The sequence below is a fragment of the Pezoporus wallicus genome, unplaced genomic scaffold, assembly GCF_028554395.1.
Source record: "Pezoporus wallicus isolate ANWC-B61680 ecotype Strahan unplaced genomic scaffold, APGP_CSIRO_Pwel_v1 contig_2384, whole genome shotgun sequence".
NCBI classification, from domain to species: Eukaryota; Metazoa; Chordata; class Aves; order Psittaciformes; family Psittacidae; genus Pezoporus; species Pezoporus wallicus.
Window position 1 is genome coordinate 2,024,489 of NW_026640488.1, and position 144,179 is coordinate 2,168,667.

The 144,179-nt window shown below is 39.4% G+C and overlaps 4 protein-coding genes across 7 annotated transcripts; 3 read left to right on the plus strand and 1 right to left on the minus strand.

Annotated features, from left to right (window-relative positions):
* Window positions 1-3,022: 3,022 nt before the first annotated feature.
* FGG (fibrinogen gamma chain) lies at window positions 3,023-8,229 on the minus strand. Its single transcript, XM_057419140.1, has 10 exons — window positions 8,074-8,229; window positions 7,938-7,982; window positions 7,324-7,507; window positions 7,126-7,219; window positions 6,040-6,170; window positions 5,261-5,394; window positions 4,942-5,126; window positions 4,078-4,355; window positions 3,585-3,754; window positions 3,023-3,251 (listed from the first exon to the last, which is right to left on the minus strand). The coding sequence occupies exons 1-10, from the start codon at window positions 8,146-8,148 to the stop codon at window positions 3,237-3,239; spliced, it is 1,311 nt and encodes a 436-aa protein (XP_057275123.1). The 5' UTR covers window positions 8,149-8,229; the 3' UTR covers window positions 3,023-3,236.
* Window positions 8,230-15,793: 7,564 nt separating this feature from the next.
* On the plus strand, window positions 15,794-73,539 carry LOC130604582 (uncharacterized). Its single transcript, XM_057419192.1, has 20 exons — window positions 15,794-15,959; window positions 16,282-16,382; window positions 16,873-16,942; window positions 17,809-17,939; window positions 19,612-19,700; window positions 22,512-22,611; window positions 23,949-23,992; window positions 25,005-25,082; window positions 34,391-34,587; window positions 36,889-36,953; window positions 38,804-38,910; window positions 42,162-42,273; window positions 48,419-48,518; window positions 56,394-56,433; window positions 57,430-57,481; window positions 60,805-60,916; window positions 64,408-64,491; window positions 66,034-66,157; window positions 71,883-71,973; window positions 73,084-73,539. The coding sequence occupies exons 1-20, from the start codon at window positions 15,794-15,796 to the stop codon at window positions 73,156-73,158; spliced, it is 1,938 nt and encodes a 645-aa protein (XP_057275175.1). The 3' UTR covers window positions 73,159-73,539.
* Window positions 73,540-79,889: 6,350 nt separating this feature from the next.
* Window positions 79,890-81,614, plus strand: LRAT (lecithin retinol acyltransferase). Its single transcript, XM_057419013.1, has 2 exons — window positions 79,890-80,497; window positions 80,956-81,614. Exons 1-2 carry the CDS (start codon window positions 79,958-79,960, stop codon window positions 81,106-81,108), a joined length of 693 nt encoding a protein of 230 aa, XP_057274996.1. The 5' UTR covers window positions 79,890-79,957; the 3' UTR covers window positions 81,109-81,614.
* Window positions 81,615-95,379: 13,765 nt separating this feature from the next.
* RBM46 (RNA binding motif protein 46) lies at window positions 95,380-107,040 on the plus strand. 4 transcript variants are annotated; one of them, XM_057419008.1, is made up of 6 exons: window positions 95,380-95,460; window positions 96,979-97,006; window positions 98,096-98,257; window positions 100,004-100,471; window positions 101,278-102,060; window positions 106,842-107,040. In XM_057419008.1, the coding sequence occupies exons 3-6, from the start codon at window positions 98,107-98,109 to the stop codon at window positions 106,865-106,867; spliced, it is 1,428 nt and encodes a 475-aa protein (XP_057274991.1). In that variant the 5' UTR covers window positions 95,380-95,460; window positions 96,979-97,006; window positions 98,096-98,106; the 3' UTR covers window positions 106,868-107,040. The 4 variants fall into 4 exon arrangements, with proteins under 4 accessions (XP_057274991.1, XP_057274995.1, XP_057274992.1 ...); XM_057419012.1 differs by lacking the exon at window positions 106,842-107,040 and adding an exon at window positions 103,322-103,383; XM_057419009.1 differs by having other exon boundaries at window positions 95,413-95,460; window positions 96,979-97,032.
* The last annotated feature ends 37,139 nt before the right edge of the window (window positions 107,041-144,179 follow it).

The window sequence follows — 144,179 nt, forward strand, 5'->3', positions numbered from 1 at the left end:
TTTAACTTTAATTCACCATCAAAGGACAGACTTCATCTGCCCTGCTCCTGGCAGGTTGCCACAGCAATAGCTGGGAATCTGGGATTTAACTCTGGCTTGTGTACCCTAGATGTGAGCCAGCCCTTGTTTGCCCAGCAGTGCCCCTGTCTCCTGTACTACCACAAGTCCTTACCATCAGTTCTCAAACACTGACTTCTCCTCTTGCCTGCTCATTCATGTTCCTCCTCTAGATACCTTGCCTTAGATTCCAGTCTTCTTCAGCTCCAGCTCTCAGCTCTACCTTCTCTTCATATGTTCCTCATACTACTTAACTCTTTTAAATTTGTCACTAGCCAGTCCCAGCATCTGGTTCCACATTGTCTCCGTGCAATGTCCCAAAGACTGAGGGACCCAGCAAGTCCTCCAGTCCATCCACCTTACTTGCTTTTTTCTACCTCTACCCTTTCCTCATCCACTTTCTTCTGTTTTGTGCTACACTGGTCTTTGGAAGAGTGACTGCAAGCATGAGGTGTGAGAGAAAGGCAAACTCATCATAGCCACCAAATCCTATAATGAACTTTTACAAACTCAGAGCGGGGCAGGCTTGCCCAAAACCAGACAACTTTCACTATAGATAATATAGCTAATAGTTTGAGGGTCATGTATGATAAAGACTGATTTAGAAAAGAGAAATATGACCTCCCAGTATAGAATCATAGAATCACCTAGGTTGGAAAAGACCTTTAAGATCATCAAGTCCAACCATTACCCCAGGACTGCCAAGACCACCACTAAACCATGTCACTGAGGGCCTCATCTACATGGTTTTCAAACACTTTCCAGGGATGGTGATTCCACCACTACTACAGAATAAGGGCATTAATTCAAACTGAAATATATTTTCTTGCAAAAAAATAATATCCAGAGTATTATTCTCTAAGAGTCAGAAGAAACATGAGATCTTTTCAGGCCCCTTTCTGATAGTTAGATGGTTGGAAACAGTAGAAAGAAGTGCCAAAAGGCATGAGTGTTTCCAGTCTTCTTTCAGGACTCAGAGAATGTAACTGCAGACTGGGATCCTGCAGACTCCCTGATAAATTCTGGCAGAGAACTTTTTCTAGTTCTTGGATTTGATAGCTCTGACCACTGGAGCAGATGGTCCTCTCCAAAGAGGTTAAAATGAGTTGTAAAAACTTAGGACACCAGTCAACAAATCAACTAGAAGAATAAGGCAATCTTGGTTCTGGTGAGCAACCTACAAAATGCCAACTCACACCACTGAAATGTGTGCAGACACAGCAAATTCTCATCTAATAAATCATGGTGTCCGAAAGCTAATCAGGAGAGGCCAATCACAGTTCAGACCTAGTAGAGTGTGGATACAGAAGTCAAAGCAGTGGAGGGGAAAGGAGTATTTTATAATTCCATGTTGCAAACATGTAGATAATAACTTTAATGTCATGTCATAGGTGGTATAAACTGAAAACAGAAAGTGGAAGGTACTTGGGCAATGCCACTCAAGTGGCTGTTTGCAGAACCAGGATCAGACAGGACTTGCCAATCCCCAGCTCATATCTTTCCACCAGGCCTCTCTACACGTACTGCTTCAGCTACAAGGAACCATGGGAGAGGCCTCACAGCACAAAATGGTGAGAAAAACTGCTTTGCGTTGTGAGGAATTAGATGTCAAGGCTTGTGGTGAGCCAGCAGCGTGGCTGGTTGCATGGGTGCAATATTGCTGTGCAAATATTGTGTTCAGTAGTATGGAGGGGTTGTTCCTCATCCCAAACAGTTTTTAAACCCATGCTGACCCTATGTTACACAATGGCTTCTACTCACCTACTCCTGGGAAACCTGCCTTCCTCTTAGATTTTGGCTCAAGTCTGAAACTTCACCAAGTCAAAACAACCTCAGTAAAAATTACATGGGGACAGAAATTTATCATGCTGTGGGGTCTCAGATCCAGGGAAAGAGGCTCAGCATCAGCCTTGCATCAGACCTGGAAAAGTGTTGAGGCTGCATAAACTGCCTTTTAGATCTGTATTATAAGACTAATGTCTTTCTGTCTTTAAAGCATTTGAATGTGCTATTCAGAAATATCAGGTGAACCTCTGGCCTTTTACTAGTAACTGAAAATAAAGACCAGGATATACTTTGTATTTCACTTCTAAATATATCAACTTGAGCTATATAGATATAGATACAGATATGTAGATATAGACATAGATACAGAGACATAGATATAGAGGTATAGATTCTAGGTCTGAGTGTATTTTTTGTTGAGCAATTTATCCGCAAATCTAATTTGATTTCCTAATGCACCCCTCAAATGCACTCGTCAGATACTCTGAGTGAGTACATTCAGACACCATTGCAAATTCTTTGCTGTTCTTGAACTGTGCTGCAAGTTTGCTTACGTGGATCACATGGAAAATTATTACCAGATCTAAAAAAAGAAAATGCAAATAAAATACAATGAATTTCTGCTGTAATTTTTGTTGTTGTTGTTGTTGTTGGATAATGGCACTAGATATGTTAGATTCATTTTTAGATATTTACGCATAAAAAGGGGGCATTTGAGAGTAATGGTTGGTAGTGTAATACTATGTGCTATAAAGCAAATGAAACTTTTATTATCAGTAATATTTCAGAAACTTGTTGGTTTGGAGTAAAATATTTGTTCTTGGTCATTGATAGTATACTTCCTAACGCATCCTGATTTAAAATATGTTCATTACTTCATTGTAAGCTCAATTAAGTAGCACTCAGCAGCAACCTAGTCCTCTTTCAAGTTGCTATGTACAAAAGTATCTATGTCACAAATCAGTTTCATCAGAAAATAGAATGAAAACTTTTGGAAACAGCCACTTTCTGGAGAAATAGCTCCAACACTCACCTCTAAAAAAAAAGCAGAAACTACTGGTGTGCAATTCAGAAATGACTGAATGAGGGTTACAACTTTACATGTTTGATCATCAACCCTCCAACAATCATAAATTTTACTTTGTTTTGTTTGGCCAACAGTAAAGCACAGAAATTCAGATTTTTTGTAATAATCAAAAATTTATTGAGAATTTGTACAGAAAAAAATAACCATGTACAAAGGTAAGCACTGCTCAGGGAAGAGGCTTGGGCATTTTACAGTCAACAGTGTTTTAAAGTCAAAACTGAATTCTTTAGTGTTAGGTAAGTTCAGTGCCTAAAAAGATAATAGATTTGTTCTCCCTGTTCAGACCAGTCTTTGTAGAATTGTCCCTTTATGAGTCTCCAACCTACAACAGAAAAAAAAGAAAGAGCATTTTAATGTTCTTCTAAAGAAAAAAGTACATAAAGCTATAATGACATGTTGATAGCATTCATACATATTTGAAGCACATGAAAGCAGGGAATTATTTCTGATCACAAGACTATACATTTAGTTATCTGTTAAAAGAGTCAGTGAGAATAAAATCAAAGTACAAATATTTCTGTGACAAAATGGGAATCAAAGCCAACTTCTCTAAGATGCAGTGGGATTAGCGCTTCAGCTTTCCACGCTCAGTGTTTGAAGTGATTAACTATGTTCTGTTGTCATATTAAATATTGCCTTAGCCCTGTGGTCTAACCTGTTTGGCACTACCCAAGTTGTGCTGCTGTCCGTCTACTGACAGTCTGTTGAATGGAATGATTTTCATTGCAGTTTTCTTCATGGAGTACCACCGGTCACGCCAGGTTGCCCAGGTAATACCATTGTCATATCCAGATGGACCAGCATCTTTTGATGTGTACACACCATCTGAAAAATACCAGTTGGAGCAAAACCATTAGTTGCTTTCTAGAATACTTAATGTGCCCATACATTTTTCTGGTACTAACACCTCCATGGCATCCCTGGGCATGCTAACAGGCCTTGTCCACTACCCTTCCTTGTTTCTGTCAGGACTGATTTTCCCACTCAGATGTGAGTTCCTACTGCTAGCGTTATCACCTATTGCAAAGAATGGGCTACCTCAGCTCTGGGAAATCCAGATGACAAAACATACTCAATGAAAGTGACCCATTTTTCTTTGTCACTGAAATGTGGTGTCCTGGATTACAGGTATTTAGGAGATACTTTACCTATATAATATTTGCCATTGAGGTGACCAGCATGACACCTATTCATCCACCATCCAGATCCATCTTGCTCAGCACAGTTGCCAGCAAAGTTATCATTGTCGTTATCATAGGTACTGAACCGCATGCCATTATGATAGGTAAAGGACTTGTCACTTGGATCATCTCCGAAATCAAAGCCATCAAAGGCATCCCCAGCTTCACCACCAATAAAGTAGGCATAAGTCAGTCGATACTTGTCTCCTTCACTTCCCACTTTGAATACAGCATAGTCAGCAGTGCTGTTAACAAAACAGAATGGTGAATATGAGAATGCTGCATTTCCAGTACATGAAAAAATGAAAAATACGTGTTAGAAATGCAGAAAAGGCATAATAGTGTCTGAAAGGAATTGGTTTTGCATGACTATGTGCCTCAGTTCAATGACACACATCCAATGAACTTTTGTGCTCCAGTATCAGAGATGTTTTCTGACTACTAGTCTTCAGTGATGTATGAATAATCTATGTTATATATACCCACATATATATATCTCCCAGGTTCATAATGCTAAGGCTTCCTTAGGTCATGAGGAAATTCTCGGTGGGAAGAAGGAGCTCATGTCTCATGTGAAGAAAGAAGAAACATCCTTTCTGCCAAAAAAACTAGGGCTGCCAGCACACGGCCTTCAGACACATACATTTGCATGCCAACAGGTCACATGTGGTGACTACTGTCACAGTGGTGAGTTCAGGAGCCAAAGCAGTGTCATATGCATGACAGCAGGTCTAAGGGCTCAGTATTTTTTCAGAAAGCTGCACAAATGGACACAGCAACAGGAGCAGTAGGCTTGAAGCTGTCATGTTTAGAAGCATCATGAGCACATACCTTTTTTTGCCACTCCAGTCCTCCAGTTCTATTCGTAAGGTGTATGGCAGAGTGGACTGCGTGGTTATTAAATGGATCTTTTCATTACCCAGCCAGAACTCCGTGGTGTCATCTGGAGACAGGTGTCCGAATCCTTCCTTGTACTGAACCCAATTTCTCCTGAAGTCCTCACTCCCGTCCAGTCTCTGGGAAAATAAACAAGCAAACAAGCAAGCAAAATAAAAAACCTCAGTAAAAAATATGTGCACCTGGTGTAGGTAAATAAAGACAGTGCTGATGCAATAAGCTTGCTTGTGGTAATAATACGTAAGTGGCATACCCTCTGTAATACTGTCCAGCCGTTGCCATATGAATCAATCTCACAGTAGACTAGGAATGACTGCTTGGCTTTTTGAGGCTTGATAAAGTAAAGACCACTTTTTCTGGCACCTTTATTTGCAATGTCTTGGCAATCTGAAGCAAAGATATTCAAAGGATCGTTATTTAACCTACAGCTCTATCCTCACATTTATTTGATATTGTAGCTTTCTTAGTAGAAGAAATATAACTAATCTAAACGTCATTGTTGCAAAGTTAGCTATTTAGTCCATATACTTTAATGCCATTTCTATAAGAAATCCTACTGAATGTCACAGGAGTTGTGTGAGATGAGGAGAAGTTTAGTCTCACATAGAAGTTGAGCAACTTAAATATAAAATACAGTCACTGCATTAATGCACTTTTGGAGCTAATGGAATAATTAAATTTTTTTTCAGATGACTCAGTAGAAATGTGATAATGGGTTATCTTCTCTTTGTCCTATGTCCATGAAAACCCTACTCAGGTCCCTCATGTTTAGCATACATTTGGGGATAATCACATTTTGGCCAAAAAGGCCAAAAGAACAAACAAGAACTCTGTCCCATCTGAATGCCTTGTTTGCAGAGCATCTACCTGGTGCTTATATTGATCTAAGCACTGTTTTCATAACTTGCAATTTTATTCATCTTTGCAGAAATCTGTGGCCCATAAGATTACAAATAACTCATTGCTGTTATGCCACCTGGCAATACTTGTAAGTGAACAAACCCTCGACCATACAAGAAGCATTTGGGGTACCTCTTCCAGTTGTCTCTTGTATTTCAGCTGTGTCTCTGCATGGCTCCTGACATTCTGACTCAAGCTGGGCAATCTTCTGTTTCAGCTGCGTGATTCTGTTGCTGTTCATTATATGTGCATCTGTCAACTGCCTAGACAGAGAGACATAAAAATGGCTTATTGTTTCAGCTGTTTCTGAATAAGTAATACACATGCCCATGCTTCACCTATGTAGCATGCTGCTACATACAGCCATGTAAAAGGGTCTGCTTCTATGAGCACTGATTAAATGTTGCAGAAACTAACCAAAACAGGAAAGCACACACTTAACCTTAAACTAAACTTAACCTGACTCTAATCTGCAAAACTCAAACCAGTAATTAATGTATGAATATTATGCTATGGAAAGTTTTTCTTTGTTCTCCAAAAGTCAATGCCAGCTCACATCATGGATGCATTTGTAAAACATAAATACTGTAAATAAACTGCTGCAAATGTCAGAATACCTAAACCATCTTTGATATAATGTTAAAAAGGTGGATATTTCTCTACTTTGAAATAAAAAAAAAATACCCTTAAGATTTAGAAAAGTTAATGATGTTTTTCAATTTTATTTTCAATATCAGTTTACAAAAGACTACCACTGAGTTTATAGCTGCTTATGATTTACATTGATGTACTGAGCTGATTTTCATGGTTGTATGCAGCAAAATTAGCTAGATATTAGTCAGGTTATATAAGCATTCCACACACTATGCTTTACAGCACAAACTCATAGAAATAAAATATCCAAAGGTCATGAAAAAGATTTTAGGACCAGCTGGCACAGCAAAAGAAATGTAAATAAAAATATCGCCAGGCTTCCTGACATTCTTATCTTGCACTTCTTGCACAATTAATGGCTTATGCAGATAGCGGGGAATGCAGTATGTGATCTTCATGCTCTTTCTGTGTCATACTAGGCAGCTACTAATGAAAGTGTGGGCACAATTGTCTACATGAGAACAAAACCACCTTCTGGGGGATCCTTAGCTGCACTTTATAAAAGAACAAAAAGAAAACAATGTGGATTGTCAAATGGTATAAAATAGAATGAAAGATACCTACTGTATAGTACTTTCATGAGTGAAAATTGTGTTTTCATATCTGATGATTTCTTCAATTATTTTCTTGGACTTCTTAGTGAAATCTTCAATTGAATCTGTAAAACAGAGGTATAAAATTATTGCAATTTGATGAATAAAAAACCCAACAAAGGTACATAAATTATATTTATCAGTTGTGTAGTTATTTTTATATTCTCACTTGGTAGGGTCTGCTTCTCTGGAGGGTAGAGGCTTTGAATGTGTTGAATCAAATGATCTGCTGTTACTGAGGAATTAGCAATTTCCCGCAAAATTCTCTCCATTTCCTGCAGTTCATTATCCATGGTAAGATGGTATTTATTAAAGAAATCTGCAATGCCACAGGTCGTTGGGCAGTAGCTACCCTAAAGAGGAAAGAATAATCATAGGCAATGTTTCAGGAGCAACAAAAGGAAAGCAGAGTATTTGGGCAGGGGAACTTTCGGGCACTGCTTACACAGACAATTGCGGATAACAAAGGGTAGGCATTCGCCACTTTGCTGTATTTGAATTTACAGAGGTGGTTTACTTCCACACCGTGTGCACACATAGCAGGAAAACAGTGCACGCTATTATTTGCACTGTATTCTAGATATATGCTTTCATCAATGGTGCAGCCTCCCCTGTGTTTTTACCAAGCATGTACTGCTATTAATAAGTAACAGGTTTAAGCACAGAGCATTTAATAGGTATTGAAAATAACAGTGAGGATCGGGTGATAACGGTAGTTCATAATCAGTGTAGGAAAACTCTAATTAGGCTTTTAAAATACAAGAAAATCGTTCAGGTACTTACAAATCGTTCATCTAATATGCAGCAGTTTTCTCTGGTAGCAATGTACTGAAGGGAAGAAAGAAGACCATTTCCAGTGAATTTTCTCCAACAGTGCTTTCTGTGCCAACACAGTTTTTAACACTGTCTCCTCACTTACCGCCACACTGGTAGAAAAGAGCAGGGAGAGGAGAGGCCCCAAGGCAGCCCAGTCCTGTAACCTCAGCACCATCATGTCTGCCCCACTGGGTGCCGACTGCTGCTCAGTGTAGTCGGCGCAGTCAGCAGCCGAAAGTGTCCTACCCAGCACAGGGCGGCAGTAGTTTAAGGCAGCAGGCTGGGGCTGGGGGCGGGCACCAGGAGGTGGCGGGAGGAGGTGGGGTAGGGATTGAGGTGGATTCCCAGAATTTGCACACTTCTCTTACTCCTCCCATTTTCAGAACCTGCTTCCCAGTTATCTGCTTGATCTCTGCTCCAGCCAGGAGGTCTCAGGGGAGGCAGGAAGGTGAGATGAGGCATGGAGATGCTACTTTTAGTAATATGAGCGTAAGGAAACGCACACATGGCACTGGGATGGTAGCTGGTAGAAGTTTCACTTAAACAGCACAAGGAAAAGCCACAGTAGTTACCTGAATTATGTGTAGCAACTGTTGATAGCCTGACAATAAATACTGTTTCGTGGTTACGTAGCACTTCCCTGACACAGAACTCAATGGCCTTTGTAAAGAGAATCAGCACTATTTTCCCTATCCTGCAGATGACAAAACTGAGGCACAGAAAGGTACGAAGTCATGTTAGGCAGTGGCACATCTGGAAAAGAAGCCTGTGGTATTTCTCAGAGACAATGAAAGTATGACTCTTCCTTACCCTTCAACACAAAGAGTCCATCTGAACGACTGTGGTCAAAGCTTCCTTGCTGGGGAACTAACGTTGTCAGTGCCTGCCTTATGCGATACACCTACAAAACTGGTGACTGGCTCTGTCTTCTACTTTGGCCTTTATCCCAAATAAATTATTTCATGTATGTGCCTCTGCTTGCTATCTGTATTATAGCATTAATAGCTTTAACTGCATGCCCTGCACCTGATCTTTAGGCTGTTGCTTCTCCAGTGAAATCCTCATTTGTGTCCGTACAGTATCATCTGTGATGAGACAATGTTGAATGAAGCTTTTGACTTCAATACATCATGCTTAAGGATCCAGCCACATACTACTATAAGAAAACCTGAGCATTTATGATGCCAAAAATCAAATTCATGTGACACTTATGTGAAACTGAAGCACTGTTCATGGGAGAGCCAGCTTTCCAGTAACTCTACTGATGACCAGTGAGTTAGCTGCCACACTGCCAAAAGTCCTTTCCAATGGATGGCCAATGGTAGAAGTTTGTCCTTCCAAATCTGGCATTAATCCACTTGCCCACTTCAAAGAGTCATGTGCAGAATCTGCTTCTGTTGTCCTTACTGACACAAATAGGACACAGCTCCACCTTTCACATGGTTAGCCCTGTTTCCTAAAGAGTGAAAATAAAGTAAATACAACTGCCTAAAAGTCTACCTGCTCTTGTGTCTTCTATTGTTTCATTAGTGCTGTTAACATGTTAATCTCCTTGCCACTGCTGCTCACATACTGAGCTTGCTTTGCTGCTTCACTGGCTGCAGGTCATGACATGGGATCCAGAGAGTCCTGAAGGTGGGTGTGCACTGCCAGGATTCCCTTAGATGACAATATAGCACGAGTATGTCGCTGGTATGAACTTTGTATACTGACTGGCCAAGCTCCAAGCACAGATGTACACTCAAGAGTGCAGACAGGCACGTAATGTTCATGATATGACGGGTGAACCAGGTAACACAATCCAAGTACCCTTCATCCTTTAACAGATTAAAGAATACACCCTTTCCTTTTGTCACTAACAGCAGTTCGTACAGGCTTGAAACAATTTCAGAAGAATATCTGGTAACAGAATAAGGAAAAATTTTTCTTGCATTCCTAGGCAGGAATTTCAGGAGTCAGAAAAGATTACAACATTCAACACTGGCGGTAATACCTTAGTTAATCTTGACATTAAATGCCTAACATTTTACAATTAAAACATGAAAATGGCTGTAATCAAATAATTTCAATGTATAAGTAGAGTTTAACTGTTCTAGACAATTAGCTAGTTCAGTGGGTAAAACAAAAGGATCATTATGCCTGCAAATAGGTTAGGAATTGGAAAACTGAATTTTCAGTGAGATACTTGTGCTACACAAAATTGTTACTACATATATTTACATGCATGAAGGAATCGATAAATTTTGAATAAAGCAAAAACATTGCTTTACTGTATAAAATACCTGTACACCGCATTTATAAGTGTTGCATAGCTGTATTTCTGGTTGCAAACACTTGTACTTCTTAGCAGAAGATGTAAATATTTAAACCTCAGGAAATTTTTGTTTGCTTTACTGATTACATGATCATGATTTAGCCTTGAATAATTAATCCCTTCCTATATTTGCTTCCTTTTCTTCAAAAGTTTTACCTTGCATGACTTAGAAATAAATTGTTCCTGCTTTTCATTCAGTTGGAAAACCAGGTATTCTTAGTGGAATGACTATGTAGTATTTTTCCTCCCTTACATGTAATTTTGTCTTGGATTGCCCTGGCTGCAAAGGAGCTGACCCATTTACCAAACAAATGTGCTAGAGACCTAGTTGTACCCTGAGACGTGTCCAACGTAATTTGACTGCATTGATTTTCTGAACAGCTTTTTCTTTCCAGTAAGTCTATTTGCTAATTTGGTAACAAATGAGGAACAACTCGTGTAGCACAGGTGAAAAGAAGAGTTCTCAGTCAGTTTACTCTTTTCCTTCAACTTATTTTTGAGCAGATAGGAAAGGTGAATCATTATTTGTTTAAAAAGAGCTTTCTCCAACTCAATTTTAGTTAGTATTTTTGTCAAACAGCCACTGGGAGACTATCCAACACCTTCCCATTATTCATAGTAAATCTTCCCTCAGAAATACAAATCAGAAATATGCTTGTGTTTGTTTAGTTCCTGAGTATTAGTTCCAGAGTATTCTCATGTCTGTCTCGGAAAAATAAGTGTTCTTTAAATTATGACTCGTACATACATGCCTTAACAATCTAACTTGAAAACTCAGTTGCGACATTTCAGAAATACTTTAGTGATACATTTTAACATTTCCCAGTGGATTTTATTATTGTTTTAACTGAAGATCTTCGCTTTTTTTTTTTCTCCCCAGATGCTCCAGAAGTTGATTTTCTTATTTAAAAATAAATACCAAAAGTAAAAGTTGAAAAATTCCCAATAGTAAATACTGAAAAAAATTGTCTCCATTGCAGTCTATCACTAATAAGCATCACCCTGCTTGTACAACTAATAAGCTATAAGCTATACAGATTAGTGGGCAAAATTCCCTTTGCTAGGTCAGTCAATGAGTGAGTCATAATTAGGATGAGAAATAGAGACGAGAAAAAAGCAGTCTAGTGTTGAAGTTATGTTGCTGGTGTGCTAAACAAACAACTGCAGGAAAGTGAAAATGAAAAAAAAAAAGTTTTGTAACTCACCTTTCTCTTTCAATATGAAAAACTTGGGCAAAAGTGAAATCACAACATTCTTGGCAAATGGCCAAAATAGTCCATTCTGTGCAACAGATTTCCTTCTCACCCCTCCTGAAGTGAAATGCCTGGAGGATTTGTGAGTCAGCAAAAATCAGTTGCTCTGCGTGGGAGATGCTTTAATTTCTTTTTCACCTGTGACAGCAGTACAGACATTCTCTATAATTCTGTTTAAATACAGGCTGGAAATAATTCATTCTTTGAAAACTGAGTGAGGAAAAAACAAATTTTTATATTTCATCTCAGCCAGAAGCTTCAATTTTGAAAGAATTTATGGGATACGCTGCTGCATGCAAACCATGAATGCAGAAGAGATGCTTTCACTCACTTTAGAGTGTATTCTTACATAACCATGGGATACTATAGTTTCTTAAACCTAAGCATGGATATTACACTGATGCATGACTGCTGAAAGTCATCTAGTTTGTTAGTAATGTTCTTGTGGTAATTTTTCCCATCACTTTTTGTACATAATATAGGAACATAAAAGACTGTTGGATTTCTGCAAAGAATAACCAAGGGGTGTTTATGCAGCTAATGCATCATCAGTTCAATACATAGTTCTTATTTTGATTTTGAATATTATTACAGATTTTCAAAAATAGTTAACAATTAAAAAGGTCAAAAATCAAGGCACCTCATCATTAACATACTTCTGAAAATACCTCATGTCCATAAGCCGGATGTTTGATGGTTTGGATGAGATATTATCTTATGTTATAAAAATCATATAATGTTTTTGTTTAGTCCTTGCTTACTTTCATACGTCAAAGACTTTATTTATATTTCATCCAAATCTTAAGGAACTAAGAGAGAACATATCTCTAAACACAACAGAAATAGGATATAAAGGAACAAAATCAATATAGCTCAGAAGATTACATTTTTGTTGATTTGTCACAGCTGAGGTTTTCCTGAGTCCCAGAGCATAGGATGTTAAACTTCAACATGCTAAACATCTACTAAAATACTATAAAGCCCCAAACCAGGTGTTGTGATGAGTTAAACATCATTATTGAGCTTTGAGTTGTTTGTGCCTTAAATAGCAGTATTAGATGCAACATGGCAAATTCTCTCCCTTTACTGATTTACAGAGATCATTTTCAACTGTTGATTCACTTAGAAAAGGTTGGCTTTCAGACCGTCTGCAAAAGAGAGATTGCAATGTATACTTTACCTTGAGGGCAAGAGCAGTGAACTCCATTTGTTAAACAGAGATACACTAATTTGTGGGAATGAGATAAGTAATAAATTCAAATATTTGCTGAATATTTTGTAATTAGTTGAGAGGACAGACCCTCAATAAACAGAGCCTATTCAGGCCAGTAAAATCCTGGCATGTGAAATACGTTTCTTGTACGTTTTTTAAGCAGTTAAAGGAAGCCTGACTGTCAGAAAAATCCTAGAGAAATTATGCACAATGTATTTGCTTTGTTAAAATGCACTCTTTGTTGTCTTCCCTGACTTCCAGGATTATCTCAGAACACTATTAATTCAGGATGATATTAGTAGAAGAATGAATTTCACATTTCTTTTACACATCATGTGTGCTCCATGCTGGTGCACAAATCTGTTTACAGGGAGGGAAGCACGGGCCTATGTTTGAAACATCAACGGCACTAGCATGATAAAAGTAAATTGAAGTATTTACAGTCACTGAAGGAAACTGGATCTTGGATTCACCAACATTTGACCCTTGAACAATACTCTTTGCTGTTTTGCTTTTTTCCTACTCTGAAGCTTTTTTTTTTTCTCCAGTATGAAAATTTAAGCCATAATTTATGAGATTTATGAGAAGAATTCAGAATCTTGCTTACTCAAAAGCTACACATTAAACAATGGATTCCTATTATGTGACAGAATTACAGCATCTATTATTATTGACCTATGTCCCCTTGTAGGCCACAAATACAGTCAAGTGTTTTAGTAGTACTTCCGATATGAATTTCACATAGGCTTGTCATTGACTGTAGTTTCTTCTTCTGGGTTTCATCAATAACCACACAGTGCCACCTAATGTCCTCAAAGAGCAACAAACCGTTTCTAAAATCTCACCGGAAGCCCACAGTCTCAGAATTAAGACTTGATGGTGACAGAACGTTGTTTCCTGAGCCTACCTGGTAAAGAGCCTCTAAATAATTTTGCCTCTGTTTTCATCAATACAACCCTAGCCTAACGGATGAAATGATAGGGTCTGAGCTAATTATTAGTGCTCAAAATGGAATGATGATGATGATGATGAAAACTCACAGTCTTTAAGAAAATAATTTGTCTAATCAAATGGAAGGAATAGAGAAACTGTATAAATTACTCTTGCCAGTAAAATGGATTATTTTGTTGGAGCCTCAACCTTCTTATCGACAAGTCTAAATTGTGTAAGAAACAAACTGATGGGGGAACCAACAGAATACAGTCTTTGACCCCTCCATCTCTTCAGTGCACCATTGCAAATAATGGAAACAATATGGAAACAATCCTAAACCCTTTCCTTGTGTTTTTGGTAGATCAACTAAGAAGTGTTGGCACAGTTTAAGCCACAACAAATAATTCTATCCCAGCTGAAACAACGACAGTTGTGTATTAGTATTTTATGCACGTTAGATATTAATTTTCTCACACACATGTAAACATCATTTTCAAACCTTCTAAAATTGCATTTAAGGCTCCCTAAGACCTTAAAATGGTTTCTGACAAAGCAAGACCCAGCCCTTCACAGAACAAATGGCAGTTGCTGGCAAACCAGGCTACAAAAATTTTTGAAAGTTAAAAGAATAAAGCACCCTCTAGATTCCGAAACTGTTCTGCCAGTGAACACAGGTGCAGGTGAATACTTATATCGTAATATAGATAAAATGCATTTGTTCATCCAGGGCGAAATGGTCACATTTGACTCTAAATAGTGCAGACGGCACAGGGGATGCTGGGAGCAGATGATACTTCGTGGGGCAACTTGCCGGCGAAGCGGGTGCGGCTCGTGTTGAAACACAGCCACCTACTGGCCTCTGGTCCGCACTGTTTATGTCGCCTAGGCTTCTCGTATCCAGAAACTCAGTTTTGGAGCACGAAATCTTGTCCCAGCCCATTTCAGCAGGAGCTTTACTTATATTCATGGGGTATAAATTATGATGTTCATTCGTGATTGGCATTTATTTTGGCTATGCTTAAGCACAGATGTGAATGAGGACTGCAGCATGTTGGTTATGGAGCCTCAGCCAAGGTAAACGGCATTTTATTTTCACTACTGGATTTGAGATCATTTGAAGACTTGCTATGGATTAGCCATGTTTCCTCCTATGTTACAGTAAGTTGGATCTTCAATACACATTGCAATGTATTCCGATGTGCATCGTAACACACATGGAAGCCACTTATAATTTAACTACAGAAAGCATGTGCCAGGAAACCTGTGCCAGTGTTTTACCACCCTCTGTGTAAAAATTTTTCTTCCTCACATCCAGCCTGAATCTCCCCTCTTTTTTAGTTTAAAACCATTACCCCTCATCCTATTGCAACAGGCCCTGCTGAAAAGCCTCTCTCCATAATAAGCCTTTCCTCATAATATACAGTGTGTTCAAAGACAGCTCTCCAATGCAGACCACAGGACTGCGAAATTGTTCCTCCCCAAATACTGGGGAATTTGCTGCTTTGGTGACATTTACCTCTCACTAGAAATACAGTCTGGGACCTGCAAAACCCTTCCTGTCGAAACTGAGACATGTACTCCCACAGAAAGCCTTATTTTTAAATAAACACATCTTTTATCTACGGGAGAAGGAGGTAGCGTCATTAAAATTTCATACCCAGACTGACATTACTGTAGCCCTAAATGGGGTTTCCACTTTATGGTTAACCCCACACTCCAAACGTGGAGCTCCAGAAGTGGCACGGGTGCCCTTGCCAACCCTGAGCACCTCCGTGATGCAGCAGCCCCAAACCTGCCTGCCATGGATCCACGTCTGGCATGGGACAGAATAAAACCAAAAGCCAGATGCCCCGTTTAGGCACATGCTGCCTGGAGCCACCGCAGCCGTTCAGCATCGGCCGGCCCGAGCGGGAGCTCCCCAACTCCTGCCATTCTTTCCATCAAGATCGGGTTTATAAGCCTTCCCCAGTCACCCCGCCTGCCCCCTGTGCGACCCCAGCAATCTATCAGCTCGCTTCCGCGCGTTGGGCTGGGCCGCTCTGCGGGGCGGGACCGGGCCTCAGCCAAGGGCGGTGCCGCTGAGCCCCGAGGTCGCTCGGCCGCCATCGCCATGAGCTGTACCGCGCTGCTGGGGCTTAGGGGACAGCGGTTGTTGAGGGCCGTCGCCCGCCCTCCCCGCTGGAGCAGGCGGCGCAGCACCGGCTGCGAGCCCCCGGCGGGAGCCGCGGTGCGCATCGGCTGCGCTTCGGGCTTCTGGGGAGACACGACGATAGCGGGTAGGTATAAGCACGGGGCCAGGGAGGCAGCTGCCCGCGGGGGTTGCGGGGAGAGCCGGCTGGGCGGTGGGGGCTGTCGGTGGGGCACGGAGGCCTGGCGAGGCCCGCGGCAGGGCGGGCGGCGGCTACTAGCGCCGCAAACAGCCCCGTTGCGTAAGCGCCCGGTCAGGGCTGCCGCTGCACGCCCGGGCGGGGCGGGCTGCCCGCATGGCAGCCGCCGAGAGCAGGGGTGGGCCGGCTCGGCGCGCCCCGCCTCAGTGCTATCCCGCGGCCGGGCCGGGAAACCGCGATGCTCACGGCCGGTTCTTCCCTGCCCCGCCAGTGCCGCAGCTGCTGTACGGAGGGAAGCTGGATTTCCTCGTCTTCGATTATCTCTCGGAGATTACCATGTCGTTGCTGGCGGCTGCCAAAGCCCGGTCTCCCGTAAGTAGCTGCGCCTCAGTCCCGGACTGCCCGACTTAGCTCTGGCGAGAAGCCGGGCTGGGTAGTGAAGCTCCACGTTGATGCGAGGGCTCCCGTGCCTCCGAGCTCTCCTCCGATGCGGGTGATACTCCGGGTCTGCTTAGGACATGTCAGGTTATGGGGACACGTTTGCTTTTGCGTACTTGTTACTTAAATGTATTCATCTCATAGAATCATACAATGGTTTGGGTTGGAAGGGACCTTACGCATAATCTAGGTCCAAGCCCCCTGCCGTGGTCAGGGGCACCTCCCGCTAGACCAGGTAGCTCGAAGCCCCATAGAGCTTGGCCGTTATTTTTACATATTCTGTTTCACCTAGTAGAAGTGATCACGTCCTTTTCCATAGCATTATCCAAACATCTTGAGACCTAGTTGTTCTTCCCTCTTAACCAGGGAAGGGGATGGGGTTGACTTAATCATAACCGATGGTTACAGCTTTTAATTATTTCAGGTTTTAGGTTGCACTCCAGATTTTGTCTCTGCTGCCATGGCTCCCTATATAAAAGATGTTCACAGGAAAGGTATGCTACTCTTCGTGTGAGTTTGTATGTTAATTCAGTTCACTTTTTTAGGTGAGTTTTGTGTTGTTTCTGTTACTATAAATGGATAGTTTTTACCCCAGTGTTTTGCTGTCCTCTAGGAATAATACTTTAACCATCAGCAAAAACCTGTCATAATAGATGTGAAGTGCAGTCTGATGGTGATGTTTAAATTTGATTAATTTGAAATGCTTGTTATAAATGTATACATACATCTCCATATATTTCTTACTGTAGCTTTAATTTTTGAATGGAAGATCACTTTGCAGGTCTTTGTTAAAACATCAGAGCTAGACATTTTCAATGCAGTGTAGAAGTTTTTGAGCCTTCCCATATAATTGTAGAATATATTTTCTGATTACTTTCTCCTCTGTTTACATTAGTATGTCTATACAGCTTTCTGAGCTTGAGAGGAGAAAGGGAATCACGTCGAAGTACCTAGTACCTTGCTAACACAGTCTGGAGTTTCTAAGAGGTAGATGAGTATTTCTGCTAAAATGCAGTTGTTTGAAGAGCAAGGGTTCTTGAATGACTGGTGTCAAATACTGTTTCTGTAGAAGTTGTTTTGATACTGTCTGCCTCATCATGTATGTGTTTGTGGTCAGTTTCTCCTTCCGTGTGTAAAGGAAAGGTGGGAAGTGTCTGTAACAATTACTTTTCTGTGAACTATTCTGCATTGACTTATTCTGATCCTTTGACAGATTAAGTGGGGTACATATGTTAACATGATTTTAGTACTCTATTAGATGTCTGATGGTACCTTGCTTGTGTTCCAGCCTGCTTTTTAAAGTTTTTTAAATATAAGTGATTGTTGATGCTGCTGCACTTGATGTTTCTTTTTTGTTTAGGTGTTCGTGTCATCAGTAACGCTGGTGGAGTTAATCCGCTAGCTTGTGCAGCTGCCCTTCAGGAGGTGGCAAAGAAAGCAGATGTTGATTTGAAAATAGCTGTTGTTGCTGGAGATGATTTAATGAGTGAGGTATTGTACTTTGTCTTAAGGCGTAGTAGCACTGTGAAAATTAGTCTATATAGCTTGAAGGTGGCATTTACTGTCCTATAGGAACTTATTTTGTGTATCTTTATGCAGTAGTCTCCTACCATTAAAGGCATCTAAAAATTATTGCTTCATTTTTTGTGCATGAAAACAATTCATGGCACATCTATGTTTAGTGTGTGTAGGGGGTGAATTTTATGACTGGGTCTGGTGCTTATCTTTTTTAAGTGAACTGAGTGTGATCTAAGGGTTGCTTACTCTTCAGGAGAAGCTAGGGTGTTACTTACTGTTTCTGCCTAAACTAAATAATCCTGACTGTTAAAATCTCTTGGACTGAAATGTGATGTAGTTACCACATATTCAAATGTTCATCTCTTCTAGCCGTTTTTAGTAATTTACAGGCATTTCCTGATGTCATTTTGTTTATAGGTAGCAATTTCTGTTTCCAAGTAATTAATTTATGGCTGGTAAGGTAATGTTAAGTGGGAGTATTGAAACTGTAACATTAAACAAACAAACAAAACTTGAAAGATGAAATATATAGGTTTTTTGAATTAAAGGATGGTGCTTTATGTATAAACTCTGGTTCTGCAAAAAGCATTGGCCATACCTGAAAAGATATTGTGAAAACAGTTTACACGTTGATAATGGTTAAGAGGAGATAGGTTTGTGCTGTGGTTAGATCTCTGCTTTTAACTTGGAAAATTATTTATCTGTGTAGGCTCTGTTCCTCCTTGCATGCTATTGAATGTGGAAGATGGTCAAGTAAGATTCTTTATTTGCAAATTATGTGCAGTGCTTGGACTTCCTTTCAAGGAACTTCTGTCCTACTAAGATCTCTTTAGCATTCATGGTCCAGAATTTCATTACTGGCATGACAGTGAAATAGTAATTATTTGAGCTTGGCACAGACATTTCTGATCTGAGATGATTTTTCTATTGTGAGTACATAACTTACAGGAACAAAAAGAGACAGCATTTACTGTCTAGATAACTCTTACTGTTGATACCAGACATCATAAATAAAATGAGGAAATGTTACTTGTGGTTTGGAGGATTTCAGTAGAATACCAAAATAATTCAACATGGATTTTTTTTTTTTCCACACTCTAGTTTCCCCCTGTAACTAGCATTATCTGCTGAGTCTATGCAGTCACTGGCCCCTTGAGCCACTGGTTTCCCAAGCTACCAATACATGGTCAAAAATGCCCTCCTCCCCTACCTACATACCTCTCTGGAAACACAATGTATTCCAGGTATGACCTGGAGCTGCAGAATTAGCCATGTTTTCTGGACACGCCACCACTGCTGTTATGGCAGACAAATTTCTATTTTCAGGGTTTGATTTATACAGTTCTACAGCAATTAAAGATAGTTTTAAAGCCCAGGGAGTATACAAGTTCATTTCAGTTATCATCTGTGAATAAACTAGGATTCTTCAAAGACTGGTTTATTTTAATGTGTGCTGGAAAACTGTGGTTAAAAGTGTGTCTCAGGGTTTTAGCCATTCAGCTGATTTGTGTTGTTGCTAATTTTAATGATTGTATGTTGCTCAGAGTTGCTATGAAGTAGACCTGTTGTCTGATACTAATAAAAGGCTTGGAGCAGGTAACTACAAAATGCTCATTGGTGTGGTGTTCTGTTTGTTTTCTGACAGAAGGAGAACTTAAAAGGAGCTGGTATCACTGATATAGACAGTGGCAAGCAATTTCCAGAGAGCATTCATAGCATGAATGCGTATCTTGGGTGAGTTATTTCACAAGTTGTTTTTATTATGGAAAAATACTTTTTACACATTGGCTACAACCACCTACTATGTGAGGTTCACATCTGTGTTATTCAGGCAACCAGAAAAAATTTTCTTTGTAACTTGTAAGTAAGCTTTTAATTTAGAACCTTACCAGGTTCTGAAAAGAACTGAGAAATGGGGCAATCATAGTATCATAGAATACCAGTTTGGAAGGGACCTCAGGGATCACCTGGTCCATTCTTTCTAGGCAAAGCATGACCTAGACTAGGTGTCCCAGCACCCTGTCCAGCTGAATCTTGAAAATGTCCAGCTGGGGAATCCATCACTTCCCTGGGGAGATTATTCCAATGGCTAATTGTTCTCATTGTGGAAATTCTTCTCTTGTGCCCAGCCAGAATCTCCCCAGCAATAACTTCTGCCCATTAGCCTTTGTATTTTACATGTGATTACTTGTAAAAAGGGAGTCTCTATCTTTGTAGTCACTCTTGAAATAGTGGAACATGGTGGTAAGGCCTGTCATGAGCTGCCTTTTCTCTAAGCTGAGCAAACTCGGCTGTCTTGGCCACTGCTTGTGCAGCAGGCTTCCCAGTCCTTTCATAGTCCTTGTAGTTTTCTCTGGACCTTCTTCAGCCTGTCCATGTTTTTTTTAGTACAACAGGGGCTAAAACTGAACATAGTATTATAGATGTGGCCTGACAAGTTTGAAGTGGCATGATGACTTCTTTGTCTTTGCTGGTGATGCCCTGTGGTCAGGTGTTCCCAAAAAGCCAGAATCTCTCCCAGTTGATGATCCTGGTGATCCTGGTTTTGCATCCTCCATGTCATGTATGTGATGCCTGCTGTTTTTCTGTTCGGCGTTTTTCTGGAGTCTGCACACAGTAGCTCCTCTTTTACATTAATGTTCATGGAAAAACTGCCGTGCTCTGTCTCTTACTATCATTGCATTTTTAAAACACATCACTGGTACATAACAGGGTATGTCTGTACCTGAACCAGCATATATTTTAATTTGTAAAATAAAGCCTTTTAGTAGATGAGTCTTTTTAAATTCTTCAGCATTTTCTGTTGTAGCTGGATTTTCTGTTTGTTAAACTTTGACTTGCATCATTTGCAGATCATGGGTAACAACATGAAATCAAATAAATAATGTTTAAGATTTGTAATTGTGAGAAAGCATTCATTCCGATTCTGGTGGTTTATGATTTATTAGAGATTAAAAAAGCAATGTAAATTGAAGCAGAGAGGACAAAAGCAGGCTAGTATGAGGATGAGGTATTTTAAAAATCCATTACCTCTGGTTCGTTAACAGATTCTAGAACATTGGACTTGCGGTCTTGGTTTTCTAATAAAACCAGTATTTCTTTATGGGCCCCTTAAACTCAGTTGCACTGACACATAACACTATTACCAGCCTCTTAAATGGGTTGTTTCTGAAGTTACAGTTTTCTTTGATAGCATCAGCAGTGGATGCTTATTCGTAAACCAAATAATAGATTTATATATAGGCACCTGTAAAACAAGTCAACATCAGAGTGAATTGGGTACAACCTGTAAGGTCTGTAGATAGTTCACTCTTCATTCCCTGATACTGATGATGTTTTGATTCTTGATTCAAGTATGTAAACTCCCAGTGAAATTTTTCAGATGGATATCAGTCCTGAAGGGTTTCTTTTGTCTCTCCTGATTTGGGCTATTAGGAGTTCTGTGGACTAAGCTCGCATGCATTTTTAACAGTAAGAACCAAACAGCTGTATTTACTGCTTTCTAAAGGTAGTTATGCAGTTTTTCCTCAGTGTCCTGTATGTATACAGAAACCCCATTTGGTTTTTTTACCTATGAGGGTTACTTAATGCTGTGCCCAGAGGTATAAATTGTTTCTGTGTGCTGTATATTTGCTTGTTGTTTTAGCTAGTATCCTTTGGTTCAGGTAGTATTGGAAAAACAAATCCAAAACCAAGCCACTGTACTTAATGCTTACATTACTAAGAACTTCTGTGTCTTCTAAATTACCTCTTGACAAAAACAGGGCTATGTCTATAGAAACTGTGGAAAAACACTGCACTTGGTTTTGTTCTTTGAGGCCCATGGTTTATGTGGTTTGTGTCTTCAAGCTGCCTATTTGATGAAGAATAGAAGGGTCCAGCAGATATCATGGGTTTAGAAGCCAGGAGCCATGCACTCTGGTCAAAGCTTGCTCCCTAAAGTATATAAACTTGAGCAGTTCACCTGGGTGAATATTTTCAAGCCTGACAAATTTTAACTGCGCTGACTCCTACCTGAAGAATCTGGAAAATCTGTGGTCTTGAGTTTCTTCAGAAATAATGATTGCACAGTGATTTTTCTTTGAAGTTGGTTGATATTGCAAGTTGTAAAAACACGGAAATTCATCTGGAGGGTTTAAAATCGGAGCGGAAAGACACCAAGCTTTCTCTGTGAAGAATATTGGGGTTTTTTATATACTCATTTACAAATGAAGTGAGTAATGAATCTCTGAAAAACAGTATTTTCTCTTACTGATGATAGAAGTGGTCCTCTATGCACTGTGTTCAGGACAGTTTCTGTGAGCATTATGTGTTTTGATTATGCCATTTAGGTACCTGTATTTGATAAGGTATTCTGATATTTGCTTTTTAAAATAATCTTGGTGTATGTACGAAATGACAAATTGATTTTACTGATTTCCCACAGGATTTTTTAAGTGATTTTTATCCTGTGTATGGCAGGAAACTGATGTTTGGTTTTGTTTTTTTTTTTAAATAATCATTAAAAAAATGAAGTATTTGCTGTTTTGTTTTTTTCATCTCTAGAGCAAGGCCAATAAGCAGAGCTCTTGACCTTGGAGCTGATATTGTTGTGACAGGTAGATGTGTCGACAGTGGGATTGTATTAGGACCGCTCATTCATTCTGTAAGTACAAGTTAATTCCCATATAGGGAACTTAATTGAATGAATATTCAACAATCATTGTCAGCCAGTTTTTGTCCATTATTAAAATGCAGATACTAAATTAAAAATAGTACGCACCTTAATTATTTTTTTCCTGACATGCATGAAAAGTTGCCAGTTTTCACTTCTAAACTTACAGCAGGAATGTTTATGAACTTGACTATCATGAAGCTGGATTTGGTGAAGCTAAGAATCTTGCCATGTTTCACCAGCATTTCACTACTTAACTTTCCCCCTTTTAAAATTTGATGTGTGAGGTTAAGAAAAACTGTGTTTTTCTTTACCACAAGATGGCGATAGTAGAGCTCACTTTGTTTTTTCTTGGGAGGCGCATCAGGTGGTCTGAAACACTGGTCTCTTTTTAGTGGGTAAACAGTATTATTTTAAGTAGTTGAATTTCAGTGCAACATTTATAAAATTTTTTGAATTTCATTAAATTATAGAAGTAGTATATGTGGTTTTCTGAAGTATTTTAGATAGGTTATACATTTCTGTGAATGACCACACACTGTGAAATATGCAAGCTTAGTTTTGGTGCACATTAAGAAAAATAAAACACGGTATACATTAATGTCTGGTTACAAACATCCTTTCTAAAACTTCATACTCTCCTGACTTCCTCCATATCCAATACTGCCTAATCTAGAATTAAACTTTCCCATTTGTAGTTGCCATTGTGTGTGGTTATTTTATTCCTAGCTATTTACATTCTTAAAATAGCTGTCAGTGTGTTTTATCTACTCCAGAGGAGCCTTATCTAACTTACTGAAAGATTTTAGGGAGTCTTCTGCCATAGTCTAAATAAGAAACAATGAATATATTGCTTGCATTGTGTTTAACTTGGGGGAAAAATAATTTCTAGTTAAACAGAAAACATATTTCCAGTTATTAAGGATGACTGGTAGTACTTCAGTAAGTGATAATCTTCAAAAACTGAAAATCTGTACTGGTCTGTTTCCATGACACCAAATAGATGCTAGACTTTTAAAATTCTGAGTCATGCAAATTTTTAATAATATTTCACTTCCAGTTTGTTTAAAGAATGTGTTGACTATAAGAAATTATATTTGTGTATTAGTAAGAGGAAAACTGAAATACATCAGAGCTCTTTTACAAACTTACTGTATAGCAACTCAAATCCACTTAACAGCCTCTGCCAGTTATTGTTCTTTAGATTTCTGCAATTAAGTAAAAACATGTCCAATGCATTGTCACTCAAAGCAGTGAACATACTATATGCAGTTTTCTGTACTGTATGAAATGTCTCTGTATTTAACAGTTTTGTATTTTTCTTCTAGTTTGGCTGGAATAGGGATGAATTTGACTTGCTTGCTGCGGGAAGGTAAGTGATATAGGAAGAAATGGGTAAATTTATATTTCGTAGCAAAATGTCAGGATAACAAACTTTTTAATCTGTGATTTTGCATGTTATTATTGAAATTATTTATTTAAATGTTTTTGTTAGGTTTTGGGTTCTTTTGTAAGGCTCGTTTAATACTGTTGCTTGGAATTGAAATTACAGAAACTTCATTTTGGAATCAACTTAAAATACAAAATGAGGAAAGGAGTGAATGATTTTATTTAAACAGCTTAACTTTCTCTTCCTCTCCATTTTGTGTCAAGAGGTGAAACCTTACAGTGTAGATCAGCAATTCCCAGCTTTTTCTGTTTGCCATCACTGTTGGTAGTTGAGATGGTAGCAGCTCTTATCCTCAGAGATGCATAGTGATTCAGTCAGAGATCAGCATCGTTGTATGGTTTTGCAGAAGCTCAGTGTCAGTACTCCATTTGCAAACCCTAGTTGTAAGCCCTAAGGTTAGGAATCTGGTGCAAAAAGCATGGGGTAAAATTCTGTCACCTAGTTTAATATTCTGTGTAATCTGACTGTGTTGAAGTCTATAAAAATGAGTGTCTGCATAGGTACCTGAGTATGCCTAGTAATAATATGATTGGATCTCCTTTTCCATGAGAATAAATGTGGAGAGAAACTTTGTCTCCGCTGAATTGGGGATGATAGATAAGGATTTTCCCTCTAATTCTGTTGAGTGTTTGTGGGCTATCACAATTAGAGATTTGAAAATCATAGTACGTAATCATAATACATTCTGTCCTTCACATTTGAAGTGAGATCTTTTATTTCTTGATTTAAAAATGGGCTGTGCATATTTAGATAAGCTTGTAAGTGTTCGTATTTCCCTGGAAGTTAATTTGATTCTTCATGTAGAAGTTATTCCTTTCAACTCTTCTTACACTCATCTTTCAGAATCCCTTGTTATTACTATTATATTTTTAAAGCTGGATTTGTGAAACTTGATTTTACAGAATACTTAGTTATTTGAATGTCATTTTCCCAGCCTTGCAGGTCATCTCATTGAATGTGGTGCTCAATGTACAGGTGGAATATTCACTGATTGGCATGCGGTACCAGACTGGTACGTAATTGTGACATCAGCATGTATGTCTGTAGGGGACCAAAGATGAGGTTTCCTACTGTATGTGTTGTGATAACTGCTTCTACTTTATTCTTTTGGAGGAAGCAAGATGGGCCTCTTGATATTTTTCCATCTTAATGTTAACTTTTCTGTGGTCTGTTCTCCCTGTTGCAGTTTTCCTTTCTGGCCAACTGGGGGCTTGCTTTGTTAACTTAAGCAGATGATTTGAAAAAATTATATCACTTTGATTTTTTTTTTTAACTGTTTTTTTCCTTTATCATCTGCTCTTTTGAAAGATTTGTTATTGGCTCTTATGTATTATTGTAATGGGACAAACAATATGCATCAGTCATCAGCTAGAACAGTTGCCTACTGTTCAGTCACGAATTTTATGTAATTTCTTTGATAGAGATGAATGTATACCACAGTCTTCTCTTGCTGTATGATGTAGCTCAATACATTTCTGGAGATCACAAGTCCTTTCAAAAAGTTACGTATCTTGTGTTCAGTCTTACTGAATTGGATTTTCACACAGGTAGGTCCTTCTGCCTGCTAAGGAAGGACTTAATGTAGCCTCCTTTTGACCAACTTGTTTTTAAGAGCAGCTTAAAATAGGGAATATATTTTAGGTAGGATGAGTGATTCTGGCTGCAGTTTATCCCTGTTGTCACTGGGATAAGAGAGAAGAATCTTGTCCTGTGCCATGTCACATAAAAGGCAGTGCTGCTTTTACATGGCTGAGGAGAGTGCTGAAGAGCAGTGGGAGGAATGCAGGAGAGAAGTGTGGTTTTAATCCTGTGTGTTCTTGCTCCTAATGTCACTCTGGGATGAAGGCCACTGGGAGCAACCTGTAGTCCAGGTGAATGAACCAGCAGGACATTGGGCCCTTCAATCTGAAGAGCTGCTCTCCTGAGTAGTTCCTTAGGGCTGCCAAGATTTTTTTCTTCTTGTAGTGACTGTTTCAGATTGAGTGTGATCCTGAAAGGTGCATTCTGCTCTTCTGAGTTCCTGAACACTGCTGATGTATAGGTGAAAGGTCAGACCATTTCTTTTCACTTACTGTCAGGCTAGTAGCCCTGAACAAGCTGGACTTACTGTTGTATTTAGTAGGAGGTCACATGAGAGAGTTTACAGTAACAAGACAGTGTTCAGTTTGGAAATTTGTGAGTGCTAATTTTATTCCTATTCTGTTGTATTTCCTGATGACTTAACTATGCTGTATTATTTTTAAGGATTTTTCTTTGAGAAATGGCAGTCTGGTTTGGGAAAAAAAGAAAAAAAGGAAGTTTGAGTTTATTAAGCTATGAGCTACTGGTGTAGCTCATAAAAATTAGGGTGTACCTAATTTTATAGACAAGTGTACATACCTTGGATATGCTTACCTAATACCTGTGGGGGTATATGTAAAAATCATGTAACTGTATCTAAAATCATAGTAGTCTTGTGGCTTAGAGCTGACTGGTCCTAGCTTGTATAGCTGCTAAACAATATAGAAGGTCAGCACCTAATACGGGTCTGTTACCTTGTCCCATTGCATCCTTCTGAACTATGCATGATTGTAACTGTGCTAATATAACAGTAATTTATTTACTTTCAGGTTGCCTACTAAAGAATTAATCATGGTGCTTTAAAACTAGTGGGTTTGTTTGCAAATTCAATAAGTCTTAAGCATTTAGTTGATGAAATTTTTGAAATAAAAGCAGGTTGTGTGTCAGCCTGTGTGATAAACTCGTGAATCTAGTCAAAACTAAACTAACATGTGAGCTTTAATTTTATATTTGGAGAGGCAGAGTAGATGACTGACTAAAGTGGGCTTGTAGTCCAGCACATCCACTTAGGAGGGGAGGAGATCTGTTAGAACTTTGCTGTTCTCCCCCACCCCAATAAATAGATACTATATTTAAGCCCAAATGCATGAAGAGGAAATACAAAAGCTTTTGGTCTATACTAAACTGCATTTTCCATCCAATAGCTTAATAGTAACCTATTGACTCCTTAAGTTAAAGAAACTTGATGGCATGTTTTTTTTTTATTAGACAGTCTGAATCTTTTATCAATGCATGCAGATAATGCGTTGTGTAATAATGCACATTAATAATACAGTAATTTGTAGTCTTAATGCCCAAAACATGCAATATTTGCTGCCACCAGCATCAGTTGTATTGCCAGTAGGTCAGCAGAGCTCTGACAGAGTTTGCAGAAGTTACTTCAGTATGCTGTATTAATGATTTCTCCCTCATTTAGGAAAAGCTACATTTTTAGCAGTCTCCTGAAAGTAAGTGTATATAGTTTAGATCTCAATAAATCATAGCGTCTGTGATACATAATGTTAATTCCAGATCAGCCCAACGAAGTCATTAAATGCGGGGGAAGAAGCAAAGTCAAATCTCTGTTAGTCGTTAAGAGTGCCTTTCAAATATAAATTTCCCACTGCTGTGAGTGTGTTCATGCAGCCAAGACTACTTACCATTCAGCTCTGCAAATGTTTTCTGGACCTTTACACTAGAGCTTAAGAGAACCTTTCACAGTATTTATGCTGTTCTCTGGTGGCTAAACACAAGAGGTCAGTCTGTCTTTTTGTCACATCTTACTGCAGAGTGTAGGTTTGGTTATGATTGGACTCGGGTCATATTTAGACTCTCTTTGGATTTTATTTCTCCCCAAGAACAGTAGTGTACATTGCTGTTCTGTGTTTGGCTGCTGAAAGAGGTGTAAGTTTACTGTAAAGAAGCACTGATGGGTGTGAGTTCTTTTAACTTGTAAACAAAAAAGGAAGCATTTATCCAATTTTAGGCTTATAAACCTTATCTGTCTATTGTTTATGTATAAGCAAAAATAATCAGCTGGGTAAACAAGAGCACTTTAAATTAAACCAAGTAAAGCTAGGCAAATCAGAGTCAGAGCTCAAATTCCATGCATATATTATCATGTCTTTAGGAGTATTGAGGCACTGGATTAGACCCACTTCATTCATCCACCTTAGTTTTTTAGTTTTATGGGAGTTTGTTTGTTTAAGAAATTTTCTCGAAATGGTTGATGCATACCACTTCTGGGAACTTAATTCCACTGCAAAAAGGTGCTTTAAGCCTCAGTAATGTTCATGTGGGTATATAGTGGCCATTGAATGATTAGCTGTTAAAACTTCTTTCTTTTTGTCTTGTTAAAGTAAGCTTTTAATGTAAAACAAGTAAAGTATATGTTCCAACTTGTGACTCTCCAAGTTACTTTAGTTAATAGAAGCCAAACTTAATTGGTTTCTGTCTGCTTAACTGAGGCACTGGGATTTTTAAATTGTGCTGGCAGTATCTCCTGAATGTATTTGACTTAAAGGCAAGGATCTTGAAGCTGTAAGGTTTTCTCCAGTTTGCACGAAAATGGTCAGACAGATAGAGGGGCTAGATGCTGTTTACTTTTCCAGTGAGAAGAGTGCTGCTTGGCTTGCCTCTTGTGTGAATTCTTTCATGTTTAGCAGAGAAAATGCAAGAAACTATCAGTTCACAGTTTATAGAAGACTAGTGTGCATTCTTAATTGACTGATTTAAAATAAATGTTGTCAAAAAAAGCACTTACTCCTGTTATTTGTGTAGTAATATATGTCAGCATATGGCCGGAAGAAGTGATAATACATCACTGCTCCCTATTTACTGTCTAGTGTGCAGCACTCTGTAGGGAATTCATGTAATGTGCAAAAGTGAACCATGATGCCAGACCTATACTGATAATGCACAGCTCTGTTTTTAATTTCATTTAACCCAAGACATTGCTGTCTCTTACTATTATTTAGTGCCAGTGGGTGATTAGTACATTGTTTTGTTTTGTTTTGAAATGCAGGAGAGAATAAACTAATGCTGATCAGTAGAGTAATCATTTTGAGGAGATGATAAACACTGACATTTTGCCCTAAGCCAAGAGCGTGCAATGGTTGAGACTGCATAATCCTCTGGCCTGGGATGACCAAAAGGGTAAGTCAATAGTTGTAGTTTCTTAAGGGCTGGATCCAGATTGCTTAATTTGGGACTTGAACAGAATCCAGCGTGTGAGTCCCAATCAGCAATGTGGAATGCCTTTTTCTATGTAATGCCATCTATTCCAGGCAGCTGAAAACACCAGGCACCCAGTCTGGTTGGCCTGAAATTGCCTGGGTATTAAGTGTTTACATACAATGCATACTCTGAAATGCCCTAGTCAGAGAAGATAAGTGATCCAATAATTTTTGCCTAAATTGGAATTGCAGCAGAAGTTAGGAAGCGTGTTGGTACCTACATGTAAAGAGATGCCTGTATCTTACCTGTAAGTTTGTGCTGATCGTGCCTGACGTGTTAGCAGTTTTGAATTGGTTGTAAAAACACCGCTAAAGTGGTAGCAGTTTCTGCTTTTTACTTAATGGCATAGTGGTTAAAATACATGCCCAGGGAGTTGAGAAGGTCAGCTTAGAGCTGTCCTCAGCGTGACATTCATTGAGTCATATCCCAGGAAACAGCATTAATTGTAAAGCTAAAAGTTCATACCACAGCCTAGTTGGACCCTGGTTCACTTCCATGTCATGCGTATTGCTGTGGCTTTTTTGGTTTGTTTTTTTTTTTTCTTCCAGGATCTTCCCCTGCAAGTTAATGTACTACACCAGCTGCCCCATCTTTTGTTGCCAGTAGTCTCAGTCTATCAGCAGTGGCCAGAATGAGATACTTGTGGGTTTGGCAGCTTATGAGGGAAGAAATACCCATTTTATCTCAGTATCTTTCTCCCTGAGCCAAACAGGACTCAGTACTGATAATGGATTTTATTTTTTGGGGTAATACAAATGGTGTAAGATTTGTGGCAAAATGAGAAGGAAGGCTGTCTTCATAGCTGCCAGAGATTGAATAGTGCATTATCACAGAGTAGGCAGAAGATCTTTGCTTAGATAGTTCACATTATCACTTGTGACATGCCCATGAACTGTAACATTTGTGACAGCCAGAATGGAAGAAAAAACAGCATTTTACATGGAAAAAATAATCCAAGATTAAGTCATTGGCAGGCAGAGAAAGGACAGGAGACTGTTTCAGAGTCCTTACTCTATTACAGTAGGGCAGCAGCTGTGGGTGTTCAATGAGAAAGGTAGCTTGAGCAACAAAGCCTATTTTAGAGCTTTATCTGTGTGCTGTAGTCAGTGAGGACCTGATTTAACTGTTAGGGGGTTTCTGAGGTTTAATCTTGGCTTATGTTTATTCAGTGGCTGGTTTACTAATGCATATAATTTATTGGTTATTTAAATACCAAACACACAAGCCAAAACTTGTTTTGGATGAACGAGTGGTAGTTGTCATCTCCTTTCACAAACTGATGTATGTTATTTCTGTATTTGAACTCTGTGCGAAAAGAACTACTCAAAATGTTTTAAAAATAATATTTTTTTTCCTCATATTTTATTAATCACACTGTCATATAATTTGATTAGAATTCATTTTAGTAGTTTCCTTTCAGGATTGTTTACATTGCTTGATATTGCCCCATTCTGCTAGGGGATTTTATGGCCGAACTGATGCAATTCTCTTATTAAAACCACTTGGCTCCTGTGCCGCTTTGGATGCCATGACTGTAGTTGTTGTTAAGTTCAAGTTCATAGGTCTGCGGTTTAACTCCCCTGCTACACTGTACAAAATTACAACATGGCTGTGGGTTAGGCCAGCATAAAGCTGGAATGTTATGGTGTGTCGCTACCAAGCAAAACCTACTAGTGAATTGGGCAAAGAGTTACTTCCTTCAGTGGAAATGTGGATCAGGGTGATGGTGTGATCAAAGTACTGCTGCTATGTGCTAGAATAGCTCATCCAGGGAGTTGTTGCTGCTGGCAAGCTCTAATGACAAATTTAAGTAGCTGTCACTTGACTGAATCATGCCATAGGAGCGACTTATCCCAGTTTGTTTCCAAGCAGAAAATTTATTTTAATTAAGGTCTATTAACAATGCACAAAAGACCTTTTTCTCTTATGCATAATGTAGGTTATTATTGGCATCTGCTACAAGGCAGTATAGGATGTATATATTTTCTCAGTCATCCAGTTACAGAACAGATAGAATCCAGGGGCATCTTACTCAATTCGTTTGATCGTTATGTTCTGAATTGTTAAAAACTGAGGGAAACTTTCAAGGATGATGTGGCCTGGGAGAACACACATCTCTGAACTAACTGAACATTCAGGGAAGTTCATGGGGTAATGGTGTACCTGGAGGAGGAAATATCCCTCACGCATATCTCGGACAAAAGCAAAAAGTCTTCCTTGATACCTTTGCTAACTTTTGAAACATGAATGAAGTAAATGAACATTTTGAGAAATGAACGAAGAGTAAGTCACTGATTGTAGTGTTCTTTTCACTGACCTTCTGGGTCTTGGATTTCAGAATGCTTTATAGCATAAAAATTCTTATGCTAGGACATGCTAGTGTGCTGTGTAGGCATGCCTTTCCTAGGAAGACTTTGGGTGTCACCTTTTGGTTTTGGTTGCTTGGGGTGTTTTTTAGGGAAGGGGAGGAAAGGCTGGTATGGGTTTGGTTTTGTTTGGATTTTTGTCTGTTTTTTTTTTTGTGTTAGAATGGCTCTTCTCCTTGTGATTTTCTTACAAGCTTTGGGTCAGCACTTCGCTCTAAGTGGTAAGAACTGAGTTTAATTTTTATGTGGCAAGTATGTCTCAACCCTTGGAGGTTATTTGGAAGTGGTTGCAGACAGTATATTTGTACCTATATGGTCTCCTTTCAGGAACTCTGGCAGCATAAAAAATTCTACCATAAAGATTTTCTGACTTTGATGGTCCTAAGATAACAGGAAAATCAGTCTGTCCTTCCTTTTGCATATGAAGGGACCTGAATAATAGTATTGTTTATACTGATACTGTTTATCTCTTGCCTTCCATGACTGGGCTACTTTTAATGACTTAAGTGTTTGCCATATTTTAACCATTTTAGGGACTGAAATTTTTTTTTTTTTTTGCCTCACTATACTGTTGCTGTTTTTTGTTTTTTGAATGGTTCGGGTCTTCTGAGAGTGGAGCTTGAGCAAACTGAAGTTAAATTGATGTTGGTAGACTGAGTGGTTCAGAGTAGGAAGTTGGGTCTACAGTTCACCTCTTTTTCCTTCAAAACAAAGATCACTGGGCCATAGGTTCAGGAATGTATAATAAGAGTTGCATGTGCTGGTGACTTGGCTCAAAGTGGGCTGTAGCAAGGATACCAGTTGTCACTGCAGTGGGATAGATTGCACTGGGTAATGTGTCTTTATGGAAGTCATTTCACTTGTGGGTAGGTGATTCAAATAAGCTTCATTGAGCTTGCTGGCAAGGTACCTGAGGCTGTTGCCTTAAGACAAGACAGATAGATGGTAGCGTCAAACGCATAGGCATGGCACCAACAGAGTAAAAGCTTCTTAATTCTAGCATTACTGTTCATTCACTGATCCTGCTGTGTAACACTGGGCAAATTGTGATGCTTCTTGTACATGTCTCCTTACCTCTAAAATTGTTATAATGACACATTAGTCTGTTATTCTGCATTAATACTGAGGGCCAGGAATTGAGGGGGGGTTGGGGTGTTACTTTTTTCTGTGTCAGACTTTTAAAATGTTGAATGTTACATGCTTCTTGCAGCCATTTTTGTCCCTCTTTTCCCCTCACAACCCCCTCCAACCCTAGAATAATTGTGTAAGGAATTGTTAATTCTATTCAATTCTTTGTATTCAGCAGGGTGAGGGTTTTGGGTTGTTGTTGTTTGTTTACATTTATCTGTTTAGTGGTTTAAATAGTTTCAAAGCCCAGTCTAATGAAGTGTAATTGTTACTGATTTGAAATGGGCTTTTCTAGGTGTCTTCCAGCTACCATACTTCGCAAGTTTTGTACGCTATCAGTATTAAAATTGCTGATCTCTGGTAACAGAGCTTGTCTCATAATCCTTTTTTTAAATAACAGGGTTATGTTTGAAGCTTCCCAATGATAAGGAATCTGTTCAAGCTCCCATGAACTTTCACAAATGTCACTGAAGAGTTCACTGGTTTCTTTGCTTACTTCCTTCAGAACTTTGTGGATTTATGTTATACAAACTATGTTCGTCTAACCTTTGCTGATAACCAGTGTGGTTGTATGTTCAGCACATTGTTACCACTAGCACCCAAAACCAGTTAATTTCAGGGATGGGCTAACTTTAATTTTGTACAATGGACCTGAAGGCCATTGATTAATCTCATTCTTTAATGAGAATCTTGATGTTCACCACCTTTCATTATTAGGACCCTTTTAGAACAATTTTGCTTTTGCAAGGGGCTGTATCTCCTTAACTCCTTGTGTCTCTTGGATACTTTACTTGCACAGATTTCCAACTTCCTGTGAGAGGGATTGAGCCAGGTGACCTTTTTAGAAAAATATTAAGTCTCTCTTAATTTTCAGGCACCTCGTTATTTTTAGGTTATTACTTTCACTCACATTCTCTGTAAATAAAATAAAAACCTTTTATTCGGGAGAGCAGATATCCACATAAAACTGAAATTCTGCCCTGCTACTGTAATGACCAAATTACAAACTATGAGTTACTTGATCACTTTCTGTATATTACTCTGGTGAGAATGTGAGGAGAAAGAGTATTTTCATTTACAAGCATATCTATAACTTTCTGGTTTACTGCTTTTCTTTTTGGTATGCCTCATAATTTTCTGTTCATTCTCTTATTATTATTGTTCTGGGCTGAAGATCTTAATTTTCATATATCTTTCTGCTTTCTGATTATAACTTTTCTGTGTGTAAATTATTATTAACCTGTGAGATTGCCCGTAGTAAGTGTGATTACTCCTGTCTCCTGCTTCCCTTCATCTCTGAGATTTCCAGCATAGTCTGTTCTTCCTGCTTTGACTGCTTTTTCAAATCCAGAGTGCCGGATATATTTACATGTCTTCACCTTCATGCTGTGTGTGCTGCCATAGCCAGATGAGCCTAGAATTAGCAGTTGTGGTGCCTCTTCTGAATTTACCTCTTTAATCGTAGTTCTCTAATTCTTTAAGTTTCTTTTTACTTTAACTATTTTTGTTAGTGTCCTTCTCCATTTCCTGTTCCAATTCTGTCTGTTTACTGTTGATATCTCTTGTTACATCTGCAGTCTTTGCCAGGAAATAAAATGTTTGGTCAGTGCTTTTTCTCATGTGTTTTTCAGTAGAAACAACCAGATATGTTACAAATCTTGATCAGTTTTATTTAATTAGTCATTACTGTAAAATTCTGGTATGTTACTCGTTTTTCTTTTCACTTTCCCTGTGTATTTATAGGGTTTTTTCAATGTCTTTCATATTCTAGGCACAACATAGGCTTTCCCATTGTAGAATGTTCCTCTGAAGGAGACTTCATTCTTTCCAAACCACCAGACACTGGGGGACTAATCTCTTTTGGCACTGTAGCTGAACAGCTGGTGTATGAATTGGGCGATCCTCAGCGCTATCTCTTACCAGATGTCACATGTGACTTTTCCAAAGTTTCCATCACTGAAATTCCAGGTTAGTTCCCTTATATGTTAAGAGATCTGTGTCAGTGAACTGAGGTATCAAACTAAAGCATTTATTTGAATTTCCATGCTTTATCAAACTAAAGCAATTAATTTCCATATTTTCTCTGCATATTCCTTGTTCAATCAGTTCCTTAAAGTGTGATATGTATTAAACTGATTTTTCAATGACTTTTGCTAGAAATTCCTTTAGAAGTTCTGATCATGCTCTTGATTTATCTTGTTGGCTGGCTAATTTAAATGTTTGCTCACTGCTCCTTTTGCTTTACTTCTTATTCCATGCCTTGCACATACCAAGTCTTTAAACTGTGTTCTGGATAAGCAACATTGAGACAGCTCCACTATGATTTCAGTATTCTTTTTAAACTGCTCCTCAGTTTTTTTGCTAAAAAGAAGAAATTTTTGTCCTTTTTTTTGTCTCGTATGGCATTTGAAATGTTAGTAACAATGGAAAAGTTGTGTCTTTCAAAGCACTACGTGGTAATGCTTTTCTTAGGCATTTGGTTGGATCTTCTTAACTGGTAGAAGTGTGCTGAGGTACAGGATTTCCACCAAAGAATGTCAGTTTGAAAAGGTCCATTTACTATTCTTGAAACTCTCAAAAGCCGGTAGATTAAAGGTGGATATGTATGTTCTGCATTTAGCTTTAAAAACAAAACAAACGAAAAGGCCCCAGGCTTAACAGATTTGAAGATCTGTTGGTTGCATAAGACAGCTTGGAAAAAATGCTTAGCTATGGTCATTTGATGTTTGTTTTTTACCAGATCTGTATTATATATTCTTTCATTCTAATGGAAATTACCTGTGACAGTATGCTGAGTGTCTTTATAAGACTTAGAAGAATTGATATCTTAAAACAAAATCTTACTGTGATAAAACTTAAAACACCGTAGCATCAAAAATGTTTTGCATCAAAAATGTTTTGCATCAATAATAAAAGTACTGTAAAATTGCACAGTGAACCAAATGGCTGATAAGACCAGTTTGCTGCTCTTAGCCACTAGTTCTTATTATAAAACTAAAAAAGAAACCCTAACCTTCCTATGAACTTTTAGCTTGCAAATGACCTGATATGACATGTTTGAACTTAAAATGAACTTCCACATGAACTTTCAGTTAGCCCTCTTAGAAATGTAACAGATGGAAAATGGGCAGATTTCTTAAATATTTTTAGTTTGAAGTGCTTTGACACGTACACCAGTAAAAACAAGCAAGCTATCTATTTTTGCTGTTTACATTGCTGATTTTATTGTCCTGCTGGATTACTTGCAATGTTTGAACTGAGAGGTGCTTCTGTTTTCTTTTTGTTGATGCATGCTATGCATTTTGTTTTGTGCAGGTTTTTTTTGCTTTGTATTACTCCTTCACCTGTGTGAAACTCTTTCAGATTTTTCACTCTGACTGTAGGGATATCATTCTTTATTGAGAATTAAATTAGTTTTATGTCAGTCTAGCAGAGAGAGTGATGATGTTGTCTGAGTGATGTGTAAGATTTCTGCTGGTCACATTCACTTTTTCAGATAGGTTCTGATTTGATCTTTTCAGAGTATTTGTGTAAAGCTTTGAACTGCTTCCTCAATATTTGCAAGCTCAGGTTAACTGCAAGTGAGCTATAGTGAAATGCTGTCTGTCTGACTTGAGGTCTGACGCTGATCCTGCACGGCTGATTTTCAAGGAGCTGTTTCTCCAGTTCAAGCTTGAACCTGATGCCATGATGGCAATTTTCTGCAGTTCCCTTTTAGTATTAATATTCCTAATACTGAACATGGTAATTGCCCTGGAACATACATTCAGACTGTTCTGTTTCTGTTAATTGATAAAAAAGCTAAAGTTGTCTCTTGACTTAATAAGCTATCAGCAAATAAGCTGTCATTTTTGGTTTCTCATCTTTGTTGTACTGTTTCTTTACCAAGTGAAGGACCTCAGTTGACTCCAGCCAAGTACAGCAAATTGTTTGCTCTGTGTGTGTGCAATAACTTTATGTTAAGTGGAGAATAACTGTTGGGCCTGAAGTCCTAAGGCTGCTTTCTATGTTAAGTGTTTTTTAAGTACATGAATAAACATTTCAGTCATTCTGTTAAAAGCCTCCTTGAAATCACAAATTCAGTCACTAATTTGTTGTTTGGGTTTCTAAGGCAGGGAGGACTGTTTCCTGAAAGGTTCTCTCTTCTGTGGCAGTGCAGCTATCAGTGACTTGCTTTTTAATTAAGTGCATTTGCTTAATAATTATCACAGAAGAATGTCTTTGAAGTTATATTGAAGAAGGTTAAATACTGATTTTTAACCACTGTAGGTTTTGATGGTGGGGCAGTGAAAGTTCACGGAGCAAAAGGATCACCTCCTTCAGCATTTTATAAGGTATTACCTCTTTGTATGGCAGGTATTTTTGATTTGCAAAATTTTGTATTTTGGAGAAAATACTATATATTTTCTACCATAAACTGTTACCACTTTAAAATCCTCCTCCTTCCCCTTGCCAAAGAAATAAATTATTTGGTACGTAAAAAAATGTTAATTCATCTAACAAGCATATCCACAAACCTACTGTGAAGGCTGGGATCATTCTTTTGTACTACTACTAATAATAATTTTTAAAACGTCTTAGCCCAGTAACACCTTTGTACTTGCTGATTTTTATACTGGTGTGTTAATTTTGTTCTCTTTCCTTGTGAAATTTATCTACCAAGTTTTCAAAAGGTAAGTGATGAGTAGCTACATCTGTCAAGAGAGCAACTAAGAATGAGACAGATCATCTCCTGAAATGCTCTGTTGAAAGAAAACTGCAGTGCCAGTAAAATCATGAAGTTGTCTGTTTGTCTTCTAGTCTATAGTTTTCTAGTGATGGTCTTTCCCTGAATGAATGATAAGGTAATACAGGTCTAGTGAAGTATCAGTAGGGCTGGATCCTTTTCTTGTTTAAACTAGTGTCAAACTGACTTTTACAGAAGCAAGGTTGAGATCAGAAATTAACTGCTTAGTACAGCCATATCAAGTGAGTTCACCTAAGCAGGGAACTGTGCTAATATTTATGCTTAAATAATATAATGTGTGCCTGAGCATAATTTTCTTTGAAACTTTTTACTGCAGTTTTAAAATATTTCTGAAACTCTCAAAACCATTTTTTTATAAGTTTCGGTTTTTAAAAGATGCAGTATTTAAAAAATAAATAATAATGTCACCCCAGCAGGTTTGGTTTTTGTAAAGGCAGAATGGAAGAGCTCTCTAGAGACTCGGTAATTAAAGCATACTCATAAAGCAGTTTTAGAATTTAGTAGTACACCACAGGTCACTTTACTTACGACCTTAGTTAGTTTTTCAGTTCTGTATCAGCTTTATGAAGAAGGAATTTGTTATTTTTAAAGTATTGTGGAAGTGTAATCTGAACATGAATTTTTCTAAACTTTCATCTAATGAAGTGTTGATTTTTGTTCTTTTTTTGGTAGGCAGCCTACAATTTCAGCACAATATTGTCTGTCAGCTCTTTGCATTTGCTCAGAATTGCTAGTTCCAACAGTTCAAGTTACATAATGCTGGAACAGTAAATTAATTTCTGAGTCTGTGTCTGCATTATCTGCATCTGGGAATATCTCTGTCTTTTTAATCTGAAAATAACATTTTTGTTGTGTTTGAAACAACAGAAAAAATAAATTATAGCACATTTCTAAAAGATGTTCAGTTTCAAAAATGTTTTGTTCTGTGTTTTTTTTGTTGTTTTTTTTCCATTTATGGCCATGCATTATGGTTATTACTGTCACTGTATTACAGCTCTATTAAGCAGCTATAGCACTAGAAGTCTAGTAAGATGCCTGTTAGTTCTGTGTTCGCACTGCATAGCATGTTCTTTTGTGTGTTCATATGTATTTGATATTTTTCCATATTTTCTTCAATACTTCTGGGAAGCTTGCATCTGATCTGTTTTACTGTGATAGGTTATTTAGCTTTTCAACATTAGAATGTGTTCCATGTAGCAAAAGTGATAAACACAGGAAAATTTAAGGATAACAACGAGAAGTGATTCCAAGTTCCAGAGTTTTGCAGATTTGACTCTTCCTCCAATACAATTCTGAATTTTAAATAATAAGAGGAAATTCGTGTGGTGATGGTTCCTTTCTATTCTGCTTCTCCTTTATGTGTGGATGATTGTCAGAGAGCATTAATAACATATCAGTACTGAATCCCATGTAATTTTATAATCCCTTTATCATCAGGTTAATGCCACTTATCTTGATGGCTTCAGAGCTACTGCTGTCTGTCCAGTGGGAGGTCCAAAAGCAGTACAAAAAGGAAAACGCACTGCAGAAGGTATTCTGCAGAGGTTAGTATCTGTGTCTTGGAAGGGGTTTGGGCTTTTTCTTTTCAGAGATGATGAAAATAGAACTGTAATATACAATGCCAACCATATGAACCTTGTAAGAACCCTAAAAGACTGTAATCTTGCAGTTCAGAAAACATTTCAAGACTTAAGTAGCCTGTTTAGGAAATGTGTTTTCAGTGTATAACTACACTTCGGCTACATTTGACAGAGAAAGAAAGGTCTCAAATACTATTGAAAATAGATGGCTGGACAGTGGAGAGAATCCGAAATTAATGATGGAAAAACTGTGCTTCAGATTAAAATTTATTCAGTGCCAGAGAGCAACCGTTATGAAACTGTTTTTCACTGATTTTCACAGAACTTGATTAAAAATCCTAGTGCTATGAAATGTAGGCAGTTTGTGTTTAAAACAAAATTCTTAGTTCCTGGTAAAACCTGACTAACGGTTTTGTTTGCTTGAATAATTTTACAGCTGTGTGACAGACTGATAAACCTCTAGTCATACTGTTACTTGGGTTAAGAGGGATTCCTCTTAAATACAATTCCATATCCTCATGAAAGTGTTGGAACATTTACTCCAATAGTTCCAACCTTTCTAGACCTCTAGTGAGGTCAGTCTCTTTGTGCCATGTTTTATAAAACTCCCTGTTACACCCTAGTACAGGCCTATGCAGCAAGTACAGTAGGATAGACACCTGTCAGAAATGCAAGGTGTGACTTACTGCTTATGTGCCCATGTACTGTGTTGAAGGAGGAGCTATGTGATTTCACTCGAGAGACGTAGCAGATGACAGCAGGCTGTTGCAGGATGTGTAATGAAGTCAAGGAACCTTTTCTTAAGAGTCATGTGGATAAGTGTATGTGTCCAAGAGCTACTGAGAAAATCAGTGAAAGGAAAGCCTTTCAAGAGCTGTTAAAATACAAAGAGGCCTCCCGAGTATCTGAGAAATAAAAAAACCAAACAAACCCACAACCCAAGAACAAACCAAACCAAACAAAAACCCAACAGAACAAAAAAAAAAAGGGGTATGTTGTCCCTTTCATGTTTGCTCTTGGACATTATTTCAGACCAGACTGCCGATTGAAACAGCTTGTGGTGGTTAGTGCCTCTACTTATTTTCTCTATTAGAAAATAAATTCAGCCTGCTTGCTGTGCTGTCCTGAGTAATCCTCAGATGAGGGCTGATGGGAGATAGCCAAAGACTCGTTAGCTGGCTTGCTAAGTGGCCTCTAGCCCATGAGGCATGCCTGCAGCAGCTGTGGTTTGTTCTGTGTGTTAAAAATCACAACAGTTTTACCCATAATATGTTCTCCATCTCAAACAGTCTTAACAACTTAATGTGTGAAATCATTTATTCAGCATCTTTGAAAGATTTGTCTGTGTCAACCCAGACATAGGAGTTAAGCTATTCTGGTTACCTTCAGGGAATGTTCTACCAGCAACTGCATCTCATCAGAAAGTTACAACTTCAGTCTTTTCACCACTTCCTGTTGCAAGAGAATGTTGTAAGGACATGATCTGTCAGCTAGCCAGCTTCTAGTCCATTACAGGTTAAACTCTGTCCAGTAGTCTAATGGCAATGAGTACAGAATAAGGTGCACAGATTTAAGGTGCTTCAATCATATAGGTCAATCTAGTTGGCAGTCTAAGTCGTCAAGCAGTTTTGGCAGTTTGTAATACGACTTCTTTCATTTCTTTTCTGCATGCCTATACTTTATTTGTTTATTCATTTTCAAAAGCAGGAACAATTTGGCAAGTATGTATGTGAAGAAGTCTTTTTGGAGTAGTCTTTGGTGTCCTTTTATTTTTGATGGTACTCTGTTGCATTACCAAGACACATGAAAGGGCTAAAGGTTACCCACAGAATGTATTTTGAACTCTAGGATCTCTAAAGGTAACGTTTGTAGATAAGTAACTTAAAATAACTTACTAGACATGGTTTTCAAATTTAGGTACCTTAAATCAAGTGTCTGTCTTTCCGTGGTCGTAAAGATGGCTACCTTATTTGTGGTACGTGGACCACCTTCATCTCATTACAACAATTAGAAAATCATATTTTCTGTTTAGGTTGTCTATACTGCTAATATTTGCAAAGATGATGATATATTAAAAGTGTCTTCAAAATGTTTCACTGATGAAAAATATTTTTCTCATCCTAACATAATTCCAGTGTTTCAACTGACAAAATCTTTTATACATCTAGAAGGACACCAGATTACTGGGAGATCAGTTTAGGTGCTTAAGCATTCAGCTGACTTTTCCAATTTGCAAGATGTTAATAAATTGGACTGATTTTAATGGTTGGATTCTTTTAAAACTTTTTTCTAACTTGTTTACTGTGATTTTTGTGATTTTTTTTTTTTTTTTTTTGGGGGGGGGGGGGGGAACGACAGGATTTGGACCTCAGTTGATTATGGTTTTAAAACTGTAGCGATCATTTTCAGTTTTAGTGCTTGAGCGTTGGGCTGTTTTTTCTAATAGTTGTAGCAAACAGTCTGTTAAATTTAGTATTTGTCAAAAAATTCTTGGCTCTCTTAAAGAAGTGTGTGTTTTCATGGTGTATGAAAAGGTAATATTCAGCCCCATTATTAATCATGATTGGACAAACTTGGCGCTCTTGACAGAACGTGCTTTTGGTGGAAATAACCTTATAGAAAGAGTCAGAGGGCTTTCAGTGCCAGACTGGAAAGGTATGAGTAATAAAGAAATGTTCTGTCCAAAAACTTGACCTACTTTTTGGTATTTGAGCTGTATGTTCAGGAATCTCAAGTAAATATCTTTAAGGTTTGAAGAGACGTTCCTTCTTCAGTTTGACTTTTTTTTGATTCATTGGTGCCTGTGATGTAACAAGGTAGTTCCATGTACTTACTGGTAGTTTATAATGCCTTGTAGCACAAACAGAGCTAAAAACTGAATTACCAGTATGAAAACCAGGAATACTGCATATCTGTAATTACATTTCAAGCTGTCTTTGTTTTAAAGATAAAAGTAAGAGCTGAAATCCATTTATTTGTCTTTGACTGTCATCTTTCAATTAATGTAAATAAACAAAAGGCTCAGTTTGAAACCTGGGGATAAACTCAGAGGTATGACTTCCTTGTCAGTAATTGCTTGATTTGTAGTGTTCAGATACGTTTGCTTAGTGTAAAGTATTCATAGTCCAGTTTACATGACAAAGTTAACCCCTGTGGACCACACAGGACTTCTTCAGGTAATCAGGAAGTTTACTAATAAAAATCATTTGTTGCAGGACTCGTCTTATTTTCAGTCAGCTTGGGTATGAAGATTACAGTGCAGTTAACATACAGGTTTTAGGGTCTGAAGATACATATGGACCTCATGCTAGAAGGAGTATAGATGGTGTAAGTATTCAGTGGAGTGTTCTTAAACTTTTACTGACCTCTCTTAATCTCTCCATATTGTTATCTTTTCCACAACTTTAAAGGAAGTCACTATCATCTTGGGACTTTCACCCCATCATCTTGCAAAGAATTCAGTGTCACTACTTAGTGTATAAAATTAACACTGACAAGGTCTTTGCAGTATTGGATCTTCCAAAAGCACTGATATGAAATCTTACAAAAATGTTGTTGTAGTCTGTTCTAATGTTATTCATCTAAAGAAATGTCTTCTTATAAAAGTTCTCATGATGTAAACTTAAATTGCATTAGATGTAACTAAAAGACCACATTATAAAGATTGCAGAGTCAGGAAATGACAGAATTACTGTTACCTCTGCAAATTTAAAACTGTCTGTGAGTACTATTCGTGAAACAATCATCAACTATATAATTATGCATTGTAGTTTGTGACTTAATAAATGTATATGTAAGAATATGAATGATGGCCATAGCCACTGCAGCTGTGATGTGCCATGGTCTGTTTTCCAGATCTAGAATATGAAAGTTTAGGGACTTTTTGGTTGGTTGGTTTGTTTTTTTTTTTGGTTGGTTTTGGGGTTTTTGTTTTTTTTGTTTGTTTGGTTGGTTGGTTTTTTTTGAGGAAAAAGACTTCAAATCTTGTCCTCACTTACATGCACTTTAAATATTTAGACAGTTTAGTGTATTCCAGAACGGCAGCATTTATTTCTTCTTTAACAGTGGTAGTCTTGCAACGCTCTTAAGGTACATGTGGCAAAACTCAGCTCTGAGGTCAATCTTAGGAGTGCTGACACTTAAAATAGCTGACAATTTGTATGTATAGGAAACAAGAACATGATGTGGAGAAAGAGAGCAAACGTCTTACTAGTGTTCTTAGGAATTGGGCAAGTTACATCTGTAGCTGCTCATTTTAGTGCTTCAGCTTCCATTTCATTCTGCCCAGGAGCAAGAGTTGCTTCATGAGAAACAAGGTCTTTTTCCTTTCAGGACCATAAAACCTGCAATGTGAAGTGTGTTGCTGAGATTGCAGAATCAAAGTTTTGAAACAAAGGAACAAGTGTTCCAGTTGTTGAACTTGTCTGTATTCTGTTCATACCAGCTCCTTATGGTTATCTGCTGTAATACATTCTTTAATGTTACATAGAAAGTTTTCTCTCTGATCCTATAGAGTGAAGAATGATTTGAAAAAGAGTGGGTTTTTTTTTCTTTCTTACTGTTCATTCTGTCTTGTTAAGAGTACAGTATACGAATTTTCCAAATGAAATTGCGTAATTGTAATTATTTTCTGTATTTTCAGCCTCAACTCCCAGGCCCTACATTAAAAATAGTGTTATCTCTATTATATGTGCTTCCTATACATGCCTGAAATAGTATGTGAGAGCTAAGGCTGAATCATACTATTGCCTTTCCCCTTTACTTGGTTCCTCCAAAAGTTCAGAAGACACTAACCCGACGAGTTTTCATCTGGAAAGTAGCCATAGTAGAAGGGGTGGGGGGTGGTGTTTGCTTTTCCGTTTAAAATACAAAGTCATGGAATCCTAAGGAAAACATCTGCCTTTTGGGGCTTCATGTAGAAATAACGTAGTCTCTTAAATGCTCTTTCCAACTGTGTGTTTCCATCCAAATTAGACATGGTTATTTGGGTTGCAAATAACAGTGCTCAAAATCAGAGCTATGTTGTGTTAAGCAATGTATTAGCACAGCAGGAAAACAGTTCTAAGGTTCTAATGTCTAAATTTAGAGAGAAGTAAATATGTATATAAATACCAAGACAGGATAAGTTGAACAACAGTTGGAGCTCAGTGTGGATGGCTGGTGTGGCTCGACTAATCCTCATACAGGTCTGTCAGCAGGTCTGTCAAACTGGGTGCAAAGGTTTGCCTTTGCAGATGTAAAATGGCTGTACATCCTGTCTTATGTAGGCCTGTATGCTGTAGTTTGAGCTGCTGTGTGGAGTCTTGACTGTTCTGACAACACAAAGTATCCTGAGAAATGAAGAAATGCTTGCCTCCTCTCTTCTCTTGGTCTTCCTCACCTCTTTATGTGGTGGTTGTTTGCCGTTCCAATAGCTTGCTTTAGCAGCAGCAGCCCAGCATGAGCAACAAAGGGACCTGAGTCAGTACTGAGTAACTTAATTAAGCAGTATCTCCTGCTTTATTGCTTTCTGTGACAGGGGAAGAAGGCGGTTATGATAGTGTCACAGCATCAGTGAGTTCATGGTTTAGAGATACTTGATGTGTTTCATGTGAAAGATTGATTACCTATTAATAGTACATCAGGTATTAAGAGTTTGGTGTATTAAAAACTGCTGTGTATTCTCATCTTATACTAACCATTTGTTAACCAGGTTGCAACACACTGTAAATGTGTTGTAAACACATCTTAAGACTTGATGGAATATAACTTTTTTCTATTTTTTTATTATGATACTGTAAGATATCATACTTTAAAATAGTCTGTATATCTGGATTCATCCACTCAAAACAGGAATCAGCTTATTATTTTCACAGACCACTGTATTTTGGATCTGTGAGCAAGGAAGAAAACGTGGTAGTTTAGAACAAGGAAGCAGATGTGAGTGCATAATTATATTTTTTGCAAGAGTATTTCCTATTAAGTATTATTTGTAGTAATTTAATCTTGTGGTAGACTGTTAAATGGAAATACTTGGAAATAATGTTAAATGCATTTGTTGAATGTGGCATGGCTGCATATTTTCTGTGTAGCAACAAGAATGTAGTGAAACTTTTAAATTGGAAACCTGTTTGGTTTCTTATTTATATTATCTTGATCAGGACATCTGTTTCTGTATTCATAGAGGGAAATTTCTGTCCTTTCAGTGATGCATTCCTGCCTGACTTTTCCAACCCTATTCTGTGATACATGGTCTGCTGGAATAATACAACCTCTCCTACATTGGCTCTGCTAAACTTTTATTTTAGGGTTTATCTACATGAGTATTGAGGTAAACTAACAAAAATGTGAACCAAGTTTGCAGGATTTCCTGAATCATAGTAGTGCGGTAGGTATTTTCCAGGCTGGGATCTTGGAGGCTGAGAAATGAACTGTGTGTGTCTCCCTGTGAGTATATCTACACAGGGGTACCTAAGCAAGCTGAAAGCAATTACGTTTATCATTACAGTATCTCAGAGTACCTCTGTGAGGATATGCCACTAGAATAGGAAATAGAGAAAAGTCATCTTTCAAATTTATGAATATTTAGAATTTAGGTTTAAACGTACTGAACCAAGAAGGCCCTTTATCATTAGGTTTTCCCTGATCACCAGCTATAAAGTCAGGAAGCTTTCCTGCCTTGATATAAGCTGGCATAAGGGAGCTTGTTTGTGTTGGGATTTTGTCATGTATTTGAGCTAGAATGGAGGGTTTGGTAGTGTGTTAACATAACGGTCTCTTTGGGATACTCTTACAGTAGCCAGAACACTCGTGCAGTATATTACAACATTTATGATAAATACCATTTCAGCAGCTGCCACTAGGAAATACATCCATGTTCCTACATTGCTGAAGTTACTTAAATTCCTCAGATTGACTTGAGATTTTGAATGTTGACATGTTCAACAGTATTGCTTTTAAGAAAAATGTGCTGTATACAGAGAGGAAAATTATACTAATATACAAGGCATCAATATTTTTAAAGTTGATGCTCGGATTTCACATCTGGTTTATGTGGTTTTAAACAACACAGCTTTACAGAAATGTGGGCAATTAAAATAATTATTTTAAGATTTAGGAGATGCATTAAAAGATGGGCAATTTAGGAGTTCAGATCCAGCATGTAGTTTCTTAGGAAAAAACATAAGTTCAAAACATTTAGTCAAGTATTAAAATTGGGAGTGAGAAGTAGGGGGTGGAATACACTTTATTTTGTTATGATACTGTTAGGTTCACTAGAATTCTAAGGAGTAAATTTCCATTTTGTCAGGTGTGCGAGTCTTTTCACTGCTATCTGCGTAAATTGACAGTGGGTTAAAGTAATTTTAGAATTGACATGGTTTCTAGTTCTTGTAATCAGGGACACCTATTCGACTTTGGGTAGTGAATAAACATCAAAACATACAGCAAAAAGGCTGAGATGTGGTTTTAGATGAACTGAATTAAATTTGTGATCAAACAACTGCTTGCATATAATAACAACTTCAAGATGTTCATTTTTTCTCTCCTGTTCCTATCTATTAGACAAAGGATGCTGTTAGCATGAAGAAAGGTTCCTCTGTCTGTACAGTGTTAAGTCATGAAAAATTCGGTGCTGTGTAGGGTTTTGCTGTTCCTTAGCCTAGAGGTGAGAGGACTCCTTTAAGGAGTCACGGCTCTGTTCTTTTCATCTGACCATAAAATGTGTCTCCTCTCCTCCATACATCAATCCCCAACAATTTGAAGTTGATGCTGTTGAATTCTAGCAGCGTCTATATCTTTCCTGTGTGCTGAGTACTTAAGAGTCTCTGATGCTTTCAGAAGTGTCACTGGTTTCTGCATTTGTAAAGAAATAGGTTTTTTTTTTTTTGCTAAAATCCATTAAAAATGTTATACTAGCCAGAAAAATATTATTTTAAAATTATTATATGTAAGGAAAAAGTTGGAATAAACTAAAGCCAGGTTATTTAGTCATGTGTATTCACTTCCTGGTATAGTAAACATCTTCCATAAATTAAAAAAGGGTTGGATCTTCCAGAATCCAATAGTTCCTTTCTTCCAGGAGAATGTCCTTTTCTGTATCCTAAGTAGCTATATGTTCAATTTTTTTTTTCTTTTTTACTTTTCTACATTTTTAGTAGAACAGCTGCCATATCTACAGAAACTCTTTAGCCAGGGCATTTAGAGAGGTGTGAAGTGCTCTGAGCTCTATAGAACTGTAGAATAAAAGAACCAAAAAAAACCCAACCAACCAGACTTTGGTGTTTTGTTTGTTTTGTTTTTTCATTTTTTTTCATGCCTTCATGAAATACATCCTTTCCTGTTTATATAGAAAAAGAACATAAACACTGGAAGAAATACCCTAGTATCTTGTGGTCAAACTCCTTTGTATTTTACATTGCTATAAGTAAGCCAAGAATTTCATGTAAGATTATCAAAGAATCTTTAGAAAGTTCTTTGTGTTCACTAACAAAAAAAAGCTGACTTTGACTACCAGAGAGAAGTACTCTGCTGCAAAACTCTATACTTGAAGTAGTTTTGCATGAGAAACTCCTGACCAGTAGATCTTGATGTCTTATGCAGTCCCGTTTCATATGTATGATTGAAGTGGTTGTGCTTGTGCTTTGGGACAAGTAAGAGACACTTAAGGACAGACTTGTATTGTGAACAGGCTTCATATTTTTAGATTCAAAGGCAGACCAAAGGTGGTTCTTACTGACGGATGCAGATTCTCAAATAAATACAGTCTTTGCCCTCAATGAGACCTAAAGTTCATTCTAAGGCTTTTGCCAGTGTATTAATTCCAACAGTAGATTTTGTGGTGGCAGAAAGGAGATTTTTAAAGAAGTAAAATCGTAAGTGAGAGAGTTCTCGTCTGCAAGGGTGGGTGTCTTAGCTGACTGCAGATTAGGGAACAGAGTACTGGTTGGGTTTCCCTTCAGAAGAGATCTGCTCTTTTCTCTGGAAACGTGGTGGCTTTTACAAGTTATATTTTCCTATTTAACTCCCAAGGATTAGGTTGGAGTTCTTTTCTGTGAGCAGATTTGCTTATTTCTTGATGCTAAGAAAAGTAATTCTGGCTCTTGATTTGACCCTAAAGTATTCTCAGTGCACTTCAAGTAAGAGGAGAGTTTGTTTGCCAGTTCCACTGAGTGAAGCCAAGTGTTTAGTTTCTTATAAAGTACTGTTAGTTCTAGTACTTTGAGAACAGTGGAGAAACAGCACAGTGTTCTAGCAGTCTGAAGTATCCAATAGCTGATTTCATGGTAGTAAATTAAAAACAGATAATGAAACGTTAACAGAAAATTATAGTGATGCTGGATGAAAAGTCACTGAATGAAAGTTGTAGCTTGTGGCAGTGAGCACTAAATATTTCAGTTAAATATAACTTGAGTGCTGAGCTGCAGTTATTTTTCAGTTTGGTAAATTTAACTGACATTCTGCATCTAATCTAATGTCTGCTATTTTGAAGCAGGGTCCTCGAGAAGCTGTTATTTGGCTTGCTGTACACCATAAGCAAAAAGAAGCTGTAGAAATCTTCTCCAGAGAAGTTGCTTCAGCTGGAACTGGCATGGGTAAATATTCACGTTGTCTTCTGAGGATTTTAAAGTTACTTTTTTACTTTTCCATGAGCATGACTATCACCCAAAACTTAGCCGTGTTTGATTTCATTGCACTGTGCATAGTGAAATTGTAAGTTTTCAAAGGGTATTTATGTTTGGTGTAGAAATACAACCTGTAGATGTTAGAAAAATGATAAAAGGATATCTCTGGAAGTCCACCTTTTTGTTTCCTTGATACTCTTTATTCTTCCATTGCTACTAATGTCTTCCTGCCTTTTTTCCTTCTCTTCAGTAGTCTTTGTTTTCCTGCCCACGGTTACACCAATGTGCAACAGTGTCATACTCTGAACATGCTGGGTTTGTTCAGGTTTCAGTTTTCCCTTTCACCATCATTCTTCACAGAATGAAAAAAGTAAAAAAATCTGCAGTACTTGGGTTGGGTGGAGTATGTACAGCACTGAAATTGAATTACCGCAAGATGTGGACATCTGTGTCTTAAGGTGGCTGGCAAGCTTTCAGTTCATGTTATCAGGGCTTTTCCTGGTGAAACAGTGTAGAATCAGGTTGGGCAGTCTGCATGAATGATGGTTAAGGTGCTAGTTTTGTTTCCTAGAGAAATAGCTTAAACTTTTTAGAATATATTGTAGCAGTTATTCTCTAAAATATAATAATAAAAAATTAATTAAATAATAAATAATTTCATAGTAAGACTGATAGTGAGCAGCAATGGGAAAGACCATATTTCTGGAGTCATTTATTGAAAAACTGAGGAAAAGCAGGGACAAGTTACAAGTCCTTCCTAATGAGCAGCAAGGAGAAAGGAGGATTTGTTGTCTTGCAGGGCAATGTCACCTGAACTTAAGCACTTAATTCCATTATTTTTTGGACATTTAAGAAACAAAGAACAGTCACTTTGTCTGTACCAGACAAAAAGAGGAAAAAAGGGAAAGTTTTGGTCATCTGCTTGGACTGCATCTAATGATTGTGGAGTATTGTGGAGTATTGTTTTTAACTTTATTCTTCTTGCAGTTGATGTTTGTTACTGTAAGTGGTGTGTGGACAGTTGTACAGATAATAAGTTTCATATATGGTACCTTTTATCAAAGAATCTTCAAGCTGTGTAAACACCACCGACTAACCTTTCTAGTGTCTAGTAACATTGGAAAGTACTCTGCTTTATAGATGGTTTCCTGAGATAGCGGAAGGAAGCATAACCACAAAAGAATTTGGAGTCCTCGGTTCTGCTTTCCTGAAAGAAATGCTAGAGGGGAACTCCACCAGTATTTAAGGGAACCGGGCTGGCTAAAATTTAGGAATGGGGAGTAGAGGAGGAGAGGGTTAGAGAAAGAAGATTTGATGGTTCAGAATAAGGGTGGAGAGTCCTAATTGCTTCTGCTCTAGTCCATAGAATTTTCCAGTACTCATGTATCTGAGAGAGGCAGCACCAAGCCTAGTCTGTTAGACTTACTTGTGTTTATCAGATGCCTTTTTTTGAGATAAAATCCAGGAGCACTGTCACTGTTGATGAGGTCATTTCAGCTTAGTAGTTGCTACTTGTGGAGCCCTGAGCTAGGTTTGGTAAGCAGTTCTGGTTTGGTAATAGGATCATAATATGAGAATTACAAATTACAGGTAAAAAAGGTATTAGTATCTTTAGTAGCCAGTACTGAAAGCCTAGTTTGGTGGCTTTTGATTAGGCTGAAATTAAATCATTTGACTCAAAATTTTGGGGGACTTTTTTGTTATACTTTTTCAGACACTACAGGGAACAACAGTAAGATGAAAGAAATTCTTTTTCTTCCTGTGATTAAAAAGCTTATTGCAACAATTGTGTTGAGGGGTGATCTTTCTCATGCTTCACAGCAGAGATTTAAAACTTAGGTTGTTAGGTCTTGTGTCAGAGATGTGCTTTTTAGCTCTTCTAGTGAATTTAAAGTCTTGTTGTCAGTATTTCTGAATTTTTACTTATTTTGCAGCTTTTTTCCAAAATATATTTTGATACATTTTTGTGTAAATGTAATGGATAATAAAACTTGCGCTACATAAAAGGAGAGCACTAACTTGAGAGTGCTGATTATCCCCCACTACCCCTTTTATGGTAGATCTTCTGATAATGAGTAGAAAGGCATCTCAGGGCATTGTGCTGATTTGAAATTCCCTATTTCTTATGAAATCTCATCCTTGATGTCAGAAAGAAATGATAAAGGGATGCTACCTATGTGTTGGAATGGGCTGAAGCATGTGTGTGTTTGTGCTCTGCAATGTAGGCAAGGGGTTAGACCTGCAAGATCGAAGTTTGAGAAGGTGGCATATTCTAAAAAGCTTCCATAATCTGAAGTGAAAGACTGAGATTTTCATAGCTATTCCCTAATATGTTTTTCTAATTCTTTTTAAATTCCCAGTGTTTTGTTGAAGACCAATGGGCACATGAGTGTACTTGTACAAAAATTTTCTGAAGTGTTACTAAAACTGCAGATGTGATTCTTGAGGCCAGAGAAGAATTTGAAGTTACTGTATATAGACATGTCATATATTAGAGAGCGATTTGTTGTTCATTTACTGTTTGGAATGGAAGGCTTTTAGTGTAAACTTCTGTTAAGCATGGTATTTAGTCTGCCAGTTTCAATACTTTGTCAGTTTTCATTTGGATTATGTTGTTCTGAGGAGTTTAAAAGGGGATACAAGCTATTAAAAAAATATATATGCTGACACACCTAATCCAATTGCAGTTAATACCTGAGTTTGTTTAACTTTTGATTGGTAAAGGTATACTTTGTTTATTTCTCAATAGTTTGAAAGTTGATAGTAGCCTTTTTCTTTTTTTTTTTAACAGCAATGAGCAAGTTTGGTTCTATGCATGTATGGTGTCCTGAAAAAAAATAAAATTTCAAATGCATCTGCGGTCTTCACAGCTATTTTCTTGTTCTATAAAGTAAGCTTTTCTATACTTGGCAGTGAAAAATCCTGGACACACAGACTCAGATTTTTAAATCTGCAGGAGCCTGTGGGAGTTCAGTGCAATTCTGCATTGCCCAGACTATGGAAATACACCTTCACTTCATAAAAGCTAGCAGTCACAGACCAGGTTTGTACTACTCAAGGAAAATGTCTTCATTATATACAGTCTGGTCAGCCACATGGTTAGCATGTAAATAATTTATGTTGATGTAGTGTATTCACTTTGTCTTCTTTGATTCGGAGATTTTACTCTGAATAAAATGTAGTGTAGCAGGGGTTCAAGAAAAGCTTTGCTGTGGGAAACTGACATTTATAGTTTAATAGGAGTTCAGTAGCTAAGAAATGTTTTAATAATAGCTGAAGTCATGTGCTGACCCTTATTTCACATTAAAATGACCGGAGTTTGACACTAAGATGACAGCTGGTTAATGCAACTTGAGATTTTAAAGTGCTTGAGTATCTGTAAATATTATGACTGATACCCTAAGTGCATTGGAAGATGCTTCAAGAAATGTCCTCATTCTAGCAGTTTACTGCAGTCCCCAGTTTTTGAGAATAATATTGCTGAAGATAGTTTATCTGCTGTATTCAGAGGACATAGATAGAATAATTAAGAATTATGACTGACCCCTGTAAAAAACAGATTGTCTGCATTTTGTACTTCTACTCAACTATACTGGAAGAACTGTTGAGTGTAAAACCTGAGATTTCAGATTTGTCTAGTTTGATCACTTGAAGATGTCTTTAAAGTCTGCTTTTTATATAGAAATATATGGAGTTTATATATATATATCTTTAGAATATGCAGTGAATATAGTAATAACATTTTGGTTTGGTCACTGGAAATGTAAGGAACCAACCATTTGGGGTCAAAAACTAAGTTGGTGAGCAGGAGACTTCATTGTGTTTTAAAACTCTGTGAAGTTCCAAAGAAAGAAGTGTCACCTGTTAAATTTAAAGTACTTAAAGTATTTCAGATTTCAACAAGTCAGAGCCTTTTCATGCTTCTTTACTCTGAAACATTTTACAAGATGTTTTGTGTAGTCTAGTGTCTTTCTTTGATATGTTGCATAATGGTTTATTATGTTAAAAAATACAGATTTCTACAGAAAATTTGTACCTAAAATTTGGGGTCTTGCAGGAGTGCTGGAAGCATCATGACACAGAGGAAAAAACCTGACATGTATAAATATACATACATATACACACAGATGATGCTAGTCTGTTTTCCTTAAGGTAATTGGCCTGAAAATGAGTAAGATTGAAGGTAGGCTGGAGGGAGGAGTCATAAAATGAAGGTGGGATAAGACTATGAAGAATTGCACAGATTAACCAAAATGAAGCACTTGCTAACTAATAATTGATTCTTTGTTTTGTAGATTCAGTGTAGATTCAAACCTTCAAGTGCAGAATCCAGAGGAAGGGTCCTGTACTAGTGCTTAGTTACCTAGAAAGAATTTAATGGATTTAGTGCCTGACATTTCTTTAACCATGCTTGCCATGGTTTAAGCCCAGCCCCTAACTCAGAATTGTGCAGCCGCTCACTCACTCTCCCCCTTCTTCCCCCCCTGCTCCAGAACCCAGGGCAATGCCACATACTTGGGAGTTAATGAAAGCAGTGGATTCAAGTGGTGTAATCCCCAGTTCTGACTCGTTGCTTTTACATGCCCCGCCAGCTGGAGAATTTGTAGTTCTCAGGCTAGGTTCTCTGGCACTGCAAAGGAAAATGTGCTCAGAAATGGTAGGCTTTTGGGTCAAACACTTGAAGCAAAATAAATAGCATCATATTCAGTTCGATGATTACACCAGAACAGTCCTGTACCTACAGACGAAGGGACTATAAATGGATTGAAAGGAAGGTCTCCAGCATTCAGCCATTTTGTAGTGAATCATTTTTGTGCCATTCTGAAGCAAAGAATCTGACAGATAGTGGTGGTGAAGTTGTTCATCAACTTGAAGTGAAGCAACTTGTTCAAGAGTGTGACTGGTCAGATAGGATGACACTGTGCTACTGATACTTCTATCTGCCTTGAGGAACTAATGAATAGAGCTCTGATAACAAACAGTGATCACATAAAGTTTCTGGGAAAGGAGATCAGCAGCTTCAATCTAGCTGATAATCTTACTGACTTGATAATGCAGCCTGATTGATACTCTATGTCAAATTCTTCGTGTCGTAGATAAAGTGCTCCAGAAAAGAGGCAGAGGGGGCATCTGCACAGACAGATGCTCTGCAATGCAAAGTAAGCATAAAGTACGGCATGAGGAGATCTTGTTAAAGAAGGTGTCTTGGGCCAACTGTTGATTTAAGGAATCAGTTAACTTACCAGAAGTAGGTCTTGCAACAGTGACAAGTCCACTCTTACCAAGTTGCGCTTCATCTTCTATTGTCCCGTTTTACGGGGAGAGTGTAATAGGGATGCGAGCCCTGGGTTGAGGTGGGGTGGTGTGCTCTAGTGCTGTTTACACAAGTAAACTATTGAGTATAAGTCATCATCAGTTTAAGATTTGCTTTGTTTTCTCTGCCTGAAGCCTAAATAGGAATTGCATATAGTAAAATTAAATTGTACTTACAAGCTCTCCCATTTTGCTATTGTTAATGTAAGCAGTGGCTTAGATACAGAAGTTAATAACACTGTAACTGTGATGTTGCACCGGCGTAGCTTTGCTCTGCAATCGCATTTAAGTGCAGGGGTATCTAGTATCTCAAGAGGCAGATCTGTTGGTACAGTAGCTTGTACTAGAGAACTTTGAAAGACTAGCAGTAGCAAGCAGCAGTAGAAAGTTATTGTAGCCACGAGGTGTGAGCAGTGGTTGCTCTTAGATTGTTTTCTTGCTGTGATTAGAGCCCTGCTTTGTTGTAGGAGCCAATTTCTATTGTGTGAGAGCAGGCAAGTGAGAACTTTCAGGAAGTTGAAATTGGTGTCAGAACAAAATCTGGTATCCTTAATGAGCAGTTCAGCTGCCTAGCAGGAAGTGGGCCATGTGACAATCTGCAGATAATTTAAATGAACTAACTTTATGAACCTATACTTTCAACATGACCTTCCCATATCCAGCCTCCTCCACCAGCAACCTAAATAAACAAATTAGGAGGCACACAGTGCAGTAAAGTAAGTGTAGTTAGTTTTAATGTGGAATGGCAGTTTTATGCTTGAAAGAGTGCACAGGTAATATGAATAGAGAATCTTCACTGGATCATTTAAAGTTGTGTAACACTAATGTAAGGGATTCTTTCTCATTCTATCCACTGCCACATGTTTTGCAGCAGAACCTGCTGGGTAAGGAGGTGGTTCATGTCTTTTGTTGTTGGTTTTGGGGGGTTTTTTGATTCCTTTTGTTGAAGGCACTCTTTTTTTTTCCTGTACTAAAAAACATCATAGGCTTTTTTGTGGGAAAAGGAAGAGTTAATACTAACACTAGTAATCCCTTCTGGTTGTTCTCAACTGTAGCACCTTCTAAAGGTTGCTGTTATTTGAGGTCGATTGGTTGGTTTGGGTTTTTTTCAGCCTCTGGCTAAAAGTATAGTCAGTGAAGCCTGTTTATTTTGAGTTAAGTTACAATGTGCAAGTACTGTACTAGCACAGTGGCCAGGCTGGCAGAGTTATTACAGGCTAGCTTTAGGCAAAAGACTCCATCTAGATTTATTACTGTTACCATCTCTGAATCAGTCATTCAGATGTGCACTGAAATTTAGTTCTGTTGATTCCAAATGTGTTCGGTTACAGTGCAGTGTGATCAAGATAAGGACTGTGTAACAGCACCCACCTTCAAAAACTTCAGTAAGAAAAAAACCCTTGTTAATCACTGTTTCAGGGAAATCACTTCCAGTGAATGAATATGGCAAGACTCTGTAATCTGTGCTGTGTTGTACATCTATGATGCTGCTGGTGTGTGTCAACATTACCAAGACACTGATTCCAACCTAAAAGAGCATGCTGAGAAGTAGAGGTTATTAGTGTAAGCTTAGTACCACAGCAGCAAGGTTACATGGCTTTTAGTCTGTTTGGAGCACAAACACAGAGGATTCACACCTGGAGGAAGCAGTAATCCCATTTTAGCCAGGATTAATTTGGGTAAATATACCATGTGGGCAGCTTCCCACAGCATTTGCTGCTAAGGGACTGCTTAACACACTTCTTAATTCCTCGACTGATTCAATGTATGCACGTTACCATTTCTTTCCCTTGCAGTATTATATGAAGCTTTATGCATGCTCCATGCCAGAAAAAAATGGTGAAAAGCCATGCTCAGGATGAGGAGAGCAGAAATGTTTGTTTCAGAGGTAGAGCTGGGTAGATGGATTTAATGGTAGGAAAACCTGGCAACCTGATACTGAGAATAAACAAGAGTCTAATCACAGTGCTGATTTACTGCAAATCTGGGATCATGCTAATGACTTAAGCTTCTAAATTACCTATGTATCAAAGAGAGAGGATGAGATCTGCACTACCCAGCACCTTAAGAAAAGCGAAGGTAGCCACTGAAAATGCTAAAGATGCAATTTAATCTTGAAATAGTTCATCTAGTAAGCAAGGCCATGCTAAGCAAGTGTTAAAACACATCAGGTCAGAATTGTTTTTCTGCTCTCTTTAAATAAAACAACAGCAACAAAACCACCAAAGCTAAGCTCTTTTTTCTGTCAAATGTATTGCCTGACTTGTATTGGTATACAAAATATAATAACCTAAGATTAGTTTATAATTTGCACATTTTGAAATAAATTATTTTTATTAGAAGTCATAGTACCTTTTACATGTTTTAATTGTTGTATAAAATGTTCAGTTTTATTAATTTATGAGAATATGTGTGATTTGCTAGATATTTCCCAGCATTTATTAGATGTGCTTTATAGAAATTATTCAAGCTACATTAGTGTTTTGAAGATGGTTTTAACCGTTCTTTTGTGAATTTAATTTCCATTTCCAGCACCTGGCCTCACTGGAATTGTTGGAGGGCACCCCAGAGTGTAAGTTAACTCCTGATAATTAACTTCTTGTAATGTGTGATGGTCGTGTTCCTACCACTCACCATCGCAAGCTTCCCTACCTTGAAATACGGACCACAGAAGCAACTAGCCTGTGTTACATGCTGTGCTTAATAACTGATAACAAGATAATAGTGAGTACTACAAGATAAGTGCACAAATAGTGAAATTCTTTATTGAAATATTGAATGAGAGTTATTTTCTCAGTAGGTGTCAGATCAGCTCATAACAATATGCTTGTCTTTGCGTGATGAGCTGTAGGGAGAACTTTAAATATGACTTTATGGCAGAGCAGTAGCTCAAGCACATGCTAATACATGCAGATTTCTGGATGAGATTTCTCTTGTACCTGTTAGTTTGGAATGTGGGCACAGCAAATTTGTGTCTGTACCAGCTCACTTCACCTAGAAGTGTGAGGTCAAATGTCCTGGACCATCCCATAAAACATGAACCCATTGTGTTAGCAAGGTGAACAGAGTAATGTTGAGCATATGAAAAATAAAAAAAAAAACAATAAAAATCCTGGTTTAATGCAGTATTTCCTAGGTATGGCTAAAATCTGCTGGTGATTGATATGCTCACCTTTCCATACTCATAAGGGCATCTACAACTTTCCTGTCCCTAAGTGAATACTTCATTATGTCTGTCTTGTGTATGGAGACTGGGGTAGAAACTACAGATATATTTCCAGTAGCTCTGTGTAACTAGCCTAGGTATCAGTGTGGGGCCAGTGATGTGCAGTAGACTTCAGTGTCATGAAGTGCATCCTTTGTGAAGAAAATATTTTCTATACTTTGGCTACTCCATCCCGTAAAATTTTCTTGGGGTTTGTTTGTTTGTTTTTTAACAAAATCGTTTGTTTCTTAATGATGACATGGAAGTGTTTGTCTGGTGTATGAATAGTGTGCAGGTGTACGATCTGACATTTTCATTAATTTGTGGTTAAATGCATTTATGCTAGTTGTTTTGTGTGCCTAGGTCTCCAGTTTTGAAGCCATTTTTCTTCTATTATCCCAAAAGCAATGTTCAGGTAAGAGCCTACTATGTTCTTTTGAAGTAATTTGAAAGATGCTGTCGACACTGGCATTGTTTTGTGACTTCAAGTCCTAAATCTGCAAAGTATTCTTGTAACTTTTATTAAATACTTTCCTAGAGACTAATGTTATTCACACGGAACATTTTACAACAGTTGAACTTGGCAACCTTGCATGTTAGTTGCTGTGAATTGTGAAGTATCTTGCATCAAAACTGAACACCTCTTTTCAGGGTCCTGGAATTGTAGGTCTGAATTATTTTACCGCATTTGCAAAGAGTGCTAATGAAAATTATACATCTCTTGGGAGTTAAAGGGCCCTATTTAAAGAGGGTATTTACAGTTGATCATTTTTCTTGTTAACCTGGACACATCTTCTGACTTTTTGGGGTATCTGCATTTTGTATGTGTTGCTATTGGAGGGAAGTACAATCAGTGAATATCCTCTAATTCACATAGGTTTTACTACAGAGAGTTGGACCTTCTCCTGTCTGTAGAAGTAGGAGTAGTAATTTCTGCTCTTGCCTATACTGCAAAACCTGGAAAATTATGAAAGCCTGTGCAAGTATTGTGATGAGTATGATGGAGGACCCTGTAAATAATATCCCTGTGGTCGTATTCACTTCATAGCAGTAGGTCCTTTCAGTCTGAGAAATTATCGTTCAGATAACTAGGCGGTCCTAGGTGAAAAATTACAGTGTGAGATGGAACACTGAACTAGAGCCGTACTTCTGTTCCGTTGTTCACATACCCCTGTCTTGATTGAAATCCTCAAGGTAAACATGAGGAAACTGGTTTTACTGAAAATGTAAAATGTTTGGATTTATAAATATTGGTTTCTGCTTTTCTGAATGCCATCAGGTATTTAATTTATCCTTTGGAGGCTACAGACAAAACTGCATATATGCCTTTCTTTTTCCAATGCCCTTGTTAAGTCTTGCAGCTGTTGCATGCATCTTGTGCCAAGGTATCCTGATAATGGTGCTTCTCACTCAGTAAGAGCTTTCTCTCTAATTTACTCAAGAAAGTGGCCAAAGGCCAGAATGTTGGTCTGTGTCAGACTGCAGGTTTTGTGACAGGCTTAGGGTGGTGATGGGAAGCCTTAGAAGCACAGGCAGCAAGTGAAAAGGTGGGGGGAAGAGGCGAGGAACAAGCAAAAACCAGTTGATTAAAGGAAAAAAACTCCAACAACAAAAATCCCCACCTCAAACAAACAAAAAACCCAAACCAAACACACCCCCCCCCCCCCCCCCCCCCCCCCCCCCCCCCCCCCCCCCCCCCCCCCCCCCCCCCAAAACAAAAACAAAAAACAACCAACCAAAAACCCAAGAAACCCAACCAAACTTAAAACAATTATCACAAATCAGTTTAAGTGTTCTGAGCATTTCAGGAAAGGACTGTTTCATTTCCATACAGTGGTTGGCACAAATGTGTCCAGACACTGCATTTTCTTTTGAGTAGTACTGTGCATTAGCGGGAAATAATTTAAGAATCATTTACTGAGGAGATGCTATTTAGTTATTAAAACTAAGTTCATAAACAGTGCATAGTGAAAAAGCATTAAACAAACACCTCAGCTTGTCAATTACGTTCAAGTACTTATTGTTGTAATTTGCTTTACATGAATGGCTTGTCTTTGCCAAGTCTCATATGCAGTTATTATTTTAATGGAAATTTAGCCTATCATTCTTTTGTTCATCAAATTAAATGTAACCTTACTAATTATCACTGTGTTCCAGACTTTGTAAAATGCGGTTGAGTTCAGATAGTTATCTAATTTGGCAGGGAAGGAAAGCAGTGTCTCATCTACTCTTTTCCATACAGAAAATCAAAATCTCTGCTCTATGTAGCTAATCTGATGAGTGCATGGGTACACGGTTAACAAAATGTCACATGACCATCACTGTTGTACTGCAGTAATATTAAAGGTTACGTAACAGTGGGGTGTAAGTGATTCAAGTCCTTAATTCAGAGTTTCAGCCATGTATTAACAGCAGTGGCCTAGCTAGAGGTTAGAGAGTACATAAGGTTAGAGAGTACATAAGGAATTAACTGCTTTTCTAGATTGGAAGTTCAGGTACAAAGAGCCTACTTGCTCTAGTTCAGCATTTGACCTAAACCCAAAAGCACTCCATAAGGAGATTTGCAGATATGTTAATACTCCCACAGTGGGTTCTTTTGTTTTGTGTTTGATAAAACCATTCTGGGTGTCAGATACTGGTTTCAATATCTTGTTTGTTGTTCTCACTGCTTTTATGCAATTGTCCCAATTTTATCAGATCACCAGCGGTTTTACAGTGGTTATTTCCCATGCGTGGTTTCTCATGTTTAAAAAGTAACCTAAAACTTTTCCTCAGGGAACAGGATTCCGGCAAATCTACTGATTCAGCTTTTCTGGGGGAATAAATCAATAAATTTTAAATCTTGCATAACCATTGGAGGCCTTTGTCACTATTAGCTGTTCTCTAATAACAATCCTAAAGAGGGCTGAGTAGCATTATCTTGCATTTGCTGACAACTGAGCACTGATAACTGCTGCAGCTAAGTTGGTGTATAGTTTTGTTGTGGCAGTGTAACCTGATTGTATGTCTGACTCTTTACTACTGGGAGTCCTCCAGTACAGATGAAATGGATGCAGTTAATGCCTCTACGTGTTTGTGCTATATGATTTATCCAGAGAAACTTTGTTTACATCTTAAGTGAATAGTTCGATCAGCTAATGAAATAGAACACTTGACTATGTATGTTTTCAGGTACCTTTGGGGTAGGGGATAGGAAGAGCTCATCATGCATGCTGTTCACAGCGTGCATTCTTTAACTTCATATTTTTGTCTTAACCCCCAAATATCCAGTATTACTTTTTTTTTAATATATTATTTCAAGATAAATAAAGGATCCAGACAGAATTCCAGCATTAATACAGACAGTGACATTAAGAAGAAAAGGGGGCTATATCATGGAAGAGCTGGAAGCTTTCAGGTTTTGGGATCCAACTGTCAACAGTTGTGACGCAAAATTCCATGCAGTGCTGCGGTATATAGAGGAAGACGGAAAGAAAAAATCTGTCTTCTTTTAAAACATACCCAACTACATAGAGCATTTCTTTGATTTTTATGTTTTTTGCCCTACGTGAAGATTCCTTTTATGTTTATAATGGATCATTATTGTTATTGTGACTTTTTAAAAGAGAACAGCAGAATCTGATCTATAAAGCTGTTACTGAAAATGTGCCAGAGCAGTACTTAATTAGAAATATACTTTATTTATATGTTTCACTGAATTTCTAATTTGATGGTTTGAAAATGGGTATTTTTTTCCAGGTCAGCCTATTTCTAAATGGGCAGCACGTTGAGACGTTTGAGGAGGATATTACCTTTACATCAGATGAGGTTGTTTCATTTGATCCACCTGAGATTAGCACTGAATTGAAAGGTATGTTTGTCTTTGTCCTGGAAAATCACATGCTAGATTTTGTCTGTGAAATATATTTTACCTTTTTATATTTTTAAGTCCATTGTAAAATACTTAAGCAAAAGAGGTTAGCATCACACAGTATAAAATGAATTTTAGACTGTAACAGGTTTTTAAGTTGTTATTCAAAAAGCCTAAGCCTTAGACACAACTGAAGATGGTTAAAATGCTGACTTTAAATTGAAACATGGTTTCAAAGTATACTGCAATCTTACTTTGTTAATCCTGGGAATAGTTAAGTTTACCTTACATCAAAATAGATGTGTTCAGAATGGAGGACAGACTTAACAGAATGGTTAACATTTAGATAATTAAAACTTGGCCCTTCTCCATATGGCAGCTTTCACAAAATGCAGAAGAATGGGATCAACCTGGAACTGGTGAGTTTTAAAGAAAGACACACAGGGCTAATGATCCAGCATGGTAATTCCTGTGTTGCTGTTCGATTTGTCTAACCCAGTTTTCTGCAGAAATAAAAGAAACTTGAGAAGGGCAAACCAGTGAGCTGAATGGAGTGGGTCAGGATGTCAGCAATGAAAAGGAAGTGTTCAGTGTTGTTCATACAAGCTAGGTACTAGGTTACAGATTATTGGAAGTTAGACACTTGGAAAATTCTTATATTCTTTCTAATGAAAGAACTATATACAGTACTTCTTAACGTATAGCACACTTTTTACTTGCCTTTCAGTCCTAGCAGAGTCTTTATTACCTTGCTCCTCCTCACTAGAGAAATGAGAGATTTAAAGCTGTATTTTAAAATCTAAGGTGGCTGTAGCTAAATATTACTTGTTAGAAATAGTTCTAAAAATAATACTGATGCTGAAAGAGTGATTCAGGTATTTAAGTCTGTGTATACTCAAAAAATTACTGATGTGAAGGTACCAATATGGTAACATTTATTCTGGATTCCACATATAGATGAGTAGCATTTCTCAAAAATTATTAATAGAATAGTGGAAGAACTAATTATAAGTTAGTAGGGAATGTTCTGGATCACAGAGAGAAATACTGGAATACACATATGACTGTGCATGATGCCATTTGAAAGTCACTGACAGTGGATGCCTGGTTGCCATGCATGAGTTTATTTTCCCCACGTAAACATCTCTAATGTGATGACTTGTGCGTAGCACAGAAACAAGTTAAACTCTGAAATGTGTTTTCAGCTCTTACATTTATTGCAAATCTGTTGTCACATCAGAATCCTTCTGATACCTGAGAGTTCCCAGGTAGGGAGCAGTGGGGGATTTGCACCATTGAACTGTGCAAGTTTGTTCGGTTTAATAACAGGGTTAGCAAAGGTCCTGGTGTTTTGTTTGTTTTTTTTTTTTTGCTAAGGTGACTACAATCTTAAATATTGGAGAAACAAAAATCTATTGGGCTTCCCATTGCCTTCTTATCATTGGAGAAAACTTTCAGAGATGCCTGACATCAGTATTTAAGTACTGAATTCTTCAGTCTTCATTCAAGCAAACTGCACTTTTGAGGGACAGCAGAGCTCCTCTGGTTCCTTCTCCTGAGAAGGATCTCTGAACTTTTGCCTTTAGTTGTAAATAGAAACGTTTTCTTTATGTGGCTAAATACTTACCTACTTCTGTGGCTTAAGGCCATGGACAGCATGGATGAGAAATAGACAAATGGATTACACTGTAAAAGGAGTAGCTTCTGCTAAAACATTTTCTGTCAGCATTTATTAAGGAGGGAAGTAGTTTCATGGTTATCTCAAGTGTGAGGGACTGTTAGTTGTCTTTGAATAGATAAGAGAAATATGTGAAAATGGATTTCAAAAATGCTGCTGGATGTGGTTCTGGAAGGGTGGAATTTGAATTTACCATTTGCCCTAGCTTTGAAGGGAATTCTTTATGTAGATTTGTTTAAGATGTTTATTAAATGAAAACAATTTCCTGATAAACAGATCATGAAAGATAAATCAATTAGGGTAATAATGAGAACACCAGAACACTGCCTTGAACTGGTTTTGTTTAAAGAGAGGCTGTCAAAGACTGTCTGTGTAAAATGTCTGATGGAGAAAAGACTTCTACAGCTTATACAGTTTAAACATTGTCATACTTTAGCCTTTGACGAAGGACTGCATTTCTTCTTTAGGGGTGTATTGAATTCATTTATTAAAAATAATGTGATTTCTGTGGTGTATGAAATGTGGTAGTCTTGTCCAAAATTAACAGTAAGCTTTAGCTGGACTTTTTCAGATCCTCTCACAATGGAGACGGTTAATCAAATGTAATATTCCCCAATTAAATAAATACAATCTTTAATATTTTCTGAGACGTTTTATGGCACATTTCTGGTTGAAGTTGTGACAGAGCAGGAAGGCTGGTGCTTCTCTGCTCCAAATGTTCCCCCTACTGGTGTCTGAGAGCAGAGAGATGGAAGAGCAACTACTTCTGTGCAGAAGGATCAGAAAACGGCAGGAAGGGGTCAGAGAGGAGGGCAGCTGAGGGATGGGAAGTCTGCTAGGGGTCAGGAGTATAGATGAGTCCTATCAGCAAACAACTGAAACTGGGTGGCAAAGTGAGCACTTCATATCTTGCTTTGGGGAACAGAAATTAAATGGTGACAGCCTACTAATCTTAGTTATTTCAAGAGGTCTGTGCGGTGTAACGTAACCATCAAACCTCACATATAAACTGTTCTGGATTTGGGCAGGAGTGGGTTTGCTTTTTTTGATGTATTGATGTAAATTGATAAAAATACCTAATATGAATTCTGATCAATGAAGCACAACAATCTTTATGTTCCTAAAGGTTTGAAATTCCAATTTCAGACATCAACAAGTTAAAAAATAAGGTTGGCTTCCTGTAGCACATTTATGACCTTTTCTTAGATAATACTAAGATATTTACAAAATTAGTGATTTGAAAAAGAAATCTTGAATTTCTTCTATGCACCTGAATTAGTAACTGTTATAAGTGGCTGTGAAAGTCAGATACACGTGGTGTCTTGAAAAGGAATTTTAAATTGTGACTATTCTCTACAGACAGTGTCAGAATAAACAGACCTTACACGATTATCAGGATGGTAGCAACTACATGTGCTTTCTACCTGCACTGGAAGCAGAGAGATTTAAGGGGACAGAAGTTGTAACCTAGTCAAGAAATGACAGGAAGCTGCTATGCCTCCTTCAGAGATACCACATTGCTAAGATCAAGATGATTTTTCATATTCAAAGGTGGTGTAAGAGATGATGCCTGGCACAGCATTCAGCTGTAAAAAGATAATAGGGATTTGGGAGATGGAGCAAGAGGGATCAATTTTGTAGTTTTAGCCTTCAGCCTCGCCTCTTCTCTAGATGTTCCTGTGGGAAGAAAGCTTTAGAGAAATGTTTTCAGGAATACTACAAACAATGCAGGAAGTTAAAATGACAGTTACTACTTCAAAATATACTGTTATTTGCAGCTGTCTTTAAATGTATTCATTTTTATGTTGTATAGATCTGCCAAGTGGTCCACATACTTACCGCTTAGAAGATCTTGCCTATACTAGAAGTGGAGACAAAGGCAACTCTGCAAACATAGGTATTTTTCTTGCTTTCTGAACTGATGTAAGATTTTCACATAAGTTTCAGTATCAAGTGCTGTTCTTTTGTAAATCTCTCGCGTCACTTGATTTTTGTGGGGTGTTTTTAATTGTCTCTGCTGAAACAACAAATAGATATAAAACAAGGATTTTTGTAACGAAATATCGTTAGTTTTATGTTCAGCGGCTGTTGAAATCTGAGGTGCTAAGAAATAATACTTGAATGTCATGAAAAAAAATACATGCAAAGAAAAATCTTTGTTTAGGGCTGAAAAGTAAAGAAATGAAGTTAAAAAATGCCTTTTTAAGGTTTCCTTTACATGTCAGTTGCTACTCCTTCGTGGATATGTTGCGTCATGTAGTCTCTTGGTTGTTCGATCGTTTGTAATATTTCCGTACATGAATTTTGTGACATATATATGGCTAAAATACCAACAGTGTTTGGAAATACCAGTTGTTCTTGCATGTAAGAGAGTGGGTTTATTATACTGTTAATCCAAATGGTTTATTTAAGTGTGCATCTCTCTACCTTGATATGCTGCTTCTTGCATTGTTTAATAATTCCTTCTGTTCCTTACTTCTGCATGCAACAACTGGCTCTCTTACTTGTTGGAAGATGAGAGCGTGTGGTGTTCAAAGCTCAGTATGAATTAAAGGTGCGTTTGGGGTTTGATTTGCTGTCATGCTAAAAATGATGAATTTTATTCATTTATATTTAGGGATATAGTTTTCTTCTTGTTTGTGAAACTGTTTTTTGGGTTGAATGAAGGAATTATTGTTATTGTTTAGTGTTATTAATTATTATTAATAATTTCCTTTTTTTCTTTTTCTTTACTCATGGTTGGCCACTGTTGCAATATAGCGTTGCCAGATTGTGAATAATGCATAGCTAATAGCCTTCCTCAGATATAAAGACACTACTGCTTTATTAAGGAACAACAATAACAACAACAAACTTGACCTTGAAGATTAATTTGGCTTCAAAGTCCACAGAGAAAAAGATTCTTGTGACACCAGTCTGCTTTCCTGATCCTGCTGTGGAGCCTCAGCTTCAGCATAAAGTTAACCTGAAGTTTATGAAAGCGTATTTACAGCAATAAAAATGTAACTTCTCACGCTTACATCAGGATTTCATGCTTAGGAGGAGGGCAAGATCCAAACCTTCAGTCACTGATGGTGCCTTGTTACGGTTAATTGCAATTACTTGTCTAAGTCTTGCAAACCATTTAGTGGAAGAGAACTGCCTGTGGGTTGTTTGTTGTGATGTCATTGTTCTTCAGGTGTCTTTTCAGTGGCAGGAACTGCAGCCAGAAAAAGTCCAACAGTCACAGTGTGGGAGCATTCTTTCATGTCATGTTCCACACTACCTCTAGGGATAGAGGGAAAACTGTCATAGTGTTGTGTTTTATTCAAGAGTTCATTAAAAAAGATCCATATGTACAATTTCAGTTAAAAGGAGGATCACAGATCAGTTTTGAAAGCATATATACAAATTGGTTTTAACAACCCCTATTCTAACTAACACCAGTTGTACCCAACAGGTGTGATAGCACGGCATCCCCTCTACTATCCGTACCTAAAGAAAACTTTAACTGCTCAAGCCCTGGAGAACTACTTCCAACACCTTTTTGAGCAAGAAAAACCTGAAGAAGAGCTAGTAACGAGGTGAGTAGTATGTTAGCATAAATAGTGCAAACACGGGTACTGTCTTCAGTATTTTTTCTTTGCCTTTTCAAATAGTAACTTAAACTATAGTCATTAAAAAAGGAACACAAGCTTGGGCCTCTCCTAAAACTGGACAAAGGCAGTTTAGTGAAGGTATTTAAATTCCCAGAATTAACATACTAGTGTTGGGGCTATTTCTTTGTTCTGTTCCAGTACAGAATGTCTCTACCAGATAAAAATAACTTAATGTCCTCTGAGAAATTTAACTTTCCATTGTTCCTTAACCATTTTGAGACTGCAGGAGCCTTAGTAACTGAAGCTTCCCAAGACTCAGCCACTGCAGAACTGGCAGCTTGACATCCCCAAAATGCTACCACAGCCATCAGACACACGAAGTTCACTTACTTGAGAGAAAGTATTCCTTTGAGTACCACACTCTGACCCATTTTTTTGCCATGCATACCAAGCCAGAATTTAAGGGAAGAAACCCCAAATGCACAGCTAATTTCCCTGTTTAAAATATGAAAGAGAATACATTGCAAACAGGACACTTGTACCTTGTATTCACCTACAAAAGAATATTGTCTGCCAGCAGACAGCATATGTAACATTTTTGGTTTCCTGATATCTTCACCTGATGCTCAGGGTCCTTCCTCAGCAAATGAGCCATACACTGTTATTCTAGGATGTTGTAGGATAATAGGACTCATTCTCCTAAGGATGTCCAATAAAACAGTCAACAGATTTTAAATCTTTTCCTGTTAAAAAAAATTCAAAAGCTTAATACTGCAACAAACCATTTAGTCTTCTAAAATACGTTTTGATAACAAAGTCAGTTATTCTGCAAATGTGGAGATTCTGCCAAAATCATATATTTCCATTGATAGTGGATAAACTGTTAAATGTTCTTTTGCTTATTCAAAGAGCTTGAGTTGGAGGAGTGCACCTCAGAGCTCAGAGAGAGCTCTGAGTTGTTTTAACCCCTGATCTTTGAGTTGTAAGTGCTGTTCTTTGTCTTTATAAGCGGCTCAGTGCAGATCTCACCCACTGTTTTGTAAGTGCTAACAAATCTATGTGTCTGATAAATTGTAATACTGAGAAATGTAATTAAATTTCCTCTGAAACAGCAGAGAAGGGAAGAGATCAAAAATGTCAAGCCTCTTAATGATACTTCTAGAAATTGATTCATTGTTGTTCCTTAATGCTGTTTATGTTCATAAATAAAAGTTTAAGTTTGCTGTGTCTGGATGAAGCCAATTTATTTTGATTAATTAGATTATCTGTTCCTGGGTTTGGCTTCCTTTAATGATGTGATAATGGAGCTCTGTGAGTGAATTGAAAAACTACTAGGGAAAAAGAGTAAATCCTTTTGTGGAAAAATTTAGGATTATAAGGATTATGCTCATGTGCTTCAGATTGTATAGTTTCTTTTTAAATTACTTTTTTAAATTTTAGCTTTAATTGTCATAAAAAGAGCTATCTTACTCTTTCATTTTCCTTCATTTCTTTTATTTAAATTGAGTGGTTAAGAAATATATATTGGTTTTGCTACTAAAACCATACCAGCCATGGCTCTGCCTCACTACAGAACCAGTTGCCTTTCGTTGTTTCTCATTAAAACTGTTAAATAGGTGTACTGAACAGATAAAAGGTGGAATTATTTTGATAGAGAACAGTGAAAGCTCCTAAACTTCCAGATTTTCAGGTAGCATAGTAACAAAAGGTGGTCTTTCAACCCACTCACCCCCATACCCTAAAACCCCAAACCGATGCGATTGCTCCCCATCCTGTATAGAGTGCATTTGTAAAAGATCTGATAATCTTAAAATATGGAATAAGAAACTTTTAATATAGTGATATTAGGTTAGTCATTTAAGAAGGGTAGTAAAAATATCCTCTGAGAATTTGCTGGCTTCATCTTCTGAAATACTATTATCTTTATGTTTTGAGCATCCCATCAGAAATAAAAATGACAGACAATTTCTTCTTATGGGATATTTTTACTAAGAGCTGAAGAACAAGAAATGAGGATACTGATGCTTCTAGAATGCTTTTTTTTTTTCTTTTAAAGTATATTTATTACTGGGGAGTAAAAATACCATTCTGTAATATATCTCATATGGAAACACCTCTTTAAGCCTATGGACTCAGTTCCTGCTTTCCTCTGATGGAAGGAATTCTATCTTTTCCTTGGTTTAAATGACATTACTATTTCTATGCATTTTAACAGGAAGTTCACAGGGAAACCTGACTTCTTTGAATATGTACAGACAGCACTTTAAAGGAAGTAGTTAAGTAGACACCCCATTGTGCATAAGAGTTCAGCTAGAACAGTGAATTTTCCTTGTTTTACTGGTTCCTGTCACAGACTTGGTATTCTTTGAAGGATTTATTTGTTTTCTGTGCTTTTTAAAAGGAGCTCTTAAAATTTTTGATTGAATTGTACAACTGGATAGTATTTTCTTCCTTTAGATCTCAGTTAATTAAATTGTTAAATTGTACTGGGTAAATGCATGTCAACAGTTTGGTTAATGTATTGTTGCTGCTTAAGACTGTTAGAACGGTTATAGTGGTTTTTCTTTTTTTTATTGTGGGAGTGTATTTATTGTGAAGAAATATTTTGGATGCTCAGATTCTTCAACCAGGACTTAAAATACTGAAAATGCTGATCTTTTTACATAATTCTGTAATCCTAGTTTTTAGCTAGAGTATCTTACTGTAAATACTTCCTCCAAGTACTTGAAGTGCATGTGCCATTCTGACGTTCAAAATGAAGATCTGTTGTATGTGTTACATACTCCCTTTGCCAGAATGACTGCAGAAAGTGAAATGAAATTTTTCCACTCTTTTGTGTGCTTCTGCTGTTGTACACTCTTCAGTTTCTCTCATGATTTGTTTAAATGATTGATTTTCATGAAGCTTCTTTTGAGAGCTCTGTAATACGTATTCCATAAGTCAAGTTCTTGTGGAGAGATCTGCCAGTTGTGAGATTGCTTGCTGCCTGGAAGTCTTCACTAGCTTTTCAGAGTAAAATTTACAGTATAGTATAGTAATACAATATAGACCTGTAGTTTTCATAGTATATGGTTATTGGTAATTTGTATTGAATTTTTCGGTTGAAAATTTTGTGTGGTTCTCTGATCCTGCTATATGTAGTTGATTATCCTATTACATTTAGCAAATTATGTAGATGACTTATTGTGGAAATTGCTTTATTCCTTGTATTCCTGTTGTCTAGTAGAGCACAGATTAATCAAACTTTCCTGCCTTCTGACTGGATTTGCCTTTAAGCATGCATGATAGTGTTTCCTGTCAACTAGTTTTGAAGGAAGGTCAGCCGAATGCTGACACCAGTTTTCCTCTTAATAACTAACAATTATAATGCTAGAGTGTGGTAGTGTTGGGGGTTGGAGTGGCTGCCGTGCGTGTCGCCAGAGTTGGAGTACTGGTGTTCAAAACCCTTAAAATTCTCAAACACTGTAGCAAACAAACAGGGTAAAATTCTCAAACACTGTAATCAGCCTGGAGGAGAACAAAGAGGTCAGAAAGAAGGAAAATGTAGGAAGATGTGTGTCCCATCCCCCCCTCCATAGGCTGGATCTCCGAGGAGAAAAGGCAAAAGGTGTAATTACTAGCAGTTCCCAATAGATGACTCCTGAAGTACAGCGGTGACAGCTGTGCTAACTACACATACCGGATTAGTTTCACGGCCAGCAATTCTATCATATTATAAACCCAGTGTTACAAAGTACAGCAGAATGATAATCTTAGGCCAGGCCCAAGGATAATAAACACCACTGCAGGGAATGCATGCTGCAAGTAAGGTATTACGTAATGCAACAGCTCTTGAGAGCAAGTAAATCAGCACTGTGAGCAGTGACTATTAAACCAATACAGTGAATGTTTATAATGTTTTGACACACTCTGGTCGGATCTGTCATTATTTCAGCCCTTTGTCCCCCACACTGGACACCAAAAAGGACTGTCGTGATAAGTGATGCACAGTTGCTCACCACTCACTGACATACACCCAGCCCAACCCGAGCAGCAATTGGTCCCTTTTGGGTGACTCCCCCCTAGTTTATGTGCTGGGCATGACGTGCTGTGGTATGGAATACCCCTTTGGCTAGTTGGGTCAGGTGTCCTGTCTCTGCTTCCTCGTGGCTTCTTGTGCCCCTCCTCACTGGCAGAGCATGAGAGACTGAACAGTCCTTGATCAGAACAAGCATTACTTAGCAACACCTAAAACATGGGTGTGTTATCAGTGTTATTCTCAGACTGAAACACAGCACTGCACCAGCTACATGGAAGAAAATTAACTTCATCCCAGTTAAAACCAGGACATAATGAAAGAGTACAAGGAGCAGTGAAAACAGTGTCTTGCCTAGCAGATAGGTGCAGACATTCCACAACTACTGTTTGCAAGAGCATAGTAAGAACCTGAAGTGTTTGGAGGAATCGTCTCCTTCCAGGAGAGGTTTAGGTCATATGCCCAAGATACAAGGGTGGTGAATATCAGAAAGCCATAATTTTTACAATGGTAAAAAGGAGCTGAAAAAGATTAACCTCAGAATGACAAAATCAGCAGTACAAGACCACTGCAAGAATCCCAGCTATTTCAGAGAGCAGGTTTGGAGGGATCCATCTCAAACTGATGAAGATCAGATAGATGACTAAAGAAAAATAGGTGGTGGTGGAGGAAGTGGGATTCAAATTGCAGCAGTCACACCTCTGGAGACAGAGCAAGAATTGGATATAATCTTTCTCAGTTGTTCTTCATGTCACGTTCTGATTAAATCCTTTTCCTATGGAAAAAAAAGGAAAGCTATCAAGTCTTTAGACAAAGAAAATACTGGAGGAAAGCAAAGCCAAAGAAAATAATACAAGGAAGATGACGAAACACTGAAAATCTGTGCAAATGGAAATATGCTGTAGATCTATTTATAGAATTTGAAACAACTTTGTTAGGAAACCGCAGAGCCATTTTTCCAACTTCTGTGAAAGTTTCCAAATTGGAAATGCACCAGTCAAAAGCAAGGATGGAAAAATGCTTAGAGTGGCAATGAAGAAAAACAGGTCTGTAACATTGAAATAAAATTTTATCTGAGCAAAGTACATGGCTGCAAGAAAGCGTTGAAGTGTACCTGTACTTTTCATTTGCTATTATCTGTAGTTAAGGGTTCGATCTAGTGACTCATAGTTATTTCTCAGTAATAAAGAGGACGCATTATCAGGGAGCTGGCAGCCTTTGTTAGCAAAAGCGAGTTCCAGGAATTAAGTAATTGTACTTTTCAGTACAGAACTAGAAAATATTAAAAATACTTCCTTCTGGCCACTGTGTTCTCTGAGTTCATATTGGATCTTGAACCTCTTGTCTACGGAGCTTCCTATATGGGCTTCAGCTCTAGGGGGTGGGTGGGGGGCTGCTGGTGAAGTAGAAAGGGACCTCATGACAGATGAAGGAGTTCTGAACTTGAATAAGAGGAGAATTATTACTTTATGGTACTACTGTAAAACTATTACGGACTGTTGATTTGGAGTAAGGAGAAGGAACAAGAAGGCAGGGAAGATGATGGGTTCATTTTCGTTTAACTTTTAGGCTTGACTCAGTAGTGGGGTGCCATCAGTAGCGTAAAATTTTTGCATGCTGTCTTTTTCTTGGTGATCTGTGCAAGTGTTTCTTACAAAATCTCCTGAGAAACAATGTGCGGATTTTATTTTACAGATATGAGTTGCCAGGAATCCATGGATTAAATTTTGTTCTGAAGAATTCCCTTGGTGGTGGTGGCATAGCATCCCTAAGAAGTGACCCACAGGCATGTATCAAAGCATTGATTTTAATGTCATTATCTTTAATATCTGTGTATTAAACAGTCTGTTTGTAACCAACTTTTGGGCTGGAACTGTTAAGCTTTTGGCTTTTACTCTTTAGTTCCTTTTAATTTCCTGTTTATATACATTATCTATGTATGTTGTTTTCAAACCTTAAAAGAATTAGGGAAGTAGAAAGTTATTTAGAGTATTTGGTGAAAAGGACGTGTACAAGGAACTATTCAGTGTCTTTGAATCAGTTAAGCTTTTTATGGTGTGCTGCTGGTGCTTAGATGCACCAGCAAAATTAGTTTCTCAGAAAAGGCTGTCTTGTTCTGGAGAATGCAGAATTACTAGACAATTCTGATTAAATGTTTCCAAGTGTATACAGGAACCATTAACTGTACAAGAGCTCCTCGAGCTTAGCCTGTATAGTTAAACCACTCATAATTAATATAAATGTGAAAGATAAAAGTAGATGGATAGGTGATCTCTTTTGTTGATGATATGTGAATGCAAAACTATATTTTTGCAAGCGTACAATTTCAGTGTTAAATATTTGAAATATCTAAACCTGAAGATGAGAGATCTTAATGAGGCAATCCTGTGGCTACAGCAAAGCACAGTTCTGCCACCATAGGCTGAGAAATGCTTATGTCCACAAATAAGTTCAGCATAGTCAAGACAACTGTTCACAAAATAAGCTGATGCTATGTATGAATCATATAGCAGAACTGAACCCCAAATAAATTGATTTTAGTACTAGGTACCAAGTAAGTTGAAGAAACCATTCAGTCTGTTCAGGTTTAGATGCTTGAAAATTCAGCTGTATAGTTCTTATTAGGTATACTGATTCACAAGTGAGAAATCCAAACTTCTATTTATCTTTTCCATTTATTTGGCTAACCTACAATCCAAGGCTTGAAAAAACTCACCCAAAATTTATGTAAAAGTATATTTAGAGATAAGTATTCATAAAACCTACAAAACATACTGAATTCTCACCCTGACTATAGGAAAAATACCTTACTAAACCATTTATAAGAATTTAATTTACAGAGGTGGTATATTTAAGATAGTAGAATGAGATGTTGGTTTTGTTCTTTTTCTTACAGGGCAAAGCACTTGGACAGATGCTGTTGGATTTTCAGATTAAAAATGTTCCTGATTTAAAATCACTGATAGAGTAACAGGTGTTTAATACATATGCTTTTAACACTGAGTGGTATCAAAACGTTACAAACAAGAACTGGCTTCTTGAGATATTCTTTTTTCTTAAAGAGTAGAAATTAGTGACAGTTATCTCTCAGAGGCTTAGCTATATGGCACAGATTAGCAAATGTTTTGAGCAATACAAGACTAATAGCTTTGTCTTTGACTGATAACATTTCCCGTCCAGATAATACATTGGATGAAGAATTAATTTATTTTCTGTAAAAAAGAATTAATTAAATTGCAACATAACATTTAATAATAAGATGAACTTTGTTCAAAGATGGAAATTACATCCTGTTCAGTCCATTTCCCTTTTCCTTCTGTCAGTCTTTATTTGAAAATTAAATGGACTGATCTAGCTGTTCTGTGCACAGAATGAGGCTGGATAACCTGCTGTGCATTGCTGCAGAGTCAGCATGGTCTGGTACTGGGGAGCAGCTTTCCCTGTGGGGCAGTAAAGGAAAGTTATAATTGCTGTTGTTGTACAGTGACTGGTAGTAAATGCTGACCTTTGATGGTGATCCACCAAACTTCCAGCACTTTGTCCAGCTAATGACAGGTTTCATTATTATATTTTACAACATCTCTTACTAGTTAATCTGTCGATTGAAAGCAGTGACTGTTAAGAAATTGCAGATCTTAGTGTGGGATTAAATCTGAAGATGAGAATGAAGACCTTGCGCCCACTGTAGGAGAGGAACTGGTTCGAGACCATCTTAAAAATCTGAATGCGTACAAGTCCATGGGACCTGATGAGATCCATCTGCAGGTCCTGAAGGAGCTGGCAAATGAAGTTGCTAAGCCATTGTCCATCATATTTGAAAAACCATGGCAGTCAGGTGAAGTTCCCGATGACTGGAAAAAGGGAAATATAACCCCCATTGTCAAGAAGAGGAAAATGGATGACCCAGGGAATTACAGAGCAGTCAGTCTCACCTCTGTGCCTGGCAAAATCTTGGAGCAGATTCTCCTGGATGGCATGCTAAGGCACATGAAAATCAACAAGGTGCTTGGTGACAGCCAGCATGGCTTCACTAAGGGGAAATCCTGCCTGACCAATTGGGTGGCCTTCTATGATGGGGTTGTGGAACTGATGGACAGGGGTAGAGCAGTTGATGTCATCTACCTGGACTTGTGTAAAGCATTCGACACTGTCCTACACGACATCCTTGTCTCTAAATTGGAGAGACATCAATTTGATGGATGGACCACTCGGTGGATAAAGAACTGGCTGGATGGCCACACACACAGAGTTGTGGTCAATGGCTCAATGTCCAGCTGGAGACCAGTAACGAGTGGTGTCCCTCAGGGATCGGTGTTGGGACCGGTCTTGTTCAACATCTTTGTCGCTGACATGGACAGTGGGATTGAGTGCGCACTCAGCAAGTTTGCCGATGACACCAAGCTGTGTGGTTCGGTTGATACCCTGGAGGGAAGGAATGCCATCCAGAGGGACCCTGACATGCTTGTGAGGTGGGCTGATGCCAACCTCATGAAGTTTAACCATGCCAAGTGCAAGGTCCTACACCTGGGTCGGAGCAATCCCAGGCACAGCTACATGTTGGGCAGAGGAGAGATTCAGAGCAGCCCTGTGGAGAAGGACTTGGGGATGTTGGTTGATGAGAAAATGAACATGGGCCAGCAGTGTGCGCTGGCAGCCCAGAAAGCCAACCGTATCCTGGGCTGCATCAAGAGGAGCGTGACCAGCAGGTCGAAGGAGGTGATCCTGCCCCTTTACTCTGCTCTTGTGAGACCTCACCTGGAGTATTGTGTGCAGTTCTGGGGTCCTCAACATAAAAAGGACATGGAACTGTTGGAACAAGTCCAGAGGAGGACCGTGAGGATGATCAGGGGGCTGGAGCACCTCCTGTATGAAGAGAGGCTGAGGAAGTTGGGGCTGTTCAGCCTGGAGAAGAGAAGGCTGTGTGGAGACCTCATATCATACTTCCTGGGACAGTATCAGGGTGGAAGTTCTGGCCTGACAACGGTGTGTATTTCTTCTGCAGAAGCCACAGAAATATTACTCCACATGTTCAGGTGTTATGTATTCAGAAATCAGTATTTTCCTTTATTTGGGGGAGACTATTAATTGTTAGTGCTGACAAATGAGATAAAATTATGAAAAATATTTTAAATTGTCACCAAAATACCTGTTGTTCCTAAATCTGTTTGTGCTACCCCTAATACTAATTTCCTAGCCTTCTGATTGCTAATGAGGACTATACAATGAATTATTCCCACCTTTTCTGTGGTTTTGTTCATTTGCATTGAAGACATCATAAATTAATGCTTTATCCAACTAAACATACTATTCTCTTAGTGAGTCATAAGTACGATCTATGTATACAGTATGATTCTGTCTAGTTGTAAACATGAGTCATTTCATTGCAGAAAAATACCCAGCTTAATAACCAGCATGCTGGTTTTATGTTTACAGCCCTTGTTTGTTAGAAAATTCTTGTTAATAATGTGGAATCCTAACAAAACAGACAAAGGTATTGAGAGGAAATGAAAAAGGGGTAGACTTCAGTAGCAAGGATATCCTACAAGGATAAAAAGGCTACAGTAAGTACTTGCAGTTCACTCAATATGCTGCTAAAGTGACTCTGTAAATGTGTATGCAATCATTTCTGAATAAAAGTGAACATTTATAACGAACAGATTTGTTGCAGTCATTTATGTTGTTTCTTCTACTGGAAGAAGAGATACTTAGTTCAAAGGTTCTTTGTTCTGGGGTGGTTTCATTTGCCTGCAGTTTCATGCATTGTCTTGCTAGGTCCCTTCTCCCTTCAGGTTTTATCTGTTCTGTCCCTGGTCTTTGTTAAATACAAAACCTGAAAAAGTAAGTGATACTCTTTTCTGGAGAGCTGGTCATTTACAGCTCTACAATGGAAGCAGCAATTAGCTGAAAAGAATGGTACAGTGTTCAAATGGGTTGGATATGGGAATACAAAGGAGTTATTTTATCTCTGGAATTGCCCTTTTGGATGCTGTGAGACCATCCCTCACAAACATGCTTTCTGTCCCATTATTTCTTTCAGTGCAGCAGCTTAAACCAAGTGGGCATTGCTTTTCAGATACTTTTCTTGCAAATCACAGCCTCCAAAAATCCATATCCAAGGATTTTATTCTCCTTGACCTCCTTAACATGTTTTGAATTCATGAACCTATACTTGTTCCAGCAATCCCAGCTGACCTGAAAGCTGGTTAAAGCTGCACTTGTTTCTTAATCTACAGAATTGAGAAAGGTTTGGTAAAACCTACATTGTGCTCGAACATGAGTGTGTACGCAGGCAGCATAGGTTTGACCTCAGTCACTTAAAAGCGTTTTGCCTGCTTGTTAAATTAAGGCTGTTCCTCATATGGATGAGAATTTACCCTTTCAATTGCCTTCTTTCCTGCTTTTTCTCTACTGCATTAGCTGTGAGGGCAGGATGGAGATCATAGTGCCTAGTGTATAAAACAAGGTTCTATATAATATAAGTTTCAGTGCTTACATCTCTTATGTGGGATGTTTTTGTGCTGTAGCTCATCCACTCTACAAAACAAAGGCTGAATTCTCTTACCTCTCACAGTTTTCTTTTTGCATCTCACCTAACTCTTCAAAATAAATCATGGGGTTTATCATTATAAGTATTCTATAGCAGCTAACAGTCCAAGCAAATACTTTGCCAATGTTTGCTCTTTAATATTTCAAAGTGATTTTCCCACTGCAATTTGTGTGTTAAAGGTACAAAACTTATTATACAAAAGTGACTCAAGATAAAGGAGGATGTGCCAGGCAAAAGTGTATTTTCAGTTTAGCCAGCTCCAGTGAAGCCATTTTCCCACTATAATAGGAGGGACCAGAGCAGAGGAAAAATAACTGTAAGTATACCTTTCAGATTTCACTTTGCATCATGGCAGTTTGAAAGTAATAGGACTGCAGCCCTTCAGGTTTGAAAGCAGAAAGTGTTGTGTTACATGTTGCCATTCAGGAATCTGAATGGCTTCATTCAGAAATGACTTGATGTTGTTTGAAGTGCTTTTCAGTCAGGGATGCTCACAACCATTATGAGGTACCGGTGAGGCAGTATCTGAGTGGATTTCCCTTAGTGGGGATGTGTGTTGGCTGGAGAAGTGAGGCTGTTCTGGAGACGTGTCTGCTGCCCCTAACTCTTGTTCTGTCTGAGCCTGAAAATAAGTGAGTAGTCATGGGGGAGGGAGAGGAGGGTCTTTAGTGCCTCGGGTATGAGGAAATTACACTGCAGAACTGTCACAGCTCTCGCCTTAGTCCTTTGAAACCCTCCCATGTAGTAAGTCTCCTCCTCCTGGCAATTCCTCTTCTTTGGTTTCATCCTGATTTCCTTTCCGGATTTACTTGAAATGGACCCTAGTGTTTTTGGGATTAAAGCTAGCTGGCATTAAGAAGACAAACAAAGGATGTCTCAGAGTAAAAGATGCCATTGGGAACTGTCTGTGTTTGCCAGGAGTTCACCGAATTCCTCTACCTTCCTTTGGGCTGAGGAGAGAAATCTGAACTGTAGAACTGAAGCATCTCTTAGCACCTAATTCAGCAACGCTCATCCAGGCATTCCCTTGACATCTTGGGGGTGGGTGTGTGGAGATGGCAGCCCAGGGCAGGACCAGTGCTCATCCCTGCAGGAAGGAGACAGGAACCTTTCTGTGCCAGGACTTTCTGTGGAGGCTTTGATAACCTTCTGGCTGTGGCACAATCAATGCTCCAGTGCTGTGACCATTGCCAGATGGGTGAGACCTGTTACCATGATGAGGGGGTTTAATCTTTTCTTTTTCCCCTGTCCCTTAAAAATATGCACTAATTTAAAATGAGAAAAGCTCCCCCCCCCCCCCCCGTTTTTTTTTACTAGTAGCAAAAGCTTCAAACCTTCCAAATACATTTAAACATCTTGATTCTGAATGAAAGAAGCTCTCTCAATTATGCAATTATGCAGGCTGGTGGCTAATGCTCAGGGCTCTTGTCAGCATCACAAGCCACATCTATGTAGTATTTTCTCTTTCATAAGTGACACAATTTGAAGTAGGGGATTTGACTGAGGTGAGCCTCTGTTGCATAAAAACTTGGCTGAGACTCTCCAAAGAAAATCCCAAATGCCTGATTGCTCTGGTGAGAGGTGCTGGGGCTCTGGGCTGTAATCAACGACCGAACAAGAGGATATGGCTGGTCTCTCTCATAGCAGGTGAAACAAGGTGAGGATGGCCTTCAGTTCTCTGAGAAGCTGCTCTCTGCTGCAAGCAGAAGAAAACAGGAGGGCAACACCAGCCACGGGGTTTTGTTGGCAAGCAGTGAGGTAACCCACTTGCCTGAAATACTGTATTCACAACGGTGTGTAAAACTTGCTTTGGGTCATCAATAAGCCTCATTTTCCCTGTGCACAAGATCCAGCCTGAAACCTTGGTTCGGTATCTATGGTAGTAGGAAGCTCTCACCCACTGGATCCTTCACATCCACTTTGCCTTTCTGCTCACACCAGAGCTGTTCCCTGATGGAAAGGAAAAGGGATGGAGAACCTTTCCTCTTCCTTTTCTAGTATGACCGAAGGAGGTCTACAGCTCGACAGCGGTCTAGACACCTCGTTCGTGATCCACAGACTCTCTGGTTGAAAGTCACAGAGAGAAAAATGACTTGGTGTTCCAATAGGGCTGGCCTGGGGAGAGGCACAGGCACAGGCTCTTCCACACCAGCGCTCTTCTCGCTGCCTGTTTCCGTACTTGGCACCGCGTGTCTTGCCTTGCCTGCCCGCCGGCGAGCAGACCCGGGGCGCTGGCAGCTAAGGGGCTGGCTTTGGGGTAAGGTGCTCCAACAAACCACTTCTCCGGCAGTGCTCCCACCCCCTGCCCCTCTCACTCCGCGTTTCCCACGGGGCCGAGCGCTTCCCCTGCCGCCGAGCGGGGCTGTCTGCGGAGCGAACAGCCGCTGGCAGAGGGGATGCGGCCCCCACCCTCCCGCCGAGCCACTCGCAGGCCCTGTCATCTTCCAGGTAAGATGAATGTCTGCCCCATCCATCATCCCACGGTCCCCGAGGCGACGGGAATTCGAACCTCATCAGACGGGGATGGGCGGGCTTTGTTGGCCTGACAGGGCCGCTCTTTTGTGGGCTCCGTTGCCAGGATTTAGCCATTTACATAATGGATCAGCATGAAACAAAACGCGCGGGAATGCCTCTTCGCCTGTTCCCACTCTTTTTCAGCCGGGCGAGTTAATTCATAAATGCGGATTCCCTCTCTCCCTCGGAGACCTGTTTTCTGCCGAGGAAGAAAGGCGCGCTCCGAGGCCACCGCTCCGCTCCGCTCCTCGCCCGCCGCCGACTGAGCACCGCGGCAGTCCCCCGCCTCCCTCCCTTCCCCTCGCCACGCGGGGCTCAGCGGGGCGCTGCCTGGAGCCACTTGGGTCCCGTTAGCAGGGAAAGGTGAACGAGGCGGACCCGGTCCCGGGAGGGAACCCTCCTCGGCGTTGCCCGGGAGGGTGAAGGTCGCTGAGCGCACTTTGTCTTGCCCTTCTCTACCTGGGCAGCGCCGGCGGTTGCTGCAGGCGGCGGCCGGCCCCAGGGTCCACCGCGCCACCCCGAGGGCCGAGCCGGGACCGGACTGCGGGGTGAGCCGGGTGGGCTCCCCGGTGAAGCGTGGCTGCTCGTCGGGGCGGGCGCTCCCCGATGGGCTGGCCCAGGCGCCCGCCCCGCCCCGGCCGGTAGCCTAGAAAAGCGGGTGCGGGGGGCGGGGGCTGCTCGGCGGCTGCCAGGGCTGCCCCCGCCGACCATGAAGAACCCGGTGCCTCAGGTAGCGTCGCTGCTGCTGGAGAAGCTGCTGCTCCTCGTCCACGTCCGGCCCCTGCCCTCGAGCTCCAGCGGGGAACCGCCGCCGGCCCCCGCCTATTACGACACCAGCTGCTTCAAGCGGGGTGACCTGCTGGAGGTGCCCCGCACCCTTTTCATTCACTTCGGCATCTACCTGGGCGAGAACCGCGTTGCCCACCTGATGCCCGACATCCTGCCCGCCTTCACCGGCGACCGCCGACAGATCCAGCAGGTCGTGACCAACAAGCGGCTTATCCTGGGCGTCATCACCAAGACAGCCAGCATCCGCGTGGACACGGTGGAGGACTTCGCCTATGGCGGCAGCATCCTCGTCAACCACATGGACCGGCTGTTCCAGGACCAGGTGCTGAGTAGCGAGGAGGCGGCCCGCCGGGCGGAGAAGCTGGTGGGCGCCACGGCCTACAGCCTGCTCTGGAACAACTGCGAGCACTTCGTCACCTACTGCCGATACGGATCCCCCGTCAGCTTCCAGACCGACAAGGTATGGCCCGAGCCACCGCCGGGGAGGCGCGACCCGCGACGGCGCGCAGCTGCCTGGAGACGGGCGGCCGGGAGCGGCAAGGCACGGCCCTTCCCGGCTGCGGCGGTCTCCCGGGCGCTCCGCTCCCCTAAACTGAGTGAGCGCCGGACCCCCGGGATGCTGCCCGGGGCCGTTCTCCTGGAGCAGGCGGGCACTGCCGCGGCGCTGCTCGGCCGGGTGGGTGGCCGGGGCTCTGTTGGCTTCAGGTGGCGAGGAAAGCGAAGCGGAATTCATAATACAATTACTGTGCTCTTAAAATGCTCGGAAGCAAGTCAGTGCTGCGGCCGGAGCCAAAGCCGGGCCCGCGGGAGAGCCGGCTGGCGACTGCCTGTTCTGAGGGAAGGAGTGGGCATCTTCAGCTGTCCGGCTGAAGCTTTCCTCCTTAACCCTTATCTTTTCCTCTTTCCTTCTTTTTCCAGTTCTGTGAGACTGTGAAGATGATTATTCGCGATCAGAGGAGTGTTCTTGCTTCAGTGCTGGTGGGATTAGCATCGATATTCTGCCTCGGTTTGGCACCCTCCACCACGCTGCCTACGATCTTCATTCCCTTCTTTCTGTGGATGGCTGGCTAACAGCCTTCCCAAAGGCTCGTGACCAGCACCTGTATATAGGATGTATACTACTGTATTTATGAAAGCACACATTAGTCATCATCATTGTGTAAAGTCTCCTAACCTTGTGTGCCACTTTTAAATACAACTTTGTCTAGAACACAGTGCACAAGGCAAAGCTTACTGTGTAAGCCAAATAATAGATTTCCTGAAAATCTCGGTACATTTTAACACACCTTTAAATCATGAAAAAGTAGGGTTATGATGCAGTTCTGCTCCTTGCCTTTCACTGTAAGCGATTCCGGTAATATTCTTCATGTTCCTTAATTTCTTAGCTACATACCCAGGTGCCACAACTGTTACTAAAAATAGATGATGGAGTTCCACGAAGTGATGAATATTCAGAACAAACTGCTTACCTCTTCATTCGGTAGATATAGTGAGTATTCAGAAGTTACTGGCTCTGTCTCTAAAATACTCTTCAGTGGAGATCCAAGTGAGTAAACTGACTCTTTTTGATAGCAAAGCAATAAAACTAACCCTAGGTTGGGCTCTGGGTGCTGCAGAAGCACATCTGGGACTGGCCACAGTCATTTCCCTCTTGGGAAATGTTCGCAAATCTCTCATTCACATTAACTGCATAAACACTGCTGTACTGAACAACTCTTTAACTGGGTTCATGGTAAGGAAAGATGGCAATTCGTCAGCATTTTCTTGCCGCTGGGAGTGGCTAGTGTGGCTAAGAGAAATGGTGACAGAGGGTTTGAGGGGGTACAGGAAGAAGCTAGAATGCTTTATGACAACCAGTAACATCAGACATCAGAAATTTCCAGCGTTGCAGGGCACGTGGTAGGGAGGAGGAGGAGGACAGAGGCCAATTTAGTCCCTACCTTCCTTCGGTCACGTGACTCATGTGAGTGCCGTAAAGCATCCAACATCATTGAAGCATTTTCTGGGGTAGCTTTATTGTCATTTTGGATATTGCCTTAAAACAAACACCTCTTGGTGAAAGATGGCATGCCTTTGTATACTCATCTCTTGCAAATAAGTACTCACTTTCAAGCCATCAGCTGGTGTTTCATCCTGTTTATTGAGAATGTGTACTGTTGGATTTGAAATCAAGTTAATCTGTTTGAGTGCTAAAAACCTTTGCTAATTTATTTCTTAGCAATATCTTGATGTATGCAGAGAAATTGTTCAGCTTCTGGAATGTCTTCTGTGCGACACATGTACTTATACACATTCACGTGCTGTTGCCTGTCTTCCTTTCTAGTCAAAGGCAAATACGGCGGTGTATTCACCAAGGACTGAACCTGAGATTTGTTTCTTTCTGTGGGCAATGCTCCGTATCTTGTCATCAGCTCTGCTACTGAAGTGGCCACTTTTGCCATTTTTAGAGACTCATTTTAACTGTGCTATAAGCCCCCTTCTTTTCCCCTAGACCTTACAGCTGCTTGAAGATGGGATTCTTGAACTGTGAGTCTACTTGGCTGCTCTCTAACCATCTTTCTTCTGGCTTCTCCACTATAACCGACAAAGAATGTAAAGACTGGGGTGAAATTCCAGGCTCATAGGAAGCAGCAGCCTGACTGCTGCTGCCATCAGCCAAGAGGGGATTCCAACTCAGCTTTCGGTGCACATTCAGCCTGCAGCCCAGCTTCATGGTGCTCGGTACCAATTTCTGTTGGATCCTTGTAAGCTACTTCTGCTCTGCTTTCAAAGATTGCAATGCTCAGTGTAACTGTTTCTGGTAAACTTCTAAAATTAAGGTGTTTTTTAATTAACATGAATTGCTTTTTCACAGTGTATGCATTAGTAATATCTACATAAATTCCAGTGTGGTTTTTTTTACTTGCTGTGTATAAGGTATGAACTGTAGTCATTACTGTAATTATATAAATAGAATTTATTCATTTAAAAACATCTATCAGCCTCTTGAAATCGAGTATAATGCTATAGCATTACTCTAACATATCCCAGTAGGGCACTGAACAGTCCATTAACATGCAGCTACATGGTGTCTGATTACAGGTGGGCTTTTCTTTTCCCCTTTGTTTACTTGGGATTTATAAGAATTCCAATAATTCTTATGATTCGCTTATACAATAAACAGTGGGGTCATGACCACTAACCAAATCACAAGTGAGATTTCTGGAAGGCAAAGAAATGTTCCTGCTTTAACTTCAGTATCTAAGGACCTTGAACATTGTGTTCAGTTCTGGGCCCCTCACTACAAGAGAAATACTGAGGTGTTGGAGCAGGTCCAGAGAAGGGCAACAAAGCTGGTGAAGGCCTTGGAGCACAGGTCTTATGGGGAGTGGCTGAGGGAACTGGGAGTGTTTAGTTTGTAGAAGGACTGGGGGGACCTTATCATTCTCTACAACTACCTGAAAGGAGGCTGGAGTGAGGAGGTGGCTGGTCTCCCAAGTAACAAGCGATAGGACAAGAGGTAATGGCCTCAAGCTGCACAAGGGGAGGTTTAGTTGGATATTAGGAAACATTTCTTCACCAAAAGGATCATCAGGCATTGGAACAGGCTGCTCAGGGAAGAGGTGGAATCACTGTCCCTGGAAGTGTTCAAAAAGTGTGTAGATAAGGCCCATAGTGACATGGTTTAGTGGTGAACTTGGCAGTCCTGGGATAACAGTTGGACTTTATCATCTTAAAGGTCTTTTCCAACCTAGTTGATTCCCTGATTCTAAGACCAGCACTTTGCTAATGCTGTTGAGCAAAAAGCATCCAGATTAGACTGGGGGACTAAAGCGGTATTTTCACAGGTGTCTATGAAAGAAATGAAAGCAGTTTGGTGCAGACTTCCAGCTGCATTAGTAGAGAATTTTCCTTCAATATGTAAACTTCTAAGCTTATGACATAATGTTTTACTGTATCCTTTCATCAAAGACAAGTAATAATGTGGGTATAGGAACAGAAGTTCACTTGCATGTTCAGTTTTTCCTACCACCTATAATTCTAGCAGAGATCTGGAAATTTTGTTACAGGTCAGGCATGAGTTGATTCAGTCATACTCTGAGGGGGGAAAACATGACTAGTAGGCATGAATTCTCATGTTCAGCTCAGTGTGTGGTGTTTGTGCTTTGAAATATTTTGGTAAATGTCAGTGTCAACTTTTTTTCTGTAACTATGTGAGTAAAAATAAGCACTTGTCCTAGGTGGAGCACTGCATTTCAGGCGTGAGCTCAACTGTGATGCCACTGAAATGAAGGAGCTAGTTATAGTATGATAAACACAGAAAACTGTGGAGCAGTTCAACTGTTTGGAAGTGTGTGTGCTTAGAAATGAAGTTGTTCATTAGTAACTAAGTGATGGTGATGAGGAGTGTAAGTCTAGAGCTGCAGCTTATTTTAGTGGTGGGGCTGTTTAGAAAAGCTGTGTGGTTAAGCCAGAATATGGAATGGAGGAGTGTAACAATCACCCCTGTGCCACTGGGAAAGGCAAGTAGTGAAGATACCAGATTAAAAGGATAGATATTTCACTTCAGGCTTTCCAAAGAAAACAAAAATAAAACGAGTATCCACAAGGCTTAAAATATTTTTACAAAACATGTATTTAAAAGAAAAAAAAGGAAAAAGAAATTTGCTAAATGAAGATATTAGAACAGTGAGCTTTCTGTTTGTATTAATTTTAGCTTGGAACATAAATGATTACTCATTTTGTGGTGAACAGTAATCTGCTGCTTGATTTCACCTTTGGGTCCTCCTGTGCTGAAGGAGAATTCTACATATAAATGCCATTGAGGCTTTTAATGAAAACAAAATCATAGCAATACTTGTTAAAGTCTGAGGGGGTGGGGAAGAGGGAATTAAACTTGTGTGTGACTTGACATCGTCCAGACAGGTTTCAGACAGCAAGCTGCAGCAACAAATGTTAGAACTGTGATCTCTAGAAACAATATGGTGTTATATAATTTATTTCATGTTCTCGCATTGAAGTATCAGACACCACTGAATGATATAGAACTGTACCATACAGTCATTAGTTAGCATCTCCTTTATCCCCTGAACTTCCTTTAAAAGAAGTTCTCAGGTGACTCTAGGAGCCCTTTGCTGCTTATACTTTGTAATAGCTTAGGAGCCGACTCTTCTGAGCACTTAACCATCATGAATGGGCTTACTGATGGGAAGTGAAGACAAAAGCTTAGTAGTTTTGAGGCTTTTCTGTAGTGCACTACACTCTCCTGTAAGCCTTACAGAAATCTTTCAGAACACTGCCAGTAGAATAAACAATTTCTGCTGTAGGAATAAATCACCAGAAGTATTTGAGAGCTATTTTTGGCATAATTTCCTAAAAATGTATTCTGTGCTGGATTTTGGGGCTTAGCTTTGCTTCTGAAGTCAAGGGAACATAAAGGAAATGGCCCTAAGTGCTCAGAGACTGTGGGAGAAAGGGGGAAGTGGGGTGATCTTTAGGAGACAAATAAGAATTACACTGATTGCAGTTCTGCTGTTCTGCAGTGATTTATATTTACTATCTGTCTCGTAGGGTAGAAAGCTTTCTCTAAGATGTTCTGTATCTTCTTAATGTTTTCCCTGATTATAAGGGATATTTAGCCCTGTGACCTTGTTTTAATAGTTGCCTCTTCTCTATGGTGTGTCTGTGAATTGGAAAACAGTCGGCTGCTCTTGTGACAGCGTGATTTGGATTCCCTGCAACTACATCACACCTATAACTAGGTGCTTGGCCTGACAAGGCAGTGAAAGTGGGGGAAGGCGGATAATGTAGGTTTATGTTACTTGCAAGGGCAAGGCACACTAAGCTTTCTGAAGGACCAGGGAGTGAATGCTGTACCTCTCTAACTATTGCCTACAGTTTCTCTTTTTCCAGTTCTTTCCAGTTTCTATAACTGATGATGACAATGATCATCTCTGTTTTCCAGCAAGCTGCAAGACTTAATATTTGCATAAGGTTGTGGGTACCCTGCATTGAACATACCAAATAAATAGAATGCATGGCTTTTTACCAGAAGGCAACCTCCCTGCCTGTGAAACCAGAGTTTTCCATGAGGCTCAGGAGGTATACTATTTTATGTAATTAAGAATACAAGCAAATGAAGGGTTATGCTCTGCTAAACTTGCCAAGCCACCTTATCTTCTGCTTCTGCATAGTCTTAGACCTGGCTCAGATGTGCACCTTGCTATTTTGCAGAAAGTACCTGCACATTTCCATTCAGTACTGCACAGAAATACAGAAAGGAGTAGGTCTGCTACTGCTCCACAGCAGGTAAAATGTTAGTAATTACTTCTAACCAAAAGGGAAGCAATGTGGGTGTGAAGATAATGAGAGGTCTCCTGCACCCCTGGTGGAAAAATAGCATTAAAGAGTAACTTTCTCTATTTCTGTTTGCAGACAAGGTTGTTGCAAGTGAATGCTCGGGGGGAGGGAGGCATGGTCTTTCAACCACTCTCATTGGGTCTGTCTAAAGGACTGGCAGTGCCCTCTATCAGTAGCCTGGAGCCAAGGATGACTTGGTTGCCTCCAGAACTAGAAACAGCACAGCTGTGAGAAACACCATACTGCATTTAGCCCTAGCAAAAGAAGGCTAGGGTTTGGTCATGCTGTATGTTAAGAAAGAACCACTTTGTTGTACAAGTAATTATTTTAGAATGACAATTCCATCACATATTGACAAACAGGGTGTAGATTGGGAATGTCTTTTCAAAAACTAGCCTGGAGAAAGCAGTAATTCTATGTGGCAAATGAACTGAAATTCTGCTGAGGAACAGTGTTTCCACTGCTGATGTCTTTGAGAAATTCCAGTAACTCTCACTGTTCAAGCACTGAGAATTGCACAGGCAGTAGACCTGATGCATAGTTATGTAAATGTGTTTCAAAATTATAATGAGGTTTTTATGACTTGCAAATAATTTTTTTACAAGCAAACTGGAAATATCCACCCGAACCAGTTACAGAGATTCCTTTCCCTCAGTAACTTTCTAGTTTGCATTTTTCAGCTTCAGGACTGTTTGTGTTAAAAGCCCTTCCACAGACAGTTCTGCAATTAAATACAAATTTGTGCTTGCAAAAAACAGTCTGCTCTTATGGGAAAGCTACTGGATTTGTGACTTTAACTGTGAGCTTACTGTATAACTGAGGAGGAAGAGAGCATGTGATGTGAGCAAAACATCTGTTTATACAAAAAAAAATTTGAGCCTAATAAAAAAATAAAGAGAAGTTACTTTAAAAATAAAATCACTTTACTAGCACTGCATATTTAAAAAATACCCCATTTAGAAGAGTCACAGTAATTCACCAGATCTACCATTGAGTGTGTGGTAATGAAGGCTTCCTTATTACACCAGCATCACTGGGTTACATTTCTTCCAGCTCAAATCAACAGGAGCTTTGTCACTGGCTTCACAGAGAGCAAGACTAAGTGTGAAGTATTCCCACCATTTCATGACCTCCCCAAAATCTTGTACCTAAGGAAATTCAATAACAATGTTCAGCAATGAACCCCCTGGTGACTACGAACTTTACATTCAACTATGATTTGAAGAATCTTACAGGTCATAAACTGGGCAGCTTTTAAATTTTTTTCTGTAGTTTTTCAAATTATTCAGGCAGCTGCCTGTGGACTGTCTGTCACCATTGTTTCTGTCTCTTTTTTTTTTTTGCTGATCTCGTCAATGTATGCTTCAGCTGCCTTCTGTGATCTTTTTCTGTGAACACAATCATTCCCATTAAGCTTCAGGAAAACTCAACTCTCAATCCAGAGCTGCAGCAAGACAAAAAGGAGCTGTTAATAACTTAACTATCTTTGAGAGCCATATATACAAGCACGAAATTTTTTCTGCAACATCAGAATGAGCTTGGCCATATGTGAAGGTCAGTTTAGCCCCATGTTGTTCTCCAACAGTGAGCCCTTGGGGACAGGGTACTGGTACAGGGTCTTGACACATTGTCAAATATTTCCGTAACCAACAATTCACGAATTTTCAGCTTTAAAGCTTGCATTCATTTCATCATGTTTAATACTCTTTCTCTACATTTGCTTGTCTTTCCTACTCCTTTTTTAGTTTATGTGTCTGGGCAAAGTGTTATATGGCAAGACTGTGATACAAAAAAGCACTTTCTTTTTATTTGGCTACTTGATGATTATGTTATCTGTCCCTCCCATTCTTGTATGACAGGGAACAATGAGTACTCATTTTGGGTTAATTTTTTTCCCCTTGCTGTCTTACAAATTAGATATTCCTGATGTGGAACTCAAGAGTTTTTTGCGGTTTCTCCAGATCTGTAGTGAAATTCTTCAGAAATTTGGCACCATTATTCTAGGACCACGGCTGCCCTCAGAAACTTACTCCACATTACACCTCTCAGTCCAACTTCGCCATCCTGGAGTTTCCTTAGACTTGAATACAACCAGTCTTGTTAGTTTGTTCTGATTTACTCCTCTGTCCTAAAATGCCTTTTATAGACCCCTCAGTTTATGACTACTGTGAAGCTCTTACTGCCTGTATACAAGAACTGGCTTGTTTTGAAAACTTTAGTGTTGAATATTAAAAAAGGTGGTGGTGTTTGGGTTTTTGTTGTTGTTTTTTGGGGGTTTTGTTTTGTTTTGTTTTTTTCCCCCCTAACAGCCCAATTCCTCAAAAGGCCCTTTCTACATCATCTTCCATTTCTCTCTCTGGCAAATGCCTGTCTTTTAATATATTTTAACATGGCTGTTTTTAAAAAAAAATGTTTATTAGATTTTATGTTAGCAAGGTGATCCTCTGAATCTATTTTAGCCTAGGTCCTTGGGGTTTTCTAATTAACTAGCTTTTGAAGAGTGCTTGCGCTGTTTGTTTGGGTAAGAGACCTGCTTTTTGAAGGGTGGCACTTCTAGTCAGCCTTTGCTTGTATCCATGCCCAGCTCTGGTCCTCCTGGGCTGAAGAAGGAGCAAAGCAGTGTCTCCTCAGCGTCCAGTGTAGACACGAGCATAAAAGAAAAAATCCCAAATCGCTCTCCAGCTCGGCATGGTGTGGACAGTGTTGCAGCATCTCTCGATGTTGGGAAAAGCAAAGTGCTGATCTACTTGAAAAGAAAACCAGCCGCCGCTGACAAAGCTTTTCTGAAGATAACATACTCCCACCTAGTGGCTCTCTTCCATTCAGGAAAATGCACCATCCCCAGCAAATACGGCAGTTAACTGTGAAACTCGCATTTAAAGAATGGGTAAATCAGATTATTTAAGATGACATAACTGCTAAGTAGGTTTAGAAATGTTGATTTTTGAATTCCTGTTTCACTAATGTGACATCTAACCGAAAATCAGGAACGTACGGTTAAACTGCATAACATTGGTTTTGTTTATAGTTGCTCACAATGTAGTAGTTCATTTTACTTTTTCATCACAGTTTTGGCTGTGGCACTAGGTTTGTGGAAACGACAACAGTTGGATACAGACAAGCATTTAGAAATCATTCTGTTATCTGTATTTCATGAATCCTGTAAAAAACCTCAAAGATAAGTCATGGGATTCTATGTGTGTATAATATACAAATATATATATACATATGTATATAATCAATATATAAAAATATGTATAGCATATAAATGAAAGAAACACACAAAACCACAGGTTACACTGCTTCGGACTTTCTTAATTGTGTCTCCAAGCACAGCACTGTATCTTTAAAGCCTCAGGGAAAATATGAAGAAAATTACACAGAAGCATTGTAATTAGCCTAACTATAATTGCCATTGACAGTCCAGAGTTTTCTGACTTAAAAGCTAGTTAGCAGCTCACAGCAGCTGTATCATAAATTAAAAGGATGTGAGCTTGATAAATTGACGTTTCTTAGGATTCATAGAATAAGCTGGACTTCAATACCAAGTAGGAACAGCCTAAAGAAAGAATGGACTCCTTCCACTTTTCAAACTTCAGTTAAGGTATTTAAAATATTTAGTTAAGGTATTTTAAATATTTAAATCTAGAAAAAGTAAAAATGAAATCCTGTTCTCCACTGTTACATACGTCACGTATTTCCAGAATTATTAAATATTCAAAAATTAATGTGATATAAAAATCTGTAGCCCCCCGGTAAACTTCCAGTTAACGTCTAGGTTAGATCAGGTATGACCAAAGATTTAGTTTGATGCCTGATGCTTGTTTGGTTCTGATGCTGAAACACTGTCTAAGAATTTCACAGAAGGTGCTGTAAGTGCAAGTATTTTCTGATGACGTTTGCAAAGAAATTAAAAACTGACCACTGACTGAGAGGGGACTGTCTCTGATGTTTCTATGCCCTCTGGTGAGTATGGAGACAACAGCAGTGTGCTGAAGGGAACCCACTCCGTAGCTCTTTCTGTTTCATATCCTTGCGGAAAGAAAACTTTGGTTTCCAGGTTGCTGGGGCAGTGGCCACTTTCAGAAGCACTAAGACTGCCAAACCTCTTTAACTGCTGCTGTACAGACATGTGGAGGATATACTGTCATTTCAGAACTCATTTAAAACATCTGCCTAAAAAGCAGACAGGAAAGCATTCTGTGACAGTGGAGCATCAAAAGATCACAGTACCGCAGTACAGAATTCTCCATCTCCCTTGGTCCTTCCCATTCCCATCCTGTTTTCCCTTCTATTTTCTGACACTCACCTCTTCTTCCACCACATGTTTGCGGTGTTACTTTTACAGCAGTTCCCATCTGATCCTACTGTTGTCTGGCAGTAGAGGGCTGGCTCCACTGCTAGACAACAGGGCTTTGCTGTGTGACTGGCTTTTTTACGCAGGGTCCAGGTTTTTAGAGTGAGATGTGGAGGGAGCAGAAGGCAATCATTCTGGAGGCAATGAGGGGAAGTGATTTTATACACTTCATTATGCACATTTTACATCACTCTGCACTCAGCAATGTTGGCTTAAAGTGGATTTCATTCAATTTACATCAGTGAAATTGTTGATATTCACTCATCTAAGTGAAGATGGAACATGCTTGAGGATCCGTTATTTCATATTCACTGCATTATCTGTAAGTTAAAATCATGTGGTATGTGTGTCTCAAAGTGCTTTACTAAAAAAGAAACCAATTTTGTATGATTTCCCTACAATTAATATTCTGTTCCCTCAAATTCTTATTCAGCAATATCAGATTCATAATTTTATGATTAAAAAGATCCCAACTCTTTAAAGGCAGAAAGCTGAATGAGAGCAAACAGCACCTTTTGAGAAAAAAGACCCTTTAGGCACTAGGATGCCTTGTTAGGAGGATCCTACCTAACCTGGCAATGCAGCTACTTGATAAAACAAACCAGCAAATAAAATGGACTGACTGATTGAAATGAAGTCTTTCTAGACAGCTTATTATAATTAGATTTACAATCCTATTATGTCTAGGTTTTCTACGGAGACTTTTGTCTAAACTTCAAAGGACGTCTGCTTCCTTTTAAAGTATTTCCACTACCTACATATCAAACCTGTCAGAGTGCAAAAATACTACATACCCTCTTTTCCTGCTCCAGGCCATAGTAAAATTTACACCAGCAAAAAAAGCTTATGCTTCTATTAACGTATATTACAACTGCAGTAATAGCCCACTCCAGGAATATATATGCTGGGGCTTGCTAGCATTCCAATGAAACAGAAGTTAAAAAACATCAAGGACTACTGTGTTACAGCTACTTAAAATAACTTGGAGAAGCAAAGCAACTGTCTGGTGCAGTGCTATAAAATAAAACATGTAAGAAAAAGACCTCTTTCACATTTTCAAATTTAGCCAAAGGAATAAATGGCATAATCCTGACAGGACTCTGCTCTCATTCCTCATCCATCAGACTTGTGACAGTTTCAAAAATACATTTGTGAGGAAACTAACTCTGTTAATAGGAATGGTATAAAACTTTAGGGTAAATAGCACATTATTTGCAATTTAAGGTAATCTTCTAACCAGAAATTGTGCCAAGTGCTTTTTATAAATTATGCTGAAACTCTTGTAAAAAATTACTGAAATAAGTTTCTATTTATCAGGTTTAAAAGTTAAACAGTGATGTTCTAAGGTACCGATTCAATAACGCAGTAAAGAACTAAATACTCTGATCGATAACAAACATTGTTCTGGGCCTGGTCTTCTTTCCCATTCTTTAGTGAATCTTTGTTAATAATAAAAGAATTAAAATATGGCATTAATTTGAATGAGTGGTGTTTACAGATGCATGGGGAGTGAGAAAGAAATCACAATAGTGATAAACTGTTGCTTTGCTGTCAACAGTTGTCACTCATAGAAACGGGAACTAAAATGTTAATCTTCCTTCTCCTTCTACCACAGGTATCCAAGCGATGGCTCCAGATAAATAAGTGAGGCATGTCTTTGGAATACACAAAGCAATCATACTACGTGAGAGAAAGGGAAATTAAACCAAGGTGGAATTTACTGGGGGCAGTGCTTACATGGAGGAGAGAGAAGCATTTATCTCCTACAACTGTTCCAACTTGACAGAATTACACAATGAGTTAAAAGTAACTAAACCTAAAATTTTGAAATGGGAGATTAACTGAGGGGTTTGCTTGTTGAGAATTCTGCTTGTTGTAATACAAGAAAAGCAGAGAGTGCTGAGGTAACTAGTTTTGATTTAGCCATGAGAAGCCTTCAGGTGTGCAAACTCTTTTTTGAAGACCTGAAGTTGTCAGATATACTGCTTGATTTATGAAAAATATTGCATTTCCCTGCAAATCTTTTCTTACTATAAAATATCCAGCTCAGACTTTACCATGAGTCACAGCAAAATCAAAGACAAATACAGGTTAGAAACAGTTCTTCTTAGTAAAACCTAATTATACTGAACACTTAAAGAGTGTCAGAGAGAAAAAAAGCAGCTAGCACATGTGGACAAGTGAGGTTGTAAGGACTCTGATACCCAATTAGCACGTGGGCAACAAAGGAAGAAAAGGATCATTAATTTCTTTTACAGAGGCAGGGGTCAGCAACAAAATCAAATGAGTCTTTTAGTTCCTATGTCTGACTTTGATGTTTAATAAGAGATAATAATGTAGGCTTCAAATACTTTTTGGGTATTTTCTCTTTTATTCATGTCATGTCATACAGTGAAAAACCTGGTGGCAAATCTGTGTGTTTTCCTTGAAACCTTCTCCTGTTAAGTGCTGGAATGGTTTAACATTTCCAGCTGAGCACTTGTTCAGCAACTCTACCCTTGAGCAGTAGTCAGTCATCTGTACTCCAGTTAGATGTCACTTATATGAAATACAAAGAAAATAATGAGTTGTAGGTGGGTTTTGTTTGTGTTTTGTTGGGGTATTTTTTGTTGTTTTTTCATTTTGTTGGTTTGTTTTTTTTCTTTCCACTTAGAAGAGATGATTGTCCTCATTCTTTCAGTACTTTCCACCAGCAATACCAAGTGAGACACATGGAGTTCTCTGCCAGGAAAAAGGACACCGAGCTGCAGTCAAAATGCCCCAAATTTTACTTAACATACCCCAGATTTCATTCCTGTTAGAGGCTTTGTGGCTGACTCACCTGCAGTCAAAACAAAAGATGACACCTAAAATGAAAAGGTGGTATAATCTCAAAGGCAACAGCTTTGGTATGTATATATATAATCAGAACTTTCAACTGGAGGCATATCATTTGTAAAATACATTATTAGCATCTCATGCCATTATTAATAAAAGGATAACAAGCTTTCTCTTTGAAAAATAAGCAAGCTTGAATAGGCAGATGTCTAATATGATGTTGTGACAATTTTATGGCAGTACATATTTAAAACTAGATTGCTAAAAGCTCTGGAACATACTCATAATTAAGACGAATTTACATGTCCCTAAGATAACAGTTCTGGGATTCTCTGCCTTATCACTAAGTACAGTTGAGCATTTAAAGTTTCAGAAAAGGGAGGGGAAGAAGTCTTTGTTGAAAGTATGATGGCTTTGAGAGACTTTAATTTGCTAGATGGGGAAAATGGACTGTAACATTTTGATAACAGAGTGAAGAAACTGCAAGCTATTGACCCAGGTGCATCTGATGTGTCCATCAAAGTGGCATGCTGCAGCTGCACAGCTGTGATCTCAAAGGAGTTTTGATGGGAGTTCAGGGGCTATGCTAAAACTGCAAGACCACCAGCCCAGTCAGCCTGAGAAGTGCCTATAGCTTTTAAGTTCCCTTTCCAAGGGCCTAAAATATTAAATAAAACAACACAGATTGAAAGCAGACCTTTTTCACTTGGGTATTACTGGTAAACATGAACCTGCATGACACTAAATGCTCCCTAAAGCACAAGCACACATCAGAGCACATGCTGAAGGCCAAAACACACTTTTTAAAGAGCGGCTGCAACAGAAAGATATTGAAACTGAAAGGATTTCAACTTGCTGACTGAGAAGACAGTGCTGCATCCATGGGGTGATGAACCTATTTCTCTTAGTTTTCTTTTATTCTTTCTCCCCTCTACTTTGGATCTAGGGCCACAGAAATGATCAGAGGGATGGAACACCTCTCATGTGAGGAAAGGCAGAGAGAATCAAGGCTGTTCAGCCTGGAGAAGGCTCAGGGGAGACCTTATTGCAGCCTTTCAGTACTTAAAAAGGGGCCTGCAAGAAAGATAGGGAGAGACTTCTTAAAGAGGGGAGAATCAGGCTGAATATGAGGAAGGCATTTTTATTTACAATGAGGGTGGCAAAGTACTGGCACAGGTTGCTCAAAGAGGTGGTAGACACACCATCCTCGGAGACATTCAAGGCCAGGCTGGACACGGCTCTGGGCGACCTAACCTAGTTGAAGATGTCCCTGCAGAAGGGCTAGACTAGATGACTTGTGAAAGTTGTGAAAGTCCCTTCCCACCCAAACTGTTCTGTGTTTGTATGACTAATACCAGCCGCGTTCTGAAACGTTTACGGTGAGCCTAAAAACAAGCCTCCCCTTGCAGCAGGTGTCGGGCACCGGCTTACCTCCCTCACGAGGGCACGCTGAGGCGTCAGCGCTTCTCCACCCTCGAGGTTCCAAGCGGCGCCTCCCAGCACGCGCCGTTCCAACGCCCGCCCCAGCCGGCGCAAGCGCGCCACGCGCACCGGCAGCGTTCTCGTCAGGTCAACGGTCGTTCGTTTTAAAGCTCGCGTGCCTCGCACCTCCCTCTGCCTTGCTGCGATTGGCTGGCGCTGCCTGTCAATTATGCCCGTGCCCGCCCTGGCGGCCTGGTGATTGGCTGAGAGGGAACAGAGAGGGAGAAAGCTGAGGCAGCGGGGCTTACGCGGGTCAGGGGGTGGTGGTGTGTCCTGCGTTTCTGTCTGTGTAGCTGCTGTGGCGGCGGGCTCGGACACTGGTCCTTGTGCTGTGGGGAGAGGCGGAGGCTGCGTGAGGGACGAGGGCGTGTGGAGAAAGGGCCGTGGCGGGCGTCCTCAACGTGCAAAGTCGGCCAGAGCAGAGCAGGGTATTGCCAGGGTTGCTGTTTCTCTTTTCTCTCCCTGTCTCACATGCGGTCTTGCTTCAGGTGGCATTCTTGGCTTAGGGCCTGCCCGGTTCGGTTGCTTCTCCCACTGGTCTGGTGTCGTAGCTCCTCACTGCGTCTTCACCTCCGTGGGAGGGGTGAGGGCGGTCTTGTCAACTCCCACGATTTTATCTTGTGTCCCTTTGCTGATCTTACAGATAATGTTGTTCTTGACTGGATGTTTGAACTCGTTGGGGAAAAGGGGAAAAAAGTTTGCCTCTTCCTTGCTCCAGTTCTGTTGTCTGTTTCCATACTTTGTTAGGCCTGAAGTTGCAGAGAGTTTTCCTGATTATGGAATCTTTGTAAAGTATGTAGCCTGTGAAACGCAGTAAATCTTAATTAATTTGCTGAAAGGAGATGGGACACTGCTTGTAGCAGGTAGGAGTCATGCTGTTGCTGCTGTTGCCTGTCAGAGATTTTTTTTGTGCTCTATCCTGCTTCCTTTCTGGAATCTCATTTTAATAAAGCCAGGACTTGTTTGGCATTTGTCTTTTTTTAAATGACCACTGATTGGTGTCATATAAACTTGACTAGGGTGGTTGCTTGCATGGATTCTTGCCCCAAAATGAATACAAGCTTGATAGAAAAAACAAAATAAACAAAATGTATCTCCACCAAAAGTTGTCTTTTTCTAGGATGGAAAAATATAGTTGTGTTTATTCTATTCACATCCTAATTAAGGGATATGTGAAGTCTATAATGTCACGTGAAGGCTGCTGTGAAAAGAATGCGCTAGTACTTTGATTCAAAGCGCCTTTGAAATGACTGAGCTGTTCTGCGAGGAGAAGGCCACCTCAGGACATTGCATAATATGCATAAATGTGGCAGAGGAAGGGGCTTAATCCCTCCATAAATTGGCTATATAATCTTTTTTAAAAAATATGCAAAATAATTTTGGAAGTGCTGGGGTAGTTTTCAGTAGAATGTGTAACTGAAAAGGACTAGCAACTGTGGAGGTGGTTAGTGTTTTGAGTATGGAGTAAAAGCTTACTTAGTGTAACCAGCAATCATCTGAAAACCTTTAGATATAAAGATAGGTGAGATAACATTTGGTACATTATTATGGCTTTACTTTTACTAATTCTTACTTTTGCTAGTGATAGGGAGTTATAGTTAGCTGTCAAGTAAAATAATTTGTGTAGATAATGGTGCTCATTTGGATCATCAAGCTAAAAATAATAGCTTAGCTGGTGCAAAAGCACCAAAGTTACAAGCTGAAGAGAAGGTCGCTTCAGCTTCAGGCTTTAGAAAAAGGATGCAATTGTAACTGTTCTTGAGCTCTTCTTCTCTCCCTTTTGGCAGTATTCGGTTCAGTGCAACTAGTTTTGAGTTTGCTGCAGTGCTTGAGATGGTTGGTTTCTTGGGACCTTCAATAGTGGAAGCCTAATGAAAGGAGAGGCATATGAATGTTTATTCACTTTACTGTCCTTGATTTAGTTTCTTTTATTTTCTGTTTTCCAGATACTTGCTGAACAGCAAGACTTCCTAGGTAAGGCCTCAATTGATGAAGTAAAAGTGAGTTGACAAGAAACAGCTGGTTTTAACTGTTTTTCTTGGAAAAAAATAAACTGCCATGTCTCAGATCATAATTAATTGGACCGTGATCCTGAAGACAAAGCAAGCTGAAAACATAAGGGGCATCAAAGAACAAGTAGGAGTTGTAGCTCATTTTTCTGGTGGTAATTTTTTTTGCAAAGGTTTGAATTACTGAACCTTAAAGCATAGACTTTTGGAAAAAGAAGACAAATTCAGTGAAAAGGAGGCTATAAAAAAAAATCTGACTTGAAAGTTAATTTTTTAAGGGGCTTGACTGGTAGAGTAATTGCTAAATGGGCTCCTTAGTGTGATTGTTTCCCATCACCTGAGTGACAGAAACCCAAAGCTGTTGTACAAGATTTGGCATGCCAGAGAAATAGTGGCTGGAACAACAACAACCATATAGGTAGATGTTTTTAGCTTTGGCGACTGTAAAAATTGATAAAGTAATGAAAATAAGGACCCCAGAAGTGGGATTATTTCAACCCCTTAGTTTTGTCAGACAATTCGGCCTAGTTTTATTATGTATTGGATTGAATTAAATCACTTTTGTTCATGAATTCTTTGAATTCTTTATATTATTTAGGCATGGACTTAATGTATTAAGTATTTTGGTACTAAAGTACAGTTTCAAGATCAGGAGTATTTCTATAAAATGTGGTAATAAAAAAGTGGAACTTGGCACTTCAGGTAGCATACAGGTCTCCACACAACTGTGATAACATGATTTATGAAATAATTCATTAATTTAGGTGAAGGGCAGCATACTTAGAAAAGAGTTGTGATACAGTTTAGGAAAATCTGAATATAGAATGTCTAGTTGCTGGTTAAAGTTCAAGATTATCAAAACTACAAAACAGTGCTTTGAAAACAAATGCGCAGACAATAGTAGATGGATTTGGTATTAAAGCTTTATGCTAAACAAAGTCACAGTAAATAGACAAATATAGCATAAATTGTTTTTCTGTGCTTTGGTAACTTCTGTGTATGTATAACAATGTAGAATTACCTGAATTGAAGTATCTGTAATGTTCTATTGAAGCTATTGCAGATATGCATGAGGAAAACAAAGCTGCAGCAAATGTATGTGGCAAAATCCGAAGTGGCACTCAGAATGAGGCTGCTTTACTTGCCCTTATGGAGAAGACTGGATACAGCATGGTTCAAGAGAATGGACAAAGAAAATTTGGTGGGCCTCCACCAGGTAAGCATTTCTTTTGAGATGACAAAGTTGGAGTTTATTTGCTGTAAGGAGAGTTGCACTGAATCATGCTGAAAATTTGTGTAGCCCTGCATCCTGTATCTTGACCATGATCAGTAGTAGATGACTTGTAAGAAATTATGATAACTGTTTGTAAATGAAGAGTTTTACTGTTAATTTTGCTTGTTTAAGCTGTGGTTTCTATAAGCTTGTATTGCTGCCAGGTGAGATAGTCTCTGTGTCAGCTGTTTTTTCCTCTTACCATCTTGTTTTTTTTCTGGCTGCTCTCCAGAGCAAAGAGCTGATCTGGTTCAAAATTGCCTTAAACAAACTGTATTCTTTTTTCCCACCTCAGCTCAGTTCTTCAGTTTATGTCACTTGTGGAAAATTTATCTGTTGAATGGGAGTGGTGGGGAAGTGGAGAAAGTAGATTTTCATTGCTTCATTTGTGTCTTCTGCTTAGGTTGCTGCAGACATAATGATGTCATTAGGTATTTAAGTGATCAGAATAGTGTGGAAGAAAATTTAAGATAGCATGGATCTCAGTAACACTTGGAGGATTATAACTCTCTAATGCTGATTGAAGTTCGATTACTTGAATTACTGCAAAAAAAGGAATCCCATAGTCTGTTGTCCAGTGATCAGTCAAATACCCAGTCAAGGAAACTTTCTGGTCTGTTGGTATCTACATGAGGAATGGTGCTTTTGGTTAACCATTTCCATGGTGGCATCTGCCATGTTGCTCATGGCAAATGTGGCACAGATGGGGTTTTCTTTTAAGTCAGGAGTTGCAACTTTCTCCCAGTTAGCAGTAATGTGCTGTAATGCTAAGTTACCATGCAGCTTCAATATTAGAAGAGGAACTTTTTGAATGGTAGGTGGCTTTTAGTTACTGAGAATCACAGTTTAATTGGTTATCAGGCTGAAGATAATAGTGAATTTGTCTAGTTAATAAATTAACATTCTTATTTAATGTCATGACTTCCCTATGCCATCAAGCATAGCCTCCTCCCCTCTTTCCCGATGAAGGTATGCAGTTGCTTTTCTCTTCGGAGTTGCTAAATGGTATACTGTTGGTTTACGCTTTTTTATGTGGGCAGCTGACTGGCATGTGAGCGATGGCAGTACTAGCTTGCAAACTGTACTACTTGCCATGTCCTGTCAGACCTCAGCTGAAGTGGTTATTAATGTTTATAAAGCTGAAAGTCATAAAGATGTTGAATGCTGTGTGGAACAGAGCCAGACTTTTTCCTGAGTAAGCCATGACAGCATAGCTGCAAACACATGCCAATTGTGATGTCTGGATAGCTTCCTTATGTACCATGTAGTTCTTGGTGTACAGTTTATAGAGGAAAATTTATTCTGTGGGAAGGCAAAAGTTTCCCAATTCTGTTAAGACATGTTTTTCATGAGTAGATTATGTGCTTTTTGATTCTTACATGAAGGAAAAAGTTTTATTTACATGTAGACTCTTAGAAACCTATCTGTGTTTTAAGTAATGCTGGGTTCAGTTGGTTTCGGTGAAAAAACCCAGAAGACGGAATTAAAAGAAATAAAAAATGTGGGCTTATGACTTTTTTTTTTTTGGTGTATTTAAACATAACAGAAAAGGGTTAAATACAGGATGACAATATGCTAGTTTTAAATAGAGACTAAATATAAGTAACTCCCACCTTCAAATTGGAAGTCTGGGGGAAATGTATTTACCTTTATTTGTACTAAGATTGTTGTTGGACAATTTCTTCTAAGGTTGGGAAGGTCCTCCACCACCTCGTGGATGTGAAGTTTTTGTGGGTAAGATTCCTCGTGACATGTATGAAGATGAATTGGTTCCTGTTTTTGAGAGAGCTGGGAAGATCTATGAATTTAGACTCATGATGGAATTCAGTGGTGAGAATCGAGGCTATGCTTTTGTGATGTATACTACTAAAGAGGAAGCCCAGCTAGCAATCAAGATTCTTAACAATTATGAAATTCGTCCAGGGAAGTTTATTGGTGTCTGTGTAAGCTTGGACAACTGCAGACTGTTTATTGGAGCAATTCCAAAAGAAAAGAAGAAAGAAGAAATACTGAATGAAATGAAGAAAGTTACAGAAGGAGTGGTGGATGTCATTGTTTATCCAAATGCCACTGACAAAACTAAAAATCGTGGCTTTGCTTTTGTAGAATATGAATCTCACAGAGCAGCTGCAATGGCTAGGAGGCGGCTTATCCCAGGTAAACTGATACGTAATTCAACTGCAGGAGGATGTGTCTCCACATTGCATGGAGTGGGGTGGTGGATCATCTCTGTTTTCCTTTGTTTAATGTATTTTGAGAGTTACAAAACTGCAGTAGTGCCTTTCAGCTAAAGAGGAATTTTTTATTTTATTTTTTGTTCATCAACATTTTTTGTTGGGATTTATTTATTTCTTAAGAAACTGAAATTTAAGCAGTTGTGAGAATGAAAGAGACATCTGTTTCATAAACTCAAGTTACTGTAATTTACATCAAGATATGTATTTCCTTGGGCACACATCCAGTTTTCATTTACATATGTTGTCCCTGCACATGAATTCTCTTAAGGCTGAGTTTAAAAAATACAGTGTTTGGGATGTGTCCCTTATTTTCTTTGAGCTGCATGAGTGACATTATTGATACTTCATACTGTAAAAATGTTTGAAAGTAGGTCTTTAATCTTTTACTTGTTAAACTCTGTCCTGGGTTCAGCAGTAGCAGTCATTTTTCTCCTTCTTGGTAGCTGGTGCAGTGCTGTGTTTTGACAGGAGAAAAATGACTGGTACTGCTGAACCCATGACAAACTCTTAAAATTATGTTCAAGTAAAAGACAAGTTTTTCTTTGCACCTTATTTTCTTTAGTAATTTCAAGTAGCAATATTTTACATATTTGGCTTAAGTAGATGCAGGGAACACAAACCATTTCCATGTGGCATGCATCATGTTTGCTTTTTTGTAGAGGAACTGCTAAGAATGATTTTTGTTTTCACTTGTGTATTTCTTTTTGTTGTATTACTTTGCTGTAGGAACATTTCAGCTTTGGGGTCATACTATTCAAGTAGACTGGGCAGATCCTGAGAAAGAAGTTGATGAAGAAACAATGCAAAAAGTTAAGGTATTATATGTAAGAAATTTAATGATATCTACTACAGAGGAGACAATTAAAGCCGAATTCAACAAGTTCAAGCCAGGAATAGTTGAACGTGTAAAGAAGCTGAGAGACTATGCTTTTGTTCACTTTTTCCACCGAGATGATGCACTGGCTGCTATGTCTGTAATGAATGGAAAGTGCATTGATGGAGCCAGTATTGAGGTAACACTGGCAAAGCCAGTTAACAAAGAAAGTACTTGGAAGCAACATTTTAATGGTCAGATAAGTCCCAGTTCTGAAAATCTCTTGGGGTTTCCTAACAAAGAAGATGGTCATCAAAAATCCTTAGGGAAACCAGTGAGTCTTCCAGTTCATCTTAATGGTCAGCACAGTCCAGTCCCCACTGAAGTTGAAAGATGTACGTACCCATTTTTTCCAGGAATAAAACTTACTCCAATTAGCATGTATTCTTTAAAATCCAGTCACTTCAGTTCTGCAGCAATGCATCTGGATTATTTTTGTAATAAAAATAATTGGGCACCGCCAGAATACTACCTGTTTTCAACCACAAGTCAGGATGGGAAAATACTCTTGGTGTACAAGGTGCTTATTCCTGGTATTGCTGATGCTTCCCAGAGTATTTTCATGCCAGACAAACTATGCACAACAGTGGAAGGTGCAAAGGAATTGGCAGCACAGTTCACGCTTCTACATCTAGGTAAGCATAAATGCTTCCCAACTGAAGCTAGAAAAGTTACTTTTCAAGTGTTCTTTGTGTATATATCTTAGCTTTTGTGTATATTTTTATGTAGATAAGTTAGTTTATGGAAGAATTGTTTCTTGTGTAGTCAGCTGAGTCTGGACCATCAGATGAGAGCACTGGAGTAACACTGTAAACATGTATACAATGCAATGCTAGGGTCATTTTTGCTTACATTTATCTGCCATAATGATTTATAAAGAAGAACTAGATGACATGTTAAGTGACTTAGGTAAAAAGTCATCTGTGTGATGATTGTGGTCCTGAAAATTTATTTGAAAGAAGAATGGAGACAGCTTCAAGTTCTGTGCCTGCCCATTCTGTGTTTCACAGATAGCATTATCTAAAAATAGTATTTTCTGTACTACTTCGGGAAAGAATTGCCTGAGTAATTTAAAAAAATTAGGTGAAGAATGATTATTCACAGCTATGGTAAAATCCAGAATGTAAACAAGTTTAAAAAGATTAAGAAAGTATGCGTTGAGATTTTTATCTTTGTAATTACAGTTACAAGTGCTGTAGGGAAAACATTTTAAGGTGAATTTAAATTAACAGTATTTGAAAGCTTTTTAGTACTTCAGTATGCCACATGATCACAGTTAATGTGAATTCTTACTTAGCAGAATTCCCAGATCCCATGTTTGGTTTTTAAAAGCTGTCTACCTAATGGCCTAGTGCTAGTAATGCTGTCTTGTTATCTTTGAACTATGAAACTTTTGATGGCCTTACTGTTTCTGAGAATTTGCTCTGGCTGCTCTGTGCGGGACCCATATTTTAAAGCAAACGTACATGGCTGGCTTTTGAAAGATGCACCTCTTTCAGGTAGATGAAACACATTTTCATTGGAATTGTCATGGTACTGAAAAGTAGCCCTAAGGAGTCTAGAAATAGAATTTCTTTTCCCTATCTAATCTGCAGAAGCCATTTTCATTCAAACTTAATGTAACACAATATGTTGAATGAAACATCTGAAGCCAAAGAAGAGCTGCTAGATGTGACAGTGGATCCCCTCCTCACTGAAGCATTTTGTGTAGTTTGGCATGTTGAATGATGGTGCAGGGATGCATGTGTTGTGGGTTTTCTTTTTTTGTTCTTGGTTGGGGTTTTTTTGTTTGTTTTTTTTTTTTTTTCCCTGTCTTTTATTTTCTTTGAGGTGTTTTTTTTGTTGGGTTTGTTTGTTTTGTTTTGTTTGTTTGTGTTTTTTTTTTTTTTTAAGTAGCAGTGATTTTGAGAAAAGTGTGAATGTTTTTCTTGGAAGCAACTTACTATAAGTATGCATTTACAAAGATGACAAGGAATGATTCCTTCTGGTATTGGTCTGCTCTTACAGGAGCTTAGTTTTTCTTCCCACTTAATTTTTAATTTTTTTTCCCCCCTTTTTAAAGCATATAAGCAGACTAAGTTAAGTGAGAAAGGGATGCTTTGGAAGAATTTAAAATTGGGCTGCTAAAATTAATACTCTTAAAGCATGCTCTTCGGGGTTTTTTTGGTGATGCATATTTCTGTATTTACTTCCACATAATGGTATACTTGGTTGTTACTACATACAGTAGTCCTGAATGGAGAGCAGTACAACAACTAACCACTTGGTGTCGCCTGAATATTTTGAAAATGATGCTTGGCGAAAATGCAGAAAGCTGTGTTTTAGTTTTACTAGATAGATCATGAACAGATCAAGGGAGTGAAGAAAAATAAAAGTCAGGCTTGTTTAAATATATGAAAATTACATGTCTGGATGTCCCTTTGCTAGAAGGGGAGCCCTGCTACATGTTGAAGTTTAGAAAGTAAATGTTTGGGGAGGGGAACAAATTAAAACCCAACTGAATGCCCTGTAGAAGAAGTACCTTTTTCATTAATTTGAATCTGATTTCAACACAAATCTGCATCTTTAGAAGTTACACAACACTTTAGTATTGTTTGCAGAATGGTGCTTGGCTATTAAATGTGGTATCCAGTTAGAAAAACATGTAAGAATTCCTGCTCTTGTCTGTTCTGGAGGCTGACTAGATGTAACACAGCTCCAATTTGAAGATTGTATAGTTATGCTGATTAATACACACTCTGTATTCCACCTGTGATCTAGAAGCAGTGTTAGTGCACAGTCAGTCCTAAAATATGAGATGTTAATTATTATTCTGGTCCTTGGCATCAGTAATATAATAGCTTTGTAGTTTATGGACTCAGACTGGCTCATCCAGGTGACTTTCTTAAGTATAGGCAGAAGAGAACCTGAAGTTGCATAGGTGTGCTCTGAACTGTAGAACTTCACTTCCCTTTCTTTAGTGGGAGTAAACATCTGAAGCCTGGAAAAGCAGAACATTGTTCTGAGAATGACTGTGGGGTTCTTTTAGTTTTTGTTGTTGTTTTATTTTGTTTTCACTTATTGCTGGTAGAATTCCAGTAGTTTAAGGAAATACCAGAAAATGTCAGACCCTCTTTCTGGTATTTAAGACAATACCCTCTGTAGAAAAGTCTGAGTCTTGGGGAGTTCTCTCCCTACTGAGTATGATGGAGAAGGGAAGAAGTTTTGGTAAAGTTTCCTTAGTTTGGGGGATCTGCCAAGTTTTAGACCTATTCCACAATAGGGTACTCAGTTTATTCACACAGGCTGTCCCATGTGGCATCTCACTGAGACACAATTTAAAGCAATTAGCCAGAAGAGAACACTTAAAAATATTTAACAAACTACTGAAAAGAAAAAAAACACTGATAAATCTCTGAAATTAAGGGAAAGCATTTTAATAAGTATAGCACATAGATAGTAGTAATTCCAGTTTGCCACATAGAATGTATAAAGTAAATGGTACTGAAACACACTGTCCCCTGCACTCGATCTCTTATTCATAGGGATGCACTTATACTGAGCTTGGAGGAAATGATGCTTGAACCTTACCCAGGTCTCTTGGATCCTGTCCTTACCTTCTAGAGCCATAATCCATGGGATTACTCCAAGTAGGTCCTTGAGAAGTCCAAGGTTAGCTCTCTAAATCCAAGGTTGCAGTCCTGCTTACTGCCTTGTTTCCTCCATGCAGGATCCTGAACTCCATCATCTCATGGTCACTGCCGCCAATGCTGCCCCCAGCCTTCTTATCTCCAGCCAGCTCTTTTTTGTTTGTTAGTACAAGGTCACTGGCTTTGTTTAGCAAATACAGATGATAAGTGATGATTGGGGTGTTGTTTTGTTTTTTAGTTTTTTTTTTTTAGTGAATTTTAGAAAGGCTTAGAGTGTAGTATAAGATGCTCCTTAAGAGTATGACTTAAGAATATGACTTTGGAAGTCTTAAATATTTATCAGATGACTTATGCATAATGATTTTTAGCATAGTCCCTAAACAAGCATATGTAACTTTGCTGTCCATGAATGCAGCATAGTAGGATAGTAGAGGCAAGTAAACCTCCTAGGATGGTGTTTGGTGCAGGCTTTTCCACCCCCTCAGAGACACTGTCTTAGCTTCAAAGGAGACAACAACTTTGCTTTTGTAGACCTCTGATTAATCAGTCAGTCTGATGTTCATGTGGATTTTGCAGCACAAAGAAAGGTTACAGTTTTTACTCCTAAAATGACTCTTGGTAATTTTTCAGTCATTTCTGAATTATTTGTGTTTCCAACTTGAGTTTAAGTCTATGTTCAGCGGTGGATTCTTACTACAGTCGTGACCTAGACTTTTTCTTTGGGTAGTTAGTTTAATCTAAAAAAGACTAACATCTCCTCCAATTTGCAAAACCTGTTATTTTTAACCTCCTGCATTTTATGCCACAAGGGTAAACATTCCCTTTTTTCAAATATGCTATTGTAGATGCATCTAAGTGTAGATGTCTGTCACTTGAGGCCTCTCATTTTTTTTAAATGGGGATTACCATCTTTTCTGAGTATTGCGAGATTCAGTTTTTAAAAGCTTGTAAGTCAGTTTGAAAACAGCATTAAATCCATACTCAGTGTTAACTTTACTGCTGGAAGCATCTCAGTCACTCAGGACTTGTCCTGAAGATTCTGTTACTTTTCTGTTGCTGCTGCTGCTTAGGGAAAGGGAACATAAATTTGTAAATCTATGCCTGTGTAGGATAACTTGGAAAAAAAGAAGATAAATTTAACGATGTTGGACTATGTTTATCAATGAAATGACTTGACTGACTTCAGTAAAATCAGTCACTTCAAAACAGGTATTTACTAAATTTACCATATTTTTCTAGTACGATCATATCCCCATTGGGGTACATCTGGCAGAACTTGGTACTTAGTTAATAGTACTATTATGCTATGGTATGTATTTTTTAATGTATTTATATATATAAATTTTTTTATATATATTATATATATTATTTATATTATGTATATTCTCATATATTTATATAAAAAATAACTACAACTCAGAAGAGTGATCTAATACACACATTAAATTTGTCTTCATTAATATTTTGTGTTCAGTTGAGGTGAAACAAAGGGTTGTTACTGTGAAGTTTGGCTTTAAAAAAGTGTATGTATATCTATCTATAATGGGAAAATACTTACGTTCTATACCAAAGACTGATGGTGCTTGAACTAATATAATTTCTTGTTGACTTTAGTATTAGGAGTGCAGAGGAAAGGGAAGAATTCAGAATTAGCATAAGACTGTGAAAATGTTCATTATACCATTATCTTAACTCTGAAGAAACTTAAGTCCATTTTGGATAGGTAATTCAGTATGCTTGCTGAAATCAAATTCTCTCTCTTCTCTACTCCCCCTCTTTTTCTCCAGCCAACTGTACACCCTATTTGGCTTGAATTGCCCTCAAGAAAAGTTCAGGATGTTTTGCTTTGGATCTTGCTACAAAAGGAAAAAGACCACCAACTACATTGATACATTCTGTGATTCACTGGAAAATCACATTACATGTTTATTGATGAATAATTCTGTAAAACACATATGTTTATTAAACATTTCACTTTCAAGATTAGTGACATGGGATATTAAATTGTTTTGGATAACTTGATTAGATTTACTTAAAGATAATTTGTTTAAAAGATTTGTTAGCTGTAGTAGTTTATAAAACAGTTTATTTTTAGTGTTGAAATAATTTGCTACAATTCCTTGTATTTTGAGTTTCACACAAATGTTACAGCTTCTGTGATAATAAATGTTAAGAATCATTAAAAAACATAACCAACAATACACCACCTTGGCAACTCTGCCTTTTCGTACGTAAACATGCATAATACAAAACTTAAATATCATACTCAGATTTGTTTCTGTAACTTGATGCAAAATTTTATAGGAGGAACATGCTCAATAGCATCTTCTGGTACAGCATTGCATCAACAGAGGAGTGGTATTTTGAAGGGCCTGTTTTGATGTCAACTTACTATCAGGCTACATAAGATGTATTACTGTATTTGTAATGTTGAGCTTCAATACCTTAGGTAATTCTATGAGCAAAAACCCCGCAACTTGATACATACAAATTACATGTACTTTTATGTACAGCTCACTAAGTTGCATTTACTGTTGTTAGCACCGCTCTGTTGGTCGTGTGCTTCCATGTTTACAGAGGCCTTATTCATATCCAGGCTATCCCTTGTAACCAACACTTCTACTTGCTTGTGGTAGCCATGTTGAACAGCAGTTTGCTCACTTTCTAATCAGGCCATGTTCTTCTGAAGAAAGCATTGTTTAGCATTAAACTGAAAATAGTTTTGAATTTTTAAAATTGGGTAAATATAATTAATTTTGAGTGAGCCATCTTGATTTTCATTGTGACTATTTAGCCTTTCTCAGTAAAGTGCTTTATTTATTGAATGACCAAAAAATAAGGGGCGTGTTTTGTCTGTTTTTAAAATCTGAAGCTAATGGAGTCGATCATCCTTCTTTTTGGAATTTAAGATACAGTTTCAGTTCCTGTTCAAGGAATGCATCAGTCAAGTGGCATACTTTTAAGAGTCTGAGAGCCTCACCTATGCAAGTATTGGTTGTAAGCTTTTTTGCCTGAAAAGTGTTTTGTCAAAACTATTATGTAGACAGAAAATGATGCAATGGAAAGATCTAAAGCTGAATAGTTCTTCTTAAAAGCAGTCAACTATTGTGGTCCATCACATATTTTGGTTCAACATGTTTCATCACCATATTGTCTTTTTTTCTGTGTCAATTTCAGTGTAGTTATAGGAGTTTAATTTGCGTTTGATATTAGCTACATAATAGTTGTTTTAAGTGTTTTAATTTTTAATGTTGAAATCATGTGTTTGACTTCTGTACTTGAATTCGCATTTCTATTAAATTTACACTGTTAGTATGTGGTGCGTGTAAAAGAAACACTATTTTTTATGTATGGTACCTTCACAGGATTCACTTTGCTTTCTCAAGTAGCAGGTTTTGGCCAGAAGCTCCAGTGCAGGTGCTTTGCTGAACAAGAGGAACCGTAATGAAGTGGCTTAGCAAAACCTTGAAAAAAGAAGAGACATTTTTAAAATATTATTTTGCTTCATACCTTCTGTCCCATTTTAAAGTTGTTAAACTGTAATGATTTCCTAAGAAACTCTGTTGGGCGGAAAGAAGAGGGGGCTTGTTTTAGTTCACTTTTAAACTAAGTGGTCCCTGAGGCCAAAACACCAATCTTTAATGACACCTGAAAATAGAGTAGACTTTTCAGTAATATTCTGTGATACTTCTAATGGAAGTCTGGGCCAGCCAAAGCTAGGTAGAACTGCTATTGTTAGCTACTCAAGGGAATGGTGTGATGAACTGCAAAAAAAGACTGCAGAATATTAAAATGAATACCTGCAGGAGAGCTGACTTACCCCAGGAACAGAAAGAGGTAGTGATCAGTATTGTAGAAGAATGGGTTGTATTTTTCAGGTATGCGAGATCCTTCTTGTTCAGATTTCTGATTGTGCTACCATCTGTGAAGTAGTTCTGTGCAAAAAGCATTTTTGCTATAAACTAGCAGCTCCAGTCATTAACTAAAGTGTGTACCGTGGCAATTATTTTCAATAGTCCCAACAAGTGTGATTGCATAAACCAACAATCAAATGTTTAAGTGTAATATGTCATAGGTGGATGCGAGCCAAACACAGCCCTCAGGCAGAATTTGGTCTTTGTTTTGCAGATAAGAGCAAAGGTGTAAGGAATAAGCAGCTGAAGCAGCAGTAGCACTCAGTGGCTGTTAATTCATTTTTTTTGAAGTTTATTTGGAACACATCATTAAAAATGTAATCTGTGCAAAATTGCAAGCATATTTTTTGCATTTAGAGAAATCTCACTGGAGCTTATTAACCTTTGAAAAATAAACCATGTATTCTATAAATACTATGATGACAAAGGAAAACATGGTGCTGCATAGTTTTACAGTAGTCGTAAAACTGACAAGTGAATCCATATGCCATGCTGTTCTGTAACTGGTGTAGAAACCAGAAGTCCGTCTGAAAGCAAAGGTCACTGACTTCACTGAAACAAAGTTTTGTTCCTTTGTGCTCAACCCACTGTGTTAAGAACCTGCCCTAAATAAGAGAAGACAGTCCTTATTCCTACAGTTACATTTTTTCATGTTTTCTTGCCTTTTAAAGTATTATAATTACTATGTTATGGTTTGTGACAGATGGTAAAGCCACTGTTACAGAGCAAGCGTGTCTGCGGGATTCAGCTTCTGTCTTCCAACCCCAGGTTTTGTGGTTTTTTCTTTTCTTTTTACAGGAAAAAAATACCTACAAAAACCTCAGTAGATGAGGTGGGGGAGCTAAGGCTGTTTGTCACCAAGAGCTAGCATCTTACATAACAAGCAAAAGTTACTAAATGCAGATTTCTTGTAAATAGGAAACAATATTAAGCACAAAGTCATCTGGGAGTTACTAGGTTAATGCACACTTGACGTAAAAGCAAGCCCCAAGAAATCAGCTGTTACAAGTCTCTTTCAGTGAATTTCTTATCATAATCACTGTAACAGAGAATGGCCAGTTTAGCATCATTTTGTGCTATTTAGTATTCCACTTCATGGACAGCCAGGGGAAGGAAAAGAGGTAATGATCCAGCAGTCTGCAGTACAACTTCCCTGCAGTTACAAAAAACCCTAATAGTCCCCAGAGCATCCAAGAAAAGGGAAGGTTTAAAGCAGTCAGATCTCCTCTCTCAACCCCTCAGTTTTTCACCGGCTAACAAAGCTGTTTGTTAGGAGCCACACAACATGCAGCCATTCCAAGTTGTCTGTGGCTGAACTCTCCAGCTTAAGGAGTCTGAGTAGGAAGGCTGGCCCTCCTCAGCACATTGCAGGCTGCATCAGTAACAAAAACAACCACATCAGGAGGCAGAGCCTGTTGTTGCCTTGTAAAAGCAGTACTGAAGCCAGAAGGATAGCACCAGGCATATGGATCAGGGGTGAGAGCAGGCCTTTTCCAAAGGTACAGGCACAGCAAAACTGCCACAGAGAGGCATTAATTGACAATAATTGTTTAAGAATGCCTCAGTAGTAGCTTATTTTTTGTTTAAATGGTCTTCCATCCAACTGGCATAACTTTCACCTTACTGCAGAAGGGCTTAGTTTCTGCAAGGCCTCATTTTCATTTTCTTGAAAATAAGCTTTTCTGTCTCCAAAAATATAAATGACAGCTGTAGAACAATGTCAAACCAGATGGAATTTTTAGGACTCCAGAATGCAAATACCTGCTCATGGGAGTTGAAAGAAAATTGTATGTACTGCTTGAAATTTCAGGAAGTAAAAGAACACTTCAGTATCTTCAAAAAGAAGCCTGCAAACCCAAGATTGTTCCAGTCTATGTTTTGAGAATGCAGTGATGCTTTTTAACTAAGCCAACAGATAAAGCTTTAGACTTGAAAGAGGTGAATAATCTACAGTAATAACCATCAAGTGCAGCACTGGCTTGTAGATGAAACAGTAGTGACCGTACTCTGCATTTTAAAACCTGCGGTCCTTGAGAAAGAAGGCATACTATTGCGAGTTTTAGATGGGGAAGGGAAAGCATTGAGGTACAGGAGCTTGACTGTTACAAAATCAAGTGAGTGACACGAAACTGACACAATCAGGAACTGAAATGAAGCAGTGCAGGAACCAGAAGCACCTACAAGGGCATACTGTGGCTCACAGAAGCTGGTCTGCTTACTGCAGTTCAGCTTAGGTAGGAAGTCAAGAAAGCTGTGGCAGAGTATGAAAGATGACAACCCAAGGAGGGTAATACTTGTAAGTACCACTGTTAAAATATTCTGGATGGGTAAAGACAGATTATTTGTGTGTAGTCAAAATCTGCTGGGGAGAGAAAAAGAAACAAACAAAACTATCTGAAAGTCAGTGGAAATTCATACCTTGATAGAAAACTTTACGTAAACATGGCCATGCTGCTAGGGCAGCTTGCCAAGAAACGAGTACCCATTTCAGTAAGTTCAACTATACGAGTTACAACTTCAGGACTCAAACTTTTTTTCCTATGCTGCCAGAGGCTGTGGCTGCTATTGCCTTACAGTTTCCTGCAGAGGGAAATATTCACTAGTGCATGAAAACCAAATATTGAGTCAAATGATCATTATCAAAGCTGGAAACTTCTCTACGTGCAAGCAAAGAGTGAAAGACTAGAGTGTCAGTAAGAGTATTCACTGGGTTACATAGCTTTTTAGCAGAAGTCAAAACATTTCAAGCGATAAAATAGCTCTCTGAGCAAAGGGAACCTATCAAATCAATGGGAAACACAAAAGAGGCATCTTAAATCTTACTCCTTTATGATTTAGGAGCCTACCTTTGGGCTGCAATACTGATGTTGTTACTCTAACGAACAAGAAAATTGGTGTTCTAAAAAGAATGGCACTGGAGGCTCTTATTTTCCCCTGGATGTGTATTCTACCTCAGCTCTGTATTCCTTTCTACCAAACCGATTTCTGTGTCTGGTACTAAGGAGAGGACATAACTCCTGGATCTTGGATGTCCTGTGCTGGGCAAGCATTCCTTAAGCAGCACATGTGACCTTCCCTACCTGTGCCCAGTGCCTCAGCTGGTCCTGCAGCAGCAGCCCTTCTGCCCCACATCCTGATGTCTCCCTTCCTCTGCTCCACAGGTTAAAACAGCAAGAGATGGGAAGAATGATTCTGCCCATTTACCAGTACCTTTTCACAGGCAGAACTTAGTATTTATAGCACACTCCTAAAGAAGGGAGAGCAGTAGGTTGGATTCAGACTGATGAAGGAAGAGACTTTTAACCCTCCTCTAATCCCTCTTTTTCCTTTTAGTGACAAGGATCATAGAATCATAGAATGGTTAGGGTTGGAAAGAACCTTAAGATCATCTAGTTCCAACCCCCTTGTGTTGTTTGTTGATATGTACTTTAACATATGCACCTTCAGCATAATTAAACAGGGTCAGGAAGTTTAGCCAGAATAACATCTATCGGGAATGTCTATCTGGACTCTGGGCAGGAAGCTGTCATAATCTTCCAGGAATCAAGTTGTTCTGGCTGAGGAAGAGATGCCTCACAAACTTAAAAAGCAAAGGAGGCCTTGGGTCCATGCAGAAAGAACCAGGCAAGATAAAACTCAAGATGCCTATGGGATGACGTATTTTGAGGACCACACAACAAGGCTTAAGTGCCCAGTTTCAGTTCTGCCTTGTAGACAGCTATGACTAAAACTCAAATTCTTCATGCCATCCAAGGAGATGTTTGTTTTTTAATATATTACTTTTATACCAGAAATAGAGGTATGCCAGAAAATGGTTGACAGCTCATCTTTAGCACTAGCTTTCCAAGGAGGGGTGGTGCACAGCTTTCATGCATGTAGTCTTGTAGTGAAAACTATGATTAAAGGTTTTTTTTTTAGTTTTTTTTTTTGAGCTAGACAAAAGTACAAGAAAAAAAGGCAATGCTCCTCCCCCCCCATATCCATTATCTAAAATAACGTTCATGAGAAAAAGCTGCTTGATCTCTAACACTAAGGCATATGTTTTAATGGAACTTTCACTACATATTTTTTTTGTTAAAAAAAGCATACAATTTTCAGCTCCCATATCATATTTTAGCTACCTAATTATATTTGTTTCATCCATTCATCTGTGTCAAAGATTTAAGCTATCAAAGTGGTAGATTAAGAAGGGAGGAAACAGTTACATCACCCACTTTGTCCAGCAGTCAAATACACCACTGGATTTCACTACATCTCCTGGAGCAAGCCCAATAATAGAGGGTGAAAGCACATCTTCAGAAAGGCAAAGTCCGCAAGATGCCAAACCTTGCAACATAAATTGGATCAGGATTTCTCAAGTTTAAATCTGTACAATACTTCACTGCAAAAATGCTTGATTTCTCCCACATACAGAGGATGTTTTCTAAGCCCTTGATATCTCCTCTTGCTTAGAGCTCAAGAAATTTCAAAGCTACCTACCAGCTATACTTATTGTAACAGCCTGTCTTTATTAATAGCCATCAGCTGTACTTCCCTGTTTCTTTTTCACAACCTCATGTGAAGCTTGTCTAATATTTCAGTAACTACTGAACAGCTGCATGAATAACACTATAGGAAGACCCCAGCAAGCTGTCAAGCATGTGGAGTTCAACTCTTTTTAGCTCTAGTGAACCTGCACAGTAGAGCTCACAAGCTGGCCCTGTTCCACAGCTGAACTGGAGATAGCTGGGCATTAGCAGAGCTCACTGCCCTGATTTGGGTTTGTCTGATCTGGAGGAGGGACATGGACTCTGATTCACAGGGCGCCTGGAGGTGAGCTGCTGTGGACAGGTATGGAGTTTCTAAGAGGAGCTGGAGCTAGGTGCTCTCACCGGAGAGTCTGGGAGCAAAGCAGCTGCAAGTATGTCAGTCTGCCAGAGAAAGTCTTTCAGGGATCATCTGGACAAGTGTGTGCTTAAAATCTAATAACATGTAAAATATTTTCAACCCAAGGTAGATCAGGAATCTTTAAGAGCATCGTATCTTGTCATTTTTGTAAACAGCTCTACTGATGCTTATTTAGGCTCTTCTAATGCTAGGGATAAAGGGGTGCATAGTGCATACTGTACCAGTCATGACAGCTATTTAATGAACTCTTGCATGCTTCTGTACAATGGGAGGTAATTCATTAATGCTACTATATTTCAGAAGCTCAGCTTCCCGTCTTCCTCACCTGTACTTCAAACCCCGATAAAAGCAAGCAGGCATAGCTGCTTTTAGGGCCAGTGAAAGGGTAACAAAAATTCTCCTGTAGCAGAGCATCTGCCAAACTTTTGCTGTCTTACCCTAAAATTATTGGCCAGAAAAGCCAGTTTTTCCGCTTCATACCAGATTTATGCTTGTTAAATCTATTTCAATTGCATGATATACCAGTATTTCATAATGAAAAGAAGCTTCTGTCCTGTATAGGTATGATCTGACTTTTTCTAAGCCATTCTTCCTAAAATTTTCAGCAGACCCCTGGGATAGTGAGAATACTGTGGTACTGAAAGAAAACTGATAAAAGTAATTTTGCATATTTTGAGGGTTCTTATTTTGGTGCTAAGACTTCCACAGTCCTTCCTCACTCTGTATTAGTTCTGCAGCTTTTCTGCTTCAGGAAGAAGTAAATACGTGTTGAACTTCTAAGATGTTAGAAAATTCTGGCCAGGGATAGCCTTCAGTGCAGAGGACAAGTGTCTGATGAGACACTTCCCCAGGGCTTTAACAGCCTCATTATTACAAGCTAGCCAGCAGTAATTTAAAAGCCTCTTTCCTCTTTTTTTTGTCAGCCAGAGTAGAAAGATTTTTATGTTCTCATGCCCTAGCACACTGTTTGTCAAACAAGAGCCAGAGGAGACAGGAGAGGCACCTGACCAAGGAAGCATGTACTAGCAGCCTGAAGAGTAGAACAAACATAACATGAAGGAAACTTCATGTCAGTATCTTGTTTGAAAGATTGTGAAAGAGTTTATGAAAGATTTTGGGGAAGCATTTCAAAATTCCACTTTAAATTACTTTTGGCAGTTTAACAATTCATTAAAAAAAAGCATTTTAATTACTGTTGCCTGAGAGGGACTCACAGAGAAGATGAGAAAAAGGATAAAGATCTAAGTACCAGTAGACATTTTTAATTGCATTATGTGGATAACTGCTTCATAACTTTTAAAAAACTTGTTGGATTATTAGGATTCATAATGCTAGAAGAAACAGATGTTTGACTATAAATGATAATATCCTAGCCAAATAATCTTAGTTAGTATAGCTAAGACTCAGATGTATTACAGCTCCTGAAAGGGAACTATGATCAACCTTTTCCCTATATCATATATTTGCTCATTTTGGTTTAATTTCCAAGACAGTTCCACAAACTGTATCCCAAACTGTACTGCTTTTCTCATCATAACTCTTTATATTCTCCTCACTTCGTTGCTACTTCAATATTTTGTGGACCTTGCTTGGCATTTCCCCCCATCAAATATTTTTCTATGTCATAAAAATCATAGAATCATTTGGGTTGGAAGGGACCTTTAAAGGTCATCTAATCCATTTCCCTAGCAATGAGCAGGGACATTTTCAACTAGATCAGGTTGCTCACAGCCCTGTCCAACTTGACCGTGGTCATTGATTGTTCTTCCACAACAGGCTTCAGTCAAATACTGTATTTAAGTGAAAACCATTTGTTGCTTTCCACTCATCAGGGCACATTGTATTTTCTTTAAAAAGAAATCCAAAACCCAGCCCACCACTCAGCATATCTATTCTGATTCTTTTACTTAAGACTGCTGATCATTCTCAGTTATACTGTTTGGTATCAAAACATTCTTCTCTTGTGTGTTTTGAGACTATTTCCAAATAAACTATGTCCATCTTCAAAGGGTGCTTTTGAGATAACATGTCAGAACGTCACTTTGAGTATGGATTCAGCATCACTAGTATACAGCTCCTTCCAGCTCAGCTGTGTCTGTCACCAGTTATGTTTTCTTATATTCTTAACAAAGTCTTCAACACAATGCTGTTGGAAGCTTACATTACAGATTTCTGCTAAGTATCAAATATAATCTCAGTTCTTTTCCTGATAAGTAATCTTTTACAGACATTGTTTTATAAAGGCAGAGTTCAATGCTTCTACCACATCTCTAACAAAATTCTAACATCTTCTTTGACAAGAAGATACCTATTCAGTGGGAAAATGGTCCACCTGATCACTGCATATATTTTATGTTAATGTATCTAATAAACAGGTACTTTTGTAGTACAGTACCTGTGTAGAATCATTTAAAGTGTGCAAAGAATTCTTTAAGCAGCTGACAAACTTTCAATGTTTGTTACGTGGTCAGTTCCGGGAGATACAGGGAGTGGAAGATGTATAAAACAAACTTGGGCCATGGCAGCCAAAATCTCTACTGAAAATGCAAAAGGAGGTTAGAAGTGGAGCACAGAGGAAGTATATGAAACTTCATAGTTAAGTTGGTTTCCAGGTGGCAGATGTACACAGGGAAAAAATGTCCAAAGAGAAGAAGTTTTTCAAAAGTAAACACAGGATCATTACAGTGGGGCAAGAACTTTCTTGTTTATGGAAGAAAGGAAAGCTTAACAGTGATTTTCCTTCCTTCCCTGCAGATTTCCCTTCCATCCTGCAGAGTTTTCCCTGCCTGAGCTGTCCCCACCACATCGTGTCTCTGCCAGTCTCTTGCTTAGCTTAGCATTTCAGATCCTGCCCATCTCCACACAGTTTCCTGTACATCCCTGCATGATATCCAATTAGTCAGAGTTGGATTTTTATTTTTAATGTACAAATTAACAAGTCAATGCACATTAAGATGCATTTGTTTGCCTCTTTTCATTCATTTCTGGCTTCCGATCTTTTTGGACTTGTCTGATGCTCCCTGGTGCCCAGAGGCATTAGGTTAGGCTACCTGGACCTGGTTAGACACATTCCCTGATGCACCAAGTTCAAAGAAGGGAAAAGAGAGGTTTCAAAGATCTGTGGGCAGGAAAGGCAGGGTGCTGAGGAGCTGGGATAATCCCTGCTGAAGGAGATAACAGAGGGCCTGCAAAGCCCTTACCAGCCCTCAAGGTAGATCAGCCTCCATAGTTGTTCTGCTAAGTCAGGAGTGGAGAACCAAAAGGGCTGCAAACAAGTAACATTTAAAGGAAACACCAACCCAAAACAGAAATAAATATTTGGTGCATATGTCTGGCAACACAAGTGTCTTAAGTCCTGACCTATATGAGAAAATAAATGCATTATTAGAGTTACAGTGTCCTCAACCTGGAAGCATTCTAGTCATCAATGAGAAAAGCGTACAGCTGCAGGACAGACAGCAACATGAGTTTCTGGCTTGAAAATATGAAAGCCATTACCTCTGGGGAAAAAGAATCCAAGACAAAGACATTCACATGGAACTCAGAGAAAAGCATCAAAGGGGCTGTGGTTCTGGAGGGACAAATATTTGAGAAAATATTATGAAAGCTAAATATGAATATTTGACTAAGCACTAATTTAATAAGGGATCAAGAGATTGATCTACAACTATTTAATTCACAGAATGTTAATGTTAGTGGTGAAGCAACCTTTTTTTTTTGTTTAATGCTCCAACTAGTTTATTTTCCAGTAGATACACATCAAAATATTGGGGAGCAAAATGAAGACACTGATTTCTTAAGCATTCTATCAAAGCATTAAAGCCAATTCTTGATCAAATCCCATAGGAATCGGATATTAAAGACTTGAGCCATTAAACTGCAACATGGGGGGAGGGGGGGAGCAGAGGCATTTCTGCTATTTCAGTGTTAGGTTCTTCTAGAAATTTCTACTGGGGTTTTTTGGTACTAGAAGTTTCACACCACATGCTGACTTGCACTGGAAAGCACGTTGCACCTTGGCTAGGAAGAACACGAGCACAAGCCTGACAAGGGAAAAACCCATCTTCTGATTTTCAACCAATACTGCCTTCAAAATGTTGTTATCATTAAATTGAATTTCAAATATGACTGTGCTATCCCTATCGGACTAAATCCTAATGGAAATCAGGGAAATAAAGTCAGTAGCTCAAGTTAGGCTTTGAAGGCACCCAAACTTAGTAATAGCATAATAGTAGCAATTATGTGAAAGATTAAATGTAATTTTGCGATGAATCCTTGTAGGTGCTAGGTACCCAGCTGAGAGCAATATGGAACAGTCATCATGCATATCAGCCTATGATGACAAGGCAGCTAATAGCAATTTAAATTAGCAAGACAATGGAAGATGATTATTAAATTAACTTACAGCTTTGTGAAAGATATTCTAATTTTTAAAGTGTTGGTTATTTTTAATCTCCAACTTTGCAATACCTGATAATAAGTGAAGAATTTTAGAGTTCTTCAAGAACCAGATTCTTGTGTGAATATGAGCTTATTTAATATTCCTTTCTGTCCCCCCCAAAGCACTTATTTATGCTATCATAATCAAAAGCACTCACTGCAATAGCAATTTTTCAGAACAGATTTTGACTGAACAAAGCCTCTATACTGCAACTAATTCATCAGTTTTTACAAGTGAATGTGTATCACAGCAGGGTGACAAGATCAGTCTTGAGTCTGCCTTGGCTTTGTTCAGCTGTGATGGACCAGAGCCTGCATTCAGCATAACACCTCCACTGAGCCAACTCATTACCAAACTGAGTTTAAAATAACAGCTGGTTTTGAAGGGTATGCACATTTAATACACCTCAGACATACGCTTATGTTTTCATCTCCTGAAATACCCAGGCAAGCTAGAGAAGAGGGAAATGAGAAAGAAGCAAGGCTTGGCTTGAAGAAGTTTTTTCCTTGTGTTGCTGCTGTTGAGGACAAGTTTAACAGAGAAAGCCAAGGGGCAGGTCAGTACCAGCAATATCCTAACCTATGTGGGTGAAACCCAGGGCACAGAGAAGGGTGCTGCCCTCCTGAGCAGGGGCTTGGGCTGCTGCATTACCAAGTCCCCAAGGCAGCCATTGGCCGATCTCCAGGACAGCCTGTCTTAGTAGGAACCCCATGGGCAAACAGGGCTGTAAACATGCAAAACCTCCCCTTGCAGCCAAACAGTGAATTTCAGCTTGCTCATAAGGTAGGGTTTTGGCTAACTTTCAGTTTTAAAAGGAATTAAGCCTGCCTTTCGAGGCACTACGGTGGCCAGATCCCATCAGTTCTCACTATATTCTGACTACCTCCCCTGGCTTCTCTCCAGCTAGAACAGCTTGGCTTTTCTTTTGTTACACTGATGTTAGTCTGAACAGGGGTCTTAACACACAGGCACAGAAAATGAAGTTTTATAAAATGAATAAGAAGAGTCATTCTAGCACTGTGGCTAAGAGATTCCTCTGACAGAGAGAGGAAAAAAGGCATTTTAATTGCTGGACATAATTAGCCAGATAGATGAACTATAGTTCTGCAGCAGTCTGTGATATGAAAAACAAGACATGCATGGGTGCTGCAGGCCACCCATATGCTCAGAGTGCTGGCTTGTGCTAGAAAGGAGGAGGAAGCAGCACCCAAGGGGCAGCCCTATAGCATTGGCACCATCTCCCACTTCTCTTGCTCCTCAGATTTCATCAGGAATACTTACACAAGCCAAAAAGATTTTTTGGGTAGGTTTTAGCACAGGTACTGCAAATTCAGCCTTTTGGCGCAAGTAAGCTTGGCAAATCCTAGCTCTGTGCCCTTAATAACTTGCCTCCCCTCCTACACGTTTAGTCTGCCAGAGATAAATTACTGGAGACCTACCCAAGCTGCTGTATCCTGAGGGGCAAAGCCTAACCCTGCATCTTTTCCTTTCCCAACTTCTCAGCCCAACCTCCTCAGGCTTGAAGCACCTCCAAGCTGTGGAAGAGAACAGTTGCTGCTGTAGCATGGAGGAGTTCACTCGTCAGATGCAAGCAGCAAGGAAAGAGGAACAACATTGCTTGCTGTGGCAGGGTCTATCCTGTGGGATTTCTCTACCTCCCACCCCCATTAAATTGATACAGAAATTGAAAAAGGTCCTCCCATCCCAATGGGTGTATCTCAGTGGCAACAGCCATGTTTACTGGTGGAAAATTCCTATAGTTTAGGTAATATTGCCACTGTGGAGGCATTGCTCTCGTACCATGCTTGCACAATTTGAGTGTATTTATGAAGTTAAAATAGGCTAAAAATTGGGTTCAAAAAAGGAGGCAAGACAAACTGAGACTTGTTCCAGCTTAGGCAAGAATTTCACAGAATCATAAACTGAATTACCCACAGGCAACGTGTTCACATTTCTGACTGATGCAACTATCTTCCTTCAGTGGAAAAAGGATGTAAAGGAAGCTCAGCAACAGAACTGCTGGCAAAACCCCCACTGATAGATAAGCTGATTATTTCACTGCTGAAATTTTAATGTTTGTTTTTTAGAAAGAGGCACTAGATTAGAAATATGCTCTTCGGTGGGTTTTTTTTTGCCCCCTAAAAGTGAAAGAACCAACCACTTTAAACTTCCCTCCTCCTTACTTCATGGAAAAAAAAGATAATAAAAATCAAAGTGTTAGAAGAAACCAACCAGAGAGTATTTAAAAATACTTGATGGTTGTACAATATCATTTTTATCATTAGTCACCATGAGTTCAAAACTAAATAGTAAAACAACCTATAAATAGTCCTCAGTTTAAGCAATAACTTGTCAAATGTTTGCTACATTAGGAAAAGGATTAAGTCACAGCTTTTTGGTCTACTGAGGAAACGTTGTCAAGTGTATACAAAAATACTATGTCAAATGCATATTATTTACACATAGCATGCCAACAGGAAGATGGAGGAGCTCAGTCATTCCAAATCACAGGGTTTCACTTTGGAGTACTTCTTTACTGTCAAGTGTCACCCTTAACAAGAGGTAGGCACTAATCTTATCAACACAGCAATGCAATATGTGACTGATGAAAACATGGTTCATGCAAAATGGGATTCAGTTTGTGGGGAAGAGGATTACATGATAAACAGGAAGACAGAATCTGTCTTGCTGCGTAGCTGCAGCATGCTGGCTGTGCATGCAGCACAGGATTTGCTGGGGATCAGCTCTGCAGAAGAGAGCAGGCAGGCAGATGGGACAGCAGTACGTCCTTGTAGCAATGAAGGCCAATCCTTACCTAAGACAAGAGGGCAACAGAAGTGTTTCTTCCATGCTACCCATAACTCAAAGCTGCACCTGGAACATTGTCTGGCCGTTTCCCAAGTGCAGAGGGGAGGGAGCTCAGTGGAGTTCCACTACTCAACCACTACCATGGTTGAGAACTGGAGCACACAATGCAACAAGGAGCTGCAGAGTGAGCTGAGCATGCTTAGCCAGAAGCTGATCCAATTTAGATGTTGGTCTTGCTGGAGCAACAGTTGGACTAGAGACCCTCAAAGGTCACATTCTACTCGAATGAGGCCATGAAACTAGAAAGCACATGGGACAAGCTGAACAAAACCTGTTAGTTGCCTGGATGGGAGATGGTAAAGGCTGGCAATGCCCAGCATCACCACCATTTCCAGAGGTTAACTATATAACATCTAAGTCAGGAAATAGAACATCTGTGAGAGCAGAAAGGCCCAAGATTGAAGCACACCCTTGCATCCCTCTCTCCCACCAAGCCATGAACCAAGGGGGGTGAGAAAAAAAAAAACAACAGGCAATAACCAGCCCCTTATTCAAGCAGACCTCCTTCGGTTGCTGCCCAAAGACTAGGGATGCTCAGCACAGTGGGAGTCCTGGCAATACATGGCAAGCAAGTCTGCTTCTCCCTGGGCGGTAAGAAGAGAAGCCTTTAAAGATTCCATCGTGTAACATCTTGACTGCATGTAGTTTCCTTTCCTTTCTGTCCTGTGTCTTCAAAAAGCCCTGTGAGCTGTTCAAATTCCAGAAATTTTTATTTTTTTTTCTTTAACCTTAGAATGAGTCTCACATCTTTAAAATCAAGACAGCACACAAAAATCACACATGTGTACTCCTCGTAGTGTATCCAGAAAGTTACAGATTTCATCCCTACCTACCTGTTTGAGGGACTGAGGAGCTGGTAGCATGGTAGGGTCTGCTTAGAAGAGAGTAGACTTCAGTGAAGGGCACAGTGCAGAAAGGTGTAAGGGTGCCCTTTGCAGTAGGCTGGCATGCCAGCAAACGGCACATCTCAACCTTGAAGGTCCGAGGACCTGCACCATTTTTAGCAATAACTTATGACAGTTCAGTGGCAGCTGGGGGGAGGGAAGAAATCAGCTCATGTTTTTTATTTTAGTACACCCAGCGCACACCAGCTTTCCACAACAGTGCATTTGTGAGAGCAAGCCTGATGCTGGAGACTGGGAAAGGTCACTTCTGGGTCACATCAAAATATTAATTGCATTTTGCTACACAATAATTTGTAAAAAATGATTGTACAGGTCTTCATTTACAGGGCACGACTCAAGTCCTGTTTCTTCTCTCACAAGTTATATCAAAACTCATTTGAGATGGCAAGAGGAGGGGCAGTTGGGTGGGGAAGATGATCAGAATTAAACAAAATTTTGAATTAAAAAAATTAAGATTATTTTTCTTTGGTCCATTTTACACTCCTGAAATCAGGCCTGGTCAGAATCCCATTATGACTTGCGAGGGGCTAACAAAAGACTCAATCCGAGGTATATAATTAGATCTTTTATTAGATACAGAGTTGAGTACAGCATAGATCATTATTGGTTTACATCCCAAAGGCAAGTTTCACAGCCTCCTACTGTGAGTTGAAGTGAGATGGTTTTGCTCTTTTCAAATAAGCACCACTGGGAACTGCCCCAGTGGAGGTTTCTCTTTTTAGGAAGACCAGGAATGTTCTTAAAATGCTCATGGAGGAATTCCCTCCATGATCCAAGTAATCTTCCTCTTAGAAGATGACCACCACTGCTCAATTACTATGGCAAGGGCTTCTCCTAGAGCTTTGCTCATCTGAGTTAGGACTTTCTCACATTTCGCAACCAAGGTTTACTATTTATGGCCAGTTTTACTCCTGTGCTTTTCCTGACACTACTCGCCAATTACACAGCTGTTTGTTCACTTAAGTTCACAGTCAGCAACCTTGCTTCCTATTTTACCAAGAGAAAGATCTAACCTTTGTATTTTCTAACACATTAATCAAACCCCAACACTTTCATCAATTTGTTGAAGCTTTTTATCATGGAGTTTACTTTGAGCTGTGGCTGTTGGAGCTGAAAAAAAGTCTAAGCAGTTAAGTGATGCTTTCCTACTGACACAAGTTACAAAATAAAACTTGTAAGTATGGCTCAGGGGAACTCTGGCATCGCAAAAATCAGAAGGCGAATAAATTTTTAACAAGACCTATAAAGTGTGCTGTGTATTAGTTTAGTGCTTTTGAGGGGTCTATCTCAGGAGTTTGGTAATATTGCAGTAAGTGCACGATTTTGAGGGTTACTGCGGTTTCAAGATTTTCTTTCAAGTGGTTGTTAAAAGAAATGCATGGTTTGATGAACACAGAACTCACTGGGTGGTTTTCATCCATTTGGCTTTCTTCACACCTTCCCAGGACAATCTCTGTTTGCTATTACAAGTAGTCTGAGCAGAGCCATCAGTCAAACATAGCAGCAGAGACACATGAACACAGAGAAGATACCTGCCCCATCTCACTTGACCTGCCTTGTTCAACAAGAGCACTACTTCAGACTCACCAAGCCTAATACTATCTCACATTTGTTCCTGAGAAAGAGTAGTTGGCCACCAACAGAATTTCTCATGCAATGCCATCCAACTCATCTCAAAAACAATGGTGCCCACCTTCTTAGGGACAACTCAAGAGCAGAGGGAGGATAATGGTGAATCAGGTGGACCGTTCTTTGGTGCAGACATCTTCCTGCTGTCCTCTTCCTCAAACTTCTCCACTCAAGAGCTGGATATGCCCCTCTTTTTACAGTCAGAAGACCCCAGGGTCTGGAGGCTACTGCTGCTACCAAATGAGTCACATCTGGCTCATAGCCTGGCAAGCCCCAGGAAAACTGACAAGCTGTATTGGATAATTGCCGAGGCACCTTTGCTCCAGGAGACCTGCTATCAATCTCATTTATTGGCATAGTGCTGCACTGTAGGACTGTAAAAAGCAGTAAAAGGAGAACTGCTTGGATGGAGGTACCTGAAATATGCTGTTCAACTTGTTTCTGTGCTCCTGTTGACTGCATGAATATATTGCAGAAGCAGCAGTAGCAATTTTACACCATCACTGTCCTGTTTGCACTAGATGCCCCCAGTGTATTGTCCCCTTCTTATTTTCCACCAGCATTCATTTCAAGCCTCTCCTCACAAAGGCATTATTAGTAATCATTTGCAAATCCCTGATTATGCCAAATGCAAAAGCAGCATTCTTACCAATTTCACCAACATTACATGCTATCAAGTGGCAGGGAGCGATGATACCTCAAGTGGACAAATCTAGTTAAACTGCATGTCTCAATACTGGTGTTAAGATCCCATATTCTTCTCCTGTGCATGCAAGCATTCTCTCCTTCCCATCTGTGGCCACTGGCATAAACCACAGCAATATACGAGCAGCTGCCATTTTTATCTTGCTTCATGTAATACATGCCTCCTGAGCCACGCAATTCCTTGCACACACCTAAGGCCCAGTGGAGCACACAACACAGAAATTTAAGCACAGTCATGCTTCTGCAGGCTTGATGTCCTGGAAAAATCTGTTGCAGCTACGCCATCCTTTTCAAGCACAGGCACCTAAAGAAGTCCGATACACTGGTATTGCAATACGCTTGAAAGAAACACTGATTGCATATAACCAAAGCCAGGACAAGAGACAAAACAGTTCTGGACAAAGCAGGGCACTGAGAAAGCAGGAATGACACTGAAGCAGGATGTCAGTGATGCTCCACATGGGTCCAGACACTTGGCTTCTCTTGGGACAAGGCCCATGGTGAGCATGACAAACTATAAATACTCATTCTAATTATATTAGTCAAAACAGATCCTGTCTAATCCTCTTCGCAAATAAGTTTCTTTAAGACTTAAAATTTGTATATAATTTATAACATTCAGAATTAATGACAGTCAATTCTGATTAAGTTTTAATACTACACTAAAAATGAACTTAGTCATGAAGATTTTTTTTGGTACTAAAAAGATATAAAAATGCAAATCCAGAGGGATTATTCATTTGCTTAGTATTACTGTCCATCTACAAAATCAAATAAAATTTGGTTAATGGTCACTCTTTTTAGGGAAAAGAAACTATTTTGGGAAGATGTGTCTATTTTCCAGTAGCACAAAACCTGTTGTAACTCTCCTGGATACTGCAGCTGTCATTTCAGACGAAAAAACTATCATCTCAACAGCCAACTTCAGAGAAAAAAGTGCTCCACATGAAAACAAGTACAATAAAGATATTAACACTAAAAATATGTATTTCTTGAAGTTTGTTAAATTCAGTTAAACTAATAATGATTATAATAGCTCTGCCATGAAGACAAAGCTTAAATGGCAAGGTTAATATTGACTCCTGTTTTTGCACTGGCCAGCATCTGTTATTAAACAAAAAGAGATTTTCTAGTGGGAGCCCAACCTATAGCACTGATTTCTATTTAGGGTTTGTGTGCTCTCACTCATTCCCCAGCAGCAGCAAGGCTAAGGCGAGACCAGGGAGAGAGACAAAATACTGCGGCTCACTCATCCGCAGTTTGTCTTGTAAGCTGCTCATCAGAAACACCAGTAAGTGGCATTAATTTTCAAGTATGTCTTTCAGAAAAGAAAATGAACACCATCCTTGGTTCCCAATTGGTCTTTTTGGCTACTCCTCTTGTGTTTACAGAGCAACAAATTACAAATTAAGCTTAGCTAAATTTAGCAGAGGTGAGTCATACAGATCCCCTGGAACCAGCCAAATTCAACATTCAGCTGTGTTCTTTGCTTCTCATAGGCTCTGGGAGGAAAGCGAGGGTGATCCACATGGCTGTCAAAAAAACTACGGGGACTGAAGACCCCACATTTGCTCCTTTTCTATGCCTATTCCATGCCATCGGTTTGAACAGCTGCATAAATAAATGCTTTACACACATTCACACAAGCTCTTTTACTGAGGAGCAGAAAAGTCTACATTTGTGCCTGACACTCTGGTTTGAGGGAAAGGGTGCGAAGTGGTTGAAAAATTCTGCTGTCAGATGAGATTCATGCTATAGCTCTTGAAGATTTTGGATATTAATAGTTTCACACAAATCCCAAGTGCAAAACATTCACCGTCACCCCTTTGATAAGAGCTTCCTTAAACTGCTCCAAAATCACTGACTTTCTTCCTTGCTCAGGAAGAAAGTTCATACTACACCAACAAATTAACTTCCCAGTTTGGAAGACTTGCATTTAGTTATAGCTAGATAAATTGCACTTATAACTGAAGGAAATGCCCAAACAGTGCCACCTTTAATCATGAAAGCTGCCATGCGGCAGCTAATGAAGAAAACCAGGTATTTGCCTGCTATAAATGGGACGCTCTGGCCCAAAAAATCAATTCCAAATGTTCTGAAGTTCAACTACATTTTCACAGATCATTTCTAAATAAAGCAGAAGAGACACATGAACACATATTTCCATAAACATTTCACTCTCTTCAGCATTTCCCAGAAACTGTAATTCAAAGAGGGACCAGATCTAGCAGACCAGATTCCTGCAAGATTTAAATCAGCAAGAGCTACTGGTGACTAGCATGCAGCATTAAACCATGTGTACTTATTAGTGTCCTAATAGAAACATGTATTTTAAAACAGATGGTTGAAGTTGAAAGAAAATTGAATCACAAAATAAGATCATTAACATAAATGCTTCCTCTTCTAATCAGCTACCACTGTGTTAGTATCAGCTAGGGTGTTGGGGAATATCATTCATTTCTTCATCTCAGAATCTAAATACATGGATTTTTTCCACTCTACTTTCCCCCCATTCCCCAGGTGCTTTATTTTTCCACAGTGTTTCCCTCAGTTGGACAAAAAAATTAGAGCAGACCATTTTCTCTCCTCCACTTCCCATCAGGAGAGCTCTCTGCACCTAGAGAAAGAGCCCTCCAGTGTTGGCAGAGGGAGATATTCTGGGATTACATTTCATATTTATTTCTCCATATAGCTGCCTCCCACACCAGAGCCCAAGCTTTCAGGTGCAGGCATAATACATTGGGAAAACAGCTTAAAAGGTGCAACCATAAGAGAAAAAAGCCGACCACGGTCATTCCATCTTTCTCAGCTATATTCATATTTCTCAGTTTACGCAGCAAGTAAACTATTTGTGCTCAAACCACTCAGCTACAAACTCTGTTTTTCTCTCCTTCCCTGTCACCCTCATGAACAAGATTTCTGCAACCAGAATTTACCCACCAGTCTAACCAGACTATCACTTAAAATGCTCTTCACTGGTAATGATAATGAGAACTGACTTGCTGGCAAGCAATACAGATAGGAATTAGAGCACCAGTAAAGCCCAGTCACCATGAGAAGCAAGGACACTTCAAGTATAACAGCATACTACAAGGATTGTCAAAGCTAACTCAGAAAAGTCACATAAAATTGGTATTCTTTTACCTGACAGAGCTTTCAACAGTGTGCATCCATCATATACCATCTGAGTTCAGTAAGAAAATATGCTTTTATGTCTCCTTTTTCTTCAAGGAAAAAAGCATCCCAATGCAGGGTCCTGCTCTTCCCCTTGCTCAGCTATAAACTGTTGGCCTGGCCAGGCCACTGCCCAGATCCTCATCTGCCCCAAGCCCCAGCTGACAGCAATGGGTAATTTGTCCTGTAGGACCCACAGGGATGTAAAATGGCTTTGGTGCTGAGCAGCTGGTATGGTGCTCTTTTTCTCTTGACAAAGGAGTACACCCCTGAGGTTACCTCAGGGTTCCCAAGGGGCTCTGTGTAATAGAGCTGCTGGGCTGGAGCTGTAGAATGACTAGGTGTGTAGTTGTTATTTTAAGCAGCTCAGCCTGAGCCAGAACCCTATGAAATCATTACAGGCATTGCTTTAAACTTCTGGGGAAGGCAGTAGCTGGTTTTGCTCATTGCCAGTGTAATTCATAGTGGCTACATAGGTTTTTGATCTGCAGTAACTTAAAAAGACTGAAACAGGACATGGAATTTAACCCCAAGCTTTTGTTTTTCTTTCTAACTTTACGGTGCTGCAAATATTGCAACAACTTAGAAATGAGATTTGAAATGAAAATGCTCACTGTTGTAACTTCTCTCCTCTCTTAGTCCATGTTCTCGGCAAACAGAAGAGGTTCAAGGTTAGAGGAGTAAGTCTGAATACATGACTGAGGCCAAAAGATTAGGCAGACAGCATAGTAGGTACAGGGTTAAGTTGTAAAATCGTTAGCTCCCTCCCCTACATCAAATTATCAGCAATTATTTATACAGCTATGATTTTATATGGAAATATCCATGCATTTATTCTTCCATACATAAAGGAACAAAGCTTCCATGTATTATTTTCCTAGTTGGAAGCTAATCCACGCTAAATTTTGCTGCAGCACTGAAGATTTCTGAGAAGCTTCACAGATAATTCAACAGCAGCTTCAATATGCAGGATCCCTCAGCAGGCAAAGGAGTATCATCCTCTGTCATAAATCTTTTTAATGCAGGGAAAAAAAGAGTGAGAAAAGAGGAACAGATGAACCTGTTCTAAGGTTCTGACAGCATTACTTCTCCCAGCAGTCTTACTAACTACCCTATAATTTTGCATGGTTAATTCAAGGCCTTAAGAATTAGGGAGCTGACTGACTTCAAGCCAGTGTTGCTGCGCTATAAATGCAAATCAAAACCCATATTCCATTAACATTGCAAGCCTGTTTCTTGCAAGTGGAGCTGTCACCTGTTGGCCTCTTCATACAGCTATTTCCAGTGAGAGCTGATTTTCAAGGTAGGCTAACAGGCTTTCTCTGTTGGAAGACCTTTGAGGCAGCTGCTCCTTCAATGAGGTCCTGCACCAGTTGCTCCGGCAAACTCTCAGGCTCAGTATGTGTATAAACTGAGCTATGGGTTTCTTCTGAGGCTATTTTTGTGCAGTTTTGAGCCTTTTGTCTCACTGAAGTACTGGTTCAACAGAGCATAATGACACATTTGCAGAATAATTGTATGATCTGTTTTTCACTCATCTACTCTTTCATTTTAAAATTCACCTGAACTTCTGAACTGGTATCCTTTCCATTCTTTTTATCCAGTTAGCTTAAGTAACCATTTCATGCACAGTGATCTCAAAAATGCTCATTTAGAAAGGCTAACGTTTAACTCATGTTTCAGCTTCCAGAAACAATTATAATACCAAATGTTTTAAAGTTAAGGCAGCTCACATACAGATGGCAAAAACTGTTGGTGTTGCAGGAAAGGAATGGTAAGCATATAATCCTGCCAACTGCTCTGAATCCTGTGCATATGCAGCGGCAAGAAAACACATGAAAACCATCTCCTTGCACAAGAGCTAACTGTGAGCTCCTGGTTATATCAAGTTCAGCAAAAACTGCCTTGCTGAGAGATCTAAGTCTAAAACAGTCCAGACTCTCCCGTAATGCTTCTCAATGCCTTCTGATGAAGGATCCTCTCCTTTAAGGATGCTGTTTGAAGCTTTCTCTAGGACTGGAAATCTGGGGAAAACAATGGTAGAGTGGTCTTCTGCTCCAGCAGGAGAGATACCACCTCCCCAGGACTGATGTTGCAGTTCGCTGCCTGGGAGTCTCGCTGTGCTCACCTTTCTCAGCACACATGGACCTCTCAGACAACAGTTCTAGAAATCAAACATCTAATCAACAAAAATCTCATTAAAAATCTGCTCCTGCTTTAATAAAAGCAATACAAAAGAAGGAACAGATTTAAATATTTGCTTACTGATCAAAACTGATAGCAGCCATGATTAATTGGTTTTAAAATCCCAAATGGCAGGCTCATTCCTGGCTAAATCAAGAAAGCAGAGCAGTTGGCTCTCTTCTCCCAAACATTTATGATGGTAAGTTTGACGTGACATCCCATTTCTAAATATTTTGCTTTCCCAATGTCCTGAGCTGACACAATAGCTGACACAACTTATACTGCACAGGAAATACTGCTGGACACAGCCTGAATTCCTGGTGCCTTGCTCCAGCTGAGATTACCTAAAGTACCACTGCAGTTCAGTCCTTCGGGTAAGGCACTATGGAGAAGTGGGACATTTAAACATGGAGAACAGGATTGCTGCATTGTTCATTTTCCTAGTAATGGTTTCATATTGATGTATTACTACTTTCACATTTCTGAGCTTATGAAGTGTGACTGCTATTTAGCACATAGTACAAAGAGACACAATGAAATAGAGGAATTTGTTGCGGTAAGAGAGCAGTCTGTGAAAAGAGATATGGGTCCTTATTCATCTTATAGGGCGTTTCCAGACAGGGACCATTTAGGGGCATCTTTTAGTGTCACATGGCGACGCTTTGAGTCAAGGTTGGTCTGAAAAACATCCTGAATTGTAAAATGTCACTGCACACATCAATATAATTACTATTGTTACTACTGTTATTAGATTTATTCTTCCCATGAAATATTCAGCTGTGAGCTACTTCTGTGTTCACATCATAGCCATGGCTACTGCTCCTCTTTTCTGCTCCAAAGCAAGCTGTGTGTACTGAAGGCCATCTCCTCCTTCTTAATGAAAATGTTATCAAGACAAAACAAATAAATAGGCCACTTTCTTCTGGTAAGGCAGAGCCAACAGGGTTGTCAAGAGTATGGTGGAAAATTACAGTAATACAGTAGTGGAAAAAATGCTATTCAAGGAGAATGAAGTCCATTGCTTCTACATTTAACAGCCCAGTGGAAAATAGGAACAGCTTTTCTGAGGAAAGATTTGACGTCAGTGCCAAAAGTTTGAATTGACAACTTAAAATAACCTGCCAAAGAGGGGAAAAAAGTAACCTTTCTTCTTGAAATACTTTAGCAGAGTTAGCTCAAATTAGTACATTTTAGTACTGCTGCCCAGAGCTATGAGTTGGGGAAATGGTGTCTGTTAGCTGTGGATTTTGGTCCATGTTCATGGAAAAGCTGCAGTTATTCATCAGGGATAACTGCTCTGGGTAACTTGTTTTGAAATTCTAATACTGACTAAAAAAACCCCTTAAGCTTCTACTCACATGGGGGGAAATTTACTTTCTTCAAACAGATAAAAGCAATCTGATTATTCTATACAAAAGCTTTTCAAGAATTTCTGTTGGGACACTCATTATTTTGCATTCATTAAGTCTTTTTATTTTTTAAGTTATATTTCTGGGAAAAAAAAAAACCACCAAAACAAGACAATGCATCAGTGTCTGAATGCCTGATCTGGTCTTACACATTTTGGTGTTTAGCCCTACAATACTTAAACCACCATTAATATTTTTGCATCTGATTTCCCTCCAATAGAGACAATCTTACATGTACTTTTAATACTGACAACAGCACTTACAGTGTAGATTTCTTCATAATACAACTGAAAATAGCAATTACATCAGTTACACATTTTAGTACATTCAGTTTGAAGAAAAGTCTTTGTCCTGGGTTCAGCAGTAGCAGTTATTTTTCTCCTTCTTGGTAGCTGGTGCAGTGCAGTGTTTTGACTTTCAGGCTGGGAACAGAACTGATAACAATGATGTTTTGGTTTGGTCAAGGACTTTGTGAGCCTCATGCTCTGCCGGGGAGGAGGGGAAGCCAGGAGGAAGCAGAGACAGGACACCTGACCCAAACTGACCAAAGAGCTATTCCATACCACAGCACGTCATGCCCAGGATGTAACTGGGAGTTAGCTGGAAGGGCTGGTGCACTGCGGGGTTGGAGGAGGTATCGGTCGGTGCTTGGTCGGGCCTGGGGGGCGAGTTATCGTTTGGCTGGTGGTGAGGTGATGTATTCTCTTCCCTTGTTATTTCCTTTATCATTGTTATTATTGGTAGTAGCAGTAGTGATTTGTGTTATACCTTAGTTACTAAACTGTTCTTATCTCAACCCATGGGAGTTGCATTCTTTTTGATTCTCCTCTCCATCCCTCCGGGAGTAGGGGGAGGGAAAGAAGGGGGGGAGTGAGTGAACGAGTTACCTGACTGGGTTTAAACAACGACAGTCTTTAAAAGAATCAGCTGCAAATACAGGAAGAAAATGAAGCTGGTAAGATATATCAATATCAGTGTTCCCCAAAAGTTTAAAGTCTGTAAAGCAGTACCATCCAGGTCTAGTGAAGACTCAGCAAGTAGTAAGTGGTCCTGTAGTCTTTGGGTAAGGAAAAATGAAGGGCCTTGTGCTGTGCAGGGAATGCCTACCAGTACTCATACAGCGAGTTTATCTTCCCAGCATCTTCTGTTCCAGAAGAAAACATTTGCTTAAGACTGGGTCTTAATCTACCAGGATAAATGAAAATCTATCAGTGCAAAAGTTGTAAATGAATTAATTGTGAAGAATTTGTGTAAACTCTCTGCCAGCTCTGTTGCATACTCTCCCAGCACCCCTCAGCCCTGCCTGGGGAAGCAGACAGAAACAGTTCCAAGACATGGAACTCTGCTAGCAGGGCTTCTTTTCTCTTTCTGTCAGATATCACAGATCAGTCAGACTACTGCTGGAAAACAGAGTGGCTCAAGGATGGATCCTGGATTTCCAAAAGGTGCTTCATCTCCTGAGACCTGAGACCCATCACAAAGGCTTCTTCCCAGCACTTCAGAAAATGCAGTGCCTGGTATAAAACATCATGTGACGGCCAAACATTTTTATTACTTTCTTTTAGATACAATTAGAAATTCTTTGCCAGTTGCTATCACTTACTAAAAGTTTTAATAAGTGTATCAATATAAAAATCTAAACTTTTGGCCAGAAACGAATATAGCTAATTACATTCTGCTAGCTGCATTTCCCCTGAGGCTTCAGGATTTCCTGCTTTCTTCCCAAACTGCAACATAATACTATTCCTACTACTTATGTAATTTGTTATTAAGTTAAATAATACACAAACTGTATTTTGGTTTCTCTGGGTAAGAAAGCATCACCATCTTCTTTGGCACAGTGGAAAAGAAATCTAAATTTTAAAAATCTATTTAAATTACGTGTTTATTGAAAATCAGCATTAGTACACAATTAGACTACTTTTCACAAGCTTGGTGAAAATGTTTCAGATGTAAAGTTTACTTGTCTGTATTGGATTTGCATACTAAGGTTTTGGCAGAGGTGGGGCTACAGGGGTGGCTTCTATGAGAAGCTGCTGGAATCTTCCCGCATGTCCCACAAAGCCAATGCCAGACCATTCCAAGACAGACCCACTGCTGTCTAAGGCCAAGCACATCAGTGATGGTGGTAGTGCCTCTGGGATAACAGTTAAGAAAGGGGAAAATTTACTGCACAACAGCAGCCAGAGAGAGAATATGTGAGAATAACAGTCCTGCAGACACCGAAGTCAGTGAAGAAGGCGGGCAGGAGGTGTTCCAGGTGCTGGAGCAGAGATTCCCCCTGCAGCCTGTGGTGAAGACCATGGTGAGGCAGGCTGTACCCTGCAGCCCATGGAGGTCCACAATGGAGCAGGACTCATGACGCTGTGCAAGGGACCCATGCTGGAGCAGTCTGTGAAGAACTGCAGCTTGTGGGAAGATCTCACTTTGGAGAAGTTCATGAAGAACAGTCTCCCATGGGAGAGACTCCATGCTGGAGCAGGAGAAGAGTGTGAGGAGTCCTCCCTCTGAGGAGGAAGAAGTGGCAGAGACAGCATGTGGTGAGACACAACCCCCATTCCTCACCCTACTGTGGTGCTGGCGGGGAGGAGGTGAAGTCAGGAGTGAAGTTAAGCCTGGAAAGAAGGGAGGGGTGGGAGGAAGGAGTTTTTAAGATCTGGTTTTATTTCTCATTATCCTACTTTTATTTAGTTGGTAATAAATGAAACTATTTTCCCCAAGTCGAGTCTGTTTTGCCTGTGGCAGTAATCGGTGAGTGATCTCTCTCTGTCTATATCTCTACCTACAAGCCTTTCATTGCATTTTGTCTCCTCTGTGAACATCTCCAGTCACAACTTACAAAATCTTGAAGACTGATATGTCATATAGTTTTGGCTGTTGTCAGTCTTCTTAATGAGTGATATCTATTCATTAAGGTGTATTGTTGGGGGAGAGCTAAGGAATCTCTAATGTTGAGACCCTTCCTGTAATGAAACGTTTGATTTCTTCCCAAGTCCTTTGCTCTTGGATTGGGCTACTGTTAAGTGTGGGAGATCATTAAGCCTTATAAGACCACCAATATTCATATTCAAATACCAGGGAGTGACTTATTTGGAGGGAATATTAGGAAATTGATGATCTCTTTTCAAAGAGTTGCTGCTTTGGCCATGTGTATAGCTGTGTCTATAGCCATGATCACATCATGTGTTCATTGCCATACAATTACCGTGTCATTACCATGGTAAGTGCAGTGAAGTCTAGTATTCGTACCATTTGGAAGATTATTTACAGTCTATTCATTCAAGAACTGGGAGAAGGAAATACAGAGGAAATGTATATTTGTCCTCTAGCCTCCCAGAATTTCATGGAATTAAAAAGCAAAGAGTATCTTACAGCCTGTGGGGAGGCTGGCTCCTTTCAGGGGTAAGTCCCTGTTGAACATTTTGATACAGCACTGGACTGTGTTTCCACAGGTACTGTAAGTTCTTAGGATTCTGTTGCAGAAAATCTTCCAAGTGCTATTATTTTTATAAGGTACTATATAAATAACGTAAATAATAGATAAATATGAAAATAAATGCAGTGCTATCATTCATCAATCTGCTGCCATTTTGTACTTACTGCCAAGTCAGATGACTTTTGTGTATATTACCTTCCTGCTAAACTCCATCAGAGGTCCTATGAAAATTCATTTTGCTCTGCCAAACCAAATAATCTGTTGCCAAGAAACACATAGGGCTTTTAAATAATCCTTTTTCTATCTTTACGCAGTTTAGACAAGAATGGCTTAAATATTTGATTGAAACAGGTCATTAATCAACAGTTTCGTTGACCAGCAGTCTCCATGTTTGGTGAAAGGACTTTATTTCAAACAGTTTTTGGATCCACAGGATTTAACTCTTATTAGTATCTTATCCTACAGAAAGCCATTTAACACCATGTTCCATAAGAAAGCAAGGGGCTTTAGAGTCCTAGTCCAAGGTACAGGCAAAGCCCATGCCCCTTTGTTTGCTTCCCACTAGTTGCAAATAATTTTCATTGATTTAATGCCAGGTCTATTTATTTTATGGCTTGCCTACATGAGCAGTAACCATGTGGATCTACAGTACTCTAATGGTTCCCTGGTAACTGCCTGAGTATGCTCCTGTACCCAGCTGTGCATGCAAGGAGTGCAACTGGTTCCTTACTCTGTTTTTCTCTCCTTCCTCTTCTGACCTTCAAATTTGCCATAGGTAAGAATGGGTGAATTCATATAGTCTCTCAAAAAGAGCAAAAAAGGAGACCAAAAATCAAAAAAAGAGAGCTCAAAATGAGTGTGACCAGCAGGTTGAGGGAGGTCATTCTCCCCCTCTGCTCTTGTGAGACCATACCTGGAGTACTGTGTTCAGCTCTGGGGCCCCCAACATGAGAAGGCCATGGAGCTGTGCAAGCGAGTCCAGAGGAGACCATGAATATGATCCAAGGGCTGGAGCACCTCTCCTGTGAAGACAGGGTGAGAGAGTTGGGCTTGTTCAGCGTGGAGAAGAGCAGGCTCTGGGGACAACTTATAGCAGCCTTGCAATACCTAAAGGGGGCCTGCAGGAAATCTGGAGAGGGGCTTTTTACAAGGTCAAGGAGTGACAGGATAAGGGGGAATGGCTTCAAGCTGAAAGAGGGGAGATTTAGATTAGACATTAGGAAAAAAATTCTTCACTATGAGGGTGGTCAGACACTGGCACAGGTTGCCCAGAGAAGCTGCGGCTACCCCATCCCTGCCAGTGTTCAAGGCCAGGTTGGACAGGGCTTGGAGCAACCTGCTCTCGTGGAAGGTGTCCCTGCCTGTGGCAGGTGGTTGGAACTGGATGAGGTTTAAGGTCACTTCTAACCTGAACTGTTCTGTGATTCTGTGAAAAAGGATTTTTTTGAGTTTATCTTCTTTGCTCTTAAGGTTTTATTGCTCCCTGTCCTTAAGTGTATCTATGCCCTTCCAGGCAACAGATTCAACACGAAACCAGTGAGAGGGTTAACTTCCCCTTGCAGGGAGTCATGGATGGATGAATGGAAGGTTGGATGGATGGAGTCTTTGTCATTGGGTTGCAGGAAGCAGCTGCATGGTCACTCACATACTTTACTTCAATTGTGATGGAAAATATGTAACAAAGTGGAATAGTTTTCATTGCAGCTCAGAAATACTAAGGCTCTGTGCCTTTTACTAAATAAATAAATATACGGAATAGTAAGGATTAAATAAATACACAGTTTTAAAATGCTAAGGTTAAAATAAATATAAATATAAAATTTAAATAAACATGAAAATTTAGTAAATATACTAAATACTAAGGTTTTGTGCCAACCACAGTTGGAATCTTGTGTCTGAGGACAGCTTGTCTCCTGCTTTTACATTCTTTCTGCTGGAATTTGTAATCTGTTTTTCTCCTCTAAACTGCATCTATTTCAGTGTTTCAGCAGAGGAAGAGGTGGTAGGTAGCTATGATAAATCAGTTCTCACGTAGCTGATTTAGTAGATCTTACTCTGAAAGTAGGCTAAACTAATCATTCAAAAAGCGACATAGAAAACTTGCAGTGCTGCTGGGGAAAACTCAGATTCAGACACCCGTCACAGGAAGAGTTAGCGTGTAGAATCCTGTAAAGGACAGATGAACTGGTATTTATAATGATAGTATCTGCAAATGAACTTCTTCAGTTTCTTCCATGATTCCTCTAATGTTTCTGTGAAAAAGCATAATCAGCACAAAAAACAATCATGTTTTTGGTACCTTTTCTTTTTGTGAAGAAAGCCATTATCATCAACCTCTTTGCAAGAACACAGACACTTCTTGAAACATTCCCTTAAAACATTTTGAATTCCCACACAAGGTTTGATACCTTCTTTGCACTAGACATGGAATTCAATACTTTTAATTCTCAAAAATCGATATTGCCTCTAGAAGAAGTATTCCAACAAAGCTAGTGGAGTAAGTGTGGAGTTATACCAATGGACTGATGAAGAAACTTATCTTAAGACAACACAGATTTGATCTGCAAGATTGTTGTGCAAAACAACACAGATTTGATGTAATATTCTCTTTGTTAAATGTTTTACCCCCTAGGCTCTCCCTAGGCTTCTGTTGCTGTTAGTAAGTGCTGTGGGCTCAGCACTAGATGGCGAAGTTAGGTAAACTGTGATCATAGCAACAGATCAAAATTAAGGAGTTAAAACTAATCTGCAATTTAGGTTGGGAAAAAAATAAACAAAAAGCAACAATAGAAAATGTCCTCAGTATCCCTGTGATGCAGAAAAGTGCTCGGATGTCCCACTGGCAGCCCTTCCCTCTCCACAGCCTCTCTTTTATAGAAAGGTTAAAAGGGTGGTAGCTGTGCACCCCCTTTGCTGCAAAGGCACAGTACACCAAGTAACTCTCGGTGGTTTTCAGCATTCCTCCTGTGGAGTTTACAGTCCTTCTCAGCAGAGAGCAGGGAAGGCACTATTGTAATGGAGCAAAAGGGATTATTTAGTGAAAAAACCTTAATGCACTAATTGTATTTCTCTTGCAAATTACTGCTGGACTTCATTTTTCTTGCTGCTTCGGAAGTTTTGAAGCTATGTCTAGAACCAGAAAGGGAAGGTGGGAGCTAGGAGTTTTCATCACACTAGTCCTAGATGCACCATTGCCCTCCCCTGCCTTTCCTCTCCGCTTGTTGGTATCCTGCTGGTTCTAGTGCCATCCTTTACTAAATAACAGGACACAGTCTCAGCGTGGATGTACAGGGCATGGAAAACTTAGAGGAAAATTGCACTCTGGTCAGTAGTATTTCCTCATCTGTTGCTTCTGGGTTGAATCCAGCCTTCATTCCAGGAGGTTTTGAGGGAAGGCAAGTCCATCTGTGGGTGTGTGTGAATTGCACAGTTGGAGAATAAGGAGAAAACATGATTCTGCCCAACTGGGTTTTGCAAGGAATGGGAGCTGCTACAATTTGCTGTGTGGTTTGAAATTCTTTGTGGTGTCTCTGGCAGGTGGGTTAGGGACCTCAGTGCAGGTACATGGTGACAAATAACATCTATCAAATATTACCACAAGGCTTTGCAATCTGTTTTAAAGCTACAAGCACCAGAAATTTGGATGATATTTCTGTATTTGTGAACGTATCTATATATGCATGAAAAACTTTTTCAGTATCTCTAATCATTACAAAGAACAGTGCTAAGATATTTTGACAGTGGCCTTGGGCAAAACCCTCTGAAAACCTCCTAATTAAGGGTTGTCATGGTCTGATGGTAAGAAGCCCTCAGAAAAACACATCAAATGTTGCTCTGAGCAGCGCTCTTTGGCCAGGAAACAGGCAGTAAATCAAGACTGAGCACAAGGCTGGAACATCCCAGAAAACATTCTGTAATGGTAACAATTCTGATCTTCTAGAAGCTCCACTTCTATTTCGTCTGGATGTGGATTGCCGCTGTCAGCAGCCTAACACATCTTGAGCATTTAGTGGATTCCTTGGAAACACCTTTAAGACTTTTTAACAGCATGCTTTTTTCCCTCCTGTATTTGGACTTCCATGAGATAGGTATGGCCAGGCTTGGTATCATGTTTCTACCTGAGATACAGGAATGGGTGAGATTCCTGAGGCTGTAGTGCCTTTCATGAAGTGTCAATTATCTGTGTTGGCAGTAATCAGAGAGCAACCCTCTAGCAGAATGCTCTAGAGGCATTTTCTTCCTTCAGATTTCTCCTGTGGGACTTTCCACAGTTGGAAAGTCTTGTTTGGTGCATGGCAGCAATTGCTCTATTACAGGGAAAAGCAGAGTGGAAATAAAGCAGGAAAAGATTCTTGCTCCTTTTCCCACACTGACTATCAAATGCACAGTCTGGCTTTGGACCAAAGGCTGAGAAATAATGTGCTGTCATGTAACATGTTCAGTTGGGGAAAGTACTTTGACATTTAAAGGGTTGCTTCAAAGTCATCTCATGCACAATTTAGTTGGGGAGCCAGAAGATGAGGGCAGCCCTTGGCAGGGGCAGGCAGGGTAGTCAGGGCTGCCTCTGCAGGGCATGGTACCATGGCATCAGAAGCAGCTAAGGACCCTGACAAATCCTTTTAAAACCCCTATACTATAGTTTTAAGCATCCAGACAGGTCTCTGGGCTACATATTGAGAACTCTACTATTACATCTTTTGCTGGTCTTTACGCTGGGGCAATCGATAAATGTACTTGGCTGTCAGTAAAAATCCTTGTCTTGAAATTGCCTGCCACTGGGGTCGGTAATGAGCTTCTCCACCAGGAGGAACCCAAGGGTCTAGTAAGCATTTTGTATTCTTTTTGTCAAAACCGACTTCACTTTTTTTCTTAACCAGGAGGATTGATTTCAGCAACAGGCTCTAACTGAGGTTCATGTTAGAGAGCTGATTCTTTATGTAAAAAACTCTAGCAACTATTGATTCTGCCAGTGCTGCTATTTATCACATTAATCGAAAGTTGCTGTAATTAAGCTGCTTCTAAAAAGACCAGTGTTTAGCCATTTGTTGCTGTCTGCTTGTTTTTTTTCTTGGGAGAGTGAGGTGTAGATATCTATGAAATGTTTCAGAGGAGCAGATTTTGTTGTAGGATGAAAAGTCTTGAAGTCCTCTCTTCCACCCTCCTTGGTTCTTGTTTTCCTGTTTGCATGTCTTCCTCCTCCAAATTCTGTTTCAGGAAGTGCCTGACAAGTCCATGCTCGCATGGGGATGCTGGCTTTGCATGGATCACAGAGATCCATTTCCAGTAACTCCTGTAGGGAATGACATATCATTAACATCCCCCTCCCTTCTGTCAGGAATGCAATAGCTTGCCTATCTTTTCCCAAGACCACATTAGGGATAGCTACTGCCACTGTTTTGTTCGCTTGCTCATTCCTAGGGCTTAATTTGGTCTGTGATTGATCTGTCATTTGATTGCTGTAAGTTTTTTTAAGAGACTGCTTCTATGATGTGTAACTGACGTTTGTTTCCTTTGTGTGGGCCACCACTGCAGGCTGTCTATTTAAATTGTGGCAATTGTAATTGCAGTTAGTTTAACCAATGCAATATTGTAATTAGCAGTTGAGTAGTCTAATTATTTGCTAATACATGGTGTTGATGCTGACTTAGGCAAACCTTTTGTCAATAAAAGAATCATTATGCAAGAATTGGTAGGATCCAGATAAAAATCTTTGAAGCAATAAAAAAAAGTATTGTGATTACCATGTAATTCCAAGAAGTTATAAGTACCTATGAAGTATTTATGGCATTCACAGGCTCTCAGAAAAGGTGAAAGCTAGTAACACTATGAAAGAATCAAGAGTATTAAGAACTCTGTTTAGTGGATTTATAATTTAACCTTTTTTCTTATTTCTAACATGTTTTGATAAAGTAAAATATCTGCTTCATTCTGTGAAATATCCTTTGTAAGGTACAGAACTTCAGCATCATAGAGGTTTTTATTAGAACTTTATGTTGGAGACTTAGGAGTTTATTTCCACTCTTCACTGTGGTCTTGAATACAGCTGTCGGAAGCCATTGCTAGACCACTCTCCATCATCTTTACCAAGTCTTGGGAAACGGGAGAGGTGCCTGAGGACTGGAGGAAAGCAAATGTCACTCAGTCTTCAAAAAGGGCAAGAAGGAAGACCCGGGTAACTATAGATCGGTCAGCCTCACCTCCATCCCTGGGAAAGTGATGGAACACCTTATCCTTGGTGCCATCTTAAGGCATATCAAGGATAAGAGGGTTATGAGGGGCAGTCAACATGGCTTCACCAGGGGGAAATCATGTTTGACCAATCTCTTAGCCTTTTATGAGGAAATAACACGGTGGATGGATGATGGCAGAGCGGTGGATGTGGTCTACCTTGACCTCAGCAAAGCATCTGACACAGTCTCCCCCAGCATCCTCACAGCTAAATTGAGGAAGTGTGGACTGGATGATCAGGTAGTGAGGTGGACTGCGAACTGCCTGAAGGAGAGAAGCCAGAGAGTTGTAGTCTGTGGGGCTGAGTCTAGTTGGAGGCCTGTAACTAGTGGAGTGCCTCAAGGGTCAGTACTGGGACCGGTATTATTTAATATATTCATCAACGATTTAGATGAGGGAATTGAGTGTACTATCAGCAAGTTTGCTGATGACACTAAGCTGGGAGGAGTGGCTGACACGCCAGAAGGCTGTGCTGCCATCCAGCGAGACCTGGACAGGCTGGAGAGTTGGGCAGGGAGTAACTTGATGAAATATAACAAGGGGAAGTGTAGAGTCCTGCATCTGGGCAGGAACAACCCCAGGTTCCAGTATAGGTTGGGGAACGACCTGCTAGAGAGCAGTGTAGGGGAGAGGGACCTGGGGGTCCTAGTGGACGACAGGATGACCATGAGCCAACACTGTGCCCTTGTGGCTAAGAAGGCCAATGGCATCCTGGGGTGTATTAGAAGGGCGGTGGTTAGTAGGTCGAGAGAGGTCCTCCTTCCCCTCTACTCTGCCCTGGTGAGACCGCATCTGGAATATTGTGTCCAGTTCTGGGCCCCTCAGTTCGCGAAGGACAGGGAGCTGCTGGAGAGAGTCCAGCGCAGGGCAACGAAGATGATTAGGGGAGTGGAACATCTCCCTTATGAGGAAAGACTGAGGGAGCTGGGTCTCTATAGTTTGGAGAAGAGGAGACTGAGGGGTGACCTTATAAGTGTCTATAAATATATAAAGGGGGAGTGTCACGAGGACGGAGCCAGGCTGTACTCAGTGGCAAACAATGATAGGACAAGGGGTAATGGGTACAAACTGGAACACAAGAGGTTCCACTTAAACTTGAGAAGAAACTTCTTCTCAGTGAGGGTGACGGAACACTGGAACAGGCTGCCCAGGGGGGTTGTGGAGTCTCCTTCCCTGGAGACATTCAAAACCTGCCTGGACACATTCCTGTGTAACATTATCTAGGTGTTCCTGCTCCGGCAGGGGGATTAGACTAGATGATCTTTCGAGGTCCCTTCCAATCTCTAGCATACTGTGATACTGTGATAACACACACATACATCAGTGGCTAGTTCAAAGCAAATCCTTCTCCTTGCAAAATTTCTCTGTGGAGCAATACAAAAGAGGACATATGGGTGGCAGGATGGCAATTAACAATTTCCAATGAAAATTCACTAGCAGAAGCTCTTTTCCTGATTAAAATTATCAAATGCGGATACTGTATATGAGCAGCAGCCTCTGTTTAATCCAGACATTTTGCTCCAGCAAAACTTATTCCTTCATAGTGACATCTATTGCATTTCTTTTGAAGTTTAGTGTTCTCCCTTTACTGGGACACAGTATTATAACTTATGACAATGCCAATCACAGTGAAACAGATCTTGATGGATGGATAGGACCTCAGAACACTTTCCCTTTGGACCACAGGTGTGTTGAAATGTCACATTTTTTTAGCAAAACAATGTTTATGACATAAATCACCTATTCTGAGTCAGTATTTCAGACTGATGAAAAGCCTCCTCTTGGCTAAAAAGAATTTTAAGTGTGCTCCAGAGGCAATCTTTCCCTTTTGCTTGTAAATGATTTATTAATTGCTTGTGTTTTGGCCACAGATTTTTTTTTCCTACAAAAGCACAAGGAAAGGGAAAGACAGAAAACAAATACTTACTTTTGAACAGAGAATAAAGAGCAACAAGAAAGCATGAAATTTAAGAGAAGTTATAGTATTTTATGGTAAAAATTAATATGTAAAACTCACTGATAAGGGAATGAAAATATCCTAATGACACAAAATAAGAAAGTTTTGCAATGTAAATACAGTGTTTTCTTTGAAATTCTAAATGCTTGTTTTCTAATAAGAAAATTGATAAGCCCCAAGACATAACAAAACCTTTAGTCCATCATTTTAATTCTCATTCTTTTCAGCCCTCAGAGGTGTAGATGTGCAGACCGAACAAAACTTTGCGAGTAACAGCTTTACCACCTTCTTTTCTCTTAATGGATGTGTCATTTTCTCCTCCATGTTGTGTTTTCTCTTTTTCTCCCCTGAAAATCATACATTCATGTTCTAGATATTATTAGTGATGCTATTGATGTCAGTGAAATAGGTTTATATGGAGGCCATTTTACTACCCTTGCTGCACTCCTCTCCCATGTGAGACCAAGACACTGTAAGCTGAGCCCATAAAGGAGAAATCAGTGTCTCTGCAGCCTCCTGTGCTGGCCTGTCAGAGGCCTTTGAGGTGATGGGCATGAGCACCCACACCCAGCCACGGCTGCCCAGTGCAGCTAATCCTAGGAACTGCATCAGGGCAGTGAGATGGAGATTCCCTGTTACACTATCCATCAGGTCCTCACTGCGCTGAAGCAATATGGCTGCAAGGGCTGCTGAGTGTACCGGTATCGAGTCAGTGCAAGTCTGTTCTGCAAAATTCTTCCATGTAAAGGCGTTTGGCATGTCACAAGGCACGGTTGTTCTAGACACAATTTACTTCTATTTTATACACTACAGTCTGGGAAGGTACTCATTCAGCCAGACAAAGGAGGGTTCCCTCATACACGGCTGCCAGTCCAACACATTAGCACTTACACTGTAACGGGTAATCAGTAATTTATTGTGTGAAAGCAAGACAGAACGACAAGAAAATTGTAGGACCTTTTAAAACCTGCAGAACATTTAATGGATATCACTGTATGAATTTAAACAACATCCACTGAAAGACAAGTCCCTATAGGAGCTTTGCATAACAGTCACTAACTTATATTTAATCTTGTATACTTGTAAGTATCTCCCGCTACATCCAGGATTTCTCTGTGCTCAAGTCACTGCTGTGACACTCAAGGTATTGGATCTGTTGTATTAAGACCAGTCCAGGCTTCTGCTGGAGGCACAATTATGCAAGGAGTGTCTGCTTCCATGGATCATTGAGGGCCGGGCTTGGTCAAGCTTCCTGTGAAGGTAAGACTGAATTAAACCTCTGGGATTCCTCTTTTTCCCAAGATTATTTGACAAATGAGCCTGACTCTGACCCCTCTGCAGAGAAGATAGATTCAGTATGATGAACTCTTGTGATCTGTGCATTAGAA

Excerpts from the sequence above, each read along its gene's own strand:
- FGG (XM_057419140.1), bottom strand. The coding sequence starts at position 8,148 with ATGATGGTGCTGAGGTTACAGGACTGGGCTGCCTTGGGGCCTCTCCTC. Across the intron at positions 7,983-8,073 it reads TCTTTTCTACCAGTGTGGCG|TACATTGCTACCAGAGAAAA; the intron begins GTAAGTGAGGAG and ends TCTTCCCTTCAG. Across the intron at positions 5,395-6,039 it reads ACAAGAGACAACTGGAAGAG|ATTGCCAAGACATTGCAAAT; the intron begins GTACCCCAAATG and ends TCTTTGCTTCAG.
- LOC130604582 (XM_057419192.1), top strand. The coding sequence starts at position 15,794 with ATGAGCTGTACCGCGCTGCTGGGGCTTAGGGGACAGCGGTTGTTGAGG. Across the intron at positions 16,943-17,808 it reads AAAAGATGTTCACAGGAAAG|GTGTTCGTGTCATCAGTAAC; the intron begins GTATGCTACTCT and ends TTTTTTGTTTAG. Across the intron at positions 57,482-60,804 it reads ATCCCAAAAGCAATGTTCAG|GTCAGCCTATTTCTAAATGG; the intron begins GTAAGAGCCTAC and ends ATTTTTTTCCAG.
- LRAT (XM_057419013.1), top strand. The coding sequence starts at position 79,958 with ATGAAGAACCCGGTGCCTCAGGTAGCGTCGCTGCTGCTGGAGAAGCTG. Across the intron at positions 80,498-80,955 it reads TCAGCTTCCAGACCGACAAG|TTCTGTGAGACTGTGAAGAT; the intron begins GTATGGCCCGAG and ends TTCTTTTTCCAG.
- RBM46 (XM_057419008.1), top strand. The coding sequence starts at position 98,107 with ATGCATGAGGAAAACAAAGCTGCAGCAAATGTATGTGGCAAAATCCGA. Across the intron at positions 98,258-100,003 it reads ATTTGGTGGGCCTCCACCAG|GTTGGGAAGGTCCTCCACCA; the intron begins GTAAGCATTTCT and ends ATTTCTTCTAAG. Across the intron at positions 100,472-101,277 it reads TAGGAGGCGGCTTATCCCAG|GAACATTTCAGCTTTGGGGT; the intron begins GTAAACTGATAC and ends ACTTTGCTGTAG.